The sequence below is a fragment of the Delphinapterus leucas genome, chromosome 16, assembly GCF_059928025.1.
Source record: "Delphinapterus leucas isolate spDelLeu-1000000601 "Yukka" chromosome 16, BTC_Dleu_Yukka2, whole genome shotgun sequence".
NCBI classification, from domain to species: Eukaryota; Metazoa; Chordata; class Mammalia; order Artiodactyla; family Monodontidae; genus Delphinapterus; species Delphinapterus leucas.
Window position 1 is genome coordinate 39543121 of NC_143144.1, and position 141582 is coordinate 39684702.

The 141582-nt window shown below is 48.7% G+C and overlaps 5 protein-coding genes across 5 annotated transcripts in view; 1 reads left to right on the top strand and 4 right to left on the bottom strand.

Annotated features, from left to right (window-relative positions):
* Nucleotides 1-17403: 17403 nt before the first annotated feature.
* On the bottom strand, nt 17404-97988 carry LOC149747262 (uncharacterized). Its single transcript, XM_089897348.1, has 9 exons — nt 97926-97988; nt 97415-97488; nt 97073-97244; nt 96690-96830; nt 80278-80364; nt 79583-79660; nt 79434-79487; nt 64047-64476; nt 17404-18428 (listed from the first exon to the last, which is right to left on the bottom strand). Exons 1-9 carry the CDS (start codon nt 97986-97988, stop codon nt 17404-17406), a joined length of 2124 nt encoding a protein of 707 aa, XP_089753474.1.
* On the bottom strand, nt 20239-46308 carry LOC149747263 (anthrax toxin receptor-like). The gene is made up of 12 exons (XM_089898407.1): nt 45896-46308; nt 44144-44215; nt 42887-42958; nt 40476-40557; nt 40338-40371; nt 39352-39431; nt 39205-39273; nt 38773-38850; nt 38614-38674; nt 33775-33870; nt 21030-21099; nt 20239-20476 (listed from the first exon to the last, which is right to left on the bottom strand). Exons 1-12 carry the CDS (start codon nt 46096-46098, stop codon nt 20239-20241), a joined length of 1155 nt encoding a protein of 384 aa, XP_089754533.1. The 5' UTR covers nt 46099-46308.
* Nucleotides 97989-104795: 6807 nt separating the features above from the next.
* ZNF488 (zinc finger protein 488) lies at nt 104796-105882 on the top strand. The gene has a single exon (XM_022564490.2). It carries the CDS (start codon nt 104908-104910, stop codon nt 105880-105882), a length of 975 nt encoding a protein of 324 aa, XP_022420198.1. The 5' UTR covers nt 104796-104907.
* Nucleotides 105883-115685: 9803 nt separating this feature from the next.
* On the bottom strand, nt 115686-125189 carry RBP3 (retinol binding protein 3). The gene is made up of 4 exons (XM_022564527.2): nt 122142-125189; nt 119709-119899; nt 117714-117856; nt 115686-116224 (listed from the first exon to the last, which is right to left on the bottom strand). The coding sequence occupies exons 1-4, from the start codon at nt 125187-125189 to the stop codon at nt 115746-115748; spliced, it is 3861 nt and encodes a 1286-aa protein (XP_022420235.2). The 3' UTR covers nt 115686-115745.
* A 13624-nt stretch (nt 125190-138813) lies between these two features.
* GDF2 (growth differentiation factor 2) overlaps nt 138814-141582 on the bottom strand; it is a 4390-nt gene continuing 1621 nt past the window's right edge. The window contains exon 2 of the mRNA XM_022564517.3: nt 138814-139910. Within this exon, the coding sequence (XP_022420225.1) occupies nt 138961-139910 (950 nt within the window). The 3' untranslated portion in view covers nt 138814-138960. The remainder of the gene's footprint in view (nt 139911-141582) is intronic.

A 141582-nucleotide genomic window follows, 5' to 3' on the forward strand; every position in this document is an offset into this window, starting at 1 on the left:
TTTAGGTCTTTAATCCATTTTGAGCTTATTTTTGTGTATGGTGTTAGGGAGTGTTCTAATCTCATACTTTTACATGTACCTGTCCAATTTTCCCAGCACCCCTTATTGAAGAGGCTGTCTTTTCTCCACTGTATATTCCTGCCTCCTTTATCAAAGATAAGGTGACCATATGTGCGTGGGTTTATCTCTGGGCTTTCTATCCTGTTCCATTGATCTATCTTTCTGTTTTTGTGCCAGTACCATACTGTCTTGATTACTGTAGCTTTGTAGTATAGTCTGAAGTCAGGGAGCCTGATTCCTCCAGCTCCGTTTTTTGTTCTCAAGATTGCTTTGGCTATTCGGGGTCTTTTGTATTTCCATACAAATTGTGAAATTTTTTGTTCTAGTTCTGTGAAAAATGCCAGTGGTAGTTTGATAGGGATTGCATTAAATCTGTAGATTGCTTTGGGTAGTAGAGTCATTTTCACAATGTTGATTCTTCCAACCAAGAACATGGTATATCTCTCCATCTATTTGTATCATCTTTAATTTCTTTCATCAGTGTCTTATAATTTTCTGCATACAGGTGTTTTGTCTCCTTAGGTAGGTTTATTCCTAGATATTTTATTCTTTTTGTTGCAATGGTTAATGGGGGTGATTTCTTCATTTCGCTTTCAGATTTTTCATCATTAGTGTATAGGAATGCCAGAGATTTCTGTGCATTAGTTTTGTATCCTGCTTTACCAAATTCATTGATTAGCTCTAGTAGTTTTCTGGTAGCATCTTTGGGATTCTCTATGTGTAGTATCATGTCATCTGCAAACAGTGACAGCTTTACTTCTTCTTTTCCGATTTGGATTCCTTTTATTTCTTTTTCTTTTCTGATTGCGGTGGCTAAAACTTCCAAAACTATGTTGAATAATAGTGGTGAGAGTGGACAACCTTGTCTTGTTCCGGATCTTAGTGAAAATGCTTTCAGGTTTTCACCATTGAGGACGATGTTGGCTGTGGGTTTGTCATATATGGGCTTTATTATGTTGAGGAAAGTTCCCTCTATGCCTACTTTCTGCAGGGATTTTATCATAAATGGGTGTTGAATTTTGTCAAAAGCTTTCTCTGCATCTATTGAGATGATCATATGGTTTTTCTCCTTCAATTTGTTAATATGGTGTATCACATTGATTGATTTGCGTATATTGAAGAATCCTTGCATTCCTGGAATAAACCCCACTTGATCATGGTGTATGATCCTTTTAATGTGCTGTTGGATTCTGTTTGCTAGTATTTTGTTGAGGATTTTTGCATCTATGTTCATCAGTGATATTGGCCTGTAGTTTACTTTCTTTGTGACATCTTTGTCTAGTTTTGGTATCAGGGTGATGGTGGCCTCGTAGAATGAGTTTGTGAGTGATCCTCCCTCTGCTATATTTTGGAAGAGTTTGAGAAGATTAGGTGTTAGCTCTTCTCTAAATGTTTGATAGAATTCGCCTGTGAAACCATCTGGTCCTGGGCTTTGGTTTGTTGGAAGATTTTTAATCACAGTTTCAATTTCAGTGCTTGTGATTGGTTTGTTCATATTTTCTATTTCTTCATGGTTCAGTCTCGGCAGGTTGTGCATTTCTAAGAATTTGTCCATTTCTTCCAGGTTGTCCATTTTATTGGCATAGAGTTGCTTGTAGTAATCTCTCATGATCTTTTGAAGTTCTGCAGTGTCAGTTGTTACTTCTCCTTTTTCATTTCTAATTCTATTGATATGAGTCTTCTCCCTTTTTTTCTTGATGAGTCTGGCTAATGGTTTATCAATTTTGTTTATCTTCCCAAAGAACCAGCTTTTAGTTTTATTGATCTTTGCTATTGTTTCCTTCATTTCTTTTTCATTTATTTCTGATCTGATCTTTATGATTTCTTTCTTTCTGCTAACTTTGGGGTTTTTTTGTTCTTCTTTCTCTAATTGCTTTAGGTGCAAGGTTAGGTTTTTTATTTGAGATGTTTCCTGTTTCTTAAGGTAGGATTATATTGCTATAAACTTCCCCCTTAAAACTGCTTTGGCTGCAACCCATAGGTTTTGGGTCGTCGTGTCTCCATTGTCATTTTTTTCTAGGTATTTTTTAATTTCCTCTTTGATTTCTTCAGTGATCACTTCGTTATTAAGTAGTGTATTGTTTAGCCTCCATGTGTTTGTATTTTTTACAGATCTTTTCCTGTAATTGATATCTAGTCTCATGGCATTCTGGTTGGAAAAGATACTTGATACAGTTTCAGTTTTCTTAAATTTACCAAGGCTTGATTTGTGACCCAAGATATGATCTATCCTGGAGAATGTTCCATGAGCACTTGAGAAAAATGTGTTCTGTTGTTTTTGGATGGAATGTCCTATAAATATCAATTAAGTCCATCTTGTTTAATGTATCATTTAAAGCTTGTGTTTCCTTATTTATTTTCATTTTGGATGATTTGTCCATTGGAGAAAGTGGGGTGTTAAAGTCCCCTACTATGAATGTGTTACTGTCGATTTTGCCTTTTATGGCTGTTAGTATTTGCCTTATGTATTGAGGTGCTCCTATGTTGGGTGCATAAATATTTATAATTGTTATATCTTCTCCTTGGATCGATCCCTTGATCATTATGTAGTGTCCTTCTTTGTCTCTTCTAATAGTCTTTATTTTAAAGTCTATTTTATCTGATATGAGAATTGCTACTCCAGCTTTCTTTTGATTTCCATTTGCATGGAATATCTTTTTCCATCCCCCTACTTTCAGTCTGTATGTGTCTCTAGGTCTGAAGTGGGTCTCTTGTAGACAGCATATATATGGGTCTTGTTTTTGTATCCATTTAGCCAGTCTGTATCTTTTGGTGGGAGCATTTAATCCATTTACATTTAAGGTAATTATCGATATGTATGTTCCTATTCCCACTTTCTTAATTGTTTTGGGTTTGTTACTGTGGGTCTTTTCCTTCTCTTGTGTTTCTTGCCTAGAGAAGTTCCTTTAGCATTTGTTGTAAAGCTGGTTTGGTGGTGCTGAACTCTCTCAGCTTTTGCTTGTCTGTAAAGGTTTTAATTTCTCCATCAAATCTGAATGAGATATTTGCTGGGTAGAGTAATCTTGGTTGTAGGTTTTTCTCCTTCATCACTTTCAGTATGTCCTGCCACTGCCTTCTGGCTTGCAGAGTTTCTGCTGAAAGATCAGCTGTTAACCTGATGGGGATTCCCTTGTGTGTTATTTTTCCCTTGCTGCTTTTTATATGTTTTCTTTGTATTTAATTTTTGATAGTTTGATTAATATGGGTCTTGGTGTTTTTCTCCTTGGATTTATCCTGTATGGGACTCTCTGTGCTTCCTGGACTTGATTAACTATTTCCTTTCCCATATTAGGGAAGTTTTCAACTATAATCTCTTCAAATATTTTCTCAGTCCCTTTCTTTTCCTCTTTTTCTTCTGGGACCCCTATAATTCGAATGTTGGTGCATTTAATGTTGTCCCAGAGGTCTCTGAGACTGTCCTCAGTTCTTTTCATTCTTTTTTCTTTATTCTGCTCTGCAGTAGTTATTTCCACTATTTTATCTTCCAGGTCACTTATCTGTTCTTCTGCCTCAGTTATTCTGGTATTGATCCCATCTAGAGTATTTTTAATTTCATTTATTGTGTTGTTCATCATTGCTTGTTTCCTCTTTAGTTCTTCTAGGTCCTTGTTAAATGTTTCTTGCATTTTCTCTATTCTATTTCCAAGATTTTGGATCATCTTTACTATCATTATTCTGAATTCTTTTTCAGGTAGACTGCCTATTTCCTCTTCATTTGTTAGGTCTGGTGGGTTTTTACATTGCTCCTTCATCTGCTGTGTGTTTTTCTGTCTTCTCATTTTGCTTATCTTATGTGTTTGGGGTCTCCTTTTTGCAGGCTGCAGGTTCGTAGTTCCCGTTGTTTTTGGTGTCTGTCCCCAGTGGCTAAGTTTGGTTCAGTGGGTTGTGTAGGCTTCCTGGTGGAGGGGACTAGTGCCTGTGTTCTGTTGGATGAGGCTGGATCTTGTCTTTCTGGTGGGCAGGTGCACGTCTGGTCATGTGGTTTGGGGTGTCTGTGGCCTTATTATGATTTTAGGCAGCCTCTCTGCTAATGGGTGGGGTTGTGTTCCTGGCTTGCTAGTTGTTTGGCAGAGGGTGTCCAGCACTGTAGCTTGCTGGTCATTGAGTGAAGCTGGGTGTTGGTGTTGAGATGGAGGTCTCTGGGAGATTTTCGCTGTTTGATATTATGTGGAGCTGGGAGGTCTCTTGTGGACCAGTGTCCTGAAGTTGGCTCTCCCACCTCAGAGGCACAGCACTGACTCCAGGCTGGAGCACCAAGAGCCTTTCATCCACACGGCTCAGAATAAAAGAGAGAAAAAGTAGAAAGAAAGAAAGAAGAAAGAAAGAGGATAAAATAAAGTAAGATAAAATAAAGTTATTAAAATAAAAAATAATTATTAAGAAAAAATTTTTTTTAAAAAGTGAAAAAAAAATGACGGACAGAACCCTAGGACAAATGGTGAAAGCAAAGCTATACAGACAAAATCTCACAGAGAAGCATACAGATACACACTCACAAAAAGAGGAAAAGGGGAGAAAGTAATATATCTTGCTCTCAAAGTCCACCTCCTCAATTTGGGGTGATTCGTTGTCTATTCAGGCATTCCACAGATGCAGGGTATATCAAGTTGATTGTGGAGATTTAATCCGCTGCTTCTGAGGCTGCTGGGAGAAATTTCCATTTTCTTCTTTGTTCGCACAGCTCCTGGGGTTCAGCTTTGGATTTGGCCCCGCCGCAGCGTGTAGGTTGCCTGAGGGCGTCTGTTCTTCACTCAGACAGGACGAGGTTAAAGGAGCAGCTGATTCAGGGGGTCTGGCTCACTCAGGCTGGGGGGAGGGAGGGGCACGGAGTGCGGGGCAGCCTAGGGTGGCAGAGGCTGGCATGACGTTGCACCAGCCTGAGGCGCGCTGTGCGTTCTCCTGGGGAAGTTGTCCCTGGATCACGGGACCGTGGCAGTGGCGGGCTGCACAGGTTCCCGGGAAAGGTGGTGTGGACAGTGACCTGTGCTCGCACACAGGCTTCTTGGTGGCGGCAGCAGCAGCCTTAGCATTTCATGCCTGTCTCTGGGGTTCGTGCTGTTAGCCGCGGCTCGCGCCCGTCTCTGGAGCTCCTTTAAGCAGCGCTCTTAATCCCCTCTCCTCGCGCACCAGGAAACAAAGAGGGAAGAAGTCTCTTGCCTCTTCGGCAGGTCCAGACTTTTCCCCGGACTCCCTCCCGGCTAGCCGTGGTGCACTAACCCCCTTCAGGCTGTGTTCACGCCGCCAGTCCTCTCCCTGCAATCCGACCGAAGCCCAAGCCTCAGCTCCCAGACCCCGCCCACCCCCCATCGCAATCTCAAGTCCAGATAATCAGTGAACCAAGAAATGAAGCCCCGATTTATAGCATATGCCATAGATGCCACCATCATGGCTGACTTGATGTCACTAGATGTGGAGTTGGGCAGAAATGCACAGGAACAGGGCACCACAGCCCACATACAGGCCCAACAGTTGTGGTACCATCCGCACCAAGATATTCAATAGTGAAAACTAGTAAAAGAGTTAGGAAGTGGTGAGTTTGGGATATATATTGTGTTTATATAATTTATTAATAGTTTACTTAATGTGGGTTTTGATAATGGCTGTGTTAAAATAGCTTGTTCACAAAATTCCTGAAAATCTCACAAGGAACTATGAGCTGGCTCTGAACCACCGCTGGCCATATGCCACAAAAAACGCTTTACTCAAAGAGAGTTGAGGGGAGAGAGGACACTTTTGGGGGACAGAGTTGCATGTATGTGTCCCCTCAGCCTCTTCATGTGGTGAGCTGTACTCAGTGCCACAGTGACAGGTTCTGTCTGTTGGTTCAATCAACCTGTGTATGTCATCCCTTCTACTTGGCTTTCCTGCACCGTAGTGGTGGAAAAGCTCAATGTACATTTTATAGACCCCTCTCAGTGAGGACATGGGCTTTTGACATGGATCCCTCCAAGCATCTCCACCCATCAGTGCACCTGGATAGGAATTCTAAAAGGTGTGAGGTGATATCTCATTGTGGTTTTGATTTGCATTTTCCTAATGAGTAGGATGTTGAACATCCTTTAATGTATTAATCTGTCACATGTATTGTTTTGTGTATGTTGAACCATCCTTGCATTCCAGGGTAGAATCCCACTTGATTATGGTGTATGATCCTTTAAATGGTTCACTAGTAATTTGTTGAGGTTTTTTCCATTATATTCACCAGGGATATTGGTCTATAGTTTTCCTTTCTTAAATGTCCTTTTCTGCCTTTGGATTCAGGGTAGTGCTGGCCTTGTAAAGTGTCTTTGGTAGTGTTTCTTCCTCTTCATTTTTGCAGAAAATTTTGAGAAAGATTGTTGTTCATTCTTCTTTAAACATTTGTAGAATGTACTAGTATAGCCATCTGGTTCTGAGCTTTTCTTTGTTGGGATGTTTCTGATTACTAATTGAATCTCCTTACTCATTATTGGTCTGTTAAGATTTTCTATTTCTTCAGGATTTAGTCTTGGTGGGTTGTACTTTCTAGGACTTTCCCCGTTTCTTCAATATTGTCCGATTTGTTGATGTATAGTTGATACATAGTAGAGTTTTATAATTACTTTAACTTTGGTAATATCAGTTTTCATGTCTTCTCCTTCATTTATAATTTTATCAATTTGGTTTCTCTTTCTATTACTCACTTAGTCTAACTAAACTATTGTCAATTTTGTTTATATTCTCCAGAAAAGTAACTCTTCATTTTATTTTCTATTTCATTTATTTCTGCTCCAATCTTTATTATTTTCTTCCTTCTACTAACTGTGCTTTTTTTTAATAGTTCCTTAGGTTGAAATATTTTTTTCCTTAAAATATGCATTTACTTCTATAAATTTCCTCCTTAGAAAACTTTTTGTTGCATACTCCATGATCTGGTTTACATACTGTGTTTGCCTTTTCAAGATATTTGTTTGTTTTTAAAAAAGTCTTCTCTAGGGCTTCCCTGGTGGCGCAGTGGTTGAGAGTCCACCTGCCGATGCAGGGGACACGGGTTCGTGCCCCGGTCTGGGAAGATCCCACATGCCACGGACCTGCTGGGCCTGTGAGCCATGGCCGCTGAGCCTGCGCATCCGGAGCCTGTGCTCCGCAACGGGAGAGGCCACAACAGTGAGAGGCCCGTGTACCAAAAAAAAAAAAAAAAAAGTCTTCTCTGGTCCACTGGTTGCTCAGGCATGCGCTGTTTAATTTTCATGTAATTTAGCATCTTCCAGCTTTCCTCACGATATTTATTCCTAATTTCATACAATTGTAGTTGGAGAAAATGCATGGCATGATGTCAGTCTTCTTAAATTTGTCAAGACTTGCCTGTGACCTAAAATATGACGTATCCTAGAAAATGGTCCATAGGTGCTTGAGAAACTTGTATATTCTGCTGCTATTGTATGAAATGAAATGTGTATATCTTTTAGGTCTCTTTTGGTCTATAATTTTGTTCAAGTCTGCTGCTTCCTTATCAATTCTCTATCTGGATGATCCTTCCATTGTTTAGAGTGGTTATTAAAGTCCTCACCTATTATTGTGTTATTTTTCTGCCTTTGTTCTGTTAATAATTGCTTTATATACTTAGGTGCTCTGATATTGAGTGCATATATATATGTGCAATTGCAATGTTTTCTTGATGGATTGTCGTTTTTTTTTAATCATTATATAATGACCTTCTTTGTCCCTGGAGCATTGTTAGCTCAAAGTCTATGTCGTCTGATGTAAGTATAGATATCAATGATGTCTTCTGGTTACCATTTGCTTGAGTATCTTTTTCCATTCCATGACTGTCAGTCTTTGGGTGTCTATAAGGCTAAAGTAATTCTCTTGTGGGGAAACATATTTCTGGACCACTGTTTTTTTCTTTTTTTTTTTTTGGTCCATTCAGCTATTTTATGTGTTTCTATTGAATTTAATTCTTTTATGTTTAAAGTGATTATTGATATGTAAATACTTACAATTGCCATTTTGTTTTTTCAAGTGTTTTATAGGTCCATTTTTCCTAGTTTCTTATCTTGCTGTCTTTTGTTAATTGATGACTTTTTGTAGCAGGTATGCTTAGATTCCTCTTTTATCATCTTTTTTATATCTACCAGAGGTTTTATCTTTGTGGTTATCATGAACCATACCTAAAGTATATTTATAACATCCTATTCTAAGCTGATAACAACATTGATAGCATACATAAAATTTCCCTTTATTTCTCCATCCTTCACATGTTAGGTTATCAATATAAAAATTTATATATTTTTATGTTTCGTAGCCAGTAAGATATTATTGTAGTTATGGTTGTTTAATACATTTTAACCTCTTAACTAGTGTTCTAAGTGAATTACACACCCAAATTACACTATTACAGGGTCTGATTTTGACAATATGTGTCATTAGCGGTGAGTTTTACAAACTTCTTATGTTTTCACAATGCTAATTATTATGCATTTATTTCTGCTTGATGAAATTCCTGCAGGAAATCTTGTACAGCAGGTCTTCTGGTGATGAAGTCTTTCAGTTTTTTTTGCTTTGATATATTTTCAATCTCTTTCTTCATTTCTGAAGAACAGGTTTGCTGGGTACAATATTCTTCTTTGACAGGATTTTTTTTTCTTTCTATACTTGAATACATCACCCCTCTCTCTCCTGGACTACAAAGTTTGTATTGGGAAGTCCCTCTAAATTCTTATGGTGGTGACTTATACATGTGGTGACTCATTTTCTCTTGTTGCTTTCAAAATCCCCTGTGTCTTTGACCATAGACAATTTACTTACAATGTGATTTCCCATAGCCATTGCAGAGTCAACTTATTTGGGATTCTTTGCGCTTCATGAATTTGGATGTACATCTCTCATTCCATGTTTGGTAAGTGTTCAACTCTTTTGTTTCAAACATACTGTCTTTTTCTCTTCCTCTTCTCAATGGGACTCCCATAATTCACAATTGTTTCTGTTTGTAATGTCCCATAGTGTTTCTTCACTCTTAAATTAATTTTTCTTTTCACTCCTGTGGCAGGATAACTTCAAATGACCTGTCTTTTAGTTCACTGATTCTTTCTTCTGCTTGCTCGAGTTTGTTGTTGAATCTCTTTATTATATTCTTCAGTACAGTCATTGTATTCTTCAGCTCTAGTTTCCAGTTGTTCTTTTGATGGTTTCTATTACTTTGTTGAACATCTCATTTTGTTGATACATTTTTTCCTGTATTTCATGAAGTTGTGTGTCTATGTGTGTTTCTTGAATTTCACTAAACTATTTTAAGAGGATTATTTTGAATTCTCTCTACAAGAGTCCATAGATCTCTTTTTCTTTAGAGAGTTTATTCATTTCTTTTCATCATCTCATGTTTCCGTGATTCTTCATGGTCCCTGATTTGCTGCATTGGTATGTGCACTGGTCTTTGAGTAAGCAGTCTCTTCTTCCCTTCTTGGACTCTGTGGTCCGTGGTGTTGCTTCATCTTCACATATATATTCTGTGATTTTCACAGTGAATTCTTGCCTGCTGATAGTCCTCTAGCATGTAAGTGTGGAAGGAAACCTGATCATGTCTTCAAAGTATTCGTTAGGAGGGATCTGAAAAATTGGGAGTTGTGTCTCTGTCATCAGAGGAGCTGATGGAAAATTGGGACCCTACAATTACCTTAATATTATGAGAAATATTAAGGTACAAGAAGGGAACTTACATTTCTGAAGGAGGTAGTAGGTTTGAGGACCTTTTTTTGACAGTGCCTTGGAGATTACATGGGTGATGGCCTTGGATGTTAACCTACATGTGGTCAGCAGTTTACAGAGAATTCTCAAGTGTGGCAACCCCACGTCCTGGTATACAGAGCTGAAAGGCCCAGTCATGGTTTCTTCTAACACCTTGGTCCTCAATGCACATTTCTTGATGTCTCTGAGCTCATCATCCTCTCCCTCCCTGGGGCAGAGGAGGAAGACATTAACTACTGGGCCCCTGAGTCTTTACAAGTGACCTGGCCCTGTTCTGAGCATACTGTAGCAGTTACTGTCACCCTCATGGCACCCTGTAGAGGAGACCCCATTATCCACCTTTTCAGTGAGAATTTGAAGCACAGGGAGATTAAGTAACTTGCCCAGGAGATTAAGTAACAGCAAGTGAGTAATGGACACCAGACTATATTCATACATCAAAGATATTTTGGGCTTTTTGGAAAGAGCATATTTTGGCTAAAACCCCACGTATCTCAACCCATGGTGACAGATGAAGACCTGTCTGTGGGGAATGAGACTCATCATGTCTACATCCACAGGACACCAGGGTGCTTTGTCCTGGCAGGAGCAGTATAGCTGCATCTCATACAGTGGAGCAGTGCTCACCACGTAACAAACTCTCTTGCTAATCAACAACAAATCCCAACTCCTTTTGACTGGAAACCCAAACACAATATATGTGTCCAATTCAGTACAAAAGGGGCTCTTAACAATTTTGTGTTTTTGGTGCTTTAGATGTTGGGCTACGGGGGTGGGAGTGACAAAGTACTTCTGCAGAGCTTCCGGGCAGTACGAGGGATCAGCGGCAGCATCCTGGTGAGTGACTGAGAGCATATGGGTGGGAGATGTTGACCATGTGAACAGCAGCAACTGAGGGGGAAGCACTGCTGCCTGGGTTGAAGGCAGATCTTTGGGCCACGGAACATTTGTGTGCAGTGGGGATTCATTAAGGTGAAGTTGATGCACCTCCCCTGTGTGAAGAAGAGTAGAGAGAGAAGGTCACTGAGAAGCCATTGGAATTGGGAGCAGACGGCTGTGGTTTCCTTGGCTCAAGGGGATTAGGCTCAGTGCCTGTCAGGATCCCCAGGGTGCGCCTTTGTTGATGCCCTTCCTCTCCCTAGGTGCCGGCCTCCAGCCGGCGCTCCTAATTCTAGAGTCTGTTCAGATATTGGACATCTGCCCTTCCTTCCCTATGGAGCCCCGTTGTTCTGACTCTGGACTCCCTTTGCTCTGGTGTTGAACTTGCCTGCTCCCCTCTGCACTGGGAGCCTGGTTAGCAAGGACAAGGGCTTATTGCCACTGTAGCCCCAGCATTGCCCAGGCTCTTTTGGTGAGTATGTGCCGAAGGGATGGGTTCTCACTACAACCCTCAGGCTGGGGTTGAGTCCGCAGTGCAAGGGCAGGTGACGGCACCCTCAGATGGGTGATGGGCTCTGGAGGCAGCAGCACATACAGACCCCTTGGTTTGGGTAGAGATTGATGCAGACCCTTTGGGACACCATAATCTGTCTGCAGCACCACGGGGAGGGTGGTGAGCACACTGACCAGCTGACAGCATCTCTGGGCAGCCCTGGACTGGATCTGTCAATGGGACTCCAGGACCTCTGGACTTTGGGTTATTCGGACTCACCTGGACACTTTCTTAGCCTCAGCAAAAATTGACCTAGTATTCTTCATAACTGCATTATTTGTTCAGTGGCATTTTATTATTTTATCCCTGTTTTTGTCAAAAAAAAGGTAAGGCTTGGAGCGTTTCAGAAACTAGACTAACTTGGCAGATTTAGTAACAGGTTGAAGTCAGTACTTTCCTACAGTCACTCCTGAAAATGCCAAAGGGACCTTTCCCCATCCCTGCACAGTGCCCCGCAAAGCAGATTTCTGTGCCCTATATTGTCAGATCCAAAATGCCTCCTTGTGTCACAGAAATCACCTAAAGCCTCTACACAGGAGCACGTGTAACTAGAAGTGCCCATTCATTCATTCATGATCAGAGGGCTCAGTGTGTGTGGGCCACATGCAGTGGAACAACTGGATTTGGTGCCCTTGCAACACTCTGACCTGCAGGACTGGTGTGCCTCTGTCCCCCACACCCTATGTGGTGACACTGGGTATCTTGTGAACATCTTGACCATTGGATTGATGAGGACAGTACTTGATTTCGAGCCTTTCAATTCACCAAGCCCTACAGCCCCAGGCCATACACACTGGCTGTTTCCTCCGTTTGGAAGGACCTCTCTGGATTTATTTTTATCAGTTATTTCTCAGCTTAACTGTCCCTCTCTCACAGATTCTGATCTGGCCAAACAGGCACTCACTGAGATATTCATGACTTTCAAGTGTCTAGAGAGCTGTCTAGAGACAGGTGGAGAATGGGGCTTCTGTGCAAGCAAGGCTGGGACTCAGAGCTCGATTCAGACCCAGAGCCGGGAGCCCAGCTGCAGAAGGAGCCCCGACACCACTGTCACCAGATGGTGTCTCTGCTGGGTGTGAGCATGCCTCAGGTGTGTCACCAGCAGTGTCCAGAGACTTTGAGGCCTATCCAGAGCTTCTAAATGCCCACCTGTCCAGCCACCTAGAGCCAGTGTTTCCCTGATTCAGTGAATGTGGTCAGTACAGACCTCACTACAGATCTTGGGACTGCAACATCCTCCAGGCCCCTGGCCCGGTCTGTACAAAAGGTCTGATAATGGGGACACCCAGGAATAAGTTGCCCAGGCAGGTGCTTCCCAAGAGAACCAGGAGCAAGGCCCTCCTTGGATCTGGAGGCCTGAGAAGGGCAGCTCTCTGATGGTTTGGGGGTAACCATCATGAGACCATGAGTGCTGACCCGAATGGGGGGCAGAGCAGTGAGAAGGGTGGAGCCAGGCTCAGAATTAAAGTCCCGCTCTGCTTCTCCCATCCGTTGTGAGCTGGGACAAGTCATTCAGCCTCTCTGTGGGTCACACCCGCCTCCACAGAGCTTGGATCTACCAGTACAGTAGTATCTACCTGTACATTCACTGGGAGGATTAAAGCAGTGAAAACATGTAAAGTTCTTGAGTAACTGACCCACAGAAAGGACACAATAAAATTATCTATCATTATTATTATTAAATAACAAGGATGACAAGTGGAGAACATGGGCTTCTCCCCACTGTCACAGACACTGACACAAGGAGGGCATCTTTACTACCTGGTAAAACCAGTCAGTGTTGACCAGACAACATTGGGGAGGGGGTGTCACCATGTCCTCTGCCACTCCTGCAGCTGAGTGAGCAGTCCAGGAGGGTCTCATGGATGGGGTGCAGCCAGCAGTCCCACAGGGTCAGGTAGGCAGTGGGGAGGGACGATGGACAGGGGTCCAACAGGCCTCTCCAGCCCTTTTCGCTTAAGATTGGAATTGCTGGGCATTGCTCTGGAGAAGAAAGGTCCTGACATCCTTGAGACGAGGACGCAGGGGAAATGCACGGGCACCATGTTGAGAATCGTCTGGAGGCTCATGAGCTCCAGATCCCCACACCTTGGGCGTTCCTCTCAGCAGATGCCCGGACAGGGCTCTCTGACCCACAGTCCCGGAGGCAACTCTCAAGGGCAAGCAAGCAAGACCTCAGCCCACGGGGCGCATCCCTGTGCCCTACTTACCATGTCCCTGGGCGGACACCACATCAATGGCATCTGGCTGCAGTGCTGGACAAAGTCATAAAAAGTATCCAGTTTTCCCTGAAAAGCAGATGTGGTTGTGAGGAAGCTACAGGCACAGACGCTGCATCCAGATTGGTGGTGTCCCCTCTGTCTCCCATGGCTTCCCAGGGCTGTGTCTCCACAAACGCTGAGACAGCACTGCAGCCATCACCTGGGGCAGGGGGCTTAAAAGCCTTCTGTGTTTGTTGGGAGCTCGTCACTGTGGGTCACAGATTGTTTTGGGTTCTGGAACAAATCGGTACTTTTGGGGTAGGAGGAGAAGTCGGGGCTACTTTTGAAAAAAGTGTCAAAGTTTGGAGGAGACATGCAGTAGCCAAGGAGAAGTCCTCAAGGAGAAAGGTGAGGGGGGCACGGAGACTGGGCAGGAGCTTGAAGAAGAGGGAAGAGGGCCTGTTTTTGGGGGGCTCAGAGGGAGAAGGCAGGGAAAAGTCCCAGTCCCTGCTCAGGGGGAAGGGTCCTGAAACAGGGGAAAGAGAGAGATGAGGAAACCAAAGAACCGGTGAAAACATGGACGTGGTGTGGGCGGAAGGTGGGGCCGGGCCTGAGGCAGGAACGAGCCCCTGGCAGGTGCTTCCTCCCTCTCTGGAAGGTGAGCTCTGGCTTGTCCGTGCCCTCACACTGACTCTCAGGGGAGATGCGGGGCCCGCCCTCCGGCTGCCATTTGAAGCTCCCAGGAGGACCAATGGATCCCACAGTGACAGAGGCAGGACCAGGGGGAGGAGGGCAAAGCTGAACCCAGAGATGGTGGGGTCTTCCTTCCTCAGACCCACCACCTGGGACCCTGTTCGTCCCTGTCATCTCTCAGCCCCCTGCCAGCTGGGGTCTCAGTCACATGGGGGAGGGAAGTGACTCTCCCTCCTCCATGTGGCCCTTGTCACCTCATCTCAGGGGCCTCAAGGACAATGCAGTGAGCTCTCTCCCTCCCTCACTGAGCAGACAGGAGCCATAGGCACTCCCGGGTAGTTTAATGCTGGTAAGATCTTGGCTCAGAAGTTTCTTTTCTTTTTAATTTTTTTTCCCCCTGACTGGTGTGTGTCTGTTTGTCATTATATGTTTTCAGTCATCCAGTCACTGGCCAGTGAAACCCAGGAGATTGCCAGAGCTGATGACAACCTCTGTGAGAATCAGGAATTGGCTGGCTGTGAGTCAGCCCCCAACATCCAGAATCCTGGGCCCATCCCAAGGCGAGGTCCCTGGTGCTGGGACTGCCTGGAGGCAGGGGGCACCTGAGCCTTCAGCTCTTTGTCCTCCCCTGGGCCATAGGGTCGGGAGGGTCTCTGGTTGTTCTCTGTCACCGAGAGGTGGGAGACCAGAGCCCATAAAGCTCATCTCCATCCAAGCCAGGTGTTTTAGGCCCAAGTCTGTGTGCATTGAGCTGGCTCCCCCTCCTCCAAACCTCCAGCCTTGAGGGGCTCATCCCTCCCTTCCTAAGGGTGCTTGTCACCTCCATCTGTTTTATCCTTTCTTCTTGGCACCCACAGCAGGAGACAATCACCCTGGTCTGTACAGGGCATGGCTTCTAGAAAGAGAAAAAAATTGCAGTCTTTCTTGTCTGGCAGCTCCTGGGTGCAGACATATGACATCTGTTGCCTGGGCTCCTGTCAAGTACTGGCCAGTCAGCCAATGTTTGTTGGAGAATCAAGGACAAATGAGCAGCACCCGGCACATAAGAGAGTGGCCTCCATGTGAAAAACACGCCAACTCCTTTGGGTTTACAAAGATGGCTCTTCTCCAAACATCAACAAACTCTATCCTGTCCCCTTGGTTCCTGGCAGCTACTCTTGTAGGAAAAGCTGGGTGTGAGGCTGTGCCATGTGACGGAGGCTGGCAGGGGTGCCGACATTAGCAAGTGACAGGGCTGTATTCACCCAACTCTGGCAGATCCAGCCTCCCCAGGCCACACTGCAGCCAGTGTAGACGTCAGCCTGGGCAGTGACCCTGTTTCCCACCAGATCTCAGACCCAGGTCCTCCTGCCTCGACGTGGCACCCCTACTCTAACTACTACTTATGGGCCCTGGGTTGGGCCCCTACCCCGGGTCAGCGCCAGCCTCCTTACCTGACCCTTGGTCCCTGTGCTCACCTGAGCTGTGCCTCCCTCAAAGCTCAATGCCCGGTAAGAGTCCCTCCTCCCTCCTCAGCTCCCCAGTCCCTAAAGGCCAACCCTGTCACGACCCTCATCCTGACATGAGCCAGGGATGAAGACCAAGGAAATGGAGCCCAGTATACATCAGAGCCTGGGGAGGGGGACCAGGTCCCTGAAACCTGAGGATCCTTTTCCAAATGCTTGCAGCAGTCTTGGGAAGGATCAGTCTACAAAGAGTCTTTTGGGAATTGAGAAAAAGCCCATTTATATCAGGAGGGATCATAGCTGTTCCTGAAATAGGCTACCCCATCTTTCTGATTCAGTGATAAAGGCCCTGGTTCAGGCTGTCTTCGGAGGTGGGGAACCGTGTTGTCCGGGTGACATTTTGCGAGTCTCAGGTCCTCTCTGGGGTCCCTCCCTGCCCTCTGTCACCCTCTTCTTTCTGCCACCTCTCTCTGCCCTGGTAGGTGGGAGCTGGAGGGGCGGGGGAGGGCATCTCCCCATACATGTCAGAGGGCCTCTCTCTGCAGGTCAGTGTGTGCATCAAGTATGCTGACAACATCACAATGAAACACACCACTTACTTTTTCTGGTTTCTGGGCTGGTGGTGCCTCCTTCACGATCTAGGATGTTAAAGAGACATAAACACTGGCTGGAACGGGCATGGAAGGCTCTCGCTCAGCTATGCAGACAGGAGAGGACCCTGCTCGGCAGCAGTAAGGGATCAAACATGGACTTTGGGGTGTCAACCTAGGTCCCTCCCTGAGCCTCAGGCTCCTCAGTCATCAAAGGGGAATCGGTACCTCCGTGGAGGGTCAAGGGGGAGACAGGCAGACTAAGGCCCCTGGTCCCTGGTAGAGTTTTCAGCCGCAGCCCTGACATCATATGAAGACAAGAGAACACTCCCCACACCCCTCCTCCTCTCCCCTTCCCTCCCTCCCCCTGCAGCCCGCCCTGCCTCCCAGTCCTCAGGGATGACAGTCCACCGCCCTCTCCCCCACCTGGCTTTCTCTCCTCACTTCTCGCCCTTTGCAGAAATCTGACCTGCTGGCTTCTATGGTGCCTTGCTTGTCCTTTCTCAGCTCTGCTTGTTCCTCGTCTTCACCCACCTCTGGCCTGTGTCCTTGCAAACCCAGCTGGCCAGCGCCTCTGCCTTCCCTCCCACCCAGGGCCAGTCTCTCTCCTTTATCATTATCAGGGCACCTGCCACACCCTCTGAAGGTGACATTTACCCTCAATGCCCCCCAGCTACCAATACCAGACCAGACATCAGATGGTGAGCTCCTGTGGGCAAGGGTAGTGGCTGCTTCATTTCTGCCCCTCTGTGCCCAGCACGGGGCCCTGCACATCCTGGTGGCTTAGTGATGACTGATGAAGGAATGACGGAAGGCACCAGAGATGGACAGGGATCCATGCTGTTTTCAAAGGCACAGCTGCCCCTGGGGTTAACATCCTCCTGGCCAGCATCCTTCTCCCTCTGGACCATCAGTGCACTTGCAGACCCCTCTTTGTCCCCAACAGCAGAGACTCCTGGGGCCTTGGTCTACCTGAGTCCTTCAGAAGTCTGACTGCTGTGGGGCAGCCCTGGTCTCAGGAGGCCTGGGGTCCTTTTGCCCCAGGGGCTGGGACAGTCCATAGGCCACCTCCCTGTAAAGGTGAAAGCATGAAGCAGGTGGCCCCCTAGAAGCCCAGGCTGTGTCTATGCCCGGGATGGGAGGACAGAATCTGTGCCTTGTTTGCTAGTGTGAGGACCCCAGAGCTGATGGAACCTGGCCACAGGCAGGATCATGGGGCAGGCATGGGGCTGATCCCTCAGGGGTCGGTGAGGGCTGGATGCAGGCTGTGCGGGCAGGGGTCACTCACCCTCTTGCAGCAGCAGAAGCAGACAAGCAGCAACGGTATCACGACCAGGGACGGGATGAGTGTAGGGTACAAGAGAGGATTGTTGGGAACTGGGCTCTGGGTGACAACTGTAGTCACTGTCGTTGTTGTGACAACTGTAGTCACTGTGGTTGTTGTGACAACTGTAGTCACTGTGGTTGTGGCAACAGTTGTCACGGTAGTTGTCATGGTGACAGTGGTAGGCACTGTGGTCTTCATTGTCATCGTTGTTGTCGTCGTCCTTGTTGTCATCCTCCTGGTCCTGACAGTGGTAGGCACTGTGGTCTTCATTGTCATCGTTGTCGTCCTCCTGGTCCTGACAGTGGTAGGCACTGTGGTCTTCATTGTCATCGTTGTCGTCCTCCTGGTCCTGACAGTGGTAGGCACTGTGGTCTTCATTGTCATCGTTGTTGTCGTCGTCCTTGTTGTCGTCCTCCTGGTCCTGACAGTGGTAGGCACTGTGGTCTTCGTTGTCATCGTTGTCGTCCTCCTGGTCCTGACAGTGGTAGGCACTGTGGTCTTCATTGTCATCGTTGTTGTCGTCGTCCTTGTTGTCGTCCTCCTGGTCCTGACAGTGGTAGGCACTGTGGTCTTCGTTGTCATCGTTGTCGTCCTCCTGGTCCTGACAGTGGTAGGCACTGTGTTCTTCATTGTCATCGTTGTTGTCGTTGTCATCGTTGTCGTCCTCCTGGGCCTGACAGTGGTAGGCACTGTGGTCTTCATTGTCATCGTTGTTGTCGTTGTCCTTGTTGTCGTCCTCCTGGTCCTGAGAGTGGTAGGCACTGTGGTCTTCGTTGTCATCGTTGTTGTCGTTGTCCTTGTTGTCGTCCTCCTGGGCCTGACAGTGGTAGGCACTGTGGTCTTCGTTGTCCTTGTTGTCGTCCTCCTGGTCCTGACAGTGGTAGGCACTGTGGTCTTCGTTGTCATCGTTGTCGTCCTCCTGGTCCTGACAGTGGTAGGCACTGTGGTCACTCTGGTTGTAGTTGGGACAGCTGGGGGCTCCACAGTCTCATGCTGTACAGGGCACACATGCCAATGTCCTGGGGTTGGACTGGGTGATCTCTTCCCGTGAACCCAATATCCACTTCCCACACCAGACCTCACAGTTCCCCTTCTCCTCAGGTTGCCTCATCCAGAGGGATCACAGTGGGGAGAGGAGATCATGGCTGGTACCCAGAGAGCCACTGTGGAGCCCTGGGCCACAGACCCCAGCACTGGCCCTGTTCCGAGACTCTCCCCAGGGCCCTGTCAAGGAAGCCCAGTCCTCCAAGGAGTGACAACCCTGCCCTCACTGCCTGCCTTGGCTGAGAGCACAGGGGTTTTGTAAGGACCACAAAATGCTACGACACACAGATTGGTGAGGGAGGGGCTTCAGGGCCCCAGAGAGGTGTGGGTGCAAGAGCAGAGGCAGGACACCCTGCTCACCTCCCCATAGCCTCCCTCCCCTACTTCCCTGCTCTGCAACCTCGGGCCAAGCTACTCCTTCTCTCGGAGGCTCTGTCTGCACATCTGGAGTGAGTAAGTGAGCGGGCACTTGAGAGCGTTAGAGAGCGGCTGTAGAAAGCCCACGCACAGGCCAGGTCCACGTGGGGGATTAAGGAACGGGCTCTGTTCTCCTCTTGTTGTGCATAACCAAGGGCACGTGTGCTGCATCTGTGGACCCGTGCTGCCCAGCCCTTCCCTACATCAAGCCTCTGCTTGAGAGAAGCAGGGGGGGAAGGGGGCAGAGAGAACCTGTGCCCAGGAAACAGCGAGGCTGAAAGGAGAGGCCGAGTGGGGCTGAGGGTGACCCTGTGCTGGGCCCGGAGTCACGGGCGGCTCCCGAGTTCTCAATGTGCCTGTGGACGGGGGCCATCCGGTGGCGGGACTGCTGCTGGGAAATGTGGAGGTTAATCTCGGGTCCGGAGGCGTTGTGCAGGGACCAGCGGAGACAGACACACAGGGGATCGTCACGCTGCGGGAACCCTCACCAGCTGGGACTGGACACAAGGGCGGTGGCATTAGGCACACGCGTCCCTTCTCCCAGGGAAACCTCACTCCAGGCTAACGTGCTCTGTCCCCATGGCGGGCTGCCCCAGGCTAAGGGGCCCAGATGCTGTGGAGCTGGGAAGAGGGCCCCTGGGAGCAGCACTTTGTTCACAGCTTCCTCTCCCTGAGCTGAGCCCCGCCCTTCCCACCGGCCCTGCCAGCTTCCCAGCAACAGAGGGGAGAGTCCCCGTGCACAGGTCAGAGCCAGTTAGTGGAGAGGGGCAACTGAGGTACACGAGAAAGGAGGAGTGGCCGCAGGGAGGTTGATGACATCTGCAAAGTGACAGCGGTGTTCCCCCAACAGGCGTGGGAGGCCAGGGCTGTGTCGGTTATGAGAGGGTCCAGAGCCCTGCCCGCTGCTACACCAGCACAGTGCAAACACACCCTGACAATGCATGGTCACAGCTGCTCCCACTCTCCAGACCCCTGTGCCGGGGACCCTGATTTGGAGGGCCCAGGTGTCCCAGAGGCCCTGGACCTTGTCCCCTAATACACAGTGCCGCAGCCTCTCCCGCTCACTGCGGCTGGAATCCAGGATGGAGCCTTGAGCTCCCCACCACAAGGCCGAGGCCAGGGGAGGAGGCAAGCTGGGTCCAGGGTGGGCAGAGCCTCAGCACTGTTTCTGGAGTCTGCTTAGAGCTCGAATTGGTCCCTTTCAAGTGCCTTCAGTGACACTTGGTTCACAGAGAGAGCAGAGATTCTGCAAGACCTGCACAGCTGCCTGAAACCTCGGTGCTCTTGTAGAAGAATTTGCAATGAATTTTACCAACCTGATGAAGGGCTAAGGGCACCTGTCTGGCTGTGAGGTGCTGCCCGAGATGCCTGTCTCATAAGCTACGTGCTCTGCCTTCTCCAGGGACTTTGCTCCCCTCACCTCATCTCCCCAGGATGTCTCTGCCTCCATCCACTGAGGGAGGCTCAGGCTTACCTTGTCATTCACACAGTCCTTGCTGGCAATTTTCATGTCTTCGCCTGTGAAGGTGACACCATTGTCCAGGCTGTAATCAATTAAGGCCTCCCTAAAGCACAGAAAGTTAGAGGGTAACCACCAGATTGAATAGACACAGTTCTTGCACTTGACTCAGTCCATAGCACACAGCTCTCCTCATGGAAATGACTTTGAACATCAGCCATTCAGGGCTACCAGAGAGCAGACAGCAGGGGTAGGGGACGTTCATCCCCAAGCACCATGAGATTGACCTCTGCAATGAGGGCTGACCAGGCAGTGAGGAGCCCTGCATGGGGTCAGACGCCCTCAAGACCAGGAGCGAAGTGACCAGGGATGGCTGTATGGTGGCACCATCCCGACTCCTCTGTATGTACACGGTATGTTGGCTTCACTCGGAAAAGCTGCCTGGAGCAAAGGTACCAGCCCTGGGGCACACCATCTCCCACATCCTGCCCTCCTCAGCAGAGCCTGGGCCACCGCGGATCCCTGAGCTCCTCGGGGGATTGTCAACCAGGGCAGGTGCGGAGGATGCCCTGAGCCCTCCCAGAGACAGACATGTGCTGCCCCAGCAGTGGTGGCTTCTGATATTCTTGGCTCAAATGGCCCCCAGGCGTAGTACTTACTGTCCAGCCTTGTCAAATGTATGTCCTGGGCAAATTAATTTTTCTTGATTCATAAAGGTGGGTGTTTTATCTAAAAGAAAACCACGTGAGAAGAATGTCAGTGGACTTGTCCACCCATCCACCCCTCTCCTTCTGCCTGCCTTGGAAGCAGACCTGCCACTTTGGCAGATGCAGCTTCTCTTCTCTGCCTTCTTCTGACACCTACTGTGTACCAGGCACTGTCAGGGCTCTGGCGTCTAGTGGGAACAAGGCAGGCAGAGGCCCTGCTCTCAAGGACCTGACAGTTGTGGGACTGGAGAGGGAGACAGACAATAAAGTAAGAAACAATGAAAAAAATAAGTGCCGGAGTGAAAAGTGCAGTGACATCAGAAAGCAAGGGACGGGATAGAGAAGGGAGGGGAAGGGACAGCTGCTTAGGAGCAGGTGACCTGCCCTGTCTTTTAGAGACTCAATTTCTCTTTAAGAAAAAGTGAAATATTTATACAGGACATGATTGGATGTCTGGGATTTGCTTCACAATAATCAATGGTGAGAGTATCATCAAAACCAGATTGGCCAGGATTGGTAATTACTGAAAGTAGGGGAAGGCTGCTTCAAGGGCATTAACAAGCTTTGCTACTTTTGTATGTTATTGAAAATTCCCCGTAAAGATAAGGTCTCACTGCGGCGGTGTTCCTGGAGTTGAAACCAGATGAGGGGAAAGGCAGGGAAAAGTCTGGGGAAGATGGTCTGGGCTGTGGGAGCCTGTTCCAAGGCCTGAGGCATAACTAGCTGAGCTTGTTGTGGGAAAGAGGTGAGTGAGGAGAGGGGGCGGGGCCTCGTGGGCCCTGAGAAGGGGTTTGGGCTTTATTCTAAGTGCAGTGAGCCTGTCGCATGGCTGGCCAGGTTCGGGTAAGTTTGGACACAGAGGTAGCAGGGCCTGCAGGTGGACTGGATGTGGGATGAGAGCAAAGAGGAGTCAAGGACGACGTACAGGTTAGTGAGCAGAGCGCCTGGGTGGGTGGTGGTGACATCTATGGACACAGGGAAGCCTGAGGGGAACAGGGCTTCTGTGTTCGTGCTTGTTCTGTAACTTTATGGGAGCTGGGAGGTGGCACTCCGGAGGCTCAGACAGTCCGTAACTAGTAGCTGTGGAACCTTCTCCTCTCCTGAGCCCTAAATCTTTTCACACCCTGACAGTGGCCACAGGTCAGGCCTGTTGCGCACAGATGGTCCCCTTCCAGGTGACCAGCTTTTGGCTATAACTCATTCTCAGATTAGCTGTGAACTTCTGAACTGTGCTCCCCTTCATTGGTGCTGATATAGAAGCTAATCACCAGTTATGTTTAGGGGGAAGGATTTGTGCCTGAGGGTTAGGGTGATCGGGATTAGTGTGAAAAAATCACAAGGAAATGTGGTGTAATCTCCATAGTGTTCACAGAGCAGGGAGAGTGAGGTGATGGCAGACACCTCGCATACAGAGGGCCAAGAAAGGCATGGCTGGCTGCAGAGGAGCTTTCTTTTTTTCTTTTCTTTTTTTTTTTTTTGCGGTACGCAGGCTTCTCACTGTTGTGGCCTCTCCCGTTGCGGAGCACAGGCTCCGGACACGCAGGCTCAGTGGCCATGGCTCACGGGCCCGGCCGCTCTGCGGCATGTGGGATCTTTCCGGACCGGGGCACGAACCCGCGTCCCCTGCATTGGCAGGCGGACACTCAACCACTGCGCCACCAGGGAAGCCCTCTTTTTTTTTCTTTTAATTGAAGTATAGTTTTTTTTTTATATATATAATATTATACTAGTTTCAGGGGTATAGCATAGTGATTTAAAATTTTTAATAGATTATACTGCATTTAAAGTTATTACAAAATATTGGCTGTATTCCTTGTGCTGTACAATATAAACTGTAGCTTATTTATTTTATGCACAGCATAAAATTACCTCTTAATCCCCTACCCCTGGATCTTGCTCCTCCCTGCTTCCCTCTTCCCGCTGGCAAACACTGGTTTGTTCTCTACATCTATGAGTCTGTTTCTGTTTTGTGATATTCAGTCATTTATTTTATTTTTTAGATTCCATGTGTAAGTGATAACACAACAGTATTTTCTTTCTCTGTCTGACTTATTTCACTTAGCATAAATACCCTGTAAGTCCATCCATGTTGTTGCAAATTATAGAATTGCATTCTTTTTTATGGCTGAGTAATATTTCCTGAGTAATATATACCACATCTTTTTTTTTTTTTTTTAAATGTACATTGCCTCTTCTGTTTGATTTTGAGCTCCTTGTGAGCCTAGACTACATGTTTTGGGTTTGTTTTTATTTTATTTTATTTTACTTTTTAAACATCTTTATTGGGGTATAATTGCTTTACAATGGTGTGTTAGTTTCTGCATTATAACAAAGTGAATCAGTTATACATATACATGTGTTCCCATATCTCTTCCCTCTTGCATCTCCCTCCCTCCCACCCTCCCTTTCCCACCCCTCCAGGCTGTCACAAAGCACTGAGCTGATATCCCTGTGCTATGCGGCTGCTTCCCACTAGCTATCTACCTTACATTTGGTAGTGTATATATGTCCATGCCTCTCTCTCGCTTTGTCACAGCTCACCCTTCCCTCTCTCCATATCCTCAAGTCCGTTCTCCAGTAGGTCTGTGTCCTTATTCCTGTCTTACCCCTAGGTTCTTCATGACATTTTTTATTCTTAAATTCCATATATATGTGTTAGCATATGGTATTTGTCTTTCTTTTTTGACTTACTTCACTCTGTATGACAGACTCTAGGTCTATCCACCTCATTACAAATAGCTCAATTTTGTTTCCTTTTATGGCTGAATAATATTCCATTGTATATATGTGCCATATCTTCTTTATCCATTCATCCGATGATGGGCACTTAGGTTGTCTCCACCTCCGGGCTATCGTAAATAGGGCTGCAATGAACATTTTGGTACATGACTCTTTTTGAATTATGATTTTGTCAGGGTATATGCCCAGTAGTGGGATTGCTGGGTCATATGGTAGTTCTATTTGTAGTTTCTTAAGGAACCTCCATACTGTTCTCCACAGTGGCTGTACCAATTCACATTCCCACCAGCAGTGAAGGAGTGTTCCCTTTTCTCCACACCCTCTCCAGCATTTATTGTTTCTACATTTTTTGATGACGGCCATTCTGACTGGTGTGAGATGATACCTCATTGTAGTTTTGATTTGCATTTCTCTAATGATTAATGATGCTGAGCATTCTTTCATGTGTTTGTTGGCAGTCTGTATGTCTTCTTTGGAGAAATGTCTATTTAGGTCATCTGCCCACTTTTGGATTGGGTTTTTTTTTGTGATTGAGCTGCATGAGCTGCTTGTAAATTTTGGAAATTAATCCTTTCTCAGTTGCTTCATTTGCAAATATTTTCTCTCATTCTGAGGGTTGTCTTTTGGTCTTGTTTATGGTTTCCTTTGCTGTGCAAAAACTTTGAAGTTTCATTAGGTCCCGTTTGTTTATTTTTGTTTTTATTTCCATTTCTCTAGGAGCTGGGTCAAAAAGGATCTTGCTGTGATTTATGTCATAGAGTGTTCTGCCTATGTTTTCCTCTAAGAGTTTGATAGCCTTACATTTAGGTCTTTGATCCATTTTGAGCTTATTTTTGTGTATGGTGTTAGGGAGTGATCTAATCTCATACTTTTACATGTACCTGTCCAGTTTTCCCAGCATCACTTATTGAAGAGGCTGTCCTTTCTCCACTGTACATTCCTGCCTCCTTTATCAAAGATAAGGTGACCATATGTGCGTGGGTTTATCTCTGGGCTTTCTATCCTGTTCCATTGATCTATCTTTCAGTTTTTCTGCCAGTACCATACTGTCTTGATTACTGTAGCTTTGTAGTATAGTCTGAAATCAGGGAGCCTGATTCCTCCAGCTGCATTTTTCGTTCTCAAGATTGCTTTGGCTATTCGGGGTCTTTTGTGTTTCCATACAAATTGTGAAATTTTTTGTTCTAGTTCTGTGAAAAATGCCAGTGGTAGTTTGATAGGGATTGCATTGAATCTGTAGATTGCTTTGGGTAGTAGAGTCATTTTCACAATGTTGATTCTTCCAATCCAAGAACATGGTATATCTCTCCATCTATTTGTATCATCTTTAATTTCTTTCATCAGTGTCTTATAATTTTCTGCATACAGGTGTTTTGTCTCCTTAGGTAGGTTTATTCCTAGATATTTTATTCTTTTTGTTGCAGTGGTAAATGGGAGTGATTTCTTCATTTCCCTTTCAGATTTTTCATCATTAGTGTATAGGAATGCCAGAGATTTCTGTGCATTAATTTTGTATCTTGCAACTTAACCAAATTCATTGATTAGCTCTAGTAGTTTTCTGGTAGCATCTTTAGGTTTCTCTATGTATAGTATCATGTCATCTGCAAACAGTGACAGCTTTACTTCTTCTTTTCCGATTTGGATTCCTTTTATTTCTTTTCCTTTTCTGATTGCTGTGGCTAAAACTTCCAAAACTATATTGAATAAGAGTGGTGAGAGTGGGCAACCTTGTCTTGTTCCTGATCTTAGTGGAAATGCTTTCAGTTTTTCACCATTGAGGACGATGTTTGCTGTGGGTTTGTAATATATGGCCTTTATTATGTTGAGGAAAGTTCCCTCTATGCCTACTTTCTGCAGGGTTTTTATCATAAATGGGTGTTGAATTTTGTCAAAAGCTTTCTCTGCATCTATTGAGATGATCATATGGTTTTTCTCCTTCAATTTGTTAATATGGTGTATCACATTGATTGATTTGTGTATATTGAAGAATCCTTGCATTTCTGGAATAAACCCCACTTGATCATGGTGTATGATCCTTTTAATGTGCTGTTGGATTCTGTTTGCTAGTATTTTGTTGAAGATTTTTGCATCTATGTTCATCAGTGATATTGGCCTGTAGTTTTCTTTCTTTGTGACATCCTTGTCTGGTTTTGGTATCAAGGTGATGGTGGCCTTGTAGAATGAATTTGGGAGTGATCCTCCCTCTGCTCTATTTTGGAAGAGTTTGAGAAGGATAGGTGTTAGCTCTTCTCTAAATGTTTGATAGAATTCACCTGTGAAACCATCTGGTCCTGGGTTTTTGTTTGTTGGAAGATTTTTAATCACATTTTCAATTTCAGTGCTTGTGATTGATCTGTTCATATTTTCTATTTCTTTCTGGTTCATTCTTTGCAGGTTGTGCATTTCTAAGAATTTGTCCATTTCTTCCAGGTTGTCCATTTTATTGGCATAGAGTTGCTTGTAGTAATCTCTCATGATCTTTTGAAGTTCTGCAGTGTCAGTTGTTACTTCTCCTTTTTCATTTCTAATTCTATTGATTTGAGTCTTCTCCCTTTTTTTCTTGATGAGTCTGGCTAATGGTTTATCAATTTTGTTTATCTTCTCAAAGAACCAGCTTTTAGTTTTATTGATCTTTGCTATTGTTTCCTTCATTTCTTTTTCATTTATTTCTGATCTGATCTTTATGATTTCTTTCTTTCTGCTAACTTTGGGGTTTTTTTGTTCTTCTTTCTCTAATTGCTTTAGGTGCAAGGTTAGGTTGTTTATTTGAGAAGTTTCCTGTTTCTTAAGGTGGGCTTGTATTGCTATAAACTTCCCTCTTAGAACTGCTTTTGCTGCATCCCATAGGTTTTGGGTCGCCGTGTCTCCATTGTCATTTGTTTCTAGGTATTTTTAATTTCCTCTTTGATTTCTTCAGTGATCACTTCGTTATTAAGTAGTGTATTGTTTAGCTTCCATGTGTTTGTATTTTTTTACAGATCTGTTCCTGTAATTGATATCTAGTCTCACGGCGTTCTGGTCGGAAAAGATACTTGATACAATTTCAATTTTCTTAAATTTACCAAGGCTTGATTTGTGACCCAAGTTATGATCTATCCTGGGGAATGTTCCATGAGCACTTGAGAAAAATGTGTTCTGTTGTTTTTGGATGGAATGTCCTATAAATATCAATTAAGTCCATCTTGTTTAATGTATCATTTAAAGCTTGTGTTTCCTTATTTATTTTCATTTTGGATGATCTGTCCATTGGTGAAAGTGGGGTGTTAAAGTCCCCTACTATGAATGTGTTACTGTCGATTTTGCCTTTTATGGCTGTTAGTATTTGCCTTATGTATTGAGGTGCTCCTATGTTGGGTGCATAAATATTTACAATTGTTATATCTTCTCCTTGGATCGATCCCTTGATCATTATGTAGTGTCCTTCTTTGTCTCTTCTAATAGTCTTTATTTTAAAGTCTATTTTATCTGATATGAGAATTGCTACTCCAGCTTTCTTTTGATTTCCATTTGCATGGAATATCTTTTTCCATCTCCTTACTTTCAGTCTGTATGTGTCTCTAGGTCTGAAGTGGGTCTCTTGTAGACAGCATATATATGGGTCTTGTTTTTGTATCCATTTAGCCAATCTGTGTCTTTTGGTGGGAGCATTTAGTCCATTTACATTTAAGGTAATTATCGATATGTATGTTCCTATTCCCATTTTCTTAATTGTTTTGGGTTCGTTATTGTAGGTCTTTTCCTTCTCTTGTGTTTCTTGCCTAGAGAAGTTCCTTTAGCATTTGTTGTAAAGCTGGTTTGGTGGTGCTGAACTCTCTCAGCTTTTGCTTGTCTGTAAAGGTTTTAATTTCTCCATCAAATCTGAATGAGATCCTTGCTGGGTAGAGTAATCTTGGTTGCAGGTTTTTCTCCTTCATCACTTTCAGTATGTCTTGCCACTGCCTTCTGGCTTGCAGAGTTTCTGCTGAAAGATCAGCTGTTAACCTTATGGGGATTCCCTTGTGTGTTATTTGATGTTTTTCCCTTGCTGCTTTTAATATGCTTTCTTTGTATTTAATTTTTGACAGTTTGATTAATATGTATCTTGGCGTAGTTCTCCTTGGATTTATCGTGTATGGGACTCTCTGTGCTTCCTGGACTTGATTAACTATTTCCTTTCCCATATTAGGGAAGTTTTCAACTATAATCTCTTCAAATATTTTCTCAGTCCCTTTCTTTTTCTCTTTTTCTTCTGGGACCCCTATAATTCGAATGTTGGTGTGTTTAATGTTGTCCCAGAGGTCTCTGAGACTGTTCTCTGTTCTTTTCATTCTTTTTTCTTTATTCTGCTCTGCAGTAGTTATTTCCACTATTTTATCTTCCAGGTCACTTATCTGTTCTTCTGCCTCAGTTATTCTGCTATTGATCCCATCTAGAGTATTTTTCATTTCATTTATTGTGTTGTTCATCATTGTTTGTTTCATCTTTAGTTCTTCTATGTCCTTGTTAAATGTTCCTTGCATTTTCTCTATTCTATTTCCAAGATTTTGGATCAACTTTACTTTCATTATTCTGAATTCTTTTTCAGGTAGACTGCCTATTTCCTCTTCATTTGTTAGGTCTGGTACGTTTTCATCTTGCTCCTTCATCTGCTGAGTGTTTTTCTGTCTTCTCATTTTGCTTATCTTACTGTGTTTGGGGTCTCCTTTTTGCAGGCTGCAGGTTCGTAGTTCCCGTTGTTTTTGATGTCTGTCCCCAGTGGCTAAGTTTGGTTCATTGGGTTGTGTAGGCTTCCTGGTGGAGGGGACTAGTGCCTGTGTTCTGGTGGATGAAGCTGGATCTTGTCTCTCTGGTGGGCAGGTCCACGTCTGGTGGTGTGTTTTGGGGTGTCTGTGGACTTGTTATGATATTAGGCAGCCTCTCTGCTAATGGGTGGGGTTGTGTTCCTGTTTTGTTTTTTTTTTTTGCTGTATGTGGGCCTGTCACCGTTGTGGCCTCTCCCGCTGCGGAGCACAGGCTCCAGACGCACAGGCTCAGCGGCCATGGCTCACGGGCCCAGCCGCTCCACGGCATGTGGGATCTTCCCGGACCGGGGCACGAACCCGTGTCCCCTGCATTGGCAGGAGGACTCTCAACCACTGTGCCACCAGGGAAGCCCTGTGTTCCTGTTTTGCTAGTTGTTTGGCAGAGGGTGTCCAGCACTGTAGCTTGCTGGTCGTTGAGTGAAGCTGGGTGCTGGTGTTGAGATGGAGATCTCTGGGAGATTTTCGCCGTTTGATATTATGTGGAGCTGGGAGGTCTCTTGTGGACCAGTGTCCTGAAGTTGGCTCTCCCACCTCAGAGGCACAGCACTGACTCCTGGCTGGAGCACCAAGAGCCTTTCATCCACACGGCTCAGAATAAAAGGGAGAAAAAGTAGAGAGAAAGAATTAGTAGAAGTAGGAAGGAAGGAAGAAAGAAAGAAAGGAAGGAAGGAAGGAAGGAAGGAAGGAAGAAAGGAAAGAGGGAGGGAAGGAAGGAAGAAAGAAAGAAGGAAAGAGGGAAGGAAGGAAAGAAAGAAAGGGAGGGAGGGAGGGACGGTGGGTGGAAGGAAGGAAGGAAGGAGGGAAGGAAGGAAAAAAGAAAGAAAGAAGATAAAGTAAAATAAAGTAAAGTAAAATATAATAAAATTATTAAATTAAAAAATAATTATTAAGAAAAAAAATAAAAAAAAACCAACAACAGACGGATAGAACCTTAGGACAAATGGTGGAAGCAAAGCTATACTGACAAAATCTCACACAGAAGCATACACATACACACTCACAAAAAGAGGAATAGGGGAAGAAATCATAAATCTTGCTCTCAAAGTCCACCTCCTCAATTTGGGATGATTCGTTGTCTGTTCATGTATTCCACAGATGCAGTGTACATCAAGTTGATTGTGGAGATTTAATCCGCTGCTTCTGAGGCTGCTGGGAGAGATTTCCCTTTCTCTTCTTTGTTCTCACAGCTCCCAGGGGCTCAGCTTTGGATTTGGCCCCGCCTCTGTGTGTAGGTCGCTGGAGGGCGTCTGTTTTTCGCTCAGACAGGACGGGGTTAAAGGAGCCGCTGATTCGGGGGCTCTGGCTCACTCAGGCCGGGGGGGAGGGAGGGGCGCGGAGGGCGGGGCGAGCCTGCGGCGGCAGAGGCCGGCGTGACGTTGCACCAGCCTGAGGCCCGCCTTGCGTTCTTTCCACATCTTTTTTATCTCTTCATCTGTGATGGACACTTATGTTGCTTCCATATCTTGTCTATTATAAATAATGCTGCTGTGAATGTTGGGGTTCATGTATCTTTTCAAATTAGTGTTTTTTTTGCTTCAGATATATATCCAGTAGTGGAATTGCTGGATCATATGGTAATTCTATTTTTACATTTTTGAGGAATCTCCATACTGTTTTCTCTAGTGGCTGCACCAATTTTTGGTGCAACACATTCCCACCAATACCCCAGTATACTGGGGTTCCCTTTTCTCCACATCCTGGCCAACATTTGATAAGAGCCATTTCGACAAGTGTGAGATGATATCTTATTGTGGTTTTGACTTGCATGGTTAGTGATGTTGAGCATCTTTTTATATAGCTGTTGGCTATCTGTATATCTTCTATGGAAAAACGTCTATTCAGGTCTTCTGCCCATGTTTTAACTGGTTTTTTTTTTAATACTGAAGTGTTTGAGCTATTTATATATTTTGGATATTGACTCATCAGTCATATCATTTGCAAATATTTCCTCCCATTCAGTAGGTTCTCTTTTCATTTTATCAATAGTTTCTTTTGGTGTGCAAAAGGTTATAAGTTTAATTTGGTCCCATTTGTTTATCTTTGATTTTGTTTCCTTTGCCTTAGGCGACAGGTCCAAAAAGGTATTGCTACAATTTGTGTCAAAGAATATTCTGCCTGTGTTTTCTTCTAGGAGTTGTATGATTTCAGGTATTATAGTTACATCTTCAGTGCATTTTTTTAATTGGAGTATAGTTGCTTTACAATGTTGTGTTAGTTTCTGCTGTATAGCAGAGTGAATCAGCTATTTGTATACATACATCTGCCCTTGTTTGTATTTCCTTCCCATTTAGGTCACCACAGAGCACTGAGTAAAATTCCCTGTGCTATACAGTTAGTTCTCATTAGTTATCTACTTTATACATAGTAGTGTATATATGTCAGTCCCAATCTCCCAATCCATCCCACCCTGCCCCTTCACCCCTTGGTACCCGTACGTTTGTTCTCTACATCTGTGTCTCTATTTCTGCTTTGCAAATAAGTTCATCTATACCATTATTCTAGATTCCACATATATGTGTTAATATACAATATTTGGTTTTGTCTTTCTGACTTACTTCACTCTGTATGACAGTCTCTACGTCATCCACATTTCTGCAAATGGCACAATTTTGTTCCCTTTTATGGCTGAGTAATATTCCATTGTTTATATGTACCACATCTTTATCCATTCCTCTGTTGATGGACATTTAAGTTGCTTCCTTCTCCTGTCTATTGTAAATAGTGCTGCAATGAACATTGGGGTGCATGTTTTTTTTTGTGGTACGCGGGCCTCTCACTGTTGTGGCCTCTCCTGCCGCAGAGCACAGGCTCCGGACGCGCAGGCTCACGGGCCCAGCCACTCTGCGGCATGTGGGATCTTCCCGGACTAGGGCACGAACCCACGTCCCCTGCATCGGCAGGCGGACTCTCAACCACTGCGCCACCAGGGAAGCCCTGGGGTGCGTGTATTTTTTGACTTATGGTTTTCTCCAGGTATATGCCCAGGAGTGGAATTGCTAGGTCATATGGTAGTTCTATTTTTAGTTTTTTAAGGAACCTCCATACTGTTCTCTATAGTGGCTGTATCAATTTACATTCCCACCAACAGTGTAAGAGGGTTCTCTTTTCTCTACACCCTCTCCAGTATCTATTGTTTTAATGCAATTTAGATTTTTTGGTATATGGTGTGAGGAAATGTTCTAATCTCATTCTTTTATGTGCAGGGTGTCCAATTTTCCCAGCACCACATGTTGAAGAGACTGACTTTTCTCTAGTGTATATTTTTGCCTTCTTTGTCATAGATTAATTGACCACATGTGCATGAGTTTATTTCTGGGATCTCTCTACTCTTCTGATGATCTATGTGTCAATTTTTGTGTCATTACTCTGCTGTTTTGATTACTGTAGCTTTGTGGTATTGTCCGAACACAAGGAACACAATACCTCTAGCTTTGTTCCTTTTTCTCAAGATTGCATTGACTATTAGAGTTTTTTTGAAGTTACATACAAATTTTAGGATTACTTATTCTATTTCTGTGAAAAATGTCAGGGATTTTTTTTCCTAGGAATTGCATTAAATTTGTAGATTGCTTTCGGTAGTATGGACATTTTAACAATATCAATTCTTCCAATCCATGAACAAGACCTTTCTTTCAATTTATTTGTATTTTCTTCACTTTCCTTCATCAATGTTTTATCGTTTTCAAGTATAGGTCTTTCACCTTCTAGGTTAAGTTTATTCCTAGGTATTTTATTCTTTTTGATGCAATTGTAAATGGGATTGTTTTATTAAATTCACTTTCTGATATTTTATTATTAGTGTACAGAAATGCAAGAGATTTCTGTATATTAATCTTGCATCCTGCAACTTTATTGAATTCATTTATTAGTTTTAATAGTTTTCTTTGGTGGAGTTTTTTGTATTGCTTTCTGAATATAATATCATGTCATCTGCAAATAGTGACAGATTTACTTTTTCCTTCCAATTTGGATGTCTTTTATTTCTTTTTCTTGTCTGATTGCTGCGCCTAGGACTTCCAATATATCTTAAATAGGAGTGATAATAGTGGGCATCCTTGTCTTTTTCCTGATTTTAAAAGAGAAGCTTTCAGCTTTTCACTGTCAAGTGTTGTGTCAGCTGTGGGTTTGTCATAAATGGCTTTTATTAAGTTGAGATATGCTCCCTCTATACCACCTTTGATAAGAGTTTTTTTAAAAATCATGAATGTATGTTGAATTTTGTCAAATGCTTTTTCTGTGTCTATTGAGATGGTCATGTGATTTTTATCCTTTTTTTGTTGTTGCTGTTGTTAGTGTGGTGAATTATATTCATTGATTTGTGGATATTGAACCATTCTTGCATCCCTGAAATAAATCCCACTTGATCATGGTGTTGATCCTTTTTTATATATTGTTGAATTCAGTTGGTTAACATTTTGTTGAGGTTTTTTGCGTCTATATTCATTAGAGATATTGGCCTGTAATTTTCTTTTTCTGTAGTGACCTCGTTTACTTTTGATATCAGGGTAATGGTGACCTTATAGAGTGATTTTGGGAGTGCTCCCTCCTCTTCAATATTTTGAAATAGTTTGAGAAGGATAGGTATTAGCTCTTCTGTGTAAGTTTGGTAGAATTCCCCTGTGAAGCCATCTCATCTTGGACTTTTGTTTGCTGGGAGTTTGTTGATTACATATTCAATTTCAATACTAGCAATCAGTCTGTGCAGCGTATCTATTTCTTCCTGATTCAATCTTGGAAGATTTTATGTTTCTAGACATTTATCCATTCTTTCTTGGTTGTCCAATTTGTTGGCCTATAACTGGTTGTAATATTCCCTTATGACTTTTTGTATCTCTGTGATATCAATTGTGATTTCTCCTCTTTCACTTCTTATTTTTTTAATTTCGGTCCTCTCTCTTTTTTTCTTGATGAGCCTGGCTAAAGGATTATCCATTGTCTTTATCTTTTCAAAACAGGTCTTGATGTGCTGGGGGATTGATTACTTCACGGCTTTGCATATGAAGGGAGAGGTTACCAGGCTTCCATCCAGGTCTCTCCCTCCACTTGTCCACTTTGCCTCTATCCTTACAGTGTCTACAGTGAGTGGGCAGCAAGGGCTTTGACGGCTTGGTTGGATGAAGGGAATGCAGTGTGTTGTGTGATATTTCTTACTTGGAGGCACCAAGTGGGTTACTTACCATAGACTTTGCTGAAGCCCAACTCATATCTGCAAACAATTTCATCCTTTCTTTGTTGATCTAGGTCAGATGTAAAAAATGTCACTTCGTAGGCTTCTGCAAGGGTAACATCCAAAGGTCTGTGTTAGGAGGGGCTGAGTGCTATCTTCCCTCTGATCTCACAGTTACAGAAGGTCATCCAAAACTGAACTCCCAAGTGATTCCTATGAGGAAGCAGCTCTGTCTGAACCAATATCTGTGTACCTGCTGTGCCAGATCCTCTCCTGGTGTCACTGAGGGTCCACTCTGAGGCTGCTGGACTGGGCTTTGAGCACTCAGGTTGCTGCTACAAACCTCTCTGAACTGTTGAGCACATTAAAAGACACCCAGTCTCCTACCCTCCATAGGAGCAAACCCAGGCCCTGAAGTACCACAGTCTTCCCTAAGAGGTACAGGCAGTGCTCTCCACCATAAATGAAAGAGGAACCCAGACAACACAGGCTGAAGACAGTCCTGACCCTTGTCTGAGCTGAGCACACAAACCTGGGTGTCTGTGGGGCTTTTTGACACTAGGGGGTCTGCTTCTCCTCCGTGTCTCTCTCTCTCTGCCTATGGCAGGCTGGAGACCCCAGGAGCAAGGCCAGGACCTGGGTGAGGCAAGGAGGAGGTGAGGACCCTGCACAGGAGAATCCCCCATGGAAGGTGAAATCCTGTCTCAGCTGTTGTTCTGAAGTCGGCAATGAGTGCTCTGCCCCTCCCTCTTCCTGCTCCTTCATGTGCCTCACACAACCCCCCACGCCCACCACAGAGATTCACCAAGCACTTTCTTAGGCCCAGGTGGGAGACACTGATAGGCAGTTCTGGGCCATAGTGGCTCCCCAGGCTTCTGGGTCCCCACTGGTGCTTCCTGACAACTGAAACAAATACTAGGGGATCCAGAGGGGGCAGCTAGTGGTCCTGGCCCCTGGAGCTGGCCAGGATAAATGCAGATCTTCCTGTTGCAAGTCCATGGTATTTAGCCTGCACCCCTGCCTCCTGGCCTAGGCCGGCTAATGCCAATCCCAGATACTTGATTTGCGCAAGGTCAAGTAACTTGAGAAATATTCCTCAGAAATGCCAGCACAGCCTTGGACCTGGCAGTGCTGATTCGTCCTGCTTCAGATCTTCCTGTGGTCACCTCAGATCAAGGTGGAGTTTACACATTCTCTTTTGAAGTAAACAGATTCTTGGGCTGTGGGCTGAAGCTGGCCTGCTAACATGTTTTGATAGGCTTTTGGAAGCAGAAAGCCCCCACAGAGGACCTGGCAGTCCCGGCCTCATGGTGAAGGTTGGACCCAGCCTCCTCTTCCACGTAGCTGACAGGAGGGAGGGCGGCAGCTGAGGGAAGGGCCGTCTGATAGCCCAGCGCACAGCCCGTGCCGCACCCTCAGGAGCAGCGCAAGCTGCCCTCCGCCTGGACACCCTCCTTCCTCCTTGTGTCTCCTGCTGCCCTCAGCCCCGCTCGGGTGCTGCTTCACCTCTGCAGCAGCGCCCCCTGTGCCCCAGGCACTGCCGCTCCCTAAGGGGGGCTTCTGAACTCCGGCAAGTCTCCAAAGTAGAAGGCAGGGTGATGGTTTCAATATTTCATCAAAAGAGACTTGCAGGTAAAGGATTTTTGCTTTGTCCAGAAAGCTGCTCCTTTTGCTTCCCAAACCCCTCCCCCTGCACCCCAATTCCTCCAACAGTATCAATCACAGGAAGAAAATGAAGTCACAGGAAGGTCTAAAATCGGCTTGCAGGGCTGCGTGTCCCACGTACAGTCCACTGCCCACCAGCTCTCAGGCAGCAGAAGGACGAACAGTCCGGGTAAGGGAGATGGATCCTTTCTGGAACAGAGAGCTTTCTCTCTGGAAGAAAAGTTGTACACCAGGCCAGCTGGGGGCTCCAGAGAGAGGAGCTGGGAAGGCAGGCGTCTCCCTGAGAAGGCTGGTGGAGCTGAGCATGAAAAGGGCATCTAGCCTGCCTGAGACTGACACAGGTACACAGGTGGACGTGACCTGCCCTGGGGTGGGCCAGTCTGGGAGCACCACATGCTGCTTGGGACAGTCACTTTGAGAGAAACTGGCCACTGACCAATCCCTGGACCAACTGTGACCAGGGATAGTCTGGGAAGGGAGATGAGGGGACTTTCTGGGGGCATATGTAGTGCTGTGACTCTCCATGGGGTTTGTGGTTACACAGGTATTGCGTGCATCTGTCAGAACTCATCAAATGATACACTTAAGTTTGCTGAATTTCAAAAAGAGAAATCTTAACAAAAATTGTCTCCAAATTCAAGGTATGTGGTGCGGTAGCCTGATGACGGTAATTTATTTTGGAATGCATCAGAAAATCAGATTACTGTTGAAGACAGTGAAACAGAGAAAGAGAGCTAGCTAGATTAATATGAAAGAGAATACCGTCAGATATTAAGTGCCTCCAGGTGGTAGAGATGGGGTGCCCACTGTACAATTGTTTCCACTTTGCTGCAGGTTTGAAATTACCCATAATCAAAGTTTGAAAGAAAAAGAATTTACTGATCAATAAAAAAAAAGACATGGACACAGCCAAGCAGAAGTCCCACTTCCTACTGGGTGACAAGTGACTAATGACAGGAACAGAGCAAAGACTGTGGGAAGCCAGGGGGCAAGCTGACCAGGAAAGATTTCGGGGTTGAGGCGCTCTGAGAGTGAGGCTGCGTGGGCTGGACCCTGTAAAGCTAAGGAAGGTTTTGCAGGGAGCCCAGTCCCCCCAGCCCCCAGCCTCTGCAGCAGGTGGGCTTAGAGCAGAGGCTGGACCTTGGAGGGTCTGGTTGTCTGGCTCAGGGGCCTCAGCTTCCATGGTCAGGCTGGGGTAGGGAAGTGGTCTTCTCTGTCCCTCAGGCCCTGTGCAGAGAATGGGCTGGAGCACAGGTCTGGAGGCAGGGAGGTCAGCAGAGGCCTCTGCCTAGTCCTGGAGGGAGGCCGAGAGGATGAAGAGGCCACGTGCCTCATGCTCCCCACTCCCGGCTTCCCCACACCCGGCCCACTGACTTATTCAGAACAACAGCCTGATGAACAGCTTCTTCTACTTTATTTGGGGCCCAGGTTCCTGCCTTGAGCTTTCCCTCCAAGTGACAGTCATGCTGTGTGGCAGCTTTTGACAAGATGACAGCAGCTGTAAAGGCCAGAGCAGCAGTGCTGGGCCACGCCTGCAGAGGGTGTGCGGTGGGCACCTGTCACCTCAGCTGGGCCACCACAGGGCGTGAATGACAATGGGCATCTTCCCCTGTGGTTTGACAGGCCTGTGTATGTCCCAGGGACATAATCAGAGAATTGAAGCTGTCAGGGTGCTGCACGGCTCAGACGACACACCAGAGAAGCAGTGACCCATGTCCCCACTTCGCACGGCAGGTCACAGTGTGGGATTCAGGAGGAGTCACACAGCTGCCACCCACAGCAGGCTCAGCTGGAGACGCTTTCATCCTGGATGTTCTTTAACCACTTCCCTCCCCACCTTGGGCTCAGCTCGGGGGTGGGGGCAGCACCAGGGGTCAGTGATGGAAGTGTTAGTGGCAGCTCCTGTTGGTGAGGGCCACCGCTTCTAGATCCTGTGCCAGTCACTGTGAGCTCCCCTGCATCTATGTCTCACTGCAGACCTGATAGTGGGTATTGCTGTTTCTACTTCTTGGCGACAAAAGTGGAGCTCACAGGTACTCAGCATTTTGCGCCGGTTTCGTGCCCATGGGCAGCAGAGCTCGGATACAAACACTGCTCTGTGTGACCCCATGGCCTGTTGCACTGTAACCTTGCAGTTCAGAGCACCGCGGCCAGGCCCAGCTTCCTGGGTCTGCGTCCAGCTGCATCCAGCTCTGTGCTGTTACCAGTGGGAGCATGTGCTTATCCACCCACCCCAGCTCCACAAATCCCAGTGATGTGGACGTACGAGCCAGCACACACAGAGCTCACTGAGAGAGAGGGCTTCTATCAGAAAAGCAACTGCACAGGATCCTCTCCATACTGATGCAGGGACCCTTCCGAGGGGAGAGAGGGCATCCTTGTCAAGTTCCAGATCTCAGGGAGAGGCCGACCCCGTTGAACTGGTTGGTGTAGCGTTGGCTGTGAGTATTTGTTGGATGTCTTTGTCAGGTTTGAACTGCGTCCAACTTTTTTCTTCATCCATTGAGATAATCATGTTTTCCTTCTCCATCTTCCTGATGTGGTGAATTACATTGATATTTCATATACAGAATCAGACTTGCATTTCTGGCTTGATACCTAATTAGTTTTGATGTATTATATTTTTTATGTGTTGTTGGATTTCATTTGCTAAGTATTGTTGAGGGTTTTGTAGTATATATTTAATTTTTAAAAGAAATTTTTGTTTTAGTTTTATAAACTAAATTCATTTTGGTCACCTTTGTCCAATATATGTATTCAAGTCTATACCATTATATGGTATACTTTAAATTTATCCAGAGCTATATTTCAACTACATGTCAATAAAGCTGGATGATAAAAGTAATTACACATGCATATCCACACACAACTCCCAACATGCACGCATCATACAATGACACACTGACTTATATATCTGTACACTCATGTGTTGGACAGATTTCCATACAATCAGCTCATACACATACATCACACACAGACACCACAGTCATAGGAACCACACACACACCATACACACTCACTCCACTCACACCACACATACGACACACACACACAATCACACCACAAACAGAAACACACCATGTACACACACCCCACAGTCACAACACCCACACCCCACCCAAATGTGTCACACACACACATAGAACCACACACTTCTGTATAGATGTGTGACTCTGGCTCCTACCTCCTAAACAGACAAAGTAAGTGTCCCCAGCCGTCACTTCCATGCAGGAATTTTCCACCAGCTGGAACAGACAGTGGGGTGGCAGGGTCAGGGAGACTGATGGCAGAGGCATAGGAAGAAGACACCCCATCTCCCCTCTCACGGTTAGCCCACACTCACCGAGGTAACAAGCTTTTCCAGGGACTTGAATTCGTCTATCCCATACATTTGGTCTTTTCTTTCTACAATATCATGCAGCTACAAGGGAAGTGGAGATGGTGGGCACACAGCCAGGGCTTGAGGACACAGCAGATCCTGTCCCAGGAGACAGGCTCTTGCCTTATGCTGTGTTGTACTCCAAGGGCCACATCCTGGTGTCTGCCAGCAGCCCACCCTTAGCGAGTGGAAAGCTCCTCCATCCACACCTCTGGTGTGTAGGTTTCACAACACTTGCTATACATTGGCGGTGGCTATGTGTTCTCCAAACAGTTGGGGTGGGTAGAGGGCCATCATCTGGGGGTCTCTGGGACAGCTGCCTTTGAAAGCATTCCCTATCTGGGCTCAAGAGTGGCACCTGGTTAGCTGAACACCTGGTTAGCTGTTCTGAATTACCTGGCCTTTCTTATAGTCTTTCACGCCCAGGCAGTAAACTTTGGCCCCCATATCCCGAGCTTTGTCAGCCTAAGAGGGAAAAAAAGGTTTGAGTAAAAATACCCCAATACATGGAGCACAAAGCTGGTAATGATGGACTAGACTCACTTCACTCTTAGTTGCTAGTAACGTCCTTGGCAGCAGTGGTCCAGTGGTCAGAGTGATAATCAGGCTGGAAGCACTGCTGTCTGCAGAAGAAGCAGGGAGTGGCCTGGTCAGCAAGGCACCTGGAGTGACCTGCCTCAGGCTGCCAGGCCCACAGCACTGCTCTCACACCTCCTCCTCCTGGGGAGAGGCCACCCTGACCCGAGTACCCAACACCCAGAGCACCTAGAGGGAGAAGGGGCCTCAGCCCAGGACCCACTTGACAGACAAGGAGCCTGAGACCGGATCAGAGCCCTTCCTAGTGGACCTTCACTATGGACAGGTGGCACGGCCTTTGCCCTGAAAGGCAATTGCAGCTACTTCACTGGACAAGGACAAGCCTCTCAGGTGAGCGCAGGGAGGAGCAGCCAGAATGACTGTCAAGGTGCTTGGGCAGCAGCCCCCGCCCAGCTCCCCGCCTTTCCCCAGCAGCCCATGCAGCCTTCCTGACAAGGGCTGCGACCCTACAGTCTCGATGCAGGTGGTCTGGGCCAAGCACAGCCATTGCCACTGGCGGAGGCACGGTCACAGGATGAGAGTCAACCCGAGGGAAGAGGCTCACGGGAAAGGAGGCAGAGCCAGAGCTGTGGCGGACAAAGCGTGGGCAGCCAGGGGGACACCAAGGTCTCTGTTCCCTAAACTGAACCCCGTCTGCTCGCCATAACTGGAAGTTCTCTTTTCTTTTTCATGCAGCCCAACCATAGGTCAAGCATTTGATACCTAGTAAGAACCAGGAATGTAATGCATGAAGCCATGTGGTTCTCGGAAGCATCCCTGGGGGTGGTTTTCATCCTCACTGCGCAGAGGAGGAACCTGCAGCACAGAGAGGACAAGGGACTCGCTCCAAGGTCAGTGCTAGGATTGGCCAAGGTGGGTCTGCACCAGCCCTTGCTGAGGCTCGCACCTGGCTCTGTCCCACCTGAGCACAGTAACGCCAGCAGGAAGCTTACCTACTGAGTTAGCTTGTTGAATCTGTTCATTTGCCTGCAACAAAATGAAGGAAATTGGTGGAGGGCAGTGAGATGACCCAATAATACTCTAAGAACTTGGTAAAGCAGAATAAATTCTCAGAGCTGTAGGATCTGTACCTTTTTAAATCCTTCCTGCATGTGTGTGGCTCCACTAGGTACTATATTCTGAAGTCTGCTAAGACCATCACGAATTTCATTTCTGAAAAAAATCAGTAAAGGGAGTTGAGGAGGAACGAGGGTTGACTGTTACAAAACAGACCACTTGTCCTGGTGCCATTCTGCCCTGTGGAGACCTGCCTGGACCAGAGAGGACACAAGTGGCCCTGTGGTGACCTCTCTGCCTGTGTTTTTGACACTGACAGGCCTTGGTCAACGCTTCTCTGTCCCCCATTCAGCGGTTGTGGAGGATGCTGCTTTGCTGGTCCCATGGGTAGGGCCTGGCTTTCAATGTGCTCATCCCTGTCTCAGGCTTGCAGACCTCAGCGGACTCAGCAAGGGCGCTGCCTTGACCGTCCGTGGTGAGGCGGGAGCACCCATGGCTGTGCACCTGTGAATCCAGCACCCCCAATGTGACTGGCGGTACTGCTGGCACCTAAGGGGTCCCTGGTGAGGGCACATCACCTTCCAACAGGCAAGGCTGAGTTTGGAAAGGTCACTCTGCTGATACCCCTGCCCTGTCCCCTCCTCCCCTGCCACAGACTCGTGAGCTGGACTTGGTCCCTCCAAGCCACTTCCCCCTCTGGATCGGTACTAAAGGAAGCAGTCAGGATGCTCCGTTAAGAGTCTAGGGCTCCTGGGCTTCATGTGCTCCTGAAGAAAGAGACCATAAGCTGGGAAAGAGGCCTGAGGCCCGTCCATGTGGGAGGAAGAGAAGTGGCCCCAGGCTGCCATGGGGATGGGCTGTCGGCCTCTGTTAAAGCAGATAGCAGGGGATGGGACTGGGACACACCAGGGGTGGGGCTTAGGTTCAGGCTAGTGCAGTGTGATGGGCTGAGCTGTCACAGCAAGTCTAAGGAGAACATGGTCCCTGAAGGCTGGCTCTTGCCTTGTGCAGAAGGGATTCTGCCGCGAGGTGCGATCTGAGAGCCCCAGGTCCTGCCCTGCCTGACCCAGCCCAGGAGCTGAGGAGGCTGTGACCCAGGGCCAGTGGAGGCCAAACCAGGCCCTGCCCACCCCAGCACAAACACCCTCCCCTCTTCCTGACACTTTTGGGAAGATTTCCTTTTTGTTGACAGCACCCCCAAATATGCTGGAGCTCTCATCTCTCCCCAGCCTTTGGCCCGGGACTGAGCTTGGCCAGGCTTCACTCCTGCCTGAGCGGGCCTTTTTCTTGGGCTGTCCCCGCCCCATCCCTACTCCCAGCTCTGTGCACTAGGCTGCTTATGCCCTCATCAGGCCCTTCACTTCTTAAGATTCCACCCCGTTTTACACTCCCCTGAGCCCACTCCCACTTCTGACACCTTCCCTTGAGGAAGGCATCGTCACCTCTACTTTCCAGAGAGGACCCCGGAGACCCTCAAGAGCCTCCCCACAGCTCCCTTGGTTCAGGCTCTGAACCCCTGCCTTGGAGGAGGCAGTGGTCCTCCTGTCCCCCACGGGCAGCTCCTCCCCCAGAGGCCCCCGCCCAGCCCCCATCTCTCTTTCTGCCACCTGCCTGACAGCCCCCCACTGACTTGCTATCTTCTACCTCAACCTCACTCAGGTCTCTCTCTCTCTGAAATGCAGAAGACAGGGACACACAAAACCACGTCTTCCCCTAGCTCACCTAACAGGAAGCACAGCCCCTGCTTCTCCTGGGAGCCAGGCATGGGGAGTGCTGTGTCCACGCACTGGCACCAACACACTCCCTGGGTTCCGATCATTTGCATCATGAGCGTCGGAACCTCCCGGCTACTCAGGAGCTCCGTAGCTTCCCACCTCCAGGGCTTTGGGCACATCGCTGGGCCCTCCCAGTGGCCCGCCTAGGATGCTGGCGTGTGATGCTTCCCTCCTGCACCCCAGCCCACACTCGTGGGCTCCCTTGTCTCAGACCCACCAAGGGACCAACCTCCCCTCCACTGAAGCTCCAGCACTTCAGCACTGCCCACCCCCGCCTCCTGGTTCTGACTGTGCCTCCCCTCTTCCCCCACTGGCCCAGAGCAGAGAGTGGTACACAGAGCAGGTGCCCGACACAGGCCAGTGTTCACAAAGGGCCCACACATCTGCTCCACCGGATCCCAGGCGTCCTTGCAGTGAGCCAGTTCTCAGGACAGGGAAGAGCGCTGAGAGGACACAGGACAGCTGGAGGGCAGGGCTAGAGGGGGCGGAGATGGTCTAGCAGCACAGGGTCTGCCAGGGCCAGCGCAGCCAGGGGTCAGTGGGAGCCATGGAGCCGGGGCTGGGGGTCAGAGTGGACACTGAGGGGAGCCCAGATTGGCCCAGCCTGCTCCCAGTGGGTCCGCATGAGGTCTCAGGGAACCCCTCAGTTCCCTGTTTTTCCCTGTGAGCACTCCCACCAGGCCTGACTGGGGGATTAAAGCAGTACTTACCTGTCTGAGGTGAGCTTCATGAGGGTGTGGCCCAGAGTGGAGTAGGTGATGAAGGACATCCGCAGGTCAGGGCTGGAGAAGTATGAAGACGAAGTCAACAAGCAACCAGGAAGGGGGTGCATGTCAATTTCCCTGCTCCCATTCCAAGTGTTTTGCTTCGGGGACCCGTTTCCTGAACACTGGAAGTTCCTATAACTTAGTAAAGGATTCTGAGGCCTGTGGAGGTGTGGGGCCTTCCTGCTCCCTCTTTATACTCCCCCACCCCAAATCTCTCTGTCTGTCTGTCTCTCTCTCTCATACACACAGAGGCATGCACAAGAAGATAGATACTCATGTACTTCTGCATGAGCCTCCCAACTGGCCTCTTTCCTACTGTAAAATTCTTTGAGACTCACCCCTTTTCTCTGCTTGCCCACCTCCCCATGTCCTGACCATCTCAAAGAAATTATTCTACCTCTTTTCAGCCTTTCACACATCCCTCCCTTTTCTCTCCCTCCACTGTCTTCTGCTCCATTGACCCTCATTATTTTTTCTCTCAATTGCTACCATAGGTCCCTAGCTGTGCTCTCTACTGCTCTTGGCTCTTGTTACAAATCATTTTAACCACTAGTATCAGACTTTCTACCTGGAGGACCTCAAGTATCATATTAGACACTTGCTCAAGAACCATCTATAGCTCCCAACTACTCACAGCGGAATTCTGAGCCCCTTGGCCTGGCATTATGATCCTCAGTGGTTCTGGCTCCACAGTGCTCTGTCTAGACTCATCTCTCAGCCTTCCCTGAGTTAACACTACTCTCCAGTCATGTAGACCGCTCACTCCACAAGAAATGTCCTTCATCGTTCTTCTACCCTCTTTTCCCCATTCTTTAGGATCTAGTTCAAAATTCCACATCCCCTAGAAAGTCATACTTGGCTTTAAAAAGATAAGAATACTTGCTTTTTCCTTAAAGTTACTAGAAATTCCTTTTCACTTTTCTTTTAGCCCTTGGCACAATTTAACTCAGCGTTTGGTTACTGGTTTGCCTGTTTATTAATCTGTGCGCTCCTCAGGGGGCAGACTGTGTCCCCTACAATGTGGCCTGACCTCAGGCAGGAGCCAAGAAAGCTGCTGAGACCTGATGGAACCAGCGTGATCTGTCCTTTCTGCTTCAGAACACCCCCCTGGACTCTGTGCTCCTGACCAAAGGTACTTCTGTGACCACCGAGTCTAAAGAGCTATGTACCCTGCCCGGCAGAAGAAAACACTAGCCGTACTTTGTGTACTTCTCCACTATTTCATGCACTAATTCGTAAATGTCCTTCCAAATACCATTCGCCTTCTGTGACCTGAAAACAAAGAAGACCTGAGTCAGAGAGATGAGGCGCATCCATCCAGTGGGCAGTGTTTCTGCCTCTCGAGCTTCCAGCAGACACCTTGGCAAATCCTCCCCATCCCAGGTAGCGAAGGGCTGCCACACTCCCTCAGTGACCTCAGTGGGTCACCCTGGTGGTGACTTTCATCATTGTGAGTGCTGGGGAGGGTAAACGACCAGACCCATGTGCAGGGGGATGAGGGTCTTTGGGTGGCAAACCAGGATGGTTGATCATTTTACTTGGGGCTTTAAGACAAGGAAAGAGGGAGAATTCGTTGGTTAGAAATGCCTCCAGCGATTCTGACATGTTGGCTCTCGTCCCTCACGTATGGACACCCAACAGGTACCCTGGCCTCAGGCCAGGGAGCATGTGTTACTCAGACTGTTTTATTACAATTTTTTTTCTCATCAGCCTGCAAACTAGGCCTGGGACACTGCTGTCCTGACATCATGATACCCACCAGCAGGGAAAACTGCAGGCCCTTCCTGGTCTCCGTCAAGTTTTTTGCTCCCATTGTCTTTAACGTTAGTGCCAGGACGGAGACTGAGGAGCCTGAAGCAGGTGAGGATGAGGTGCTGTGCTTTCAGATAAACCTGGCCTAGCCCACTGTGGCCATGCTCTAGGCTTACTCCTCACTGATGGCCTGGGGATGGGAAATGGGTGCATAGGGCCCATTCTTGGACGCCTTCAGCTCCTCTTCCCCTTTGCAGAATCCAGCAAGACTCAGTCCTGTCACACCCACTAACCTCTAGGCTACTTCATCCAATGTCTAGGAGCTCTCTCCCTTTCCAGTTGATTGCATAAGCAAATACCTTCCCTACTCTACCTCCCAGAATGTTTTGAGGATGACAGATGTGCAGCAAAGGGCTCTGGGGACCGTAAAGTGCTTCAGTGATATTGGGAACCATACCACTGTCACTACTGAATGAGTAAAATTTGTCCTCAGCCCCACGGAGGAGTTGAAAATGGAACCTAGGCAATCTGTCCAGTCTGAGGACACGCCCCTCCCTTTCCTTCCTTGAGGGCCAGAAGGTACCTAATGCACAGCCCTGGTTTCCCAAGGCCACAAGCAGACAGACCAGAGCGTTCATCATGTGCACACAAACTGTAACACGTGGGTCTCCGAGTTGTCAAAGAAAGAAGCAAAACGTTTAGAACCAGCCAAGCCAAGGACTTTCTAAGCAGTGACACTAGGAGAATGCCTAACAGATGACACGGCAATCTCCCTGGGGCCCAGGAAAAATAGAGGTCATTCGGGTAAATAACAAAACAAAACAAACATCAGACAAACCCAGAAATCACAGTGAGCTTCTTCCAAGTGCTGACAAGACAGCTTCTAGCAATCACCTGCCCCTCCAGCTGTTTAAGGGACGTGCAGGTCACAGATCCAGGTCAAGCTGACAACCATCCAGAAACTCTATGGTGTTTTGTTTACTTTCCAAATATAAATGTTCCTGGGAACAAAGGCCTGGGGCACTAATTCTAACTCAGGAACAAGGAGGCCACAGAGGTGTGTTGCTTGGGTCTAATCAAGACTGTTCTTGTCTCCCCTCTCTCAGAGGCTGGGTTCTCTTGGACTACTTCCTGTCATCAGTGGTCCTGTGGACAGAGGTGCCCTGAGGAGCACCTGGGCCAGGCGGGAGAGCCACTCACGCGTCCACTATGAAGTACAGGTCAAAGGCACCGTCGCAGGATTTCAGCTTCTTCCAGTTGTTTCTGTGATGGCTGGTGCCCAGGTGGAAGCTTCTGTGGTTTGGGAGGTGGTGCAGGGATCTCCCTGGGCTTAGCTGTAGAGGCTGTAGCGCCAGCATCAGGAAGAGCATGGAGCCCAGCATCCCGGGCCCAACATTCCCCATTTTCTTGGCCAGTCCCCGTGGTCCCACTACACCCTGGCTACTTCAGGCCACCTCAGGCTGGGACATGTGCTACCTTCGCTGGTTCCAAGGGACCACCACTCCTCCAGCCCTTTCACTAAGGTGCACTGCTGCTGTAAGCCTCCCCTGGTATCTGCCCTGAGGGCAGAAGAGGCAAGAGGCTGGCCTCAGGAGATGTCCTCACTACCTGCATAATCCTCCCCTGTGATGTCCCTTATGATGGACAGGAAGGTTGGCATGGTGGCTTTGTGATCCGCAGGTCTGCTCAGTGTCCTGCTATTGACAGTCCCAGTGGGGAGGCATGGGTGGGAGTAAGATGAAGCGTCCATTTGTTCTTTATCCCAATCCCTCTCAGGTGGCTATTAAATTCCTCGGGAAACCCTGCCTTTCTGTCAACTGAAAGAAGGCAGCTGAGGTGGCTTAGATAAGGACATCACTGTTGGGTCAAGGAATTGGGAGCCTGGAGTGCTGCAGTGGTCACTCGTGTGACCCAGTGGATGGAAGGGTCTAGAAGTGGAGGAAGGCCTGTAAGGATGTCAAAGTCCTTTGTTAATGAGGGCCATTGCAGTTATCTTCTTCTGTGTAGCAAATCACCCCAAACTCAGTCGCATAAAACAAGAACGATTTTGTTATTCTCCTGGGTTCTGTGACCAGAAATCAGAGAAGGCTGAGTGGCGATGGCTTGTCTCTGTTCTATGTGGGCATACACAACTCTAAGTCAAAAGTGATAAAAAGCTAAGACTGTGAATGTAAGACTTTTTAGAATACCTTAACCAATTGATTTTATTACCTTCATTTTTATATGCATAAAAGGAGAGTGATATATGTTAAAATCCTTCTCTAGTAAGCTTAGATATTTCAATACGTAAAACATAAATTGGAAGTGATCTAAAGCATTTTTGGAGTGGTATTTAAAATAATGGAATATTTTAAATAAATGGTGTTTTGGAATTGAGACAGTTGGTGTACTTCTCCCAATAACCTATTAGGTTTTCCTTGCTTCATATTCTTCATGACACTTGGTATTGTCCTATTTTTATATATTTTCCTATCGATTCAGCATCTCTTTTTGGTCTTAATTTGCATTCTTCTCATTACTAATGGGATTGGTCTTCTGTTCTAGAGACTTAGGGTCCTTTCTGAAGGAGGTAACAGGTGTCAGGGCCTGTTCCAATTAATTCTTGAGGTTTATGTGCTTGGTGAGCTTGGAATGTGAACCTACATGTGGTCAGCAGGCTTTTACAGAGTGTTCGTGTATAGGAACCCCATGTCTTGGTACCCAGAGTTGAAAGTCCCAGTCATGACTTTTCTTACACCCCTGTCCTCATCAGACACTTCTTGATGATTCTGAGAGTTGGCTTCTATCAGAAAATCAACTGCACAGGATCATCCCCACACTGATACAGGGACCTTCTCGGGGGGAGAGAGGGAATCCTTGTCAAGTTCCAGGTCTCAGGGAGAAGCTGTCCCCATTGAACCACTGTGGATAAGGTTAGCTGAGAGAATTTGTGCGGATGCCTTTTGTCAGGCTGTTCCTGTTATGATGCTGGACTTGAACTTATTACAACTTTTTTCTTCATTCATTGAGATAATCATGTTTCCCTTCTCCATTTTGCTGATGTGGTAAATTATATTGATATTTCAAACCTGAATCAGACTTGCATTTCTGGGGTGATCCCTCATTGGTCTTGATGTATTGCCCTTTTTATACATTGCTGTATTTCATTTCCTAGTATTATGTTCAGGATTTAAAAAATACCTTTTCTTATTTCTTAATTATATTTTTGGTTTTGAGTTTTAAAAAAGTAATTACTCCAGCTTCATCCCAGCTGGAGTCATACGTTGGTAGATTTGGAAAGGACTGTGGAGATAATTTAGCCCAACCCCAGTTTATTGATGGGAAACTGAGGCTGAGAGAGATGGGATAGTCAGTTCAGGGTCACTCACTGGATTGATAAAGCCACTTATGTCTCTTCTAGGAACATTGGCTCTCATTAATCTCTGATGTCAATGGCATCTCCTTTGAGGAATCAGTCTGGAAAGGATGTTAGGAGAGGCTCAGATGTCCCTGGTGGCACAGTTTGGACATCCTTTCAGGATAAAACGGCAAATGAAACCCAGGGTCACACAGGAGTGGGATGAAGGGTAACACTGGCATGTGTTTCCTCAGGAGCTGTTGAAAGCTCAGAGGTTAGACATAGAATCTGACTTTTTTTTTTTTTTTTTTGCGGTACGCGGGCCTCTCACTGTTGTGGCCTCTCCCATTGTGGAGCACAGGCTCCGGATGCGCAGGCTCAGCGGCCATGGCTCACGGGCCCAGCCGCTCTGCAACATGTGGGATCTTCCCGGACCGGGGCATGAACCCGTGTCCCCTGCATCGGCAGATGGACTCTCAACCACTGCGCCACCAGGGAAGCCCTAGAATCTGACTTTTTGATGGGGTAAAAGTTTGGGAGAAGTGGGAGAGAAGGCAGGAAAAGGAGACCTAAACCCTCAACATGCCCTCATTTGGTGTTTGGGTCACATGGTTGACTTGGTGTTCACCTCTGGGGGCTCTGGGAGGGTGACATGGCCAGTGCAACCAAAGCAGGCTTGGCGACACACACTTGGGTTTCAATCCCAGCTGCGCCTCATCCTTGCAGGCGGCATGGGGCAGGATGCTTAGTATTGCAGGACTTGGGTCCTCTTCATCTGTGAAAGAGGGTGATGACCCTCCAGGTGTGCTGAAGATGGAAGGAGGTGACATATGCAAAACGTGTCACAGACTCCTGTTGCCAAGATAGTGAGAAGGAGGGCAGGCACCTGTGCTTCCTTTTACAGGTGGGGCAGGAGGCAGGGCAAGAGGAAGGAGCTAAGATGAACTCAAGTGATGTTCCTGTGAGGAAGGAGTGGAGCTGTCCCCTCCTCACGGTCCTCCTGGGCTCAGGAGACATATCTGTTAATGATGACAACTCGGAACACTCAGCTGAGCGTGGTTCAGCAAACCTCTCACAAGCTGAGGGGGCGCTTGAAGATGGGTTTGCAAGCCTTAAGAACTTGCTGGTGGAGCAGATCAGGGAAGGGCAGGGATGAATGTCTTCCCAGAAGGGCTGACAGCTCCCTTTCCTCCTGGGTACCACCCTTACTTATGGCCATTGTGTGTCTCCCCTGCAGCCGTGAGCGCCTCAAGGGCAAAGCAGAAGCTGATTCACCTGTTAGTGCCCAACAGGTTGTCACAAGAGGGCATTTTACAGTTGACAGGTGAGCAGAGGAGAAGCAAGTGTATGAATGTGTGAAGAACAGTTGTGGTCACTTCAGGAGAGTGGAGAGGGAGACCCACACTTGGTGCAGGGGCAGGGCCTGGTGGAGAGATGGCTGCCCCCAGATGTGGGAGCAGGGAACAGGAACAGCTCCAGACCCACCCGGCCATGTCTGGATGTTACTGTCCAGCTTTTACCCTCTGGTCACCTGTGTTGCAGCAGCTCCCGTGTCCAGGGGTTTAAAGTGTCCAAGCACATGTGAGGGTTTGTGAGGAAAGCTGGCATGCAGAGCAGCAAGGAAAATAAACTGCTGTGAATCAGGGTGCAAGCGTATTAGAGTTGTCAACCAAGTCAAAACTAACTGGTGGAAGCCTTGTGTCAGTACCGCAGCTGCTGTATTGACAGATGCTGACAGACGCGGGGCAGTACTGAGCCTGACCTCTGCGTGGCAGAGTTGTGCGGTGTGGTCCCTCCTCTGTGATGGAATTCTGAAGGTGAAAGCGGTGGCATTGCGCTCTGAGTCAGGGTGAGTTGCTGCATCTATAGCAGTCTGGGTTCTTTAGATACCAAAAACAAAGACCGACTCTGGCCATCTTAGTCAAGAAGATTAGTTAGAAGGTTTTGGTGAGGGTGAGAAGCGATAGGAGAGGAGAGGATAGATCCCAGCATCAAAGGGAGGACTGGAGAACTAATCTTGGAAAAATACAGGGATTGAGCTGCTTCAGAGAGTCTGGTAATCCCCTCAAACTGAAATTAGGTTTTCTTAGGAAGGATGCTGGCAGCATAAATTCAAACCAAACCATCGGATGTCTGCTTTACTCTCATAGTTATCAGGTAATCCTGCCTTCCCATTTGCTGGTTTGAGAACCTGGGTACAAAAGAGTGCCCTTAAGTCCGGTGCAGCCAACACTTCCTGAGAGTGTGCTACTTGCCACCTCATGAAGTCCTGTGGGGTACACAGATAAATAGACACGCAGTCTTTCTCCAGGAGGAGAGGGTCAGGCTGGGTAATAGCAAGGACAGTGTTGGGGCCCCAGCAGGCTCCACACACCCTGAGCTTTGGCTCTGCAACCCTGACAGCAAACCTGGCAGTCCTCACACAGGATAAATTTGCTAGCTGTGGAAGGGCATAGCACTGGATTATAATTTCTATTGGGGATAAAAGTAGTCCTCTCTCAGCCTTCAGTTTAGGTACTGGCCCCTGGAGTGTGGGCAGAACTTCTCTGTGAGTCTCTGCACTGGGGATCAGGACCCCTGACTTGCGCCCCTGATCTACCTGCTCTACCTGGCAGGCGGGGCAATTATGAGTACCTCAGCCCACCATCTGGACTGTGACCCGGGCAGGGCATCAGATGGGGGGTGGGTGCCTGCTTCCACCTCCCAGGGTAGCCTGAGGACATGAGGGTTAATGAAGGTAAGCTGTTCTGTGGTCTGTAGAGAAAGGAGCTGTGCAAGTTGATGGCTCTTACTGTGACCCTCTTCCTTTTCCCTCCCCTGACGCACTCAGTGGGGATGGAGTCACAGGTGAGTCTGGATGGCTTAGTATGAATAGAAGGGTATCATTTAGGGGTGGCTCTTTGTCCTACTAAACTTGTGTCCCTCAACCTTTTCCTCATGACTGGAGGATGCCTAGACCTCTGCCTGTGCTATTTTCACCATTGCTTCTTGGAAAACTCCTATTCATCCATCAAACTCCAGAGCTAATGTCACCTCCTTGATGGGGCATTTCTTAGGTAGCACATTATTAGTGACTATTCATCCCTGGTCCTACAGCAGTTGTCCCACACCATTAGCACAGGCTTCAGTAGATCCTACTATAACTAGGCTTTCTTCCTCTTACTGAATGTGCAGTAGTGGCCCCACTGTGTTCATCTTTTTATCTACAGGCTGAGCAGAGATTTGTATTTGTTGAGTAAATAAATGAAAATCACCCCTAAGAGATATGGAATGGGTTTCTGTGTCTGGACCATATGCCTTGCTCAAAACAGTCCTTGCAAAACACTTGTGATTTAATTCTTACTTTTTTTTTAACTGCCTTGCACCTGCTTTTGCAGTTCCCTCTGACTTCTCTTTTTGTATTGTATTTTCTTCCTGCCCTTTGGAGGATTTCCTGCCCCCTTTCTAACACCAGGAGGGTGTCTCTGGTATTCCAGTGCCCAGAATTCCAAATCATTTGGGTCTCATGGGTGGTGTGCGGGTAAATGTTTAATAATTGGCTCTCAGCATGTAGTCACAACAGGAATGTCAGATGGTATTTTCATTTGCGGTAAAGTTAACATGAAAATGAAACAATGAAGACAGCTGTCTAAATTTCACTTGTTTCTCAGTGTTTTGGGTGATGTCTTTTTCAAAATAGAGAATAGTTTAACAGTTGAAGAATATTCTTTCAAATTTTTGCACTAATCACAATGGAAAGGATTCAGACAGGACATAATTTTTAGTTTAAACTGAATTAACTTTTCCCCCTCACATTCTTAAGTCCAGAAAAACAATGAACCAAGAAATGAAGCCCCGATTTATAGCATATGCCATAGATGCTCCCATCATGGCTGACTTGATGTCACTAGATGTGGAGTTGGGCAGAAATGCACAGGAACAGGGCACCACAGCCCACATACAGACGCAACAGTTGCGCTACCATCCGCACCAAGATATTCAATAGTGAAAACTAGTAAAAGAGTTAGGAAGTGGTGAGTTTGGGATATTTATTGTGTTTATATAATTTATTAATAGTTTACTTAATGTGGGTTTTGATAATGGCTGTGTTAAAACAGCTAGCTCACAAAATTCCTGAAAATCTCACAAGGCACTATGAGCTGGCTCCGAACCACCGCTGGCCACATGCCACAAAAAATTGTTTACTCAAAGAGAGTTGAGGGGAGAGAGGACACTTTTGGGGGACAGAGTTGCATGTATGTGTCCCCTCAGCCTCTTCATGTGGTGAGCTGTACTCAGTGCCACAGTGACAGGTTCTGCTGGTTCAATCAACCTGTGTATGTCATCCCTTCTACTTGGCTTTCCTGCACCGTAGTGGTGGAAAAGCTCAATGTACATTTTATAGACCCCTCTCAGTGAGGACATGGGCTTTTGACATGGATCCCTCCAAGCATCTCCACCCATCAGTGCACCTGGATAGGAATTCTAAAAGGTGTGAGGTGATATCTCATTGTGGTTTTGATTTGCATTTTCCTAATGAGTAGGATGTTGAACATCCTTTAATGTATTAATCTGTCACATGTATTGTTTTGTGTATGTTGAACCATCCTTGCATTCCAGGGTAGAATCCCACTTGATTATGGTGTATGATCCTTTAAATGGTTCACTAGTAATTTGTTGAGGTTTTTTCCATTATATTCACCAGGGATATTGGTCTATAGTTTTCCTTTCTTAAATGTCCTTTTCTGCCTTTGGATTCAGGGTAGTGCTGGCCTTGTAAAGTGTCTTTGGTAGTGTTTCTTCCTCTTCATTTTTGCAGAAAATTTTGAGAAAGATTGTTGTTCATTCTTCTTTAAACATTTGTAGAATGTACTAGTATAACCATCTGGTTCTGAGCTTTTCTTTGTTGGGATGTTTCTGATTACTAATTGAATCTCCTTACTCATTATTGGTCTGTTAAGATTTTCTATTTCTTCAGGATTTAGTCTTGGTGGGTTGTACTTTCTAGGACTTTCCCCGTTTCTTCAATATTGTCCGATTTGTTGATGTATAGTTGATACATAGTAGAGTTTTATAATTACTTTAACTTTGGTAATATCAGTTTTCATGTCTTCTCCTTCATTTATAATTTTATCAATTTGGTTTCTCTTTCTATTACTCACTTAGTCTAACTAAACTATTGTCAATTTTGTTTATATTCTCCAGAAAAGTAACTCTTCATTTTATTTTCTATTTCATTTATTTCTGCTCCAATCTTTATTATTTTCTTCCTTCTACTAACTGTGCTTTTTTTTAATAGTTCCTTAGGTTGAAATATTTTTTTCCTTAAAATATGCATTTACTTCTATAAATTTCCTCCTTAGAAAACTTTTTGTTGCATACTCCATGATCTGGTTTACATACTGTGTTTGCCTTTTCAAGATATTTGTTTGTTTTTAAAAAAGTCTTCTCTAGGGCTTCCCTGGTGGCGCAGTGGTTGAGAGTCCACCTGCCGATGCAGGGGACACGGGTTCGTGCCCCGGTCTGGGAAGATCCCACATGCCACGGACCTGCTGGGCCTGTGAGCCATGGCCGCTGAGCCTGCGCATCCGGAGCCTGTGCTCCGCAACGGGAGAGGCCACAACAGTGAGAGGCCCGTGTACCAAAAAAAAAAAAAAAAAGTCTTCTCTGGTCCACTGGTTGCTCAGGCATGCGTTGTTTAATTTTCATGTAATTTAGCATCTTCCAGCTTTCCTCACGATATTCATTCCTACTTTCATACAATTGTAGTTGGAGAAAATGCATGGCATGATGTCAGTCTTCTTAAATTTATCGAGACTTGCCTGTGGCCTAAAATATGACGTATCCTAGAAAATGGTCCATAGGTGCTTGAGAAACTTGTATATTCTGCTGCTATTGTATGAAATGAAATGTGTATATCTTTTAGGTCTCTTTTGGTCTATAATTTTGTTCAAGTCTGCTGCTTCCTTATCAATTCTCTATCTGGATGATCCTTCCATTGTTTAGAGTGGTTATTAAAGTCCTCACCTATTATTGTGTTATTTTTCTGCCTTTGTTCTGTTAATAATTGCTTTATATACTTAGGTGCTCTGATATTGAGTGCATATATATATGTGCAATTGCAATGTTTTCTTGATGGATTGTCTTTTTTTTTTTATCATTATATAATGACCTTCTTTGTCCCTGGAGCATTGTTAGCTCAAAGTCTATGTCGTCTGATGTAAGATTGATATCAATGATGTCTTCTGGTTACCATTTGCTTGAGTATCTTTTTCCATTCCATGACTGTCAGTCTTTGGGTGTCTTTAAGGCTAAAGTAATTCTCTTGTGGGGAAACATACTTCTGGACCGCTGTTATTTCCTTTTTTTTTTCTTTGGTCCATTCAGCTATTTTATGTGTTTCTATTGAATTTAATTCTTTTATGTTTAAAGTAATTATTGATATGTAAATACTTACAATTGCCATTTTGTTAATTCTTTCAAGTGTTTTACAGGTACATTTTTCCTAGCTTCTTATCTTGCTGTGTTTTGCTAATTGATGACTTTTTGTAGCAGGTATGCTTAGATTCCTCTTTTATCATCTTTTTTATATCTACCAGAGGTTTTTTCTTTGTGGTTATCATGAACCATACCTAAAATGTATTTATAACATCCTATTCTAAGCTGATAACAACATTGATAGCATACATAAATTTTCCCTTTATTTCTCCATCCTTCACATGTTAGGTTATCAATATAAAAATTTATATATTTTTATGTTTCGTAGCCAGTAAGATATTATTGTAGTTATGGTTGTTTAATACATTTTAACCTCTTAACTAGTGTTCTAAGTGAATTACACACCCAAATTACACTATTACAGGGTCTGATTTTGACAATATGTGTCATTAGCGGTGAGTTTTACAAACTTCTTATGTTTTCACAATGCTAATTATTATGCATTTATTTCTGCTTGATGAAATTCCTGCAGGAAATCTTGTACAGCAGGTCTTCTGGTGATGAACTCTTTCAGTTTTGTTTGTTTTGATATATTTTCAATCTCTTTCTTCATTTCTGAAGAACAGATTTGCTGGGTACAATATTCTTCTTTGACAGGATTTTTTTTCTTTCTCTACTTGAATACATCACCCCTCTCTCTCCTGGACTACAAAGTTTGTATTGGGAAGTCCCTCTAAATTCTTATGGTGGTGACTTACATGTGGTGACTCATTTTCTCTTGTTGCTTTCAAAATCCCCTGTGTCTTTGACCATAGACAATTTACTTACAATGTGATTTCCCATAGCCATTGCAGAGTCAACTTATTTGGGATTCTTTGCGCTTCATGAATTTGGATGTACATCTCTCATTCCATGTTTGGTAAGTGTTCAACTCTTTTGTTTCAAACATACTGTCTTTTTCTCTTCCTCTTCTCAATGGGACTCCCATAATTCACAATTGTTTCTGTTTGTAATGTCCCATAGTGTTTCTTCACTCTTAAATTAATTTTTCTTTTCACTCCTGTGGCAGGATAACTTCAAATGACCCGTCTTTTAGTTCACTGATTCTTTCTTCTGCTTGCTCAAGTTTGTTGCTGAATCTCTTTATTATATTCTTCAGTACAGTCATTGTATTCTTCAGCTCTAGTTTCCAGTTGTTCTTTTGATGGTTTCTATTACTTTGTTGAGCATCTCATTTCGTTGATACATTTTTTTTCCTGATTTTCATAAAGTTGTGTGTTTATGTGTGCTCCTTGAATTTCACTAAACTATTTTAAGAGGATTATTTTAAATTCTCTCTACAAGAGTCCATAGATCTCTTTTTCTTTAGAGAGTCTATTCATTTCTTTTCATCATCTCATGTTTCCTTGATTCTTCATGGTCCCTGATTTGCTGCATTGGTATGTGCACTGGTCTTTGAGTAAGCAGTCTCTTCTTCCCTTCTTGGACTCTGTGGTCCGTGGTGTTGCTTCATCTTCACATATATATTCTGTGATTTTCACAGTGAATTCTTGCCTGTTGATAGTCCTCTAGCATGTAAGTGTGGAAGGAAACCTGATCATGTCTTCAAAGTATTCTTTAGGAGGGATCTGAAAAATTGGGAGTTGTGTCTCTGTCATCAGAGGAGCTGATGGAAAATTGGGACCCTGCAATTACCTTAATATTATGAGAAATATTAAAGTACAAGAAGGGAACTTACATTTCTGAAGGAGGTAGTAGGTTTGAGGACCTTTTTTTGACAGTGCCTTGGAGATTACATGGGTGATGGCCTTGGATGTTAACCTACATGTGGTCAGCAGTTTACAGAGAATTCTCAAGTGTGGCAACCCCACGTCCTGGTATCCAGAGCTGAAAGGCCCAGTCATGGTTTCTTCTAACACCTTGGTCCTCAATGCACATTTCTTGATGTCTCTGAGCTCATCATCCTCTCCCTCCCTGGGGCAGAGGAGGAAGACATTAACTACTGGGCCCCTGAGTCTTTACAAGTGACCTGGCCCTGTTCTGAGCATACTGTAGCAGTTACTGTCACCCTCATGGCACCCTGTAGAGGAGACACCATTATCCACCTTTTCAGTGAGAATTTGAAGCACAGGGAGATTAAGTAACTTGCCCAGGAGATTAAGTAACAGCAAGTGAGTAATGGACACCAGACTATATTCATACATCAAAGATATTTTGGGCTTTTTGGAAAGAGCATATTTTGGCTAAAACCCCACGTATCTCAACCCATGGTGACAGATGAAGACCTGTCTGTGGGGAATGAGACTCATCATGTCTACATCCACAGGACACCAGGGTGCTTTGTCCTGGCAGGAGCAGTATAGCTGCATCTCATACAGTGGAGCAGTGCTCACCACGTAACAAACTCTCTTGCTAATCAACAACAAATCCCAACTCCTTTTGACTGGAAACCCAAACACAATATATGTGTCCAATTCAGTACAAAAGGGGCTCTTAACAATTTTGTGTTTTTGGTGCTTTAGATGTTGGGCTACGGGGGTGGGAGTGACAAAGTACTTCTGCAGAGCTTCCGGGCAGTACGAGGGATCAGCGGCAGCATCCTGGTGAGTGACTGAGAGCATATGGGTGGGAGATGTTGACCATGTGAACAGCAGCAACTGAGGGGGAAGCACTGCTGCCTGGGTTGAAGGCAGATCTTTGAGCCGCGGAACATTTGTGTGCAGTGGGGATTCATTAAGGTGAAGTTGATGCACCTCCCCTGTGTGAAGAAGAGTAGAGAGAGAAGGTCACTGAGAAGCCATTGGAATTGAGAGCAGAAGGCTATGGTTTCCTTGGCTCAAGGGGATTAGGCTCTGTACCTGTCAGGATCCCCAGGGTGCGCCTTTGTTGATGCCCTTCCTCTCCCTAGGTGCCGGCCTCCAGCCGGCGCTCCTAATTCTAGAGTCTGTTCAGATATTGGACATCTGCCCTTCCTTCCCTATGGAGCCCCGTTGTTCTGACTCTGGACTCCCTTTGCTCTGGTGTTGAACTTGCCTGCTCCCCTCTGCACTGGGAGCCTGGTTAGCAAGGACAAGGGCTTATTGCCACTGTAGCCCCAGCATTGCCCAGGCTCTTTTGGTGAGTATGTGCCGAAGGGATGGGTTCTCACTACAACCCTCAGGCTTGGGTTGAGTCTGCAGTGCAAGGGCAGGTGACGGCACCCTCAGATGGGTGATGGGCTCTGGAGGCAGCAGCACATACAGACCCCTTGGTTTGGGTAGAGATTGATGCAGACCCTTTGGGACACCATAATCTGTCTGCAGCACCACAGGGAGGGTGGTGAGCACACTGACCAGCTGACAGCATCTCTGGGCAGCCCTGGACTGGATCTGTCAATGGGACTCCAGGACCTCTGGACTTTGGGTTATTCGGACTCACCTGGACACTTTCTTAGCCTCAGCAAAAATTGACCTAGTATTCTTCATAACTGCATTATTTGTTCAGTGGCATTTTATTATTTTATCCCTGTTTTTGTCAAAAAAAAGGTAAGGCTTGGAGCGTTTCAGAAACTAGACTAACTTGGCAGATTTAGTAACAGGTTGAAGTCAGTACTTTCCTACAGTCACTCCTGAAAATGCCAAAGGGACCTTTCCCCATCCCTGCACAGTGCCCCGCAAAGCAGATTTCTGTGCCCTATATTGTCAGATCCAAAATGCCTCCTTGTGTCACAGAAATCACCTAAAGCCTCTACACAGGAGCACGTGTAACTAGAAGTGCCCATTCATTCATTCATGATCAGAGGGCTCAGTGTGTGTGGGCCACATGCAGTGGAACAACTGGATTTGGTGCCCTTGCAACACTCTGACCTGCAGGACTGGTGTGCCTCTGTCCCCCACACCCTATGTGGTGACACTGGGTATCTTGTGAACATCTTGACCATTGGATTGAGGACAGTACTTGATTTCGAGCCTTTCAATTCACCAAGCCCTACAGCCCCAGGCCATACACACTGGCTGTTTCCTCCGTTTGGAAGGACCTCTCTGGATTTATTTTTATCAGTTATTTCTCAGCTTAACTGTCCCTCTCTCACAGATTCTGATCTGGCCAAACAGGCACTCACTGAGATATTCATGACTTTCAAGTGTCTAGAGAGCTGTCTAGAGACAGGTGGAGAATGGGGCTTCCGTGCAAGCAAGGCTGGGACTCAGAGCTCGATTCAGACCCAGAGCCGGGAGCCCAGCTGCAGAAGGAGCCCCGACACCACTGTCACCAGATGGTGTCTCTGCTGGGTGTGAGCATGCCTCAGGTGTGTCACCAGCAGTGTCCAGAGACTTTGAGGCCTATCCAGAGCTTCTAAATGCCCACCTGTCCAGCCACCTAGAGCCAGTGTTTCCCTGATTCAGTGAATGTGGTCAGTACAGACCTCACTACAGATCTTGGGACTGCAACATCCTCCAGGCCCCTGGCCCGGTCTGTACAAAAGGTCTGATAATGGGGACACCCAGGAATAAGTTGCCCAGGCAGGTGCTTCCCAAGAGAACCAGGAGCAAGGCCCTCCTTGGATCTGGAGGCCTGAGAAGGGCAGCTCTCTGATGGTTTGGGGGTAACCATCATGAGACCATGAGTGCTGACCCGAATGGGGGGCAGAGCAGTGAGAAGGGTGGAGCCAGGCTCAGAATTAAAGTCCCGCTCTGCTTCTCCCATCCGTTGTGAGCTGGGACAAGTCATTCAGCCTCTCTGTGGGTCACACCCGCCTCCACAGAGCTTGGATCTACCAGTACAGTAGTATCTACCTGTACATTCACTGGGAGGATTAAAGCAGTGAAAACATGTAAAGTTCTTGAGTAACTGACCCACAGAAAGGACACAATAAAATTATCTATCATTATTATTATTAAATAACAAGGAAGACAAGTGGAGAACATGGGCTTCTCCCCACTGTCACAGACACTGACACAAGGAGGGCATCTTTACTACCTGGTAAAACCAGTCAGTGTTGACCAGACAACATTGGGGAGGGGGTGTCACCATGTCCTCTGCCACTCCTGCAGCTGAGTGAGCAGTCCAGGAGGGTCTCATGGATGGGGTGCAGCCAGCAGTCCCACAGGGTCAGGTAGGCAGTGGGGAGGGACGATGGACAGGAGTCCAACAGGCCTCTCCAGCCCTTTTCGCTTAAGATTGGAATTGCTGGGCATTGCTCTGGAGAAGAAAGGTCCTGACATCCTTGAGACGAGGACGCAGGGGAAATGCACGGGCACCATGTTGAGAATCGTCTGGAGGCTCATGAGCTCCAGATCCCCACACCTTGGGCGTTCCTCTCAGCAGATGCCCGGACAGGGCTCTCTGACCCACAGTCCCGGAGGCAACTCTTAAGGGCAAGCAAGCAAGACCGCAGCCCACGGGGCGCATCCCTGTGCCCTGCTTACCATATCCCTGGGCGGACACCACATCAATGGCAGCTGGCTGCAGTGCTGGACAAAGTCATAAAAAGTATCCAGTTTTCCCTGAAAAGCAGATGTGGTTGTGAGGAAGCTACAGGCACAGATGCTGCGTCCAGATGGGTGGTGTCCCCTCTGTCTCCCATGGCTTCCCAGGGCTGTGTCCCCACAAACTGGCTGAGACAGCACTGCAGCCATCACCTGGGGCAGGGGGCTTAAAAGCCTTCTGCGTTTCTTGGGAGCTCGTCACTGTGGGTCACAGATCGTTTTGGGTTCTGGAACAAATCGGTACTTTTGGTGTAGGAGGAGAGGTCTGGGCTACTTTTGAAAAAAGTGTCAAAGTTTGGAGGAGACATGCAGTAGCCAAGGAGAGGTCCTCAAGGAGAAAGGTGAGGGGGGCACGGAGACTGGGCAGGAGCTTGAAGAAGAGGGAAGAGGGCCTGCTTTTGGGGGGCTCAGAGGGAGAAGGCAGGGAAAAGTCCCAGTCCCTGCTCAGGGGGAAGGGTCCTGAAACAGGGGAAAGAGAGAGATGAGGAAACCAAAGAACCGGTGAAAACGTGGATGTGGTGTCGGCAGAAGGTGGGGCTGGGTCTGAGGCAGGAACGAGCCCCTGTCAGGTGCTTCCTCCCTCTCTGGAAGGTGAGCTCTGGCTTGTCCGTGCCCTCACACTGACTCTCAGGGGAGATGCGGGGCCCACCCTCCGGCTGCCATTTGAAGCTCCCAGGAGGACCAATGGATCCCACAGTGACAGAGGCAGGACCAGGGGGAGGAGGGCAAAGCTGAACCCAGAGATGGTGGGGTCTTCCTTCCTCAGACCCGCCACCTGGGACCCTCTTTGTCCCTGTCATCTCTCAGCCCCCTGCCAGCTGGGGTCTCAGTCACCTGGGGGAGGGAAGTGACTCCCCCTCCTCCATGTGGCCCTTGTCACCCCATCTCAGGGGCCTCAAGGACAATGCAGTGAGCTCTCTCCCTCCCTCACTGAGCAGACAGGAGTCATAGGCACTCCCGGGTAGTTTAATGCTGGTAAGATCTTGGCTCAGAAGTTTCTTTTCTTTTTAATTTTTTTTCCCCCTGACTGGTGTGTGTCTGTTTGTCATTATATGTTTTCAGTCATCCAGTCACTGGCCAGTGAAACCCAGGAGATTGCCAGAGCTGATGACAACCTCTGTGAGAATCAGGAATTGGCTGGCTGTGAGTCAGCCCCCAACATCCAGAATCCTGGGCCCATCCCAAGGCGAGGTCCCTGGTGCTGGGACTGCCTGGAGGCAGGGGGCACCTGAGCCTTCAGCTCTTTGTCCTCCCCTGGGCCATAGGGTCGGGAGGGTCTCTGGTTGTTCTCTGTCACCGAGAGGTGGGAGATCAGAGCCCATAAAGCTCATCTCCATCCAAGCCAAGTGTTTTAGGCCCGAGTCTGTGTGCATTGAACTGGCTCCCCGTCCTCCAAACCTCCAGCCTTGAGGGGCTCATCCCTCCCTTCCTAAGGGTGCTTGTCACCTCCATCTGTTTTATCCTGTCTTCTTGGCACCCACAGCAGGAGACAATCACCCTGATCTGTACAGGGCATGGCTTCTAGAAAGAGAAAAAATATTGCAGTCTTTCTTGTCTGGCAGCTCCTGGGTGCAGACACATGACATCTGTTGCCTGGGCTCCTGTCAAGTACTGGCCAGTCAGCCAATGTTTGTTGGAGAATCAAGGACAAATGAGCAGCACCCGGCACATAAGAGAGTGGCCTCCATGTGAAAAACACACTAACTCCTTTTGGTTTACAAAGATGGCTCTTTTCCAAATAACAACAAACTCTATCCTGTCCTCTTGGTTCCTGGCAGCCACCCTTGTAGGAGAAGCTGGGTGTGAGGCTCTGCCATGTGACGGAGGCTGGCAGGGGTGTGGGCATTAGCAGGTGACAGGGCTGTATTCGCCCGACTCTGGCAGATCCAGCCTCCCCAGGCCACACTGCAGCCAGTGTAGATGTCAGCCCAGGCAGTGACCCTGTTTCCCACCAGATCTCAGGCCCAGGTCCCCCTGCCTCGACACGGCACCCCTGCTCTAACTACTTCTTATGGGCCCTGGGTTGGGCCCTACCCTGGGTCAGCCCCAGCCTCCTCACGTGACCCTTGGTCCCTGTGCTCACCTGCCCTAGTCCCCAACAGCTCAAAGTCAGGTTAGGACTCCCTCCACCCTCCCCAGTCCCCGGTCCCTAAAGGCCAAGCCTGCCAAGACCCTCATGAGCCAGGGATGAAGACCAAGGAAATCGAGCCCAGCATACATCAGAGCCTCGGGAGGGGGACCAGGTCCCTGAAACCTGAGGATCCTTTTCCAAATGCTTGCGCCAGTCCTGGGAAGGATCAGTCTACAAAGAGTCTTTTGGGAATTGAGAAAAAGCCCATTTATATCAGGAGGGATCATAGCTGTTCCTGAAATAGGCTACCCCATGTTGTTGATTCAGTGATAAAGGCCCTGGTTCAGGCTGTCTTCGGAGGTGGGGAACCGTGTTGTCCGGGTGACATTTTGTGAGTCTCAGGTCCTCTCTGGGGTCCCTCCCTGCCCTCTGTCACCCTCTTCTTTCTGCCACCTCTCTCTGCCCAGGTAGGTGGGAGCTGGAGGGGCGGGGGAGGGCATCTCCCCATACATGTCAGAGGGCCTCTCTCTGCAGGTCAGTGTGTGCATCAAGTATGCTGACAACATCACAATGAAACACACCACTTACTTTTTCTGGTTTCTGGGCTGGTGGTGGCTCCTTCACGATCTAGGATGTTAAAGAGACATAAACACTGGCTGGAATGGGCATGGAAGGCTCTGGCTCAGCTATGCAGACAGGAGGGGACCCTGCTCGGCAGCAGTAAGGGGTCAAAACATGGGCTTTGGGGTGTCAACCTAGGTGCCTCCCTGAGCCTCAGGCTCCTCAGTCATCAAAGGGGAATCGGTACCTCCGTGGAGGGTCAAGGGGGAGACAGGCAGACTAAGGCCCCTGGTCCCTGGTAGAGTTTTCAGCCGCAGCCCTGACATCATATGAAGACAAGAGAACACTCCCCACACCGCTCGTCCTCTCCCCTTCCCTCCCTCCCCCTGCAGCCCTCCCTGCCTCCCAGCCCTCAGGGATGACAGTCCACTTCCCTCTCCCCCACCCGGCTTTCTCTCCTCACTTCTCGCCCTTTGCAAAAATCTGACCTGCTGGCTTCTACGGTGCCTTGCTTGTCCTTTCTCAGCTCTGCTTGTTCCTCTTCTTCACCCACCCCTGGCCTGTGTCCTTGCAAACCCAGCTGGCCAGCGCCTCTGCCTTCCCTCCCACCCAGGGCCAGTCTCTGTCCTTTATCATTATCAGGGCACCTGCCACACCCTCTGAAGGTGACATTTACCCTCAATGCCCCCCAGCTACCAATACCAGACCAGACATCAGATGGTGAACTCCTGTGGGCAAGGGTGGTGGCTGCTTCATTTCTGCCCCTCTGTGCCCAGCACGGGGCCCTGCACATCCTGGTGGCTTAGTGATGACTGATGAAGGAATGACGGAAGGCACCAGAGATGGACAGGGATCCATGCTGTTTTCAAAGGCACAGCTGCCCCCAGGGTTAGCATCCTCCTGGCCAGCATCCTTCTCCCTTTGGGCCATCAGTGCCCTTGCAGACCCCTCTTTGTCCCCCAACAGCGGAGATTCCTGGGGCCTTGGTCTACCTGAGTCCTTCAGAAGTCTGACTGCTGTGGGGCAGCCCTGGTCTCAGGAGGCCTGGGGTCCTTTTGCCCCAGGGGCTGGGACAGTCCATAGGCCACCTCCCTGTGAAAGTGAAAGCATGAAGCAGGTGGCCCCCTAGAAGCCCAGGCTGTGTCTATGCCCGGGATGGGAGGACAGAGTCTGTGCCTTGTTTGCTAGTGTGAGGACCCCAGAGCTGATGGAACCCGCCCACAGGCAGGATCATGGGGCAGGCATGGGGCTGATCCCTCAGGGGTCGGTGAGGGCTGGATGCAGGCTGTGCGGGCAGGGGTCACTCACCCTCCTGCAGCAGCAGAAGCAGACAAGCAGCAATGGTATGACGACCAGGGACGGGATGAGTGTAGGGTACAAGAGAGGATTGTTGGCAACTGGGCTCTGGGTGACAACCATGGGCACTGTGGTCTCCTCTTCTGTGACAACTGTAGTCGCTGTGGTTGTTGTGACAACTGTAGTCACTGTGGTTGTGACAACAGTTGTCACGGTAGTTGTTGTCATGGTGACGGTGGTAGGCACTGTGGTCTTCGTTGTCATCGTTGTCGTCCTCCTGGTCCTGACAGTGGTAGGCACTGTGGTCTTCATTGTCATCGTTGTTGTCGTTGTCCTTGTTGTCGTCCTCCTGGTCCTGAGAGTGGTAGGCACTGTGGTCTTCGTTGTCATCGTTGTTGTCGTTGTCCTTGTTGTCGTCCTCCTGGGCCTGACAGTGGTAGGCACTGTGGTCTTCGTTGTCCTTGTTGTCGTCCTCCTGGTCCTGACAGTGGTAGGCACTGTGGTCTTCATTGTCATCGTTGTTGTCGTTGTCCTTGTTGTCGTCCTCCTGGGCCTGACAGTGGTAGGCACTGTGGTCTTCGTTGTCATCGTTGTCGTCCTCCTGGTCCTGACAGTGGTAGGCACTGTGGTCACTCTGGTTGTAGTTGGGACAGCTGGGGGCTCCACAGTCTCATGCTGTACAGGGCACACATGCCAATGTCCTGGGGTTGGACTGGGTGATCTCTTCCCGTGAACCCAATATCCACTTCCCACACCAGACCTCACAGTTCCCCTTCTCCTCAGGTTGCCTCATCCAGAGGGATCACAGTGGGGCAAGGAGATCATGGCTGGTACCCAGAGAGCCACTGTGGAGCCCTGGGCCACAGACCCCAGCACTGGCCCTGTTCCGAGACTCTCCCCAGGGCCCTGTCAAGGAAGCCCAGTCCTCCAAGGAGTGACAACCCAGCCCTCACTGCCTGCCTTGGGTGAGAGCACAGGGGTTTTGTAAGGACCACAAAATGCTACGACACACAGATTGGTGAGGGAGGGGCTTCAGGGCCCCAGAGAGGTGTGGGTGCAAGAGCAGAGGCAGGACACCCTGCTCACCTCCCCATAGCCTCCCTCCCCTACTTCCCTGCTCTGCAACCTCGGGCCAAGCTACTCCCTCTCTCGGAGCCTCCGTCTGCACATCTGGAGTGAGTAAGTGAGTGGGCACTTGAGAGCGTTAGAGAGCAGGTATAGAAAGCCCACGCACAGGTCAGGTCCACGTGGGGGATTAAGGAACGGGCTCTGTTCTCCTCTTGTTGTGCATAACCAAGGGCACGTGTGCTGCATCTGTGGACCCGTGCTGCCCAGCCCTTCCCTACATCAAGCCTCTGCTTGAGAGAAGCAGGGGGGGAAGGGGGCAGAGAGAACCTGTGCCCAGGAAACAGCAAGGCTGAAAGGAGAGGCCGAGTGGGGCTGAGGGTGACCCTGTGCTGGGCCCAGAGCCAAGGGCAGCTCCCGAGTTCTCAATGTGCCTGTGGACGGGGGCCGTCCGGTGGCGGGACTGCTGCTGGGAAACTTGGAGGTTAATCTCGGGTCCGGAGGTGGTTGTGCAGGGACCAGCGGAGACAGACACACAGGGGATCGTCACGCTGCGGGAACCCTCACCAGCTGGGACTGGACACAAGGGCGGTGGCATTAGGCACACGCATTCCTTCTCCCAGGGAAACCTCACTCCAGGCTAACGTGCTCTGTCCCCCATGGCGGGCTGCCCCAGGCTAAGGGGCCCGGATGCTGTGGAGCTGGGAAAAGAGGGCCTCTGGAAGCAGCACTCTGTTCGCAGCTTCCTCTCCCTGAGCTGAGCCCCACCCTTCCCACCGGCCCTGCCAGCTTCCCAGCAACAGAGGGGAGAGTCCCCCTGCACAGGTCAGAGCCAGTTAGTGGAGAGGGGCAACTGAGGTGCACAGGAAAGGAGGAGTGGCCGCAGGGAGGTTGATGGCATCTGCAAAGTGACAGCCGGTGTTCCCCAAACAGGTGTGGGAGGCCAGGGTTGTGTCGGTTATGAGAGGGTCCAGAGCCCTGCCCGCTGCTACACCAGCGCAGTGCAAACACACCCTGACTATTCACGGCCACAGCTGCTCCCACTCTCCAGATCCCTGTGCCAGGGACCCCGATTTGGAGGGCCCAGTTGTCTCAGAGGCCCTGGACCCTGTCTCCTTGTACACAGTACCCCAGCCTCTCCTGCTCACCCCAGCTGGAATCCAGGATGGAGCCTTGAGCTCCTCACCACAGGGCCGGCGCCAGGGGAGGTGGCAAGGTGGGTCCAGGGTGGGCAGAGCCTCAGCACTGTTTCTGAACTCTGATTAGAGCTCTAATTGGTCCCTTCCACATACCTTCAATGATACTTGGTTCACAGAGAGGGCAGAGTTTCTGCAGGACCTGGGCAGCTGGCTTTACCCCAAGTCTTGTAGAAGCATTCCAGTGAATTTCACAAACCAGAGTAGGGGGACAGCTCCACAGTAAAGGACTAAGGGCGCCGAGCTGGCTGTGAAATGCTACCAGAGGTGCGTACCTGCAAAGGCTACTTTTTTACTTGCTGGCCTTTCCCTGGTGATGTTATTCCCCTCTCTTGCATCCCTGGTTGTCTCTCCCTCCCAAGCAGGGTCTCTGGCTAGCCCGAGGGATGCTGCAGCCCAACATTCACTCACACAGTCCTTGCTGGTGATATTCAATCTTCTCTCACTCCAGGTATTGCCCAGGTCCAGAGAGTAATCAACAACGACCACCCTAAAGCACAGAAAGGGCAGATGGTGACCCAAGAGACAGGATAGACACAGATCCTGCACTTGGCTCAATCTGTAGCCCTAGCTCTCCTCATGATAATGGCTTTGCATTTAGGCATTTGGGGCTCCTCAAATGCAGGCAGCAAGGGTAAGGGGAGCTCACCCCCAGGCACCATGAGATTGACCTCTGCAATGAGGGCTGACCAGGCAGTGAGGAGCCCTGCATGGGGTCAGATGCCCTTAAGACCAGGAGCGAAGTGACCAGGGATGGCTGTATGGTGGCACCATCCCGATTCCTCTGTATGTACACGGTATGTTGGCTTCACTCGGAAAAGCTGCCTGGAGCAAAGGTACCAGCCCTGGGGCACACCATCTCCCACATCCTGCCCTCCTCAGCAGAGCCTGGGCCACCACGGATCCCTGAGCACCTCGGGGGATTGTCAACCAGGGCAGGTGCGGAGGATGCCCTGAGCCCTCCCAGAGACAGACATGTGCTGCCCCAGTAAAGGGGGCAGTCCACATTCTGTACTCATGGTAGCGACACCTGCCCAAATGGCCCCCTAACCTAAACACTTACTGTCCATCCTTAAGAAAAATATGTCCTGGGCAAATTATTTTTTCTCCAGTCACTGAGTCAGGTGGTTTAGCTGAAAGACAATCACATGAGAAGAATGTCAGTGGACTTGTCCACCCATCCGCCCCTCCCCTTCTGCCTGCCCTTGGAAGCAGAGCTACCACTTTGGCAGATGCAGCTTCTCTTCTCTGCCTTCTTCTGACACCTACTGTGCACCAGGCACTGTCAGGGCTCTGGCGTCTAGTGGGAACAAGGCAGGCAGAGGCCCTGCTCTCAAGGACCTGACATTTGTGGGACTGGAGAGGGAGACAGACAATAAAGTAACAAGCAATGAACAAAATAAGCGCCGGAGTGAAACCAGACGAGGGGAAAGGCAGGGAAAGGTCTGGGGAAGAGGGTCCGGGCTGTAGGCACCTGTTCTGAGGCCTGAGGCATAACTAGCTGAGCTTGTTGTGGGAAAGAGGTGAGTGAGGAGAGGGGGCGGGGCCTCGTGGGCCCTGAGAAGGGGTTTGGGCTTTATTCTAAGTGCAGTGAGCCTGTCGCGTGGCTGGCCAGGTTCGGGTAAGTTTGGACACAGAGGTAGCAGGGCCTGCAGGTGGACTGGATGTGGGATGAGAGCAAAGAGGAGTCAAGGACGATGTGCTGGTTAGTGAGCAGAGCGCCTGGGTGGGTGGTGGTGACATTTATGGACACAGGGAAGCCTGAGGGGAACAGGGCTTCTGTGTTCGTGCTTGTTCTGTAACTTTATGGGAGCTGGGAGGTGGCACTCTGGAGGCTCAGTCTATAACTAGTAGCTGTGGAACCTTCTCCTCTCCTGAGCCGTAAATCTTCTCACACCCCGACAGTGGCCACAGGTCAGGCCTGTTCCGCACAGATGGTCCCCTTCCACGTGACCAGCTTTCGGCCATAACTGAGTTGTCAGATTAGCTGTGAACTTCTGAACTGTGCTCCCCTCATTGGTGCTGATATAGAAAGTAATCACCAGCTTTATTTCAGGGGAAGGATTTGTGCCTGAGGGTTAGGGTGATCGGGATTAGTGTGAAAAAATCACGAAGAAGTGTGGTGTAATCTCCATAGTGTTCACAGAGCAGGGAGAGTGAGGTGATGCAGGCACCTCGTATACTGAGGGTGAAGAAAAGCATGGCTGACTGCAGAGGAGCTTTGAAACCAATATTAACTGATTAAACCAAATATTTCTATTGCTGTATTTTAAAGATTTCTTAATATATGAAATCATTATACACTAAAATAGATAATATAAAACATACACAAATATTGGTTTTAAAATTACTCCTTGTTACGCTTTTCTACATATACGAAAATGTTTTCCCAGATGTTTTAATCAGAGGAAAATACAGCTAGAGACAACCACATCAGTCCTCATCAGTGCATCGGGGCTCATGGCAATAAACAGTCCTGACCCTCCACTTCTGGTCAGCCTCTGACCACGTGCAGCATGGCGGTCAGCAGAGGAGCGCAGGACACGTGAAACCCTAATGCTGGTCCACCTCAGAGGGAAACACAGGTGACAGCAAGGGTGAGAAAACAGTACAGCCACTGAACCCAGAGGAGGTGTCTGAACACACTTCTTGGAGGACAGGCTGTTCCCAATCTTTTTCAAGGACTGTCATCGGCAAGGTCAAAGTCCTATCTTATGCAATCAGGTCACCTGTGTCTACTTTCTAGCTCGCGCCGTGTCGGCTGCATACAAAGCAGTAACACTAGGTCTTCTGAGAAGTAACTGGGGTAGTGCACGTAAGACACAGTCCGCTACCAGACGTAGTAAACATTAGCTCTCCATATAAATGTGTTACTCAGTCCGAATCACTTCTGAAGTATAAGCCAAGAGATATCTAACTCCCTGAGGCCACCTACACACTATGTGGTGAGAGAGTGTGGCAACGGCAGAGCCCTGCGCGTTCTATGCACCCGTGGAAGAAGGAGAGATGGCCCAGAAGTGTGATGGGGTGAGGGCTCACTCTGGGTTTACTAGATGGCCCTGGAATGAGAAGTCACTGAACATAATATCATCATATTCAATCAATGTATCATGGGGCTAACTGAGAGAGTTGAGGAAGAAGAGAAAGTCCCACTGTCCCCAGGCACTCTTTGTGGGAGATCAGGCCCACCTCAGCGCTGAGGACACATCTGCTGCCCCAACTGTGTGCTTCCTCAGGCCTCTCACCCATCCTGGAGGGACACCTGGTGCCTGAGTATTTCCAAACAGTAGCTTTACATATGTGATAGGGCTTAGTTAGTGCACCTACCATACTGGCCCCATTTCACAGTACAGATAATAGAGGCTGAGAGCAGAACACTCATTAGGTCAAGATCACACATGTAATGTGGGCCAGAGCCAGGATTCCGGGGCCCAGGCCTGGCAGTTGGCATCCTCTCTCAATCCCAGGTGACCACACGGTCCTGGGAGAGCTCAGTGCACCTGGTCCAGACTCAGGGCCCTGGGGCCGCCTCCACTTCCCACCAGCAGACTCGTGAGATTCAAGTCCTTGTCTCTCAAGGGAAGTGAGGGCCGAGGAAAGTGTGGGGGGAGTGTAGCAGTGAGGACAGACCCAACACCCCCAACCCAGCCTTGAAAGGTGTACGCCCTGACCCAAGAGGCTCTTGATGTGCTGGGGATTGATCTGGCCTGAGATGAAGGGAGCAGTGTCCAGGCTTCCCAGCCAGGTCCCTCCTTCCATTGTCCATGCTGCCTCTATACTCACAGTGTCCACAGTGAGTGGTCAGCAAGGGCTTTGAAGTCTTGGTTGGCTCTAAGGAATGCAGAGCAATGTGGGAAGTGTGTTACTTGGAGGCACCAAGGTGGGTACTTACTGAAGACTTCGGTTTTGTCCAACTTATATCTGCAAGTATAGTCTTTCATTCTGTCTGGACTTAGGCCATATGCATAAAACCCAAGTTGGTAGGATTCTGTAAGGGCAACATCCAAAGGTTTGTGTTAGGAGTGGCTGAGTGCTGACTTCCCTCTGATCTCACAATTATTGCAGGCTACCCCATAACTGAATTCCCAGGGGACTCCTCTGAGGAAGCAGTTGTGTCGGAACCAGCATCTGTTTTCTCCCTGGGCTCACCTGTTGTCACTGATGGTCCACTCTGAGGCAGCAGGGCTGGGCTTTGAGCAATCAGGGGGCCTCTCACCACCGCCTCTGACCCATTAAGATCATTAAAGGCACCCAATGTCATCCCCTCCACAGAGGTGAACCCAGCCATGGGTTTCCAACCCAGATGGTCCAAGGTCTTCCCTGAGATGCATAGGCAGTGCTCTCCACCAGGCCCTCCATTACATAAATGACAGAGGAACCACGATAACACAAGCTGAAGACAGTCCTGACTCTTGTCTGAGCTGAGCACACAAGCCTGGGTGTCTGTGGGGCTTTCTGACACTTGGTAGTCTGCTCCTCCTCCCTGTGTTTCTCTCTGCCTATGGCAGGCTGGAGACCCCAGGAGCAAGGCCAGGACCTGGGTGAGGCAAGAAGGAGGCGAGGACCCTGCACAGGAGAATCCTCTATGGAAGTTGAAAACCTGTCTTAGCTGTGGTTCTGAAGTCTGCAATGAGTGCTTTTCTCCTCCCTCTTCCTGCCCCTTCATGTGCCTCACACAACCCCCCAGGGATTCAGCAAGCACCTCCTTCTGTCAGGGTGGGAGACATTGACTTGCTAAGATACAGTTTTGGGCCATAGCCTCTCTCCAGGCTGCTGGGGATTTCTGGCCCCTGAAGCAAATACTGGGGGATCCAGAGTGGGCAGTTATTGGGCCTGCCCCCTGGGGAGCTGTCCAGGATAACATGCAAGTCATCCTGTTGCAAGTCCAAGGTCATTAGCCTCCACCTCTGCCTCCTGGCCCAGGCTGCTAATTCCAATCCCAGATGCTTGATTTGCCCAAAGTCGATTAACTCGAAAAATATTCCTCAAAAATGCCAGCACAGCCTTGGACCTGGCAGTCTGATTCCTCCTGCTTCAGGTCTTCCTGCAGGTCCCATCAGATCAAGGCAAAGTTTGCAATTTATCTGCTTGCAGAAAATAGATTCTCAGCCTGTGGGCTGAAGCTGGCTGGATGACATATTTTGTTAACTTTTCAAGTGTCTTCAAACAATTGGACCCCATGTTTAAAAGTCTGCGTATTTTCTCGACACAAAATAGCCAAAAATTTCTTGGGAGAGTACAGAGCTGGAGGTATTATGCTTCTTATTTTCAGACTATAGTCCAAAGCTACAGTAATCAAAACAGTATGGTACTATACAGAAACAGACACATAGATACAGAGAGCCCCAAAGTAAACCCATGTACATATGATCAATTGAACTATGACACAAAAGGCAAGAATATACAATGGGGAAAAGACAATCTCTTCAATAACTGATGCAGGCAAAACTGGAGAGCTACATGTAAAAGATGAAATTAGAACATTTTCTCACACCATGTACAAAAATACACTCATTTTGGATTAAAGAACTAAATATATGTCTGGAAGCCATAATACTCCTAGAAAGGAAAGGAGGCAGAACACTCTTTGTCATAAATTGTAGCCATATTGTTTTGATTTGTCTCCTAAAGAAAAGGAAACAAAACCAAAAATAAACAAATGGGATCTTATTAAACTTAAAAGCTTTTGCACAGCAAAAGAAGTCATCAACAAAATGAAAAGGCAACTTAATGAATGGGAGAAAATATTTGTAAGTGATATGGCAGATAAGGGGTTAATATCCAAAATATATAAACAGGGAGTACACCTCAATATCAAAAAAATGTAGAACCTGATTACAGAATGGGCGGAAGACCTATATAAACATTTTTTATCCCAAGAAGACATACTGATGGACAACAGGTACATGAAAAGGTGGTCAGCATTACTAATCATCAGAGAAGTGCAAATCAAAACCCCAATGAGGCATCACTTCTCACCTGTCAGAACGGCTATCATCAAAAAGACCACAGATAACAAGTGTTGGCCAGAATGTGGAGAAAAGGGAACACTTGCACACTGTTGGTGGGAATGTAGGTTGGTATAACCACCATGGAAGTTCCTTAAAAAACTAAAAATAGAGTTATCATATGATCCAGCAATCCCACTCCTGGGCATATATCCAGAGAAAACTCTTAATACAAAAAGATACATGCGGGACTTCCGTGGTGGTCCAGTGGCTAAGAATCCGCCTTCCAATGCAGGGGACGCAGATTTGATCCTTGGTCGGGGAACTAAGATCCTACATGCCACGGGGCAACTAAGCCCACGTGCTCTAGAGCCTGCATGCCACAACTCGAGAGCCTGTGTGCCACAACTACTGAGCCTGTGCACTCTAGAGCCCACGTCCCACAACTAGAGAGAAGCCCACACGCTGCAACTAAGACCCGATCCAGCCAAATAAGTAAATAGATATTTTAAAAAAAGATACATGCAACCCAATGTTCATAGCAGCACTATTTACAATAGCTAAGACATGGAAGCAACCCAAATGTCCATTGACAGATGAATGGACAAAGAAGATGCGATATATGTATATATGTGTGGAATATTACACAGTACGGAATATTAACCATAAAAAATGAAATTTTGCCATTTGTAACAACATGGATGGAGTTGGAAGGTACTATGCTTAGTGAAATACGTCAGGGAAAGATAAATACTGTGTTATCACTTATATGTGGAATCTAAAAAAAAAAAACAAAAATGAATATAACAAAACAGAAACAGACTCACAGATAAAGAGAACAAACTAGTGGTTACCAATGGGGAAAGGGAAGGGGAGAGTGACCAGATAGGGGTAGGGGATTAAGAAATACAAACTACTATGTGTAAAATGAATGATCTACAAGATATATTGTACCTCACAGGGAATATAGCCAATATTTTATAATAAATTTAAATGGAGTATGAGCCATAAAATTTTTGAATCCATATGTTATACACCTGAAACTAATATAATACTGTAAATCACTACACCTCAATATAAAAAATAATTTTTAAAATTTTCAAAAAAAGTAATAGTCTGCTAGTAATCTGGATAATAATCCAGATTACTAGCTTCTTTGGAAAAGTGGGAACATCTGGCATCAGTGGATTTGTATTTCTGCAGGGCGACCATTGACTGGGTTAGAGGCCACTGCCCTTCTCGGATCGGAAAGCTCCATAATGGCCCAGCAACCAACTTCCCTCCAGGACCCCGCTCACTGCAGCCAATCGTCCTTGGCTTGGCCTGGCCCACACCTCTTACTCGTGGTATTTGCCTGGCCTCCAAGGGCACCTGATGGCAGTGACCCTGCCCTTGGAAGAGCCTAAGTACATGGGAGAATGGGGAGAGCACTGAGGTTTGGAAAAAGAGCAAGGAAGGTGAGCTGATTACCTTGTGCTAAGAAAATCAGACGTGTGGCCCACTCAGGGCAGCCTTGATTTCCCTAAGTGACACACCCCATGCCATGCCCAGTGGCCAACAGCACAATGCTGCTTCTGAACCCAAATCTGCCAGGCTGCACCCTCACTGCTCACACTTCATAAAGGCCCTGCTCACCATGACACGGGAATCTGTATTTGTCCTGGAAAAAGCAGTTGGGACTGTGTCCTGCATATGCACCTTTGTCAGCACAACTTGGTCCACCCTGAGCAGGGCTGCTGCCCCTTAGTCTCACTTTAGGATTATTTTTGCAATTTACATTTTAGGAGTTACAATTTACACTTTAGGATTATTTTTTGCAAAGAAGCATAACTCTAAACTAATAAACCATATTATAAGTAGATACAGTCAGAGAAGGGAAACCTCAGCTGCCTGAATATGGAGAGGTCAGGCTCTAGATGAGGCAAAAAGAGCCAGTATACCCTTCCTGCCACAAACAAAAAGCCAAGAGGAACCAGAAATGGGCAGATCTGTGCCAGGCCAAGTCATGTACCCCGTGTTCATCCAAAATGACATCCCCGACAAGCAGTCATCTACTGTGCACCAATCAATCTTTACACTTCCTCCCTTAAACCTCCCGAACCCATGAGCTAGGCATGATCTACTATTCCAGCTTTACAGAGAGGGAAACTGGAGCTAAGATAGGGCAGGAGGTACCCCCCAACCCCTGGCAGGTTCAGGGCGAGGATCTGATCTTGAGAACCCAATCCAGCACCCACTTACACCTCCTCCACTCCTGTCTTAATTCCGAACATCTATCACTCTGCTTTCCGGGGACATGTCCTGATACCCTGATATGTGGTTTTTCAGCTCACTGGGCTGTGAGATGGAACCAGAAAGCCCCGATTAGGGATGTGGCCAGTCCCAGCCTTACGGTGAAGATTGGACGCAGCCTCCTCTTCCATGTAGGTGATGAGAAGGAGGGCGGCAGCCGAGTGCAGGGCCGTCTGATAGCCCAGCGCACAACCCGTGCCGCATCCTCAGGAGCAGTGCATGCTGCCCTCCGCCTGGACACCCTCCTTCCTCCTTGTGTCTCCTGCTGCCCTCAGCCCCGCTCGGGTGCTGCTTCACCTCTGCAGCAGAGCCCCCTGTGCCCCAGGCACTGCCGCTCCCTAAGGGAGGCTTCTGAACTACGGCAAGTCTCCAAAGTGGAAGGCAGGGTGATGGTTTCAGATTTTTCAGCAGAAGAGACTTCAAAATAAAAGAATTTTCTTTGTCCAGGTAGCAGCCTCTTCTGTTTCCCAACACCCCATACCCAATTCCTCCAACAGTTACAGGATGAAAATGAAGTTGCAGGGGGCTTCCCTGGTGGCGCAGTGGTTGGGAGTCTGCCTGCCGATGCAGGGGACACGGGTTCGTGCCCCGGTCCGGGAGGATCCCGCATGCCGCGGAGCGGCTGGGCCCGTGAGCCATGGCCGATGAGCCTGCGCGTCCGGAGCCTGTGCTCCGCAACGGGAGAGGCCACAACAGTGAGAGGCCCGCGTACCGCAAAAAAAAAAAATGAAGTTGCAGGAAGGACTAAAATCAGCTTGCAGGGCTGTATTTCCCATATACAGTGCTGCTGCCCATCAGAGACAGAAGGACCAACAGCCCGTGGGATACTGATCCTTTCTGGAACAGAGACCTTTCTCTCTGGAAGAAAAGTCATACACCTGGTCATCCAGGGCCTCTAGAAAGAGTTACTGGGAAGGCAGGCATCTCCCTGAGAAACCCAGATGGAAATGAGCATGAAAAGGGCATCTGATCTGCCTGAGACTGACACAGGTACACAGGTGGACGCGACCTGCCCTGGGGAGGGCGGGTCTGCGAGCACATGATGTTGCTTGGGACAGTCACTTTGAGAGAAACTGGACACTGACCAGCTGTGACCAGGGTGTCCCTTTAAGGCAGCAATTCTACTTCTGGTCTTGATTCCAGGGATATTCTGACCCAAGAGGAGTAAGCATCAGGACAGTCCCTACAGTGTGAGGTGTAGTATCAACTTATTAGGAACAATCTGACTATTGATCAAGGGAGGCCCATGAAATAGATTGTTCCATCCATGCAATGGAATACTATGTAGACGGCTGGAAAGTACTATGTACTGCATGATCCCATTAATGTAAAAATATGCTTGTAAAGCATACTTAGGTAGGTCTTTACATATAAAAGCTGAACTCTTTGTGGTTATCATCTCTGGAGAGAGTAGGATGGGACAAGGGGAGACCTTATCATGGTGGGGGACAGCCTGGACCCAGGCTGGTTGCAGGAGTGTCCCCATCTGCACAGTGTGTCCTGCCTTCATCCCGCAGGTCCTCCTGCCCCACACAGCCTGCCCACCCCCACCCCCTTCACCCCCCACGCCCCCAGGTCTCTGGCCATGACGCAGAGCTGGACGCCGGACCTCAGAGGGAAGCCCTGCTCTGCACTGTGTCCTCCTATGGCCACACTGCTGGGCCCCACCTGCTGGGCTTCCTGCAGACACTCACTCTGGCCCAGTCACATACAGGAAAAGGAGTGACCAGGTGCCGCCTCCAGCCTGCCTCTGGGGTCCAAGCCCCGGGCCAACCCAGCAACACACAGGAGGGATGAATCCCCAAACCACGGTGCCGAGTGCCCCAGGCCAGGCCCCGCGCTCATCCCCTGTGAGTCCCTGAGGAGAGGTTCTAAAGCAGCAAACTAGCCTGTGGAGGAAGAAATCAGGGAGTAGCTGCCTCCAGGGGGTGGGGCAGGGATTGCCTGGGAAGGGAGCTGAGGGGACTTTCTGGGGGCAAATGTAGTGTCTGAGTCTTCATGGGGCTGGGGGTTACACAGGTGTGTGCATTTGTCAGAAGTCATCAAATGAAACACTTGTTTGCTGCATTTCAAAAAGAGAAATCTTAACAAAAATTGTTACCAGGTAAAGATATGCACAATGAAGGGTTTGGAGGTGAGGTAGCCCCGTGATAAATGATAAGAAAAATGTTGTCAGATATAAATTGTAAATCCAGGTAGTGGAGAGAGGGGTGTCCATTGTACAATTGTTTCCACTTTGCTGTAGTTTTGAAAATTTCCATAATAAAATGTAGGAAGAAAAATATGAGGTGAATGATAAAAATTTAAAAATAAAACCATGGACACAGTGAGGCAGAAGTCATGGTTCCTACTGGGTGACAAGTGACTAATGTCAGGAACAGAGCAAAGGCTGTGGGAAGCCAGGGGGCAAGCTGACCAGAAAAGATTTCGGGGTTGAGGCGCTCTGAGAGTGAGGCTGCGTGGGCTGGACCCTGTAAAGCTAAGGAAGGTTTTGCAGGGAGCCCAGTCCCCCCAGCCCCCAGCCTCTGCAGCAGGTGGGCTTAGAGCAGAGGCTGGACCTTGGAGGGTCTGGTTGTCTGGCTCAGGGGCCTCAGCTTCCATGGTCAGGCTGGGGTAGGGAAGTGGCCTTCTCTGCCCCTCAGGCCCTGTGCAGAGGATGGCTGGAGCACAGGCCTGGAGGCAGGGAGGTCAGCAGAGGCCTCTGCCTAGTCCTGGAGGGAGGCCGAGAGGATGAAGAGGCCACGTGCCTCATGCTCCCCACTCCCGGCTTCCCCACACCCGGCCCACTGACTTATTCAGAACGACAGCCTGATGAACAGCTTCTTCTACTTTATTTGGGGCCCAGGTTCCTGCCTTGAGCTTTCCCTCCAAGTGACAGTCATGCTGTGTGGCAGCTTTTGACAAGATGACAGCAGCTGTAAAGGTCAGAGCAGCAGTGCTGGGCCACGCCTGCAGAGGGTGTGCGGTGGGCACCTGTCACCTCAGCTGGGCCACCACAGGGCATGAATGATAACGGGCATCTTCCCCTGTGGTTTGACAGGCCTGTGTATGTCCCAGGGACATAATCAGAGAATTGAAGCTGTCAGGGTGCTGCACGGCTCAGACGACACACCAGAGAAGCAGTGACCCATGTCCCCACTTCGCACGGCAGGTCACAGTGTGGGATTCAGGAGGAGTCACACAGCTGCCACCCACAGCAGGCTCAGCTGGAGACGCTTTCATCCTGGATGTTCTTTAACCACTTCCCTCCCCAGCTTGGGCTCAGCTCGGGGGTGGGGGCAGCACCAGGGGTCAGTGATGGAAGTGTTAGTGGCAGCTCCTGTTGGTGAGGGCCACCGGCTTCTAGATCCTGTGCCAGTCACTGTGAACTCCCCTGCATCTGTGTCTCACTGCAGACCTGATAGTGGGTGTTGCTGTTTCTACTTCTTGGCGACAAAAGTGGAGCTCACAGGTACTCAGCATTTTGCGCCGGTTTCGTGCCCATGGGCAGCAGAGCTCGGATATAAACACTGCTCTGTGTGACCCCATGGCCTGTTGCACTGTAACCTTGCAGTTCAGAGCACCGCGGCCAGGCCCAGCTTCCTGGGTCTGCGTTCAGCTGCATCCAGCTGTGTGCTGTTACCAGTGGGAACGTGTGCTTATCCACCCACCTCAGCTCCACAAATCCCAGTGATGTGGACTCACGAGCCGGCACGCACAGAGCTCACTGAGAGAGAGGGCTTCTATCAGAAAAGCAACTGCACAGGATCCTCCCCACACTAATGCAGGGACCCTCCCGAGGGGAGAGAGGGCATCCTTGTCAAGTTCCAGATCTCAGGGAGAGGCCGACCCCATTGAACCACTGGGTGTAGCATTGGCTGTGAGAATTTGTGCAGATGCCTTTGTTAGGCTGTGTTCCTCTTATGATGCTGAACTTGAACTTTGTCCCATTCTTTCTTTCATCTGTTGAAATAATCATGTTTTCCTTCTCCATTTTGCTAATGTGCTAAATTACACTGATATTTTATTTTTAAATTTTAATTAATTATATATTTTAAATATTTATTTATTTACTTATTTTGGCTGCACCGGGTCTTAGTTGCAGCACGCGGGATCTTCTCTGTGGCACGCGGACTCCTTAGTTGTGGCATGCATGTGTGATCTATTTCCCCGACCAGGGATCGAACCTGGGCCCTTGTGTTGGGAGTGCAGAGTCTTACCCACCGGCCCACCAGGGAAGTCCCTACACTGATATTTTAAATACTGAATCAGACTTGCATTTCTGAGGTGATCCTTAATTAGTGTTGAGGTGTTGTTCTTTTCATATATTGTTGGACTTCATTTGCTAGTGCTCTGTTCAGGGTTTAGAAGCATCCTTTCTTATTTCTTTTTTTTCTTAACAGGATGAGGCACTCTGTGCTTTATTTTTCTTATGTTTAAATCAAGCTTTTGGTTTTGAGGGTTTTTTTTGGTTTTGTTTTTTTTTGTGGTATGCGGGTCTCTCACTGTTGTGGCCTCTCCCGCTGCGGAGCACAGGCTCCGGACGCGCAGGCTCAGCGGCCATGGCTCACGGGCCCAGCCGCTCCACGGCATGTGGGATCTTCCCAGACCCGGGCACAAGCCCTTGTCCCCTACATCGGCAGGCGGACTCTCAACCACTGCGCCACCAGGGAAGCCCTGGTTTTGTTTTAAAAAGGCGATTATACTCAACTTCCTGGGGTAATTATTTCCTAACATATGTATGTCAAGTCATTTTGTGGTATACCTTCAAGTTACACAGAGCTGTATGTCAAGTATATCTCAATAAAACTGGAAGAAAATGTAATTACACACAATATCCACACCACAGTCTGTGGCAGACATGCCTCATACAAACACACACTTACTTATATACTTAACGCACGATAACATACCCAACATATTTCTGTAAAAACACCCCATGCACGAACACAGCATACACTCAGACACCACACACACACACACACACACACACTTCACACACCAAACACACACACACACCACCCTCAAATGGACACACTCAGGCACATTCACTCCACACATGCACAAATGCCATTCAGTCTAGAACAGTGATTCTAGCACGTACCTCTTACACAGGCATAGAATGTGTTCCCACCCATAACTTCCTTACAGGAATTTCCCACGAGCTGGAACAGACAGATGGGTGGCAGGGTCAGGGCAAGACAGGCGTGACCGTGGTGAGAAGCCCCCCTCCCCCTTCTCACATTTAGCCCACACTCACCGATATAATAAAGCCTTCCTCATCACTGGATTTGGGCACATCATACAAGTGGGTCTTTCCTTCTACAATCTGAATCAGCTACAAGGAAGAGGAGATGGTTGGCACACAGCCAGGGGTTGAGGACACAGCAGATCCCATCCGAGAAGACAGGCTCTTGCCTCTTTCCGTGTTGGACTCCAATGGCCACACCCTGGCATCGGCCAGCAGCCCACCCTTGGCAAGTAGAAAGCTCCTCCACCCGCACCGATGGTGTGTAGCTTTACACAGCACTGGCTGTTCATCTGCTGTGACTACCTGTTGTCCAGACACTTGGGACGGGTAAAGCGCCATCCTCTGGGGAACCCTGGGACAGCTGCCTTTGAAAGCGTTCTCCAACTGGGCTCAAGAGTGGCATCTGGTTACCTGTTCTGAATTACCTGGTCTCTCTGATAGTCTTTTACACCCAGGCAGTAAACCTTGGTCTTCATATTCCGAAGCCTGCTGGCCTAACAGAAGAAAGATTTTTAGTATAAAATACACAAATGCATGAGGCACAAAACTGTTAATGATGGACTAGACTCACTTCATTCTTAGCATCCCGTAATGTCGATGGCAGCAGTGGTCCAGCAGTCAGAGCATAAACTAGGCTGGTAGCTTTCTTGTCTGCAGAAGAAGCAGGGAGTGGCCTGGTCAGCAAGGCACCTGGAGTGACCTGCCTCAGGCTGCCAGGCCCGCAGCTGCTCCCACACCTCCTCCTCCTGGGGAGAGGCCACCCTGACCCGAGTACCCACCATCCAGAGCGCCTGGAGGGAGAAGGGGCCTCAGCCCAGGACCCACTTGACAGACAAGGAGCCTGAGACCGGATCAGAGCCCTTCCTAGTGGACCTTCACTATGGGCAGGTGGCACGGCCTTTGCCCTGAAAGGCAACTGCAGCTACTTCACTGGACGAGGACAAGCCTCTCAGGTGAGCGCAGGGAGGAGCAGCCAGAATGACTGTCAAGGTGCTTGGGCAGCAGCCCCCGCCCAGCTCCCCGCCTTTCCCCAGCAGCCCATGCAGCCTTCCTGACAAGGGCTGCGACCCTACAGTCTCGATGCAGGTGGTCTGGGCCAAGCACAGCCATTGCCACTGGTGGAGGCACGGTCACAGGATGAGAGTCAACCCGAGGGAAGAGGCTCACGGGAAAGGAGGCAGAGCCAGAGCTGTGGCGGACAAAGCGTGGGCAGCCAGGGGGACACCAAGGTCTCTGTTCCCTAAACTGAACCCCGTCTGCTCGCCATAACTGGAAGTTCTCTTTTCTTTTTCATGCAGCCCAACCGTAGGTCAAGCACTTGATACCTAGTAAGAACCAGGAATGAAATGCATGAAGCCATGCGGTTCTCGGAAGCATCCCTGGGGGTGGTTTTCATCCTCACTGTGCAGACGAGGCACCTGCAGCACAGAGAGGACAAGGGACTCGCTCCAAGGGTCAGTGCTAGGAATTGGCCAGGGGGGGTCTGCACCAGCCCTCGCTGAGGCCCAGGCCTGGCTCTGTCCCACCTGAGCACAGTGACGTCAGCAGGCAACTTACTATTGTAGAAAACTCTCGAAATCTGCTCATTTGCCTGCAACAAAATGAAGGATGTTGGGGGAGGGCAGTGAGATGACCCAATAATTCTTTAAGAACTTGACAAAGCAGGGTAAATTCCCTTAGCCGTAGAGTCTGTACCTTTCTCAATCCTGCCTGCATGTTTCTGGGTCCTGAGGGCACTACATCCCGGAGTCTTTTAAGACCATGTTTTAGCTCATTTCTGAAAACAAATCAGAAAAGAGGGTTGAGGAGCAAGGAGGGTTGATTGCTATAAAACAGCTCCAGCTGTCCTGGTGCCATTCTGCCCTGTGCAGACCTGCCTGGACAAGAGAGGACACTAGCCACCCTGTCGTGACCCTTCTGCCTGTGTCTTTGACACTGACAGAACCCTAACCCTTCTCTGTGCCCCATTCAGTGGGTGTGGAGGATGCTGCTTTGCTGGTCCCATGGGTAGGGCCTGGCTTTCAATGTGCTCATGTAGACCTCAGGGGACTCAGCAAGGGCCCTGCCTTGACCGTCCGTGGTGAGGGGGGAGCACCCATGGCTGCGCACCTGTGAATCCAGCACCCCCAATGTGACTGGTGGTACTGCTGGCACCTAAGGGGTCCCTGGTGAGGGCACATCACCTTCCAACAGGCAAGGCTGAGTTTGGAAAGGTCACTCTGCTGATACCCCTGCCCTGTCCCCTCCTCCCCTGCCACAGACTCCTGAGGTGGACTTGGACCCTCCAAGCCACTTCCCCCTCTGGATCGGTACTAAAGGAAGCAGTCAGGATGCTCCGTTAGAGTCTAGGGCTCCTGGGCTTCATGTGCTCCTGAAGAAAGAGACCATAAGCTGGAAAAGAGGCCTGAGGCCCGTCCATGTGGGAGGAAGAGAACTGGCCCCAGGCTGCCATGGGGATGGGCAGTCAGCCTCTGTTAAAGCAGATGCAGGGGATGGGACTGGGACACACCAGGGGTGGGGCTTAAGTTCAGGCTTATCCAGTGTGATGGGCTGAGCTGTCACAGCAAGTCTAAGGAGAATGTGGTCCCTGAAGGCTGATTTCTCACTGTGGGCAGAAGAGATGCTCATGTGTGGTGAGATATGAGAACCCCAGACCTACTCAACCCAGTTCAGGAGGAAAGGAGACCTGGGACCAATGGCCAGGGCAGGCCAAAGCAGGCCTTGCCTAGTCTAGCATAAGTACAGGTCTTGGTGCTTTTTGGAAGATTTCAGTTTTGTCGTTTGCACCTCGCAATATCCTGAAACTCTCAGCCCTCCCCAGCCTCCTGCCCAGGACTCAAGTCACCAGGCAACGTTCTCACCTGAGTGGCTCTCCCTAGTGCTGCCCTCCCAGCTCTTCTCATACAGGGACACCAGGCTCCCAGCACCCTCGCTAATCCCTCCTGCTCTTAAAATACCCCTCTCATACCATAAGAGCCCCTTCCACCTCTTCCCAGTTCTCACCCACCCCCGCCATCACCCCTGGGGCTTCCTAGCCCTGTGCCGTCTGGCTTCTCCAGCATCCAGAGCAAGCCCTGCGTGGACCGCGCCATCCTCAGCCTGCTCCCCCTAGTGGCAGGGCTCAGAAAGCACCATCTCTCGTCCCAGTCCTGGCCCCACACGCTCTGCAGACCCACCAGAGTCACACCTCGTAACAGATCCCATCGGCCACTGCAGGACTTACCCTATACACCAGGACCCACCCCAGCCCTCTGCCACACCCTCCTAAACTCCTAGGGAGTTTTGGGATTGCCCAATCCCGGGCTGAGCCTTGCTCTCAGCGAGATTCTGTGGGCTCCTCCCGAGCTGGAAGCATCAGGGCCATGGTTGATTTTGAGCTGTCCTCGTGGGTACGTAACCCGCCCCCCCACCATCCCAACACACACACATAGAGGATTTCATATCTCTTCCTCTCCCCTGAGCCCCACTCCCTCTCCTGAACCCTCTGTCATGGAAGACTTCCTCTCCCACACTCTCCAGAGAGGACCAGGGATGCCCTCCATGAGCCTCACCAAACCTCTCTCGGTCTCGGTCTTGAGCCCACTGCCTTGGAGGGGGCAGTGGTTCTCCTCTCCCCCACGGGCAGCTCTTCCCCCAGAGGCCCCCGCCTCTCTCTGCCACCTGCCAGTATCCCTCCCCATGGACTTCCTTTCTCCCACTTCAAACCCACTCTGGTCTCTCTCTTCTAAACTCGAACATGCACAAAACCACGCCTTCCCCTAGCTCACTGAACAGGAAGCACAGCCCCTGCTTCTCCAGGGAGCCAGGCATGCGGAGTGCTGTGTCCACGTACCGGCACCAGCACTCCCTCCCCTGCAGCCTTGCTGCGGCTGCTCACCTGCTGCTCTGGCTTCTCTCCAAGTTCCCGAACACGGCTCTGTGCCACAAATCCTGGACCCACTCAATTCTAAATGTCCTCAACCTCTCTTTGGTATTTCACCCACTGAACTGGGTTCCAGTCATTTGCATCATGAGCGTCGGAACCTCCCGGCTACTCAGGAGCTCCGTAGCTTCCCACCTCCAGGGCTTTGGGCACATCGCTGGGCCCTCCCAGTGGCCCGCCTAGGATGCTGGCGTGTGATGCTTCCCTCCTGCACCCCAGCCCACACTCGTGGGCTCCCTTGTCTCAGACCCACCAAGGGACCAAGCTCCCCTCCACTGAAGCTCCAGCACTTCAGCACTGCCCACCCCCGCCTCCTGGTTCTGACTGTGCCTCCCCTCTTCCCCCACTGGCCCAGAGCAGAGAGTGGTACACAGAGCAGGTGCCCGACACAGGCCAGTGTTCACAAAGGGCCCACACATCTGCTCCACCGGATCCCAGGCGTCCTTGCAGTGAGCCAGTTCTCAGGACAGGGAAGAGCGCTGAGAGGACACAGGACAGCTGGAGGGCAGGGCTAGAGGGGGCGGAGATGGTCTAGCAGCACAGGGTCTGCCAGGGCCAGCGCAGCCAGGGGTCAGTGGGAGCCATGGAGCCGGGGCTGGGGGTCAGAGTGCACACTGAGGGGAGCCCAGGATGGCCCAGCCTACTCCCAGTGGGAACTGTCAGCTCCCCGTGTCTCTCTGTTACCCTGCCCACCAGGCCTGCCTTGGGGTTTAAAATGGCACTTACCTGTCTGAGGTGAGCTTCAGGACAATGTTGCCATATGATGAGTAGGTGATGAGGGAAATGCGCAGTTTAGGGCTGGGGAGGAAGGATGAGCTTGTAAGCAGCCATGCACACTGGTCAGAATGAACATCAATGAGCAGCCAGGGAGGGGTGCATGTCAATTTCCCTCCTTGCACCCCAGCTCTTTTGCTTTGTTGCGCATTTCTCAAATCCTGGAAGTTTCTTTCCTTTTGTGAAGGATTCGGAGGCCTATAAGATGTGTGATCTTGCTGGAAGTGAGTGCTGAGATGGCTTCATGTTCCGTCCCTACACTCCCAACACCCCCAAAGTCCCTCTCTCTCTCTCACACACACAGAGGCATATGCACACGCTCCCTGCACGCACAAGAAGGCAGACACTTATAAACTCCTGCATGAGGGCCTCTCCACTGGCCTCTCTTCTAATGTCAAATTCTCTGGACCTTCCCACACTTCCCTCCTCTCCTGTCTTCCCTGCCCGCCTCTTATCTCAGAGAAATTGTTCTACCTCTCAGCAGCCATTCACATACATCCTTCCCGCTTTCCCCCACTGTCTTCTGGTCTCTTGACTCGCATCTTTTGTGAAATTGCTGCAGTAGCTTCTTGCTGGGTTCCCCAATTCTCCTGGTTCATTCATGTTCCACCTCATTTAATCCATAATTATCAGACTTTTCTCCTGGAGCACAACCTTGATCATGTCAGACCCCTGCCCTAGAATCATCTATAGCTCCCTATTGCTCAGAGCAGGAAATCATAAGCCCCAGGGCCTGGCATTATGAGCCCCATGGACTTGGCCCCATGCTGTCCTGTTCAGCCTCATCTCCTAGCTCTCCCTTGAAGTAACCCCACTTTCCAGCCAAACAGGCCACTCACTGCACAAGAAGTCTCCTTGATGGTTCCTGTTACCCTGTCCTTCCTCATCCTTCAAGATTTAGTTCAAAATTCCACAGTCTCTAGGAAGCCATGCTTGCGTTTCTTTTTTTTTTCCCTAAGAATACTTGCTTTTTCCTTAAAGTTGCAAGTAACTCCTTTGTTCTTTTCTTTTGGTCCTTGGCACCCTTTAGCCCAGTATTTAGCTATGCGTTACCGATTTGCCCGTTTCCTCATCTATGAGGTCCTCAAGGGCAGACTGTGCCCCCCACGTTGTAACCTGATTCCCAGGCAGGAGCCAAGAAGGATGTCGACACCTGATAAAACCAGTGATTGGCAATTCTTTCTGCTTCAGAACACTGCCCTGGGCTCTCTGCTCCTGATCCAAAGGACTCCCATGCCCACCGATTGTAAAGAGCTGTGTACTTTGCCTGTCAGAGGAAAACACCAGCCTTACTTTGTAAACCTCTTCAACAGTTTTTCTACTAAATCGCAAATGTCATCCCAGGATCTGCTTACGCTGTCCGACCTGAAAACAAAGAAGACTTGATTAAGAGGGATGAGGCACCTCCTCCTGGTGGGCAGAGCTGCTGCCTCCCGTTTCCAGCAGACCCTTTAGCATCTCTTCCCTACCGCATGTAGCTGAAGGCTGCCACACTCCCGCAGCAAGCTCCGTGGGTCACCCTGGTGGTAACTTTCACCAGTGTGAGTGGTGGGGAGGGTGACCAAACTGACTTGTGTGCTTGGGGATTAGGGACTTTGGGTGGCAAACCAGGACGGCTGATACACAAGGAATAAGGGAGGAGACAGCGGTTGGAGAAGCCTAAGCAATTCTGATATGTTTGATCTCCTGGTACCCCAGCTTTGACACCAAAACAAGAGCCCTGGCCTCAGGCAGGAGAGGGATGTGCTACTCAGACTACTTTACTTCACTACTTTCTTAGCAGCCTGCAAAGCTGAGCCGCTCTGGACACTGAAGGCCTTTTCTGGGAACACTCATGGCGGGGAACAGAACCAGGCCTGGGACACTGCTGTCTTGGTGTCATCATACCCCACCAGCAGGGAAAGGTGTGGGACCTTCCTATCCCTACTTTCAGTTTCTCACTGCCATTGGCTCTGACTTTAGTACCTGAATGGAGAATGAGGAGGCTGAAGGGGGTTGGAGCCTCACGCCCCCTCTGTCTAGGTGGGAAGAACTTCCATGTGCCCTACTGGCCAGGGCTCAAAGGTCCTTGCAATCCCACGCCTCTGCAGGTGTGCACTAGTGCAGGTTACGGAGGGCAAATGTGGGTCTCACTGGTTAAGTGTTTTTTTCAAGGTTCTGCAGATGGTAGGGATGAAACTGAGGCTGGTGCCCTGTTTTGGGCTCTTCCCCAGTGAATGTTGGCTCATGTCTTTGATATGGATTGTAAGTCTGAGGAACCCACCAGGAGCTGCTTCCTTTCACCTCCAGTGATCACCATGCCCATAAACATCCTGAATGTCATATTTATATGTGTAATTCCCATATACCCAAAAGCATCCTTCTCTTACCATTCCTTCTGCTTCCTCTTGGCTGCATCTAGAACTGTCAAGAGATGGCGAGTACACTAAGAATATATAATTCTAACAATACTATGGTTATCATTCATGGAGTACGTATATACCAGACATGTTACATGCATGATTTCCAATTCCAAAACAGTTCTGTGATATCATTATTCCCATTTTACAGATGAGAAAGCTGAGGCTCTCATAGGTCAAGGAATTTGCCAAAATTTCCATGGACCTGAACGCAGAACTAGCTGCAAACCCCATGATTTACCCCCTGAACTTGGCAGATGTGGGAGACACTGCTGTGTGTGACAACTGTGGGTGGCAAAGCATAAGACTCTGTCAACCCAACAACAATACAGACTTTTCCTTAGGAGCTCCTATACTTAAGTGCGTGGCAACTCCTTTCCTAACTATTCATACCACATTCCACTTTCCTTCTCATTACTCCTCTCGTCTGTGTTCTCCCCCACTGAAGAGGATCTTCCAAAGGAGACATATAGGAAACAAAAGTCTTCAACCCACCCACCTCCTCTGGAAAAGGTTTCAGTGTGTGATTATTGTGAATGAAGGTCTCGATTCTAGAACGCAGAAGAACACGAGTGCTCATGGCAGTGGAAAATACTACAGGGACCCTCAGGTCCCCAGGAAGGAGGCAGTTTGGAACAGAGCAACTACATGGGCTTCTGGCACACAGAGCTTCAATCATGATTTAGTGCCCACTCTTAAATGACAATGGAGAGACGAGGGTCACCAGCAATTTGAGGATATCTCTGATATTAAAGCTTGAGGCCAAAACATCCTAGTGAGATAACTATGCTGGGACATCAGAAGTGGCTATGGCAGTGTCATGCAGGGGAGCTGAGCTATCAGAAAGCTACATTTTCCTCTCCCCCTAATAAGAACTCAATAGAGAATGTATAAACCTCAAAAAGCAGGAAATAGCAGTCGATACAAGCACAGCATTGGAAACATGGTCATATTATCAGAAGAAAAATCTGGAAGATTTCTAAGTGGCTGCCTCTGGGAAGTGAGATCAAAAGTGGGGAGGAAAGGGTCAAGGGCCTCAAGATTTTTGTTGTGAACAATAATAGTGTTTGATTTAAAATTTATGTTCATTCAGTTTCTCCTAAATGTTAAAATAAAATTGCAAACAAAAACTTGTAGCATGAATGATGTCACCAAAATGGCACATCTGAAAATCTAAGCCCTCGTTTCCCCGTGGAGACATTGAACAAACAACCATAAACTGTCAGCACTAACTTTGTAGGAGCCCTAGAAAACAAAAAAGGATTACAACAATAAAGCAAATGTGCAATCAAGAAATAGCTACTTTCAAAATGACAGGAGTTTTGTTGCACATTTCTCCCACACCTTCTCTGGCATGGTGGCAGTTTTGGTCTTGATCACTGGCCCAGTCCCAGGTTGTCCTTGATCTAGAGGGAGCAGTGTCGACCTTACTTACAAATTATTGTGTAAAACTCTCCTTACCTGGCTGGAGTCAATTAGGATGTTTAAAGTCAGCTGTGGGCATAGGTGAATTTAAAAACAGACACATATGCTCAGGCCAGGAGAAAGTTCAGGAAAGTCTTGAGAAGACCTTAAGTTTCACCTTAGGCTGATCCCTAGGCTCAGTGGTAGTCTAGCTAAGCGCTAAAGGAATGTCCCAGCAAAGAAACATTCTGCAAAGAATGGAAGAGGTGGCCTCTCCCTGCCACCCCAGGTCTTTTTACAATTTTGTAATGGTTTTATGTTTGCTTCAGATCCTGGCATTTGGGAAATCTCTGTCAATACATTCAGTGAATAAGAGTTAGTGGAACAGAAACTCCAGTGATCACACACAACAAGGAATATTCTTTGCAAAAGTAGTTTGGAAAAGTTTCAGAATAAACAGACTACTACACAAGTCTATATATAAACAGATAAAAGCAAATACAACCCAGTAAGCTGTGGTGAATTCTGCTTTCTAGAGATACTACATTATAGTAATAAAAATCCTAATTTTCAACAAAAAAACGTGAAACATACAAAGAAACAGGATCATTGTTCAATCAAAGGAACTAAATAAAATTACAGAAACCATTCCTGAAGAAGCCAAGGCGTCAGACTTACTAGACAAACACTTAAAAGCATCTTAAATATGCTCAGAAGTAGGAAAATAAAGACAAAGAAATAGAGGAAACCAGGATAATGATATATGAGCAAAATAAATATCACCAAGAACATAAATTATTAAAAAACCAAGCAGAAATTTTGGAGCAGAAAGTGTAATAATAAATTGAAAAATTCATTAGGGTGGTTCAATAACAAATTTTACTAGGTAGAGCAAGGAATCAGCAAAGTGGAGGATAGGACAATTGCTACTGTTTAGTGTTGGGAGCATAAAGAAAAAAGAATGAATAAAAGTGGTCAGAGTCTAAGGGACCTGTAGGACACGCTTAAGCAGACCAACAAACATATTGTATGAATTCTTGAAGCAAATAAGAAAAAGAAGCAGAAACATTATTTGAAAAAATAACATCCAAAAATGTCCAAAATTAGATGAAAGACATGATCGTACAATTCCAAGAATCTCAACTAACTCCAAATGCAATAAAATAAAAAGATCCACATCAAGGCACACTATAATCAAACTGTTGAAAACAAAGACTAAGATTCCAGAGTTCAAATTCTGGATCCGTGTATTCTATACGGAGGCTTTGGTGGGTCATCCCCAGGCCTTGAGCTGCCTCCTTGCCTCATCTATAAAACAGGGATAATAATACTTATTCACATAATGATGAAGACATGGTGATGAAACTGCTTTAATCCCCTACCCCCTATTCCCAATCTAGGGACACACCTGGCTTTCCCCCCATCCACACTCTCTGGATTCCTGTGGCCTCTAATTTCAAAATAGCTCCAGAATCTGTCCACTTATCATTGCCACCCATACCTACTGGTCCACACCACCATCATATCCTCCCTGGATCCCTGCACGAGGCCCCTCACTGGTCTCCCGGAAGGCTCTATTCTTGCACCCTTCAACTGTGACCCTTTCAAACATGATCCAATCACACACCTCCTCTGCTCGAAAATCACCAGAGCCTCCCCGACACTGCCCCAGTCTGTCAGCATAGCCTTTCCTGAGCACCTCTTCAGCACTTCTGATCCTCCCTCAGCACTTCTCATCCTCCTGTCCTGATCTCCCCCTGGTCCTGATTTATCCCCATCTAATACCCTAGTTCCTCTTTGATTTATTTCTTGTCTCCTACAATGAAAGCTCCAAGAGAACAAGGACTTTTTCAAGTTTTGTTTGCTGCCTTATCCCCACTGCCCCAAACAGTGACTGGCATATAGAAGTTTTCCAGTAATTATTTCAGTGAGTGGATGAACAAGGGAATGAGAGAATGGATAAGACTGCTCACCAATGGATGAAAGATCCAGAGAACCTTGGGAGTGCCACCAGCAGAGATGTCTGACCCACACCCCACCTCCCCACAAAGGGCACATGTAGAGAGAGTGAGCCAAGCAGTCAGGGCTGGATCAGGGGCCCCTGCAGTGCTGGGGAGTTCCCAGGGTGTGTGACTCTGCCTTCCCTGGAAGTTTATTTTATGCTCATCCTCCACGACTGTATCTGACACATGCTGGGCAAACCATATAAGCTCCCCTTCATCCTCATCACAACCTGGTGAGGTGGGTATGAAGTCCCCATTGTACAGATGGGGACACTGAGGCAGAGAGAGGTGAGGCGACTTGCCCTAGGCCGCATGACTGATGAGTGGAGTCTGCCTGACTGCAAAGCTGGGGCTGCCTCCTCAGTGGTCATTATTCCCCCCTCCCCAAGAGTAGCAGGGGACATCAGGAGGGAATTTGTCCTCAACCTCCAAATATTCTCATCAAGATGGTTTCGAAGACAGCAAGGCTTTCTATAACCAGACTGAATGAGCACAGTTCCCAGAGCGACAATGTTATTTCTATGGAACTGAGGAATTTGCTGTGGCTTCAGATAAGCCTAGCCTGGCCCACTATGGCCGTGCTGTAGGCCTACTCTTCTCTGATGGCCTGGGGCTGGGAAATGGGTGTGTAGGTCCCTTCCCTGGACACCCTCAGCTCCTCCTCCCACTTGCAGAATCCAGCAGGATTCAGTCCTGTCACCCCCACCAGCTTCTGTCATACCTCATCCAACCTCTAGGAGTCTGTTCCCCTTTCCAGGAGATTGCATATGCATATACCTTCCCACTTTACTTCCCAGGATTGTTTTGAGGATAACAGATGTGCAGTGATGGACTTTGGAAACCATAAAATATGTCAATGATATTAAGAGTCATGCCACTGTTACTACTAAATAAGTAAACTTTATCCTCAGCCCCACAGAGGAGTTGAAAATGGAACCAAGGCAATCTCTCCAGCCTGAGGATTCACCCCTCCTTTTCCTTCTTTGAGGGCCAGAAGGTAGTTAATGCACAGCACAGGTTTCCCAGGGCCACACTCACACAGACCAAACTGTTCTGAAAGTGCACACAAGTTGTAACGTGGGTCTCCAAGTTGTCAAAGAAAGCAGCAAAGCAAAGGACTTTCTAAGCAGTGACACTGTGAGAATGCCTAACAGATGATATACCAATCTCTCTGAGGCCCAGTAAAAACAGAGGTTATTTGGGTAAAAAAAAAAAAAAAATAGAAAGAAAGAAAAGAAAAGAAACCCAAATGCACTGTGAGCTTCTCACAACTGCTGAGAAGGCAGCTCCTAGCAATTGCCTGCCCCTCCAGCTGTTTAAGGGGTGTGCAGGTCACAGATCCAGGCCAAGTTGACGGAGAGACTGAGAACCATTGAGAAACCTTATGGTAACCTTTTTCCTTTCCAGAAGTAAGAGCCCCAGGAAATAAATCCCTGGGGCTTTCTTTCTGTCCAGGAACAAGGAGGCCACAGAGGTCTGTTCCTTGGGTCTGACCAAGACTGTCCTTGCCTCCCCTCTCTCAGAGCCTGGGATCCCCCTGGACCACTTCTTGCCATCAATAACCTTGGTGACAGTGGTGCCTTGAGAAGCTCGGGGGCCAGATGGGGAGGCCACTCACGCATCCAAGATGAAGTAGAGATCGAAGACACCATCACAGTCATGCAACTTGTTTGCTTTGCTCCTGTGATGACTGGTGCCCCTGTGGAAGCTTCTCCAGTCTGGGCTGAGGTAGCGGTGAATGGTTCTCCAGCCAAGGTCAAGGTGGTGTAAATTTCTCCAGTTCGGGATGCTATGCTGGAAGCTCCTTCCACTCAGCAGTGGAGGGGGCAGCAACAGCAACAGGAAGAGCCCAGGGCTGGGCATCCAGGGCCCGCCACTCTCCATTTACCTGGCTGTACCTACAGTCCCGTTGGACCCTGGCTACTCCAGGCCACCTCAGGCTGCAGCCTCCACCCCTCCAGCCCTCTAAGGATGGGGCACTGTGAGCCTCCCCTTGTACCTGCCCTGAGGGCGGAAGAGGCAAAGATGGCTGGCCTTGGGGGATGGCCCACTACCTGCTCGGCCTGCCCCCAGCCCCAAGGAGGCAGAATTCCCTGTGATGTCCCTTATGATGGACAGGAAGGTTGGCATGGTGACTTTGTGACATGCAGATCTGCTCAGTGTCCTGCCTGTTGACAATCCCAGGGGGGAGTCAGGGGCTCTTTGGAGGGGCAGTAAGATGAGGCCTCCGTTTGTTCCTCATCCCAGACCCTCTCAGGTGGCCATTAAAATCCTGGAGAAATCCTGCCTTTTTGTCAGCTGAAACAGGGCAGCTGAGGTGGCTTAGATGAGGACATCACTGTGGGGGAGGAGGTCCAGGAACTGGGAGTGTAGAGTGTTGCAGTGGTCATTCGTGTGACCCAGTGGATGGAAGGATCTAGAAGGGGAAGAAGGTCCTGCAAGGATGTCAAAGTCCCTTGTGAATGAAGGGCATGCCAGTTACCTACTGCTGTTTAACAAACCACCACAAACTGAGTGACATAGAACAAGGACTTTTATATTATGCCCACAAATTCTGTGACTAGAAATCAGAAAGGGCTGAGCGGGGATGGCCTCTCTCTTCTCCATGGATCCACATTGGGCATTAACAACTTTAAGTCAAAAGTGTTTCAAAAACTCAGGCTGTGAATGTAAAAACTTTTAGAAATACTTTAACCAAATTATTTTGTTTTCTTTTGTATGCACAAAAGAAGAGTGATATATGCTAAAGGTCATTTGTAATAAGTCTAAAATAGATCTTTCAATATGTATAATGAAAATACAAAAATTACAAATGGTAAAATGCACTGTGTTGGTGAGTTTTGTAGTCCTTGTTGTTTGAGTGATATTTTAAATAATGGAATATCTTAAATAAATGATATTTGGAATTGATGAAATCTGGTATACTTCTCCCTAGAGGCTGTTAGGTTTTCCTTGCTTCACATCCTTCATGACACTTGCTATTGTCATATTTTTGTATATTTTTCTATTGATTCAACATCTGTTTTGGTCTTAATTTGCATTTCCCTCATTACTGATGGGATTGGTCTTCTATTCAACAGATTTCAGGTCATTCATTTTCCCTCCTTTGTGAAATGCCTGTTTCTGCCTGTATCCATTCTCCAATTCAGTTGTTTTTCTTTCATATTGATTCCTTAGCAGTCCTTGTATATTTAGGATATTAATCTTTTATCAATTGTTGCAAAGATTTTCTTCAGTGTGTGGCTCTTTTTTCACTCTATTTAATGCCTTTTAATAAAACAGAAGTTCTTAATTTTCTATTGAAGTACAGTTGATTTACAGTGTTGTGTCAGTTTCAGGTGTACAGCAAAGTGATTCAGGAATACATATATTTACATATATGTATTTACATATATGTATTCCTGAATACATATATATATATGTATTCCTGAATACATATATATATATATGTTCTTATATTCTATGTATATATATGTATTATTTTACAAGTTCTTAATTTTAATGACAAATGTTGAATTTGTCACTTTTAAGTGAAACTGTTAAGATTTGCACTGTTTGTATCTTATTTAAGAAATCCTTCCCTGTTAAGCTGAAACAGATTTTATCTTAAAAGTTTTAAAGATTTAAAACTTAAAAGTTTTAAAGTTTTAAAAGATTTAAAGATTTTATCTTAAAAGTTTTAAAGAGTTCACACTGATGTCTTGAATCCATCTGGAATTAATTTATAAGTCTGATTCTTGCCAGGGATCTGATTTCATGTTTCCCATATTTAGAGTAAATTGTCCCAGCATCATTTGTTGTCTATTCCATGTTTTCCTTCATGATTTCTATGTCACCTCTGATGTGTTTCAAATTCCATATAGTTGTGGGCCTGGGTCTGTGCTCTCTGTTCCATTGTCTTTATCCGTCTATTGGTTTATACTGAAAGTGTCGAAACCGCACTGTCTAAATTATTGTGTATTGTGAACGATTGTATTACTGCTCCTCACTGTCCCTTCCTCTTGCAGAGGAGGACTGCTTCCCTGCCACGTTCATGGCAGGCTTGCACTTGATTCCACCAAGGAAACGTCAATAGAAGTTACACGTGCCACTTCTGGACAGAATCTTCAAGAATCCAGGTGTGACTCAGGTGAATCCAACACCCTGGTGGCTGAGTAACTGTGATGTGCTGCTCCCTCTTGGGAACCTGGGATGGACATGTACATGTGGGACACTGAGATACACGAGTGGGAAATAAAGTTTGTGCTTTCAGCTGATTAGATTTGGTGGGTTTTGTTACAGAAGATAACCCACTAGAACCTGATACACACGGCGTTCAGTTACCTAACCTAACATACGCAGAGTGCTACAGCAAGCCTTGATAGTACAGGGTAAATCACCCACCTAACTTTTCTTAGGGTAATTGTTGGCCATTTGCTCGTTCATACAAATTTTAGAATCAACTCTTCAAGTCTCCACTCCACCAAAACCCTCTTGATGTTTGTTTATGATATCAACATATATACAGATACATTTGGAGGGATTTGAATCTGCAATCAGGACTCCTCGTATCAGTGAACATGGCATTGTCTTCATTTATTTAGGTCTTTTTCAATGCTTTTCATTTATATTTCCCTATGAAGATCTTCACTTCTTTTGTAAGTGCCTTCTCTAAATACCTTATATTTTTGCTGCTAGTGTAAATGGCATTTTGAAATAGAGTTTTAAACTGTTTATTGGTATTGTGAAGAAATGTATTTATTGGCTGATATATTCACTCAACTTGCTAAGCTCTCTCATTCTAAAAATTTAATTGCAAAATCCATTGGGTCAGTATAAAAATAAAAAAAAACAACCACTGTCTTGATTACTTCTTCAACGAGTAGAGCTATGATGGAGGCATTCTTGATTTTAAAGAGAATGCCTCTAACACATCACCATTAAGAATGATATTTATTGAAAGCTTTTGGTAGAAATCCTTTATCAGATAAGGGTATTTCACTAATATTCTTGGTGTGCTAGATATCATGAACAAGTCCTGAATTTTATCTAAAATTTTCTGTATATTTTGTGAGAAGTATATATTTTTCTCCAGTAATCTATTAATATGGCTAATTAAATTAATGCATCTGAAACAATATTAACATATTGTAAATAGACCCAGATTGGCCATGATATTTTTTAAACACTGCTGGATTGAATTTAGTATTAGTTTAGATTTTTTTGGCCTATGCTCAGGAGAGAGGTTGGCCTGTAATTTTCTATTTTTGTGCTGCTCTTATCTGGATTTGATATTACGTAAGACTAGCCTCCTGAAATGCACTTGGGAGTGTTTTATGTTGTCTTTGGGAAGACTTTGAATGTGATCACAATAGTCTGCTTCTTGAATATTTGGTATGATATCTCCTATATCTGGTGTTTTCTTTGTGTAAAGTCTTTAAACTACTGATACAATTTATTTAATATTTACTGAATGCCATGGACTGAATTGTGTCCTTCCTCCCAAATTCATATATTGAGCCCTAATCCTTAACGTAACTGCACTTGGACGTCAGGCCTTTCAGGAGATGATTAAGGTTAAGTGAGGTCATAAGTGTTAGGCCCTAATCCTATAGGTCTAGTGTCCTCATAAGAAAAGGAAGAGACACCAGCGCTGTCCTTCACACAGTCACAGTGAAAAGGCAGTGGGGGACACAGAAGGAAGGCGGCCACCTGAAATCCAGGAAAAGAGGTCTCATCAGAAACCAACCCTGCTGACACCTTGATCTTGGACTTCCAGTCATGGTTTCTTGACTCTCTCTCCTTTCATCTGGGTTCAGTTTCCTTGCTTCTGAAATACATTCTTTAGTGGTTCCTTCACCAAGGTTGTGAGGGTGTTCAACTTAGGCTTTGTACCTCCGAAAATATCTCTGTTTTGTGTTCACTCTTGAATAACAGTTCAGTTAGATACAGGATTCTAAGTGGACAGATTATTTTCAAGGTTTGTTCTAAACATTCTATAATTTCACTAAGGCTGAGTGAGCTGCACATTTGGGATTTGATCTCTCACGTCCATATTCATTAATGGGTTCTCTTCACAGAAGAAAATTTTTGTTTTGGGGACCGTTACTCAGATCTTTACTGTCTGTTCTGAATCTCACTTTGCCCACCTCAGACTCATCATAATTTTGTTCCTTTACAATCTTGTCTGTGTGATATATGCTCCCAATCCTTTGGGAAAAGCACAGAGCTTTGTCTCCTTATGTCTCCACACTCTCTCCTCTCAGGGGCATCCAGAACAGTTACTGAGTGACTGAAGGAAGGAAGGAAGGAGCGGGGACTCAGGGCTCCCTCTCAGTCCCTCAAGGATTCTCTCTTCCCCTATCTAGCCTGCTCTGCCCCTCTTCTGGGCTCAAACAATGTGACTCATACACCTGGCTGCCACTGCAACAATTCTGGTCACCTGAGACCCCACTCCTATCTCCTCTCACCCTCACTACAGGGAAATGTCCTAGGTAGTCCAAGACCTGGCATGAATGTAGTCACTTAGAAGGCATTCCCTCCTGTCCCCACGCTTTAGGCCCTGACCTGTCCCACCCTCCATGGGTAGTTAAGTTCCCTGACACCTTTGCATTCTGTGAAGTCACAGAACTCACCATTATCTGGCACAATGCTGCCATTTCAGAACTGAGGAGGCTCAGGAAAGGCTGAGAGGCCGAGAGGCCGAGGATCAGCTCCAGTGAAGTCTGGAAGTTTCTCAGTGCGCCACAAAGATGGAGCTTGCGTGGCCGCTCAGCCTGGAGGCGGAAGGAGAGTCCAACGCGCTGATGGGGTCTCTGGGCAGCACGGAGGATCCGCAGTCGCAGGACACGGAACACCTGCACTGACAACCAGGCTGTTGCCCGGGTCCCCGAGACCCAAGAGGGTAGAAGTCGCGGCGCACAGGGCGAGTGAGCAGCGGCAAGTGCAGCCTCCGCCGTGGCCCGAGGGCCACCTCCAAAGGCAGGTCCGCGCCAGGACACCCTCCTCAGTCCCGCACCTGGGAGGCGCGGGGCAAGGCCTGAACCAGCAGGGACGGCGGGCCGGGGTTTGCGGAGCTGGACTCGCGGGAGGGCCGGGCCCAGCCGAGTGGGTGTGGAGCCGGCGTGCACTCCGGCGTCCAGATCTGCTGCGGGCGGTGCCCGGGAAGCGGGTCTCCTAGGCGCCCCTTTCTGCGGGTTCAGCCAACTCACAGGCCCCTCCCCCAAGGCCCGCGGACCCCTAGGAACGGGGCGGTGCCCGAGGCCCCGCCCCAGAGGCGGGGGCAGCCCGGGAAGGCGGGGTCAGGCCGGCCCCCCAGGGCTCGCGCGCCAAGTTCCGACTCGCGTGTCACTGCTCCGACCTGGAGGCGGCCGGGGCTGCCAGCGCGTCCCCAGCGCCCAGCGCCACGCGAGAGCCGAGGTGAGACGCGCTGTCCTGCCCCCCGGGACGGACCCGAGAGTGGGCGTGGGGGTTGGGAGTCATCTCATTTCTACTGGCTTTTCCCCAGGGCAGGTTCTCAGTCCTGCCCTTGACGGCCCGGTTCTTCTCTTTCCTCTGTCACCAGCTTTCTCCATCGCTCCTTTTTTTTTTCTCCCGTGCTACTCCTGTCCCTGCCCTCTGCCTCTGTCTTTTGTCTCCTTGCCTCTTCTGTATTTTTCTCTCATCTGTCTCACTTTTTCCTACCCATCTTTTTATTACTTGTGTCCCCTGTCCTTCCCTTTCTCTTTTTCTTCTTCTTCTCTTCCTCTCTCTCTCTCTCCTCCCCCCTTCTTCCCTTTTTCCTTCCCCCAGTCAAGAATTCCACCTTGGATTTTTGTTTTTTCTGCTAGGTCAACTTTTTTGGGCTGCAATTAATTCATCCATTCACCCACCCTGTTCCGCTCCATTATCCTCAGCCAGGGCTTGTACTGGGCACGAGGGTAATAATGATGCATTTGCCCCAGATCCTTTCTCCAACAGATTATATCCAAAGATCTGGGCATGTAACCTGTTCAGGGAAAAATACATGAAGGATCAAGTTGTAAATCTCTGAGTTTTCAGGGTGAGCTGAAAGAAATACTTGGCTTTAGAGACAAGGCTTTGAATGAATCCTTTTCTTGGCATTTTGCCTTTAGTTACAGACACAGACAGCACCAGGAAGCTAAATCTTGCAGGATCATTTAGGGAACATGAGGGCCCACACCATCCTTCTGTGGAGGCAGTGCAAGGCTAGGTTGGTGGGGAGAATGAGGGTGGGACTCAGAGAGCAGTTGTGGGAAGACAATAGGCCAGGGCTTTGCATGTGAAACATTTGGGTGAGAGTTGAAATAAGAAATTAACTATAAATTTCTAAAGTATATACTTGTCAATGCTGGTGGTGTGCCAAAATTAGGTTCCATAATTACTGTTAACTGATTCAGACTTTTTATAACAATTATTGTGGAATTGGAAATTAATGTTTTTGTGTACACAGTGAAAATGTTTCATCATCATATCAAAGATTGTCTTAGATACATACTAAGTGAAGAAATACAGAAAAACAAATCTGGTTCATTTGTGAGAAATAAAGTAGAAAGTATTAAATAGCAAAGCAAATTTTTGCTTCTTAAAAATATAATCTTATCAGAGAGACATGATTTCATTATTTGATGATATTCTTATGTCATGTATAACTGTATGTTCAAACACGCACATACACATACATAATATATATATATTAAGTTGGAAAAAGAAAACTTGTTTGGTTTTAAAGCTGCTAATTACTGCCCAGCACTTGAAGCTTTTTGTTCTTATAATTAATTTAACCTGTCCTTTGAGTTGGTTATGATTTTTAGTGATAATTCAGCTTATTTAACTTTTTGGTTGATATGCAAAAGGAAATTTGTCAATAGATAAATCACACAGAATTGAACAAAAATTAAAAATGATGGAAGAGGATTTCAGTGTGTTTATTGAAAGAAATTTTTTTCCACTTTGTATCAAAGAACGTTGGACACATTCATAGGTATAAGCATGGCACTTTGATTTGGGAGACTGTTCTCTGGATTGAAGAGTTAAATTGTCTTTCACATCATTTAACCACTGACTTCCCATGTATTAGAATTTTGGGAGGGGAGGGAGAGGAGATGCTTTTCCAATGATTTAGAACCATCATGCCTGCTTTGCTTAGCAGATATCTTTTTCAAAAAATAGGTGACAACTTTTCTTTAAAACAGATGATCACATCTTTTTTTTCTTTTTTTTTGATTCAAGGCTAAGTCTTGAGCTGCAGTGCTTTTAGATTTTTTTTTCCTTCTTCAATAGGCTGCATCTCTTCTTTCTAGCTAATGATGCTATTGTAGAGTCTGGCCGAGTAGTCTGTTGTACAAACCATGGCCTTTTCCTCTGAAGGCTGCCACAGGAATTGGTCCATGTGGCCAAGTTGTGTTAGGGCCACAGCTGACCTCACAGTGGGCCTGGGAGCTGGTTACATCCTGAGAATCCTGCATTTGGTTTTGCTTGGACATAGCAGGCATTGCTGTTAGGGGGATGTGGGCATAGATGAACATGGAGCCTTCGAGGCCTGGCTGGGAAGTCCTCTTTCCCACCTCATGGCACCACCAGCCAGCCTCCAGGAAGGCCTGGACAACTCTGCAATTTTTCGTTTTCTCAGGGTTCTAGGGCTAGGAGGATGTCTAGAAAACATGTGTGTTTTCCTTTTCAGGAAAACACAGCACCTCACAATCCACATGTAGAAGAGGTAGATGGATGATTATCCTTAGAAATCTTCCAAAAAGGTGTGAGAAGCACCTCCAGAGTCTGGGGAAACCAAAGAATTGGGGCACAGGAGATTTCTTTCTGTTCTCACTTGTTTTAGCTGAAGAGGAAGGCAGTGCAGGAAGGCACTGTTGGTGTAGATGGTGTCACTAAATAAGACCTAATTTCTGAGCTGCAGCTTGGGACAGCTGGAGGCTGACCAGCTGACTTGGGGTGGCAAGTATCTGCAGACATCTCAGTAACATACTGTCGTTCAGTTGTTTGCAAAGAGTTCTTCTGTAAAGGGAGGGGGAAGGAGAAAACTGCCCAGGCCATTTGGTCACTTGTTAAACACTCCTGTGCACTGGTCCCTGGAGGGGCATGAATGGAGGGTAGGCAACCCTGAGGCTGTCTCTAACCTTCAGAACTAGTGCGATAATAAATTGATGCTACCTATCATTTATGGAGCCAGGCTCTTTAGCACTCTAGACATGTTAATCCATTTAATCTTAACAAACACCTGATGAAGTGGGCACCAAGGTGATCCATGATGAGAAAACAGAGGCAGGGAGAAGATTAGCACCTTGCCCAAGGTCATGTGATTGGTAAGAGCAGAGCTATATTTGATCCAGGCATTCTGACCCTAGAACCCACACACTTAACCTCCATGTGGATGTGAGGCTGGAAGGTTCCTGGGACGGCCTGGTTAGAACATGAACAGAAAGGTAGAATGTGGTCGGTGCTTCTCAGATGAAGCAATGATTCCTGTTATCTAGGAATAGATAATAAACAGAGAAACAAGTGCTTTTATGCTATGGGGTGGGTGAGGTATCATTTCTCAGAGAACTTCATGTTTTGGTCAGTAGAATCATGGTTGGTGGCCCAGGAGGACTGAACCCCGAGGCAGAAGTATCCCCATTGATAGGGAAGATTGGACATGGTCAGACACCCTGTTGGCTTGGGGAGCTCAGTTTCAGAAGGTTGCCAAGATCATCTGAGGGCTGGGAAAAGGTTCAGAGCCTGGAATTGAAATCAGGTTCTTTCAATAGGAAGACTATGGGTGGTACTGAAGGATGTCTGTGTGACTCAGAGGGTCGTCTTGCTGAGCTCAGACTGAAAGAACCAAGGAAGACAAGAAGAGTCCCTTCTCAGGACACACACAACAGAGCGACAAGGATGAGTAAATAGTGTCAGGGGGTGAGAGCCCAGAATGAACTGAGGCTATTGAGGGGAGTGGAGGACAGCAAAGGTCTTTTAATACTGGATGGGAGCAAAAGAACAAGGGCTGCATAGATCCACTCACTGCCAGAACCACTGGTGTCTGTGGAGGGAGAAAGAGGAGGGAGCGGCTCTGCGTTGCCCAGCGATTGTCTGGACAGAGAACCAGCCTCCAGTTGCAAAGGGCATTGGTAGGTCCATGTAGGAAAGGGGGACAGAGGCAGCCCTGAGCAGCTGTGCATGTGGTCTCCTGACCCAGAACTCACTGTCCAGGGCCAGGAGTGACCCACACATCTGCAGAGGTCACCTGAGAGGAGTTGAGGACCATGGCAGAGGTGCATGTAGCCTGGAGCTGGATGAGGCTCAAAGTCTGATGTTGACCCTGGGAGAGAGCCTGCGATCTCTCGACAAGAGGAGATGAGCATTAAGAGCTGGCAGAGCGCGGCTTCCCTGGTGGCAGAGTGGTTGAGAGTCCGCCTGCCGATGCAGGGGACACGGGTTTGTGCCCCGGTCTGGGAGGATCCCACGTGCCGCGGAGCGGCTGGGCCCGTGAGCCATGGCCACTGAGCCTGTGCGTCCGGAGCCTGTGCTCCACAACGGGAGAGGCCACAACAGTGAGAGGCTCGCGTACCGCAAAAAAAAAAAAAAAAAGAGCTGGCAGGGCTCCCCAGGAACAAGCCACAGCAGACTCACATCATCTTCCAAATGAAAGACTTCCATCTGGTGATGGCCGCAGATGGAGTGGACTGAGGTTAGATGGGGCCCCAGATGGAGTTTGCTAGGACATTCTTTGCATTTGCCTGAGTGATCTTACCCAGCAGCGCTGGTGCATGTGAGAATGGTGGCCCTCAGGGAGCGTGGGCAGCATGCTGAGGTCCCCTGGCAGGTCAGTACCTTGGTCTCCTCCTTTTCTTCCTCCTCCTCCTTGTTCTCGTTATCATTATTAAGATTTGGATGATAGCATTGACAGAAGCGATTTGGGGCGGATTCAGCAGTTGGCCAGATCTGCAACAAGCTGGAGGAGCACAGAGTTTAGCACTATGGCACTTGCAGGTTGGAGATGAACACATTTGGGTTGAGACCTGCAAATTTCCTCACGTGGTTGTTGTGAAAACTCCATGAAATAAGGTGTGTTAAGCTCTTGGCATCTCTGGCATGTAGACGCTTACATAGTCAATAAGTGGTGAGTTGCATATTTATATCATGAAGCATCCTTTATAAATGAAGCAAACATTCCATCCTGAAATAAGACCACATGTTCCAAATTTTGCCCCTGAGAAGGTTGTCCCATGTGTGGCTCAGGGCACTCTGGACGGTTCTGTCAATGGGGTCTACATGGCTGTGGTTGGACAAGGTTGCCTAAGCTGTGAGGGTAGTGCAGCGGGGCTGTGTGCAGAGGGCTGCAGGGGTGCAGCCGGACCAGGGTCAGCAGGGCAGCCTCCTGCCCAGGTGTGGGATACATCAGGTGGTTCTAAACTGTCATCTGGAGAACAGTGAAAGACAGAGAGTGAGAGAGCGAGAGAAAGGGGGAGTTTGTGTGATGGTGTATGTGCATTTGAGTGTGTGATAGTATGTGTATGGATTTGAGTGTATGTGACTGTATGTATGTGAGTGTATGTGTATATGAGTGTGTGTATATGAGATTGTGAGTGTGTATGTGTTGTGAAAGTGTGTGAGGGTATGAGTGTGCCTGTGTGTGTGTGTGTGTCTTTGTGAGCTCAGCATTAGGGCTTCAAGCAGATCAGTTATTCTTTGACAAAGGGGGAGAAGTGGCTTCATCCCAGTTGGAGTCATACAATGGTAGATCTGGAAAGGACTGTGGAGATAATTAAGCCCAATCCCAGGTGACGGGAATTCGAGGCTGAGAGAGGTGGGAAGGACATCTCAGGGCCAGCTGGTGGAGTGATGTGACTGCCTCTTCCTCTTCAAGGAACGTTGGTGGGCACTAATCTCTGATGTCAGTGGCATCCCCTTTGAGGACTCAGTTTGGAAAGGATGTTACGAGAGGCTCAGCTCTCCCTGGTGGCCAGTCTTGTAAGCCCTTTCAGGTTGACAAAGCTCGAGACCAGGCTCACATAGGAATGGGCTGAAAGGTAGGTCTGGCATGTGTTTCCTCAGGAGCTGTTTAAAGCTCAGAGGTTAGACAAAGAATTTGACTTTTTAATGGGGTAAAAGCTTGGGAGAAGTCGGAGAGAAGGCAGGAAAAGGAGACCTAAACCCTCAACATGCCCTCATTTGGTGTTTGGGTCACATGGTTGACTTGGTGTTCACCTCTGGGGGCTCTGGGAGGGTGACATGGCCAGTGCAACCAAAGCAGGCTTGGCGACACACACTTGGGTTTCAATCCCAGCTGCGCCTCATCCTTGCAGGCGGCATGGGGCAGGATGCTTAGTATTGCAGGACTTGGGTCCTCTTCATCTGTGAAAGAGGGTGATGACCCTCCAGGTGTGCTGAAGATGGAAGGAGGTGACATATGCAAAACATGTCACAGACTCCTGTTGCCAAGATAGTGAGAAGGAGGGCAGGCACCTGTGCTTCCTTTTCCAGGTGGGGCAGGAGGGCAGGGCAAGAAGAAGGAGCTAAGTTGAACTCAAGTGATGTTCCTGTGAGGAAGGAGCGGAGCTGTCCCCTCCTCACGGTCCTCCTGGGCTCAGGAGACATATTTGTTAATGATGACAACTCGGAACACTCAGCTGAGTGTGGTCCAGCAAACCTCTCACAAGCTGAGGGGGCGCTTGAAGATGGGTTTGCAAGCCTTAAGAACTTGCTGGTGGAGCAGATCAGGGAAGGGCAGGGATGAATGTCTTCCCAGAAGGGCTGACAGCTCCCTTTCCTCCTGGGTGCCACCCTTACTTATGGCCATTGTGTGTCTCCCCTGCAGCCATGAGCACCTCGAGGGCAAAGTGATGCCCAGCAGGTTGGCACAACTGGCATATTTGACAGTTGTTGGGTGAGCAGAGGAGAAGCAAGTGTATGAATGTGTGAAGAACAATTGTGGTCACTTCAAGAGAGTGGAGAGGGAGACCCACACTTGGTGCAGGGGCAGGGCCTGGTGGAGAGATGGCTGCCCCCAGGTGTGGGAGCAGGGAGCAGGAACAGCTCCAGACCCACCGCGCCATGTCTGGATGTTACTGTCCAGCCTTTACCCTCTGGTCACCTGTGCTTGCAGCAGCTCCCGTGTCCAAGTGCTTGTAGCATCTGGGCATTTCTGATGATTTGGGAGAAAAATTAGCATACTGAGCAGCAAGGAACAAAAACTGCTTTAAGTCAGGGTGCAAACATATTAGAGTTGTCAACCAAGTGAGACTGACTGGTAGAAGCCTTGTGCCGCTGTTAAAAGAGCAGCTGCTGCCTGGAGGTTGACGGATGGGGGGCAGTACTGAGCCTGGCCTCTGGGTGGCAGCATTGTGCGCTGTGGTCCTTCCCCCCGATGGAGTCCTGGAGGTGAAAGCATTGTGCTCTGAGTCAGGGTGAGTTGCTGCATCTGTAGTAGTCAGGGTTCTTTGGATGCAAAGGACAAAAACTGTCTCTTGCCAAGTTAGCCAAGAAGATTAATTAGAAGGGCTGCTTGTCTAATATCACACAGCTGAGGACTGGCCGAGCCTGGACTCACAGGGACACTTGTCTGCCCCGAGTTCATGCTCCTATCAGCACTTGCCCTGAGACACCAAGGTCCCAGGTGAGAGAAGGCTTTCTATAAGTTCCTACAACCTGCGTGCTCCTGTACGTCCCTGAGTGGAGAGCACATGTCTCACTGCCTTTTGCTTCCTCTCTCTGCAGAGCCCTGTGGTCCGAGTGTGCTGACCCAAGCACCAGGGGAGCCCTTCAATCCCACGGCCCCTCCCCGGGCCCAGAAGCCTCAGAGACTGACAGCTGTTGGAGCATCCACCTTGCTCAGCTGGCCCAGGCCCTGCGGTCCCCATGGCTGCCGGGAAGGGAGCTCTGCGGAGCCCTTCAGCTGAAAACAGATGGCGGCTTAGTGAACCCGAGCAGGGCTGGGGCCGCAAGCCAGTGTTGCTGGAGAAAACAAACTGCCTGGGCTCTGAGGCTGCCCTGGGCAGCGGTGGCCGGGATGAGGCCTGTGCCGAGATGGCGCTGTCAGCAGCCCCGGGCGAGCTCAGGCTGGGAAAGCTGAGGCCCCGGAAGGCTTGCTGGGAACAGGGGCAGAGCGCCTTCATGGAGGTGCCTCGGCTCAAGAAGAGGCTTGGGGGCAGGCAGGCCCAGGAGAGGGTGCACAGTGGCCCTGCAGCCCAGCCGGGCCCCCAGCAGCTGACCCTGGACAACCCCAGGGACCCGGCTAGCATCACCTGCTTCTCAGTGGGGCCCAGTGGGGCCCACGGGGAGCAGAGAAGTGCCTTCAGCAAGCCAACCAGGAGTCCAGCAGGGAGACCGGGGCCAGACTCCGTCTTCCAGGCAGGCGGACCCGTAGACACCCTGGGGGAGCTGCTGGGACTCATCAACACAGTAGATGTCCGTTGCTGGGGTCGACTTTCCAACTCCAAGCTTCTGGTGGGTGATTTCTGGAACCTGCAAATGGTGCCACCAAATGCTCGTCTCTGTGGCACTTTCCTGGGTGACCCCATGCTGTGGCTCAAGCATGCCACGGCCCAGATGCCCACACCTCCGTCGTGCTCCTCCACCGCCTCTTGGGCCCTGCTGCCCCCCGCGCTCGCCTCCCTGGGCCTGTCCACCCAGAACTGGTGCGCCAAGTGCAACCTCTCCTTCCGCCTGACCTCCGACCTGGTCTTCCACATGCGGTCCCACCACAAAAAGGAGCACGTGGGGCCCGACCTGCATTCTAAGAGGCTGAGAGAAGAGGCCCTCACGTGCCCCGTTTGCCACGAGTACTTCCGCGAGCGCCACCATCTCTCCCGGCACATGACTTCTCACAGTTAACAGGTGGTTTGGAACAAGGGCGTCCAGTACGCGGTCGTGAGGCTGAGATGGCTCACGGGGCCTTCCTCCGAAAAGACTGGTCACAGTTGTCCGCAGGGCCGTCTCCTTGGGCGTTTGAGGATGAACAGCTCAGTCATAATTGGAAAAAGTCAACCCGCCCCCGGGAAGTGCTTTAAAGGAAGTAATGTCGTGAAATGATGCGCTTTGCTAATGGCAGGGTATGGTGACGAATAGGCATCAAGTGTTTCTGACATTTTCAAGAGTGAGGGCTCTGCTCCCGTCACCATAACTCTTGCTCCATGTGGAAGCAAGTCTGGCACCCAGCACGGGCTTTGGAGGCAGACAGACCTGGATTGGGATCTTGGCCCTTTCACATACTGGCCCTGAGCCTGGGCAAACTGCTCTAGCTATCTGAGTCCCGGCGTACTTCTCTGCAAAAATGGAGATGGTGACACCTGTGTCTGAGGGATGTTGTCAGGATTGTATGGGAAGACGTGTGGGAAATGGTCAGCATGTGCCCGGCAGTGTCATCACAGAGTAAACAGTACTATTAGCATGATCCAGACTAGTCAACTATTGTTAAGTGACAAAGTTTCAGTGGCAAACAATGCAGAGCCCCTGTTTCTCAGTCATGGGCCTGTGGGTTGGCTGGGGTTGAGCTGGGCTTGGCTCCAAGGTTGCTTTCTCTCTCAGGACTGTTGGGCTGCCCAGTCATGCTTCTCTCATGGTTACGCCAAGAGCACAGCAGGACAAGTCCAAATACCCAAGCACAACTCAAGCCTCTGCTTGGCTTGCTTCCACTAATGTCCCCTCGGCCAATACAAGTAGATGGCCAAGCCCAAAGTTAAGGGGTGAGGTGTGCATATGGCCAACGGGGAAGTCATGAGTGAGTGTATAATCCTACAGGGGCCGGCGGAATTGGGACCAATCATTCAACCAACACCTGGTCCCTGGTTCTTCACATTCTGAATACGTGAAAATGGGAAAATGAAACAACGCATACATGCACACATACACGCACACACCCCCCTTAACTCTCAGGAAGTGAGCATGCACAAAACCTTAAGGCTTGAGACATTGTGAAGACTGGGAGAGTTCTGGGTACCGTTTATTATCTGATGCATGTTGAGTTTCAGTACCTATGCTGTTTATCCACATTTGTCCTTATTCCTAACAATGCAAACCTCAGGTCATACACTCTGCTGTAACACAAGCCAGTCTGTGTGAAAGCCCTTTGTTGGAATTTCTTTCAAGTCACTGCAGTTCTTTTGAGTGGTTTCCACCTCACTTTCAAGATTTGTTCATTTGACCTGCAGTTTCCAACCCCTCCTCTGGGGCCTCAGTCACAGAGCTCAGGCTTGTGGGTGGGAAGGAGCTGGTGGGGGTCTCAGCCAGCAGCGAGCCAGCCATCCAAACACCCGCAGACTCCGCATCCCCTCTCCATCTCCACGGCAGGCTCCCACCTTGCCCGAGGCAGCTGTATGTCCCCCCTGGCCCAGCCCACACCTGTCCCTCTCTCTCCCACTCCCCCCACCTTCCACCCATTCTCCACAGCCAGAGGTATATTCATTCATTTCTTGGCCTCCCTGGGCACCTGTGCTGTGCCAGATTGTGTGCCAGGCTCTGCTGGGGGCACAGTGAGTTCGACCCACCGTGTGAGTCGAACATAGTCCTTGTTCAGGGTGTGAGATGATTAGGGTGCAGTGCGACAGATGCAGAACAGAGGCCTGTGCCGGGGTGCTGGGCACGTCGGGGGGCATGCCCAAGTCAGACCTGTGGGTAGGGGAGGAGGGTACCCCTGGAGGCCTCCTGAGGGTTGGGGATGTGAGCTGAGCCTCAGAGTCCAGCAGGAGCTGATGATTCAGACAGGGAGGGCAGTGCTGGGGAGAAGGTGGTCCTGAGCTGTAGTGCCTGAGGCTGCTCCAAGGCCCAGGTGGGGCAGACTTAGTGGGGAGGTGGGCCTCTGAGATGGAGACATAGGAAGGCATCAAAGGAAAGGAGTTCAGACCAGGGCCCTGGAGGGCCGGCTCCAAGAAACCCTTCCAGGGGGCCTCTGGCTGCAGCAGGAAAAGTGGGCTGGAGGAGAGGAGATGGACCCTCTGAGCCGTTTCCTCTGCATCTGGAAGGAAGCAGCAGTGCTCCACAGAGGCAACAAAGAAGCACCCCCATTTCTATAGTGAGGCTTGGAGGCCCCACCCTCCCTGAAGGAGGTCAGGAGTCCTGCAGGCCGGGCCCCTTTGGGAGCTGCGTGGGGCTACAATTTGCCCACCGGGAGGCTGTGCCCAGAAGGGGGCTGAAGCTTTGGGGAGCCTCCCTCTCCTGCCGTCCCACGTGGGGAAGAAGATTAATTAGAAGGGCTGCCGTCCCATGTGGGACAGGAGAGGGCACCTCATGGGGTTGGAATCTGAGACTCCACACCATGCAATGATGTACATTATGTCATTTAATCCACATGATATGCCCAGGAGGTAGATACTTTTAAATTTTAATTAATTAATTAATTGATTTTTAAATTTTGGCTGTGTTGGGTCTTCATTGCGCGCGGGCTTTCTCTAGTTGCGGTGAGCGGGGGCTACTCTTTGTTGCAGTGCGCGGGCTTCTTACTGCAGTGGCTTCTCTTGTTATGGAGCACAGGCTCTAGGCGCACGGGCTTCAGTAGTTGTGGCATGTAGGCTCAGTAGTTGCAGCACGTGGGCTCTAGAGCACAGGCTCAGTACTTGTGGCACACGGGCTTAGTTGCTCCGCAGCAGGTGGGATCTTCCCAGACCAGGACTCGAACCCGTGTCCCCTGCATCGGCAGGCAGACTCCCAACCACTGCGCCACCAGAGAAGTCCCGCAGGAGGTAGATACTTAATTCCCATTTTACTACGGAAGAAACTGAACTCCAAGAGGTCAGCTGACTTTCCTAAGACCATGGGTTCTGGAGAAGCAGTACAAGAATAAGACCCCAGGACTGCCCCACTTGTGCTCACATCCTTCCCAGCCTGCCATGCGTCTGCTCAGCCAGGTTGTGTGGCATTGTGGACGATGAAGAAACTGGGACTTAAGACAGGCATTGACTCCCTGTCTACAATTTCAACTTGCACCCTTCCTCCCCTCCCCAACATTTTCTATTGCCCTTCCCTTGAGCACTTTTCACCGTTTTGCTTACTCTTTTTACTGATTTGTCTTGTTTCTTGTATTTCCCATCACTAGGATGTAAGTTCCATAAGGGATTTTTGCTGTTTTGTTCGCTGCTGTATCCCCAGCAGCTAGAGCAATGTAGGCAGATAGCAGGCATTCCACAGACCTTTGTGGGAGGAATGAACGAGATGCCTGGTTCTGGCCTCATTCCTGACACACCAGCTTCGCACGAGGGTTTCGACATGTGTTAAAATGGATGCACAGCTGTCCTCCTCTGACTTGTCGGATTGCTCATAATTTCTTAGGAATCAGTGTGACAGGCATAAGTGCACTATACTAAAACAATAGGAATTTAGAATTGAAAGGGATTCTACATTTCTAGTCCATCCCCTGACTTTATAGCAGTGAGCACTGAGGTCCATGACGAGCTGACGTGCAAAGCGATGCAAGGCAAGAGGTGGTGAGGTCAAGGCTAGGACCCCTGAGATGTCTACACTGGTGTGTCTTCCCTGGCCCACCCACACTTCTCTGGGAACCTCGGCTATGGCCGCAAACAGAATGATTACTGATAGTAAGCACGTCATTCATAAGCAAGAGAGACATTTTGAAAAAAAATTAATTAATTTTATGACGAAGCACAGGAAAACATCTCCCAAGTCAACTTTTTAAGATGGAGTTCATTTTGGTAAAAATTGATGTAGATGCAAGTTGCTTTGTAGCCATTCAAATTGACAGACGCCAAGATGACTTATGGAGGTGATGACTTACAGTTTATTAATGTGGCAGTTCCTACTTGTCACCAGGCCGCGTTCCCAAAGTCCCCATGGCAGTTGAAGCCTGTCTCGTCCCTTCTCTCTCCTACTCTCCTATATGGACTTGAGGTCAGTCACTTTTAATCATGACTTTGCCCATGTTCTCTCTGCCACCTTCCATCCCAGTTAAGAGCTGGCGGATGGTGTTGCCACAGAACATCACATCAGCAGGTATGAATTTTACTTGACAATTCTGGGGTAAGAATCATCACGTTCCTTAAATTCTCTATATCTAATTTAATCTGTTCTCTACCGTAATCCTATTCTGGTAGGACAGGCAGTCTGTCTTTTTAAAATCCCTCCCCTGTCTCTCCAGTTTACAGAACATTCCCCAGCACCTCCCACCTAAGAATACCCTCTCTTAGCATCAAGCAGCATCCCCATGCCATGTTGGTGTCTTCGCCTCTATCCTCCAACGTGCTCTGGATCTTCTCCCAGGATCTTAGCCCTGCTGGTTTTCTGGCAATACCATCATTAGGCAGGTAACACAGGAGCCACTGAGCCAATAAACAGAAAGTCTTGGCTTGCTTTTTGGACAATGGGAGAGAAAATACCTATAGTGGCTGGAAAAATAGCAAATTATATCTCAATATATGACCTCCCAAAACAGCAGCCATTCCATTAAGATTTCTAAAAGTCCCCCAAATGTGCTCATGAGGCTAAAATGAGACATTCTGAATTCAGATCCATTTTAGTTCTCAATTTTTACCGAGATTTGCTTTTCTTTCTGCTTTTATCTGGAAGAGAAGTAAAACCTTAACAAGGCCAGGGTCCTAGGTCCATATCTACTTCTGGCCAATTTCTGAATCTTAGACCGCAGATTCTACTCAAAAGACTATATAATTATGTTAATGAAAGTGTGTGTTGCCCACTGGGCTTGGGGAGAGCGGAGGGAAGGGGAGGTGAGGGTCAACCTGACACCTGGAGCTCATGTGTCCTAGGTGAAGGCTCCTTAGTGCCAGGCCAAGTGCAGCTCTCAAGAGAGGCCAGAAATCAGGACCGTATGTGGAATTGTCTCTCTAAAAAACTGATGGCCAAAATGGCATGGACTTAAGGAAGCACGTTAGTGGTGGTGGCGTGGGGAGGGGCAGGAACCACCAGCTGGAGACCCCTAACTCTGTTATGCCCCCAGCCTTTGAACCAACTGGGTGGTGGGCCTGGCCCTGCTAACCTCACAGTACTGCCCTGTTCCTCTAGGCACAGGGAGAGACCCTATAGAGGGGTGAAAGTCAGCAGGCGTTGTCCTACGGTAATCCTCCCAGCCTTTCTTTCCTTGGGAGGTGCTGCCGCCCCCTGGTGGCAGCATGCCTTCCCTGCAGGCCACTTCTCTTCAGAGAAGGGGTTTTACATGCCCTGCCTGTATGTATAATTTTGTTTTTATTCTTTGTAGTAGAAGTCATGTGTGAGGTCTAAACATCATATAGTAAGATATGAAATCCATAGAATAAAACTTTTATTTTAAAAACAAATTATTCTCCAATGTGTTTTGATTTGTGCCGCGTCCTAGAAAAGAATTTTTGGAAAGGGATTTTGTTTTTGTTTTTGTTTTTTTTTGCGGTACGCGGGCCTCTCACTGTTGTGGCCTCTCCCGTTGCGGAGCACAGGCTCCGGACGCGCAGGCTCAGCGGCCATGGCTCACGGGCCCAGCCGCTCCGCGGCACGTGGGATCTTCCCGGACCAGGGCAGGCACGAACCCGTGTCCCCTGCATCGGCAGGCGGACTCTCAACCGCTGCGCCACCAGGGAAGCCCAGGAAAGCGATTTTGAATGGGCATTGGGGAGACAGTGCCTTCTGGAAGGAGGGCAGCCGTTCTTGTTCTTTAAATGTAACTTTTTCTTCCCTGGTCACCTTATGTTTTCCTGGAGCAGGAGACAGGAAGCCAGTAGCCTCTGGTACCCTTGCTATTCTAAGCTGCTTGGATTAGGGGGCTATTTTCACTGCCAGCCACCCTGATCTGCAAGGTAGCAAGGAGGTCCTTAGGCAGCTAATCCTATAGAAACCAGGAAGTGTGAGTTGAGCGCTCTCCACTGGGGACCTTGGAGGCAGGTTTCTTTGCCCACAGCTGTGATTCGGGCTGTATCCTTTTTCTTTCGAAGTTGTATCCTTTCATTGCATTAAAGCTGTGTGGGTGGCCATGACCCTCACTGACACACAAACGGGGCCGTCTGCTTCGTGTTGGGCTGTTTGGCAGATGGAGGCACACAGGAAGCAGGAGGGTGAGTGAGATGGGAGAAGAGCTTGGTTCCTACCCTCTGGTGCTCCAGCATGGTGCCTGAGAGCTGGGTCAAGTCTCCGGCAACGATCCTGATGGTGAAGGTCCAGCCTGTCTGTGGCTGGGGATACCCTGGGAAAGGGGGTGGATGGCCTGGTCCAGCCCCTCTCACAGCACATCAGTGGGTGCCTTGAGGGGTCCTCAAGCAGGGGGACATGGGAGAAGGTTGCATGGCAGAGCAGTGGCCCTGGCTACAGGCCGGAACACAGAAATGGGGCAGGAGGCTGTGGTGGGGATTTAGGTACCGAGCCAGGACCTCAGGACAAGGCAGGGGGGATGGACGGTACAGTTCATTGTAAGAAAGCAAAGTCTGTGGCTGGTTGAAGTGGAAAAAGATATCTTGAGAGGAGCCAGGGCTGCACCCAGTGTTGGGTGGGCAAGCAGGGGGCCCAGGCTGAATAGTAGGCAGAAGCAAGGAGCTACTCGGCAGGACCTCAGCTGTGGTCAGGCAGGGGAACCGCCTCTGGAAGGTGCTGCTTCTGTCCCTGATAAGTCGGGGCACAGCCATGCTGCCCTGCACGCTGGACATCTGGTCATTGCTGCTACCAAGCTTCCCTGGGTCACTTGCTCCATAAAAAAAAAAAAAAATGTCCTGCATAGGGGCCTCTGGTTGGCCCAGGCAGGACCACATGTCCATACCCCACAGCCAGGGAGCTGGAAGAGTGAGCGTCCAGGACATCTGGTTTCATGGTGGGGGAATGGCTACAGCTGACATTGGCCAAGCACTAGATTAATCATTCAATCTACACAGCCCCAAAAGTGCTATTATCTCGTCCATCGCATGGATGAGGAAACTGAGGCACAGAGATGTGAAGTAAGTTGCCCAGAGTCACACAGCCTGGAAGTGGCAGGGCTGGCCTTCCTATCTGGGCAGGCTCAAGCTGGAACCTGAGCTCCTAACCACCTCTCTGCTTCTGAGTAAGCCTGTTTCCCACACGTTCATATGGGGAGCAATTCTCTGAACATCCAAAGGAGGTGCAAATGCTGGTGGCCTAAAGGAGGGCAAACATCCACTGTGTTAGGTGTGTGACCACCAGTGAATAACTGATCCTGTCTAAGGCTCTGGGCGGAGCTGACTCTGGTGGAGGTGGTAACAATGGATGTCCATGTGGTGTGAAGCTCAGAAGAGAGATCTGTGTATGTCACCCACCCTAAACCGCTCCACCCCTTCCCCTGTTTAAGACCCACCAGGGTATTTGCCATCTGTGACCCCACAGTGCCTGTGGGACAGCTTAAACAAATTAAGCTGCAAGAAACACCAGTGGTGCAAATCAAGGAAATCCAAAAGATGTGAAAGGAAAACCCATAAAAAAGACGAACAACTGGGGCTTCCCTGGTGGCGCAGTGGTTGAGAGTCCGCCTGCCGATGCAGGGAACGCGGGTTCGTGCCCCGGTCCGGGAAGATCCCACATGCCGCGGAGCGGCTGGGCCCGTGAGCCATGGCCGCTGAGCCTGCGCGTCCGGAGCCTGTGCTCCGCAGCGGGAGAGGCCACAGCAGTGAGAGGCCCGCGTACCGCAAAAAAAAAAAAAAAAAAGAACAACCACTAATGGTCACTAAGGTATAGATAGTGAGTCAGTTATATAATTTATGTTATCTTATTTATTATATTTTTGGAATAATGGCTGCATTTGAAAATAATGATATATGCTAATTATAAGGATTTAAGAAAAAGAGAAAGTATAAATAAGAAAGTTAAAACATCACCCCAAATGCTACCATCTAGAAGAAACCATTGTTTGATTTAGGTAATCATCTCATAGCTGTGTGTACATATATATATGTATATATATATATATATATATGTATATTATATATATATACACACACATACATATATATGCATGTATATATATGTATGTATCTCTTTGTGGGTGTATGTGAGAGAGAGAGAAAGAGGGAGGAGGGAGAGTCCCAGAGTGTAAGCATATAATGTGGTCACACATTTGCCTGGGTAGCAGTAGGTTTAATGAAGAAAACTGTGAGATCACAGTATGTATGATAACTACTAAAATACGATCATGCCATGAATCTTACTTGAATTTAGCAGGAGGAAAAGGAGCTGGAGAGGAATCTTGCCTTCCATCAGGGCTTTCCAGTTTAGACAGGGTTGTTTTGAGGTGTTCTAGTGGAGAAACCCCTAGAGATGGTGGTGGCCCAGATTCCCCAGATCTCTGAGGTCTAGGGAGGGGGCTGATGAAGTCCAGGCCATGCCTGGTGCCCTGGGGAGTTGCCTGTGGCAGCTGCAGCCTGGACTCGCCAGAGGGCCAGGCCGGACAGGACCAGAACTTCATCCTCACCCCGGCAGTCCTGGAGCCTGGAGCTCTGGGAGCAGGGATTGTGCACTGGGATCTCCCTGCCCTCCTGGCCTCGCCCCACCATGACTTTGGGCAGAGCCTCAGAGGTCTCTCATTTTTGGGTCCCTGTGACTCTAGCAGAGCAGAGTTGCATGGGCCCAGGGCACAAACCGGGGGCCTCTCATTCCCCCAGGTTACCCCTGGGCTCCAGGTCTCCTCCCAGGGCTGGCCCAACTCTGGGGGAGGTCTTGGGCTCTGCCTGTCTCAAACTGCTCACCCTGTTAGGAGTCAGCTTGGTCGCCAGAGCTGGCACAGTGACAGGCTGCACTTGGACGAGCAGGGCAGGTCCCCAGACCACCACGCAGGGCCACTCTCCCCTCTGGTAGCAACGCTGCATGGCGGGATTCTGCGTGGCACCAGAGCTCACTTTTGGGTCCCTGGCAGAAGCAGGAGAACAAGATCATGGAAGGAGCGTGAAGGAAAGATAGACTTGCTGTGTAGAATTGGACTGGGAGGGTTTAGGGCAGGGAGGAGAGGGCTCTAAGTGAAACTGAACTTGTCTTCCTGTGTCCGAGGGCTGCCACTTGGAGGAAAACGTAGTTTTGCAGCTTCATAGGCATGTGTGTTTACTGTGCATCCACTGCCTGTGTCAGGTGCCATGCCAAGTGCTGGGCAGTAGGAGACGAGGATGCGTAGGACGGTTTCCGCCCCTGAGGACTACACAGCATGGTGGGGACAGAAATGATCCCAGGGCAGAGTGGGAGAGGTACACTACTGGGGAAGATGCCCGTGCAGGGAGGACAGAATGGGGACAGTGTAGCGGGGGAGTGGGGCTCCTGACCTCTGGGCCTGCACTGTCCCACATGGGAGCCACCAGCTGCAGGTGGTTGCTGTGTGCTAGGCACGTGACATGTGCCAATGGAGATGTACTATAAGCGCGGGACACACACCGGATCTCAAAGACGTGGTGCAAAAGTATCTCATTCATAACAATTTTTATATTGAATACGCATTGAAATGATATTACTGTGAATATAGTGGGTTAAATAAAGTATACTATTAAAATTAATTTCACCTGCTTCTTTATACTTTCCTTAAAAATGTAAAGTGACACATGTGCCTGGCCTCCGTGGCTCACGTTATGATGTTATTGGACAGAGACGCTCTAGTTGACAGCATGAGGACCAGGGGTTGGTGATTAAGAAGCGTCGGTGGAGATAGATATGGACTTCACTTCCCAGGAGGGGGTTGACTTTGAAGGGGGTGAGCTTCCTGTCCTGAGGTGTTCCAACAGAGAGGATGCTGGCAATTGGGAAGAGACCAGGTATATGAGCTCCAAGGGTACCTCTGATTCTCAAGCCTAACCAGAGGGCAGCAGGCCCCTTTGCTGCCCTTTGGGGGCCTCAGTCAGGACCTCATGCCTGGGTGCCCCTTGGATGTGTCCCAGAGGTCCCGGCCTTTTCTGGCTCTGACTACGGTGGCCCTTGCGGAGGCCCTGCAGGCGTGGGCTCCGCCTCGCCCTTAGCAGAGTGTGCTGGAGCATCTCCTTGGCTCTGGCGAGGGCTGCTTCTGCAGGGACAGCCACGTCAGGCACCACGCCCACCCCTTCCCAGGAGCTGCCGTCTGCAGCCCCCACTGAGCGGGCAGTGGGGATGGTGATGTACAAGTCGGTGTCATCCACGTGGTAGGTTTGCGGCAGCTGGCAGCCCCCACTGGTCACCTCCCCGATGACCAGTGCCCGGCCCAGCCTCTTCAAGATGTAGGTAAATTCCTCTGCGGCGCCAGCTGTCAAACTGCTGGTCAGAATGACCATGCTCTTCTTGGAGCCGTAGCGTTCACCTGCAGGATGTAAGGCCCTTCAAAATAGGGAGTCAAGTCTCCACCCTGGGCACCTGCCTTCTCCACACTGCTTAGACTCCAGAGAGGAGGGCCAGGGATTTAGTTCTGTGTCCTTGTGTCCACAGGCAAGTCACCCCACCTTTCTGAGCCCCAGTTTCTGCATCTGTAAAATGGGGATAAGGATGTGTGCCGGGTCCCGAGCATGCCAGTGCTTGAGAGGTTTTATCACCAGTGATGGGAAGAGGCTGGACTGACTTAGCCGAGAAAAGGGCTAACCTGACCAGAGCCTCTTCACTTTGGACCCTCAGAAGAGCCAAGTTTGTGACTTAATGACGACAGCCCCCTAGGACAGTGATGTCCAATAGAAAAGCAACATGAGCCCGAATGCAAGCCACATATGCCATTTCAAGTTTTCTAGAAGCCACGTTAAACAAAATTGATAAAATGAATTTTAATACTGTTTTATCTAACTCAATAAATCCAAAATTTGTTCCTCTCAAAATGTCATCAATAAAATTATTGAGATATTTTACATCCTTTTTTTTCATAAAAAGTCTTCAAAATCTGGTGTGCACTGAACACTTTATGCATCTCTATCCATGTGTGGCATGTGGCTTCCGTACTGGACATCGCAATTCCAAGACCCCATGATCTGCAGATCTGTTTTTAACTACTGGTCTTGAATGTCTATTTGAATTGAGAATTCATCTGGTCCTGATTTGTATTTACATTTTGCAATATTATTGAATGTATATCTTGGAAGATTCCCTCCAAATGCTTGTGTGATAAGGAAGTATGCAAATGAAAATTGCAGGCTGCTTTTCTGATCGGAGGAGGCGCACCCCCCATTGGTTTCCCAGCCTCCTCTTTTCAGATGGATGGGCAGGTTCCTTGGTTTTGCAAGGTAGGCAAGGGAGATGGAGCAAGGCTATCCACCTGGGATGTGGCTGGAGAGCCGTGGCTCTGTGAAGCGCGGGGACTGTACTACTTCCTCCGGCCACTGCTCTGGGCTCAGGGCAGTTAACAGAAGCCCCATCAGAGTTATGAACTTCCTTTAGGTAGGTGTGCTGGGAAACTGCTGAGAGTTCAGGTGAGATGGAAAACCACTGGAAACGCCGTGGGATTTGGTGATGGCTCGAGGACCCTTCTAGCTTTACATTTGTCTTGCAGGCTGATGGTTGCTGTGGCAGGAATGGCAGGCATTTTGGTTTTAGACAAACCAGTGTTTGAGTTTGGGAGCTATCACTTATTAGCTGAGTGACCTTAGACAAGCTATTTGACCTAGTTGGGACTCATTTTTCTCATCTAGAAAGTAGGTATAATGGTACATGTTTTGCAGGGATTAAAGGTCTTATGTACCAAGTACATGGCATAGGACGGGGGCTTTATATTCTAGCTACAGTTACTTTTACCCGAACCCAAACTGTCTTTCCTTGATTTCCCAGAAGCTTCTAGAATGATAATAGGAAGGAAAGGCTTCTGTACCCACCTTCGAGCTGTGCGTGGGTCCAGAGCTCGCTGACAGAGTCATTGGGCCGGTTGTAGATTTTGTCCAGCAGAATAGGTGGGCCTTCGTCGAAAAAGTAGGAGCATATGGCGGAGATGGAGGAGGTGGGACCACCGATGTTGAACCTGAGGGAAGGGAAATGTTGCCCACTGAGGGGCGGAGCCCACAGGGAAGCCCTCGGCGCCCCTCTGGGTGCCCTAATCCTTGCCCTGTGGAGGGTTCTAATTCCAGGCAGCCTCAATCTGGTGTCCTTTCTTCCTCCTACAGAATTCTTTGGTTGGCATTTCCCAGAGTACAAGATTCTTGAGAACCAGAGACTTTGTGGTCAAATTCATTTAGAAAATACTGCATAACTTACCCACCCCTTCTGTTCACACATTAATACATTATGTGATACATATTGTATATGTTATATTAAAGGCCCTAAGTCCTGCAGTCTGGAACTTGTTGATAAATTTTACCAGCTTACTGACCGTGGACTGCTCCCATGCACCCATGCTGCCTGCACATTTTGAGAGCACTGTCTTCCCTAGGTTCATGCTTGATAATTTCACAGAACCCACTAGGTATCTTAGTTGAGGTGTCCTAACATGGCTCTTAGTGTGGTGGAGTGTTCAGAGTTGTGGAACTGCATTGGGGGTGAGGGATCCTGTGATCATTCCAGGCTATTTGGATTTGTCCTGCTGTGTGACCTCGCTGGGCCCCTGTCTCCTTATTTGTGAAACGAGGAATCCTGGGCTGGCAGTGTATTAGGAGTCTCTTCCAGTTGATGGTCTAGGATGGGTTCAGGGCCCATGACTTCTGCATCTGAACCTCCAAACCTTGGCTTGGAAGGATCTTTAAGCAAAGCACACCTGTGGGCTGGGTCTCCTCTTTAGAAAAATGTGGATGACACAGTTAAGCAGAAAGGGACTTAGCATGAGGGTCATTTGGATGGTCAATAGAGCGTTTGAAGAATAAAGTCATCAGAGGTGCCACAGGAGTCCCCAAGCTCAAGTTCTGTGTATACCCAAACCCAAGCCCTGGGAGATGGTTCATCTTCCAGGGAGGAGAGTCCGCCTCTGGGATCCAGTGCCACCTAGTGACGACTAAGAATCACAAGAGTTTTGCAAGCCAGAAGCCAGAGCTCCCTCTCAGTCAATCCAGCAGCTGGGGATGGGGGGTGGGGTGGCGGGGCGGGGGGAAAAGTGTCCAATTCCCAGGGCCCATGGAAGGTGCCCAGGGCACGTCTGCTGATGGCCCCGGGAGTGACAAGAGGTCTGGTTACTGAAGGACATTCTTCTACCCATTACCCTCCCAAGTCCCCTTCCCCAGCTCTCGGAAGGAAACTCAACCTGTATGAGGCATACCTTCACAGAAGCCGATGAGAGGTCTAGCTGAAAGCATCCCCCCAACAATCATTTTGTAGTGTAAAGAGTTCTTTTTGCAACAATAGTGGCTAAATCGCAAATTCTCTCTGGGCCACTGGCTTTATGATTCTCATGACCAGGGTTGTCCTGGGCTGATTTCGTGAGATGTGAGACACAAGCACAGGTGGAAGCCTAGCTGTCCCAAACACGGCTGATCATCAGAGCCACCTGCATGATGCCTGTTAAATATACGGATCACTGGACCTCACTCCTGGGGCTCTGGATTCAGCAGTGAAGGGTCCTGGAATCAGTGTGTTCAAGGTCACCCTTCCCCTCTCTCCTCACTGAATCCTGTGACTAGGTAAGTTTGGGGACCACTGGATTAGCTCAGTGGTTCTCAGCCTTGGTCACCTGAGCTTAAAAAAACCAACAGTGGTGGGGCCCCACCTGGCTAATTAAACCAGAACCCCAGAATAGCTGGCCAGAGCCCTGAGAGCCAGGCGGGCTATTCCACTTGGGTTCTTGCCGGCGTCCCAAGGTCCTTTCATCCCTACTAGACTCATGGCTTTGGCTGTCTTCCAGCAGCTGCCCCAGACTCGCTGGGAACTGCTGAGCCCCGCCCACTGACCTCATGTCGACAATCAGGGCGTCCGTGTGTACAATCTTCTTCCAGACATGCTCCACCAGCAGCTCGGAGACCTGGGTGAGCAGCTCACAGTCCCCAAACATATCAAACCTCAAGTAGCCAACGTTGCCCTCAAGCACATTAGTGTGGAAGGAAAACTTGATCAGGTCTTCAAAGACTTCAGGGGAAGGGATCTGAAAGAGTGGGAGGTCGGCTCCATGTCAGGAGAGGAGGGATTTGAAAGCTCAAATTTCTTTTTTTAAGGTTCTGAGTATCTTTATTTCATTATTGACCATAGTACTTAAATGGACAATTAGCTCCGCTAAAGAAGAAAGTCCAGATCAAACTCTCCCATAGCCATGTTTCCCTGTTATCCTGCCAAACCGTGCCCAGCATCCACACCTTGTCACTTCTGCCAGATACAGTGAAAGGTCAGATCTGAAAGTGGGTGTCACGGAGGTCCTTTATATCATGAGATATATTGAGCCCACAGGAAGGGAGCTAACATTTCCTAAGGAGGTTGTAGGTGCCAGGGCCTTTCCTGATGGTATCCAGGTGGTTACATGAGTAGTGGGCCTGGGATATGAACCCCAATGAGTGGTCAGCAGCCTCCTTACAGGGAATGCTCATGGGTGCCAACCTCTCACCCTGGTGTCAGAGCTGAAAGGCCCAGGCATGGTCTCCACTCTGACTCCCCTGAGCTCCCCAGACACTTTTTGTCTCTGAGCTCATCGTCTAAAGACACCATCATCTGAAGACATGAACTACTGGGCCCTTGAGTCTTCACCAGGGATCTGGCCCTGTGCTGAGCATGTTGTAGCAGTTACTGTAGAGAAGACACTATTATCCCCATCTTTTTACTGAAAAAAATGGAAGCACGGAGTGATTAAGTAACTTGCCCAAGGGCACACAGCCAGTAAGTGGAAGAGCCAGAATATGAATCCACACCAGGTGACTGCAAACCAGGAACACCCCTGCTGACTATGACACCCGGCCTCCAGACCTTGTGCTGACCTCAGTCACAAGCCCTTTGGCCATGGGCCGCTCTCCTCTGTACCCCTCCGGGCCTCAGTTCCTCTTTTTGTAAAATGGGATAACAGTTTGGCAGTAGATGCTTTTGGTGCCCTCAGCCCTCTGATTTCAGCCACAGCTTGACCCAGGCTGACAGGGCTTTGCCTCTAGCATACCCTTGTTTTTTGCTCTCTACTTCAGGACCTTCTCCAAGCTGCCCCAGAATCTGAGAGCGTTCATGTCCCCAGGGGGACCTTCAGCTAACAGAGAGCGGGAGCCGTGGGGTCACGTCTGCAGAGGCATTCCTCACACTTGTCAGGGTGCTGTTGCAGTCTTCAGAGGCAACAGGCTCCATAATGCGCCCACACTTCCTGTCCCACTTTCCTCACTTCCTCACTGCTGCTTCAGTGACCACCTCCCACATCAACTGACCGCACCTAAGCCCCTGTCTCAGGTCCTGGCTTCAAGGGAACCAGGACAAATGCTTCCCTGCCTACTTGTTGTGACTATGCAGTTATATCATAGACGATAAACACCATGGAGAGGTGTTGTAAAGGTGCTTTAGATCCAGCTCTTTGCTGATGGGAGTGCTTGGTGAGTCCTGCGGTGTGCTTTGGCCCTTGATCGGGAGAACTTTTCCCTCATCTACCCCGGCAGCAAAACTCCTCAGCCTTGATTTACCTTTTCAGTGTTCCCCAGACCTGCAGTGCTGGCTTCAAATATCTTGACCACACAGGCTGGCCCAGAATTTCCCCTTCAGTTGGCCCTTGTATCATGGTGCACGCCCACCCAGCACAACTCCTTTGGGAGACAGTACTTGGCATTGCGGGAGGGGAGGAGAAGGCAGTCGGTGCCTAACCGAGGCAGCCTCACTGCAGGGGTTGTCCAGGCTGTGCGTGGACACTCCTGGACATGTCCCCAGGCTCCATGCTCTAGATCCAAGGCAACTGTGATGCCAGGACCTGTGCTGATTCCCTGTCTCCATCCCCCTGACTCATTCACACAAACTGCAAACCCCTGAGGCAGGCAGGTGATGTGGGTGCACACATACCCCACATTTCCAGAATAGGAAATCACGGGGACCTCATGTGACTTATCAACCTCTTTCTCCAACACTGACGATGAGAAGCCCTACAAACCCTTGCATTCTACCCAACCAAGAGTGAAGCTCCTTTTATACTAGCACTTTTCAAACTGAGCTCCTGTGGGTACCGATGTTCTACTGAGGTGTTTAGGGATCTCATGGGCATGTGAGGGACTAGAGGACAGGGTGAGAGAGAGGAAAAGATGTGACTGGTGAAAAATTTAACACGAAAACACGTCTGGAAGCCGTTGCTTTGCACCCTGCACAGAGCCCTGGATGTGCGGACGGTTGGTTGACTCTCTCCTGGGACTGTGCTGGACCAAGTCTCCCTTGTAACTCACCTGCATGGGTACAATCCCAGGAATGCGGTCCTTGGCATCCTCAGGGATATGGGCTGTCTTCAGGTGTGGGTCCCCGGACAGCACCTGCAGGTCAGCCTCCAGCATCTCGGCCAGGGCAGCTTCTGAGGCCACCCTGGCATAGCGGCTCTGCAGACGGCTCAGTTTGGATGCCATCTTGGCTCCCAGCTCAGGGGAGGCGTAGTTATCTGCCACGAGCTTCCCAGCTGTCTGCAGCACAGTGGGCACCTTGGCACGCAGGGCCACTATGTCCTGGGCTGTGGAGAGGGCCACGCTCATGGGCACGGTGATGTCTGGCTCCACCCCAGCCAGGTCCCAGGCCTCACCGGTGCTGGCACTCAGGGCCATCTGCGTGGGCATGGAGGCATATAAGGGGCTGCTGCCCACCTGGTAGATGCCCACGGAGAGCGCCCCTCCAGCCGTGGGCTCCCCGATGATGGTGGCACGCTGCAGGTCCTGCATGGTGTGAGCGAAAGCCTCAGCCGCCGACCCGCTGGTGTGGCTCACCAGGATGTAGAGGTCCTTGTGGGAGCCGTAGCGCTGGCCTGCCACCTGGGGCAGGGTCCACACCTCTGTGACCCTCGACATGGCCCTGTCAAAGACGGAGTAGAGGTGCTGGCGGGGCTCTGCCTCGAAGAAGTAGGAGCAGAGCAGCGGCACGGCCGTGGAGTAGCTGCCAGGGTTGTAGCGCAGGTCGACCACCAGCGCGGGCGTGTCTACCAGCTTCTGCCATACTAGCTGTACCAGCTGCGGCCCGATGGCTTTCACTGTCTCCAGCTCAGCCATGGCGTCGAAACGCAGGTAGCCCAGCCGGCCCGGCAGCACCTCTGTCTTGAACAGGGCCTCGATGAGGTAGGAGAGCTCCTCTGGGGAGGGGACGATGGGAGGTGGTAGGGGCACTTCCTCAGCCACCATCTCGCCGGGGCTGTGGAACACCAGCAGACGGTGGTCTCCAGACATCTCCTGCAGGTCTGCCGTGAGCTGGGAGGCCAGCGACTCCAGGTCCACTGCTGTGCGGTAGGCCCCCTGGGCCAGCTTGGCTTGCAACACGGCGCCTGTCTGCCCCACGACCTCTGGCCGAGCATAGTGGGCCTCCAGCAGGTGCCCCGTGCCCTCCACCAGCTCCCCCAGGCTTCGGTGGAACTCCAGCACCTCCTGGGCTCTGTCCAGGGCTTCCTCAGCCAGTACAATGGCATCGGGGACCACGCCGCCCCCCAGCCAGCACTCGCCATGGTTGTCGATGAAGGTGAGCACGGGCACTGTGAGCACCAGGCCGCCCTCGGGCGTCTCCAGCAGGGGCACCGTGTGCGTGTGCAGCAGGCTGCCCGCCGTGATCTCGCCCACCAGCGTGGCCCAGCCGAGCGACTGCATGAAGAAGGCCAGCTCCTCGGCTGCGGTGGCGGTACGGTGGCTGGTGAGCAGGTACACCCCGCGCTGGGTGCCGTATGGCTGGCCCAGCAGCTCGGTCTGGCTGAAGTGCTCCTGCGTGACATTGGTGCGCCGGTCGTAGGTGGTGAAGAGACGCACGGGGCCGGCGTCGGTTCCCTGGAAATAGGAGAGCAGCAGGGGCACGGCGGAGGACGGCCCCCCAGGGTTCTGCCGCAGGTCCATGATGAGGTGCTCCGTGTCCTGCAGGGGCTCCCACACCTGGCGCAGGATGTACGGGGCCAGCACCCCCAGCACTGAGGCATCGGCAAACCTGTCAAAGCGCAGGTAGCCCACGTTGCCTGGCAGCACGGACACCTGGAACACGGAGTCCACCAGGGCCCGCCGGGCAGCCTCGTCCTCGGGCACTTCTGAGACCATCTCCGGGGGGTCTTCAGCTTCATCCTCGGGCCCAGAAGAGGTTTCTTTGGACCTGACCACCTGCACCAGGAGCCTGGGGTCCTCGGACACGGCCTGCAGGCCGGTGTTGAGCTTAGTGACCAGATCCTCCTCGGAGACCACCGAGGACAGGTCCATGTTGGCCAGGCGGTGCAGCAGGGCGGGCACGCGGTCCACCAGCGTGTAGTATTCCCGCAGGGCCTCCTGCAGGCGCTGGATGACGCCCGGCAGGGCGCGGCGCAGCGTGAGGACGGCCAGGGCCTTCTCCAGGGCCTGCTCGGCCGGTGTCCCCACGCAAGGCAGCACCCCGCTGCCCTCCCAAGTCTGGCTGCCTTTGCCCAGGGGCCCCAGGGACCTGGACACGGGCACGGTGAGAAAGAAGTCAGACTGGCCTATCCTCAGCTTCTGGAGGTCCAAGGCCCCCCCCACAGTCCGCTCGCCCACCACGATGGCCCTGCGCATTTGTTTGAGGATATAAGCGATGTCCTCAGCCACACCCCCCGTGCGACCACTGGTGAGGACCACCACATCCTTATCGGCACCGTAGTTGTCTCCTAGGACTTCGGGGAGGGTCCAGATCTCAGTGGTCGTATTAGAGGGGCGATCGTAGATGGTATCCACGTGCAGGACTGTGTTCCCTGGGTGCAGGTAGGAGATGACATAGGGGATGCCGGAAATGTGGCCCCCAGTGCAGTGGCGGAGGTCCAGCACCAAGGCAGAGGTGCCCATGAGCTTCCTCCAGACGTTGGCCGCCAGGAAGCTCCTCAGCTTGCTCATCACCTCCTGGCCCGGGATGTCGTCCACCCGCAGGTAGCCCACGTTGCCTTCCAGAACCTCATGGCGGAAGCCATTCTGCAGCCCTGCAATGAGCTCCTCTAGCGTGAGGTTCATGAGTGCTGGGGCTTGCCGGGGAGCCTCGAGGGTGCTGGGCTCATAGGAGATGACCAGGCGAGGGTCGTTCAAGGAGCTCTGCACGCCAGCTGTCAGCACATGGGCCAGAGTCTGAGGGTCTGAGATGGCCAGGATCTCACGACTCTTGATGGCCTGCTCGATGGCTTCCTGCATCCCCATCAGGTTCTCTGGGAAGCAGTAGTTATCCAGGAGGACCTTGGCCATGTCCAGTACCAGGCTCGGCTGGAATAGGTGTGTAGGGCCAGCCAGGCTGCAGAGCAGCATGGGCAGGAGCAGGGCCCATTTTCTTGACATGGGGATCCAGAGGGAGGGCTGGCTCCTGCACAAAAGCTCTCTCGACACCGTGCGCCAGGCAACAGCACTGCCCTGCGCGGCTGCCTTTCTCCCGCGTCCTTCTCAGCCAGCGGACAGAAGGTCTGGGGCTAAACACGGGAGTTGGGGTGCAGCTTCCAGCTCTGGTAAGCCTTTAATCCTGTCTAATTCAAGCGCATCAGCCCTGGGGACTGGGGAGAAGCGGCGGAAGTGGTTTGACTCAGAAGGTATGTGGGGTCTCATCTTGATGTGCCACCTCTGGTAGACTAACGTGAATAACTACCGTTTGAGTTCCTGCCACGTGCCATGCACTGTGTTCCATGCTTTACAGGCTGACAGTCTCCACCGTGCAAAGCAGAGTTATTAACCTGCAAGTAAATAGCATTTCCCCACTGCACTGGGCGACACACCCCTCAGGAATTAGGGAGAACTTGGGGGCCTGGTGCTGCCACCCTTTACTCTGTGGCCTTAGGGAAGTGTCTTACTTATTGTGTAGACTGAGTGACAAAATATGGGTAAGGCACTTGACAGCATCAGGGGAGAAGGAAGCACTCAATTACTGGTAAGTTCTCCGTGTCGGATAGCTGCTCTGTTTTGTAGCTGAAGAAACAGAGTTCAGTAGCTAACGGAAGCCCACCATCCTAGGTGGGGGGATGTGAGGGCAGCCAGAAGAAGCCTGTGGGGTCACCGTCACTTAGACGGCACCGAGGTTGAGTCTGAGGCTCCATCTACTTCACGGCTTGAAGTTTATTCCCCCGTCTTGCTAATGCATCCAGGGAACCGAAGTGGTTCCCCCCGACAGCTTTCAGATGATAGGAGTGAAATGTCTGAACTGCATTGTGGGGCATGATGAACGGGATTGGTGATTCCAGGGCAGATGAAGTTAGCGCTGAGATCTAACAAGCATCCATTATCCTGGCTAAAGAAGACCCTCACTGGTTGAGGGCTCGGCCCCTGGCCCACTGCTTGCAAGGAGAACTGAGTTGGAGGACTTAGGTCTCTGTGGTCCAGACCTCACAGGTTTCCAGATCATCAGTCCCCAGAGAACTGCTGGATGCCCGCTCCTTCGCATAGAAGTGACGTGGGTCCAGCTGGTGACTGATTTGGCACAGATTTCCAAGAATACCTACCACGGAGCCTAGACCCTCGAACCCCTGCTTTGTCTCCCCATCCCTCTGGGAGTGGGCATTGCCCTCACTTAACAGATGAGACAGCTATGGCTCAGAGTGTGGTCACATAGCCAGGGACGAGCGCTGGGAGAGCCGCCTGGCTGCACTCTTTTCCCTTCGCCCCGTTACCGCCAGTGCACCCTCCTGGGACCGGGTGGCCACAGGCAGGCGTGCACGTGTGCCTCAGCCGGCAGCCGGAGGAGGTGGTCTTGGGGCCGGGGGACCTTCTCAGCACGCTCGAGAGCCACAATCCGCTCCCTGGAAATCATTATCTGAGGATGTTTACCAAGTGGTTGATGAAGGCCAAAGAGGTCAATTAGCTAAAACAAACATATTCTTAGCTCATTAGGATTTGTTTAATGCCCAAGTGACATATGGCCACATCACTCCACCGTTTGCAGCCAATCAAGTGAGACTGATTTATTATGATAATAAGGCCTCCTTAGTCCCCACTGGGAAGGCTGAACCCTCTGCTCCACCGCCGCTTGGGGAATCACAACTTGGAACACGCCAGCCTCATCCTCTGAGGGCACTTTTCCATCATCGCTGGAGCCCAGGCAAAGCCTCTGGACCAGGAAAGGTGCAGCTGAAGATGAGCAGGAATAAGTATCTCTCTGGAGAAAGTGCTTCCCCTGGACTCATTAAAATGCAGCCTCAGGATGCGATGCCTGGAGCTGGTGTGGGGCTTTGATTTCTGCGGATGGCCCAGAGCCTCAGGGAGGACGTAGAAGCAGGCCTGGGGTCTGTTGCAAGTCCCTGAGGCACCCAGGTTAGTGCCTGCAAGGGGAGATGATGTGTCCTCCTGTGGGTGTGGCCTGAGGCCGGTGGGAGGAGATTCTGTCCCCAGAGTTCCCCAAACTCTCCAGGAGGAAGGGGTGTCCTGGCCCCCAGATGAGGGGGGCATAAGCAGGTGGCAGCTGTCTAAGGTGAGCACGTTCTGGGCAAGTCCCATTGCGGGAGCCAGGAGGAGCTTCCACGCAGCCTCGGCCAGCTGTCGGCCCAGGGGCTACAGAGAGTCCCATTGCGATCTTGGGGGTTGAGTTTGGAGTTGGGATGCAGTCAAAGCCCCTGCCTCCCCCTCACTGGTACAAGCAGCCATGTGGGCAGAGGTGTTAAGAGCACGGGCTCAGGAGCCGCCCCCAAACCCTACTGCTTTCTAAAGTACAGACCCAGATTAAGTGACATGACTGCTCTGTACCTTGGCTTCCTCAAAAGGGAAACAGGATAAGAGGAGCCTCGCAGCAGCGTCGTGACGGTGTCAGTAGGTATGCTGAGGAAGCCGAGGCCACAGTAGCAAATGATGAGCGGCGGACAGCCTGTGATCAGAGCTCCCCGGTGGGGCTGGGGAGAGGTAACCCAAGAGGCAGGGGTTGCCTTAGGGACCCTGGGGCTACCAAGTGCTTCTGAAGACCCAAACCTTCCATGGGCTTCTGTGTATCTGGAGAGTCTGTACACCTGAGAAAGGCCCTGACACAGTGTTCACTCCAGAGCACACTCCAGGGAGATTAAAAGGGGGACAGTGGCACAGATGGTGTGCTACTGGGAGTCAAATGGAGCACACCTGGAGCCTGGGCAATCCCAGAAAAAGTTAATCTCCTGCTACATTACGGATTCCTTTTTTTCAGTGGTCAGAGGCCTTGTCTGTCTGGTTATTTATCCATTCACCTTCCTATCTATCTATCTACATACCTACCTATCTATTGTTTTATGTTAGTTTTCCCCTCAGTGTTCATTATGGTCATTTTCAAGCGGCACAGCAAATATCCATGACCTATTCACCTAGATTCCACCATTGACATTTTATTACCCTTCCTTTCTCTCACCTCTGTCTCTCTGGTCCTCTCTCTAACCCTCAAGCCAACATATTTTGGGATGTATTTCAAAGCAAGTTGAATCTTGACTTTATTTTATTTTAATCCTTTTTCTTTTTACTTTTCTAAAAATAAAAGTAAAACATACTCATATTTGCAAGTTGAATAATTCATAAATGTATGAACAGTCTTCTCCCAAAGCCTTTCTAATCCAGCCAATAATAACAGTTTAATGTGTAGCTGTCCTCACTTCACTTTTCTCTGTGCTCATATGTGGAAGCACATATGTAGGAGATCTATCTGTCCGTCCATCCATGGATCTGCCCATCTATGATGCTCATCCATCCGTCCATCTACCTAGTGTCACCTCATAATAGCACACAGGATAATTTGCATTTTGTTTTACTCACTTAAGCATACAGCAGAAACAACCTTCCAAGTTGAAGCATAAAGTTTGTTCTTTTAATGGCTGCATAATTGTCCTTGACAATTTACTGATCTGTTTCCCTAGCAAAAGATATTTTAAGTTGTTTCTGTTTTTGCTTCCATAAACAATACTGTGATAAGTGTTCTCAAATACATGTTCTTAGGACTAGTACTTCTTGCTTCTGTAGAAAAATTTCCAAACCTGGGCTTGCTGAATCAAATGGTTGGACACTTGTTTATTTTTTTTTCTTTATTATATTTTCAGTAACTTTAAAATTATATAATAAATGTGTATTTTTTCTTTTTTTTTACAACTTTATTTATGTACGATTGACATACAATAAACTGCCCATCTTTGAAATGTACAATTTGGTGAGTTTGTATCTTGCCCTCATCCTCAAATTTTCCTCATGCCCCTTTGTTATCCATTCCCTTGCGTCTCTATCTCCAGGCAAACACTGACAAACAGCTGTTGAGTGTACCATTGGGTCACTTATTTTATTGCTGAGTCGTATTCCATTGTATAGATATACCACAATTTATTATCCACTCACATGCTGATAGAACTGCAGTTTGCTTCCAGAGTGTAACTATTACAAATACAGCTGCTGTGAATATTTGAGTATAAGTTTCTGCGTGGATGTATGTTTTTATTTTCACTAGGACAAGAATGCATGTTTAACATTTTAAGGAACAATCTAAATGTTTTCCAAACTTGAAATTTCTACCAGCAACATATGAGACTTTCAATTCCCCCACATTAATGCCAACAATTTGTATGCATGGTTAGACTTTTAAATTTTGACTATTATAATGGGTATATAGTACATTCTCATTGTGATTTTAATTGGGACTTCCTTGATGACTAATTGTGTTGAGCATCTGTTTGTATATTTATTGACCATTTGTATATATTCTGTAGTAAAATCTCTGTTTAAACCTTTTTCCCATTTGTAGGGGGTAGGAGGCTGTTTTTTGTCTTACTATTGATCAAGTAAGAATTATTTGTACATTTTAGATATGAGTTGTTTGCCTGATGTATGTATTGCAAATATTTTTTCGCAATCTGTGGCTTGTCTTCTCATGTCCTTAACAGTGTCTTTTGAAGATTAAAAGTTCTTGATGAATTCCAATTTATCATTTTTTTCTTTTATGATTCATATTCTTGGTGCTATATCTAAGAAATCTTTGCCTATTCCAAGGTCACCAAGCTTTTCTTTAATATTTTGTTCTAGAAGTTCCATAGTTTTAGTTTTTACATTTATAATCCATTTTGAGTTAATTTTTGTGTATGTGTATATTTATTTTATTGTACGAGGAAGGGGTCAAGATTTTCTTTTTCCATGTCAATATCCAGTTGCCAACACTAGTTGTTGAAAAAACTTTCCTGTCCCATTGAATTGCCTTGGCATTAGGTCAAAAAGTGATTAACCACATTAATTGAGTGGGTCTATTTCTGTACTCTCTGTTCTGCTGTATTCTGTCTGTTTTTTCACCAATACCACACTATTTTGGTTACTATAGTTTATAGTACGTCTTGAAATCATGTAGTGTAATCCCTCAAACTTTGTTATTCTTCATCAAAATTATTATCCTTTGGATTTATATGGATTTATCTAAAGCCATGTACATTTCAGATACCAATGATTGATTTTAGAATCAGACAATTGATTTGGATTGAATTGAAGCTATAGATCAGTTAGGGGACAATTGACATCTTAACAATACTGAGTCTTCCAATCTTTGAAAATGGTATAACTCCATTTATTTATGTCTTCATTGATTTATCAGTGTTGTATGGTTTCAGTATATAAATTATGTAAATATTTTGTTAGTTTTATTTTTATTGTTTTTGTTCTCAAAAATATTTTTATTTATTAAAAGACACTGGTATTTAACTACAGAATGGGAGAAAATATTTGAAAATCATTTATCTGATAAGGGTCTAGTATCTAGAACATATAAAGAGCACTTACAACTCAACAATAAAAAGACAAATAACCTAACTTTTATTTATTTATTTGTTTTTAATTTTTTTGAACATCTTTATTGGAGTATAATTGCTTTACAATGGTGTGTTAGTTTCTGCTTTATAACCAAGTGAGTCAGCTATACATATACATATATCCCCATATCTCTTCCCTCTTGTGTCTCCCTCCCTCCCACCCTCCCTATCCCACCCCTCCAGGTGGTCACAAAGCACCGAGCTGATCACCCTGTGCTATGCGGCTGCTTCCCACTAGATATCTATTCTACATTTGGTAGTGTATATATGTCCATGCCACTCTCTCACTTCGTCCCAGCTTACCGTTCCCCTTCCCCGTGTCCTCAAGTCCATTCTCTAGTAGGTCTGCGTCTTTATTCCCATCCTGCCCCTAGGTTCTTCTTGACCATTTTGTTTTTTGTTTTTTTTAGATTTTAGATTTTAGATTTATATATGTGTGAGCATACAGTATTTGTTTTTCTCTTTCTGATTTACTTCACTCTGTATGACAGACTCTAGGTCCATCCACCTCACTACAAATAACTCAATTTCGTTTCTTTTTATGGCTGAGGAATATTCCATTGTATACATGTGCCACATCTTCTTTATCCATTCATCTGTCAATGGACACTTAGGTTGCTTCCATGTCCTGGCTATTGTAAACAGAGCTGCAATGAACATTGTGGTACATGACTGTTTTTGAATTATGTTTTTCTCAGGGTATATGCCCAGTAGTGGAATTGCTGGGTCATATGGTAGTTCTATTTTTAGTTTTTTAAGGAACCTCCATACTGTTCTCCATAGTGGCTGTATCAATTTACATTCCCACCAGCAGTGCAAGAGGGTTCCCTTTTCTCCACACCCTCTCCAGCATTTATTATTTGTAGATTTTTTGATGATGGCCATTCTGACCCTTGTGAGGTGATACCTCATTGTAGTTTTGATTTGCGTTTCTCTAATGATTAGTGATGTTGAGCATTCTTTCATGTGTTTGTTGGCAATCTGTATATCTTCTTTGGAGAAATGTCTATTTAGGTCTTCTGCCCATTTTTGGATTGGGTTGTTTGTTTTTTTGATATTGAGCTGCATGAGCTGCTTATAAATTTTGGAGATTAATCCTTTGTCAGTTGCTTCATTTGCAAATATTTTCTCCCATTCAGTATTTTGTTAGTTTTATACTTAAGTATTTCTCATTATTTTCAGGTGCTATTGTAAATGATATGTTTTTCTTACAATTTTAATTTCTAGTTATTCATTGTATATTAATCTTATATTCTGCAACCTTGTTAAGCTCATTTATTCATCCACTATGTTTTTAATAGATTCCTTAGAGTTTTCTAGAGGGATATTCATATTGTATTTCTTTCTCTCCCATCTACAGACTTTATTTCTTACCCTTGCCTTACTGTACTCCTTAGGACCTCTGGGGTCTTGATCCTGATCTTAGGGGGAAACAATTCAGCCTCTCATCATCAGTGTGATGTTAACTATATATTTGTTTTTTGTTTTTTTGATAGATGCTCTTTATCAGTTTGAGAAAATTCTCTTATATTCCTAGTATTTAAGAATTAAAAAGAAAATCATGAACAGATGTTAAATATTGGGAAATGCATCTATTGATTTGATCATGTTCTTTCCTCTTTAGTTTGTTAATATGATTGATTACATTGATTGGTTTTCTAATATTTAACCAGTCTCATTTGTGGGATAAATTTCTCTTGGCCATTATGTATTATCCTATTATATGTTGTTGGATTCAATTTACTGGTGTTTTTTTGAGGATTTTTGCATGCTCATGAGGGATATCCATATGTAGTCTTTTCTTTTGGCTTTGCTTTCAAGGTAGTTCTGACCTCATAAAATGAGTTGGAAAGGATTTTTTCTCTTCCTGTTAAGTTTTTCTATTTTATGGGACAGTTCACGTAGAATCGATACTATTTTAATTATTTGAAGAGCTAAGAAGTACTGCTCTAGGCAAGGAGGGGCTGGTTCTGTTTATTCCTTATTCCCACTTCCCAACAAAGCATGTTTACAGTTTTGTGCCACGAAAGGAAAACAATAACTGAAGTCCCAGAATAAAGATCATTCCAGCTGTTAATCACTCACATAAGAAGTGTTCAGAGCCCCCAGATAACATCATTTGTCTGATGCAGAAGAGACCTAGGGTAACTGTGGGTGCAGCTCCCACTGGCACCTCCAGGGGGCGCTGTGTGCCAGACAATGAGCCGGGCGGGGCGGGGCGGGGGTGGTGCTTTGAACTGGGATCAGTTCTGAGGTGTGTCTGGCGCTCTGAGTAGTGACCAAGGTCCTAACGGCAGTGGGAACATCACCCACATGCTTTCTCTGCAGGGGGTAAACCTCTATGAAGTGCGTGGCTGCCTTGACTCTTCCCTGCATCAAACATTTTCTGTGCAGTGAGGACAGAAATTCAAGTTTACAGACAATGAAAGTTGTGGCCAGAACCAGCCTAAAGACAAAGCACAGGAGTGCAGGGCCTAAAGAGGTTCTGGGAACGCATGCTTTTTACAAATAAATGAGATTTATTTTTTATTTTATTTTTTTATATATTTTTTGCAGTACGCGGGCCTCTCACTGTTGTGGCCTCTCCTGCTGTGGAGCACAGGCCCTGGACGCGCAGGCTCAGCGGCCATGGCTCACGGGCCCAGTCGCTCCGTGGCACGTGGGATCTTCCCGGACCGGGGCACGAACCCGTGTCCCCTGCATCGGCAGGCGGACTCTCAACCACTGCGCCACCAGGGAAACCCTGAGATTTATTTTAAATTAAAACTGGAGAGAATTTGTGCCTAAGCAGTCATTTTTACCAGAGACGTAAAACCATAAGAATAGTAAACAAGGGTCAAGTAGGTTTCCTGCTGCCCCAAGTCTGCAAGGTCTCGTGCAGTAAGTATTTGTTCACGGGTGATGCCTTCATTCATGGGTCTTGTTCACATCCTGCTTCTAAGGTGATTTCTCCTAAACCATCCTTCCTCCTATTTTATGGGTGAGGAAGCTGGGGCTTGGGGAGGTTACAGAACATGCCCAAGATCACAGAGCTGAGGAGCAGTGGATTGGCCGAAGGAAGGGAGGACATTGCCATCCTCCCTTACCTGGGCTTTGGTTCCTCTCTCTGTGTCGAAACCCCAGGCATGGACTTGTGGTGAGAGGCGGGGTTGGGAACATGAGTAGGGCCTAGATCCCCTATGGCTTTAGTAACCCCAGCAATGCCATGTCTCTGTGACTCCAGGGAAGATAGCCTGCTGGATGCTGATGTGAAGCCTGAACCCAAAGCATCTCCCCCCATCCCATGGGAATCCACAGGATAAGACGGATAAGATGGGAGTGGTGGGAATGGTGAATGGAACACAACCTTGGAAATCTAAGAGCAGGTCCACCAGGAGGCCTTGGAACAGGTCGTGGGGCAGACCCTGGAAGGCCTGGGGCTCTGCTCAGGCCACTGGGCTCAGCTGTCATCAACCTTTGATGTCCCCTTGAGCATCTACCCTCCAGGAGGGCCGTCTCCTGCTCTCTCCTGTTCATTCCTCTCTCTCTCTCTTTCTCTCTCTCTCTCCCCTCTTTCTCTTTCTCTCTCTCCAGGCACTAAGAAAAGTCTCCCTTTTCTTGTGCCAGCTCTTTTCTGGAAGACCAGGGAGCTAGCACCCCTCATACCATAGTTCTTCCAGCTTTCCCTCTCAATGGTGCTCTTTGGCCTGGTGTACCTGTAGTCCTCTCTGTCCAGTTGTGTTGCCTGGGGTGGCCTCACCCTGTGTCTGGGGTCATCGGTACATTGCTGGTGAGCAGGGCCTGCGCTCCAGATGCTGACCTCACTTTTCCCCCATGACTTAGCTGTTCTTCTTGCATTTCTTTCTCCAGGTTTATCAGACACGTCTGTATATGTATGAACTCCAATAACTAAGAGGCATCAGGATTTTCTCCATGAGACCCCTGGGTCCAGGCAAATCAAGGAAGTAGAGAGTTGTCTTTGCAGTTCCCAGATGTCTGGCTACATTTCAGGTTTGGGTGCCCAGCACATGGAGGACCTCTGGTGCACGTGCATGGAGAGGGCACATGTAGGCAGAGGTGACTCTTGCTTCCAACCCAGGTAGAGGTAGGAAGGCCGAAGATACTGGAAGAGAATGGGAAAAAATGAAGAGGAGGGAAATAAAAAAAGATAATGAGGAAAGAAATGAAGATTCAGAGTGAAAGAGTGTAATAAAAGGTAATAGTGTAGCTCTAACGTTTTTCCAAATATTACTCAGAAAGAGAAACAAGAACCTACATGAACTTTTCCAAAGTACCCGGGAAGCATTTGCATGTCATTTTGGGGGTGATAAGCAAGGATCTCAAGACTCAGTGACCATTGATGTGACCATGAACCAGTGAGTGACCTGGTCAGGACCTGAGCCCAGGCCAGGCAACCCCACACCCGGTGCTCTTCCAGCCACCCTGCTGTTCCCAACTGTCCTCTGCTATTGGCCCCTGAGCTGTCCCTGACTATGGACACCATATAACCTGTCATCCAAACAGAGGCCCTAATTTCAATTATACATGGACAACACATGTTAACCAGGACCATCCCAGGCAAATCAGGGCGATGGTCACTGAGCCAGAGGAAGAAGTCGGCCAAGCACTGCCCAGTAGGAACATGGTCCAGGCGAAGGAAGGACAGTCGGGCACTGATGTGGATGACCTGGAAGGCACTGGAGGTGCGGCCCCAAATGGCCTCCCGAATGCAAGTGTGATACTGGGGTCCTGAGAGGGCCACGAAGCTCACATATTCACTGTCCAGCTCCTTAGCCCCCGTCAAGGCGGCTCGGGTGTCAGGCTCTCTGGGAGGAAGGGAACCCTCATCCAGAACAGAAGCTCACGGGAGGGAGCCGCAGAGGAGCAGCCGTCTGCTGTAGGCCCAGAGACGTCTTTCTGAGGACCGGAGTCGTCTCCTGATGACGGGTTCCCTCGGGGAGGGGTGCTCGTCCTAGTGAGAGGTGTCAGGGAAGCTGAGAAAACGGTGTGAGATTTCGACCTGAGTTAGATGATCTGATTTGAAAAGGAAAGAAGTTCCAAAAGGTTTATTCAGTCTGGTCTCACGGAAGCCATCTGTGTGCCACCAGTGCTGCCTGTCTAGTGTACAGTCTCTGGCCTCCTCTTTAAGGCGCATCTGGGAAAAGTGGGACCCCCTTTGCATCAGGCTGCTCCCATGGGAGCTGACATATAGATGGAATGGACCAGCCTTTGAGAGCCAAACAGTGTTGCTGCCTTTGGTCACAGACCAGAGAAGCCCCTGGGCCCCCTCGGCATGGGCCAGGGAGGAGGGGCCGGGCTGGTCCTTTCACTCAGACCCCGGGGAAGCTCTCAGCAGCCAAGCTCCAACACCCTGTTCTACAGGATCTTGTCAGTGTCTGGGCCTGAAGCAGCCTCCAGAGTGTCCCTGGGACTCGGGAAACCAAGATGCTACCCCCACACAAGCATCTAGAACCAGCTGCATCGTTTGCGGGGCCAGGCACAGAACGAAAATATGGATCCCTTGTTTAAAATTTGTTATGAATTTCGAGATGGCAAGAGCAGAACATGAAACCAAGCGGCCCTGTGGGACTGCCACTTCATATCCGTGATCATCACCCTGAGAGGGTAAAAATGAGAACGCTTCAGGACACACTACAAATGCAGCATTGACTGTGGCAGTCATTAGCCATTAGTCATTAGGGCTGATTGGCCGTGTAACAGAGTGTCCAGAGGATGGCACTGTTGGATTTCATTCTCTGGCTGGGGCTGGACAAGCTTTGGAGGGTCTGGTGGAAAGAACACAGTGAAATGGAAGGCAGAGGGCATTTCTCAGGATCTCCTTGCAAGTTCTGTCCCAGCACATCCATCCAAATCACTTTGTCCTGAGCCACAGCCCACATCAGCCCTCCAGGGAGTGACTGAGGCCACAGGCCCTTGGGCCTTGTCCCCAGAGGACTCGGTGCCCCAGGAGGCTCAAGATAAGAGGTCAGTAGGACCCCACACCAGGCCAATGGCAACCAGGAGACAAAAGCACTGTAACGTCCCTTAGAGCCAAGAAGATCAGAGTTGGAGCATCAAGAGTGGGGCCAAGGGGTGTGTGTGGGCAGCACTAGAGCTGGGCCTTCATGGAAGGTGGACTTGGGCTGCAGAGCTGGGGGCGGGGCGGCCACAGCAGTCACCTGAGGGCTGAGAACAGCGGGGTGGCCTTGAGTATATCTGGCTGGAGCTGGGCGTCTGACCAGGGATGTAGAGGGAGCAGAGGCTGGAAGAGTTGTGCAGGCCCCAGGACACCGGGCAGACAAGATTTACGGCCGGATGTGTCTCTCTGACAGAGCCCAGCCTCCGGCCCCTGACGTGTGGGGAGGTCAAGGAAGGCATGGGGCTGACTGTCATTGTCCACTTGCAAGTATCCACTTCACACCTGCTCACACCCAGGCCTGCATACCCACACACGGGCTCTTGCACAGACGCGTCCATTCCCCCCAACCTGCAGAGACACCGCCCACATGTGTCCACCCCTCTCCGTGACTCTCCTTTCCACTTCCCCCCAGGGAAAGGAGGGCCTGAAGGGGGGCGGTGGGCAGGGTGTGGGGCTAGGGGACCATCCGGCCCAGGTCTCACACTCCAGAAAGGCCACAGATTAGACTTCTGAGTTTATTTCCAAGTGAAACTTTGATGCAGGCACAGAAATACACCACCGGGACTAAAAGATGTCTGTCATCCATCCTTACAATTAAGCGACATTGTCGTACCAGGAATTAGTATTTTCTGTAACTCCAGTAATTAAACAGTAATGTTTTTATTGCATTTTTGTGTTAAAGCTGTTCTTTGGTTCCATGTAAACATTTAACACAAACCATTAAAAAAACATATTCTGGGAACTTCAACCAGTGGGAATGGCCCAGGTCTCTCCAGGCCTCCTATAGGCTCTGCTCTGGTCAGCGGTCAGAACTTCCTCGTCCACCCCATTCCATGTGTGACCTCAAGAGTCAGAGGTCCTCTTTTGCGGTCAGTGGGGAAGGAGCCTGGTCCCAAGGCCCAAGCCCAGGACCAGGGCTGGACACACATTGCTCAGGAAAGCCAGCGAGTACAGCCATAGCCAATGCGGCCAATAAGGACCTGAGTTCGCCAGTGGGCAGGAGCCCTCACCCAGGAGGACTGGATGTCTTCACCTGAGTACGTGGAGTAAGAATAGGGATGTTGCAAATACTGGAGCAAGAGCGCATTTATTCCAACAAATTCAAATCCAGGTCTTGTCATCCACCGAGTCCTTGTGGGAGGGGAGCCCATGGTGTGTGATGCTGGTGAACTGGTGGTGCTAAGTAACTGCAGAGACACAGGCCATGGGCTGCCCCATCCCTCAGGGTTAACTGTGCACCCCCTTCCAAACCATCTTGCGGTTTGAGTCCATGGCGGCGAGTGACCCTGTATGAACCAGCAGGTCAAAGTACCTCCAGCCCCAGCGTTCACTGCGACCTGAGGGCTTCCGTCCTGCCTCTCTCCATCCCGCAGTTGCTTTAGGGGACAGTTTTCAGTGACTTAGGGGTCATCTTAAAAAGCACTTGGACACTGAATCAGCACAGGCGCGGAGCAGTCAGAACATGCCCTGGATGTGACAAGCAGCCCAGTCATCCTGCTGGGTACTGGCCGGCCTCAGTCCCGTTTGCCCCGCACTCCCCAGCCCCCAAAGTCTAATTTTCTTCAGCTACCAGGCGACCTGCTAAACCTCAGTGGGATACTTGGGGAGGTCCCGGGCTTCGGTGATCAACAGACCTATGGAGACCCGTGGGTTGGAATCATGCCATTGACTGTTGCTACTTGAACTGCCCGAGTTTTGGCTTCCGAGTGTGTGAATTGGGAGTCACGACGCCCATCTCACAGGTTGTGGGAATAACGTGGAGTGGGTGTGGCGCACCCAGCCCATTCCTTTCCCCTTCACTCCCTGAGGTTATTGGAATAAACCCCATGCCTCTCACGTCCTTTAATTTCCATTAATCTCTGTGCATCTCCCGTCTATACTCCTTGGCCTCGTTTTCGCTCAATTTTCTGCTGACTCTGGATAATTTTTCTCTTGTCCCCTTTTCTTCATCTCCCCTTCCACCCTAGCCACACTTCCAGGCTTTCCTCTTCTCCCCAAACCCCCATTGCCCATCGGCATCCCCTCCCCTGCAGTTCAACCCAGTGGCGTGTGCTTGGGGTGGGCCATGAGAGGGAGAGCAGGTCTTTACCACAAGGACCTGGTGGCTCCCCTTCCTTCTCCAGGCTGCCACCCAGGTGGACTTAGTCTCTGTCATGCCCAGCAGGACACAGGACCTCTCACTAGGAGCCCCCTCCACCCTGCCTCCCCCACCCACGGGCCAGCACTACCTGCAGCCACACTCGGCCACGCTCATCCCTTCATAGTGGTACTTGAGGGTGGGGACCCCCATGTCATCCTTGTAGAGGATGGAGATGGGGCTCAGTTTGGTGGGCACACAGCAGGCCTTGCCCACCTTCATGGGGAACTTGAGATGCACCAGGGTCTGCACGATGGCGTGTTTCGTCGGGGTCACATCGTCAGCGAGGGGGAAGAAGCAGCCGCCTTTACATTCAAAGGCATCGTACTCCTTGGGCGCGATGATCCAGCTGTCCCAGCCAATGTCCTCGAAGTTCACCCGCAGGGAGGTCTTCTGACAGTGGTTGTTGGCCCCGGCACTCCTCTTCCGCCTGGCCGAAGACGAGCTCACGGCCGTGTGGCTTTGCACATCCTCCTCCTCGTCGTCCTTGTTCTCACCTGCCTCCATCAGGCCGTTCTTGAACAGCTTCTTGAGCACACTCTCCTGCTCGTGGCCGATCATCTCCCTGAGCTCCAGCCTGGTCTCCTTGGTGCCATTGCTGCGGTCATTGGAGAAGACGACAAAGAACGGCAGGTTTTTGGAGCTGGGGGGGACACTGATATCCAGCTTGTCACAGCCCTTCCTGTGACTCTCCACTGTCACTTCCAGTTTGTTTTTGCTCTTAGTGGGGTCTGCTCGGACCCACCTCTTCACAGCACTGGACACCTCAAAGTTCTCCCAGCCCTCGTCCCGGATATCCTGGGACACCAGGAAGGTCTTGGTTCCCCCAGAAGCATCCCAGGCATTGGCTCCATCCAGAACATCATAAATGACCGTGTTTCCTTTCAGCTCGTGAGAGGAGTCCACGTGACTTTGACAGGAGAGGTAGAGTCGGAGCTCGGCCCTGGTGATCTGCTCATGCCTGGGAATGGAGATGTTGAAGAGCAAGATGTGTTTCTGGAAAGGGAAGTCTTCTGTGGCGGCTATAGAGATGGCATCTGAAATGCAAATACACGATGACAGTCATCTGCTGGGAGAGTCTGTTTTCATGACACCAAAGCTGAGACTCATGGTTTAGATGAAAGGGCATCTGGCATGACATTGTCTATCTCTATCAAGTCTCTGTTTGTTTTCACTTAAGCCCTTAATGTAGAAGGGTATTTTATTTTATTTAAAAGCTTGTTTTATTTTTATTTTTTGCGGTACACGGGCCTCTCACTGTTGTGGCTTCTCCCATTGTAGAGCACAGGCTCTGGACGCACAGGCCCAGCGGCCATGGCTCACGGGCGCAGCCGCTCCACGGCATGTGGGATCTTCCCGGACCGGGGCACGAACACATGTCCCCTGCATCGGCAGGCGGACTCTTAACCACTGTGCCACCAGGGAAGCCCTAGAAGGATATTTTAAAACGTACATTTGGCATCTTCCAAAGAAAAACAGAGGGAGGAGATGCATCGCATCGCATTGAAATTGACAGCTCCAGCTGTTTATTGAGCATTTACTATGTGCCCAGCTTTGCACCAGGAGCTTTGCATAATATATTTCACTTTTCTCTTCACACTGACCCCCAGAAGATCTAATTATTATTCCACTTTTACAGACGTGGAGACTGGGACTTAGGGTGTTTAACTGCCAAAGTGCATACATCCTATGTATGCATCCAAAGTGCATATATAACGATCCTCACTTTATAAAAAAAAAATAGAATCAAATAAACAAAACAGAAAAGCACACTGTCAGCCTCAGAGTGCAGATCCTGAGTGTATGATTTTAAAGGAGAGATCATGGGAAGGGATGGTAAAATTCCAACATTATGGCAATGTTAAAAATCTCAGCATCTAAATGGTGTAAAAAACCATTCAGAATTGTAACTTCTGAGCAAAATGAAAGTGGATGATTTTTTTTTAATGTTTGAGGGAAAAATATATTAACCTGAACGGCTTGGTCATGTTAGGCATACATAGGCCTTGCCTTTTAGCCGCACAACTGTTTCACTTTCCTACTCCCCTTGCTGACACCCGGCCATTAGCACATCTCTATTATACCATGGCCTGGTTGCAAAGAGGGAAGAGAAGTTGTGTTTTTTGAGCACCTACTATGTGCCAACATGAGGGGATACTGTGTGCTGTCGTGAAACCCGGCAGTATCTGACAGACTGAAGTGCCAATCCTGACTCTCTCCCTTCCAGGCTTGTGACCTTGGAGAAGTCCTGAGTCTCTCTGGGCCTCAGTTTCCTCATCTGTAGAATGGGACTCATCCTACCAACCTCCCAGTGTTGGTGTGAGCCTTCAACAAGAAGGCACATGGAATTTACCCAACACTGTCCCTGGTTCACAGCAGATGCTCAATCAGTATTTCTGTGTCCTCCTAAGACCGTCTTCCCTACTTGGGCACAGCTCCCCCACCCCCAAGCACGTGACCTTTCACACAGCTCTCTGTGTCCCCTCACCCAGCATGGATGTGTCAGTCTAGCTCCTGCAGCATGTGGTGAGCCACCGTGGCATATGTGAGTCATGAGTGGGGTCCATGAGCAGTGCATTAACCACCTGCTGTGCTCTTACTGTGGCACACCTAGAATATGCCCCTGGGACTGCATCAGACACTTAGAGAACAAGTACCCTCCCCCTCTGAGCCGTACTCAGGCCATCTGTGAAGGGAAGCATAATTGGC

Excerpts from the sequence above, each read along its gene's own strand:
- RBP3 (XM_022564527.2), bottom strand. The coding sequence starts at position 125,189 with ATGTCAAGAAAATGGGCCCTGCTCCTGCCCATGCTGCTCTGCAGCCTG. Across the intron at positions 119,900-122,141 it reads CTGGGATTGTACCCATGCAG|ATCCCTTCCCCTGAAGTCTT; the intron begins GTGAGTTACAAG and ends CCACTCTTTCAG. Across the intron at positions 116,225-117,713 it reads GACCCACGCACAGCTCGAAG|GTGAACGCTACGGCTCCAAG; the intron begins GTGGGTACAGAA and ends TACATCCTGCAG.
- ZNF488 (XM_022564490.2), top strand. The coding sequence starts at position 104,908 with ATGGCTGCCGGGAAGGGAGCTCTGCGGAGCCCTTCAGCTGAAAACAGA.
- LOC149747263 (XM_089898407.1), bottom strand. The coding sequence starts at position 46,098 with ATGGGGAATGTTGGGCCCGGGATGCTGGGCTCCATGCTCTTCCTGATG. Across the intron at positions 39,432-40,337 it reads TCAACAAGCTAACTCAGTAG|ACAGCAGTGCTTCCAGCCTG; the intron begins GTAAGCTTCCTG and ends CTTCTTCTGCAG. Across the intron at positions 39,274-39,351 it reads TACTAGCAACTAAGAGTGAA|GCTGACAAAGCTCGGGATAT; the intron begins GTGAGTCTAGTC and ends TTTCCCTCTTAG.
- LOC149747262 (XM_089897348.1), bottom strand. The coding sequence starts at position 97,988 with ATGCATCATTATTACCCTCGTGCCCAGTACAAGCCCTGGCTGAGGATA. Across the intron at positions 97,489-97,925 it reads GGATAATGGAGCGGAACAGG|GACAGCGCGTCTCACCTCGG; the intron begins GTGGGTGAATGG and ends CCCGGGGGGCAG. Across the intron at positions 96,831-97,072 it reads CCTTGCCCCGCGCCTCCCAG|GCTGAGCGGCCACGCAAGCT; the intron begins GTGCGGGACTGA and ends TTCCGCCTCCAG.